Source organism: Pezoporus flaviventris, unplaced genomic scaffold (genome assembly GCF_033815535.1).
Source record: "Pezoporus flaviventris isolate CSIRO_AGI_PZ_B2104156 unplaced genomic scaffold, CSIRO_AGI_Pfla_v1 ptg000007l, whole genome shotgun sequence".
In the NCBI taxonomy this organism is placed as follows: Eukaryota; Metazoa; Chordata; class Aves; order Psittaciformes; family Psittacidae; genus Pezoporus; species Pezoporus flaviventris.
The window spans coordinates 71,105,264-71,249,442 of NW_026892555.1; the positions used below are offsets into that span (position 1 = coordinate 71,105,264).

At 40.1% G+C, this 144,179-nt stretch overlaps 2 protein-coding genes and 2 long non-coding RNA genes across 7 annotated transcripts in view; 3 read left to right on the forward strand and 1 right to left on the reverse strand.

Annotated features, from left to right (window-relative positions):
- The window catches only part of ZPBP (zona pellucida binding protein), a 27,078-nt gene extending 26,856 nt beyond the window's left edge, over positions 1–222 (forward strand). For all 4 annotated transcript variants that reach the window (XM_061449166.1, XM_061449165.1, XM_061449163.1 and 1 more), the window contains one exon: positions 62–222. In XM_061449166.1, coding sequence (XP_061305150.1) covers positions 62–153 — 92 coding nt within the window. In that variant the 3' untranslated portion in view covers positions 154–222. The remainder of the gene's footprint in view (positions 1–61) is intronic.
- Positions 223–7,551: 7,329 nt separating this feature from the next.
- VWC2 (von Willebrand factor C domain containing 2) lies at positions 7,552–61,146 on the reverse strand. Its single transcript, XM_061449167.1, has 3 exons — positions 60,313–61,146; positions 53,574–53,703; positions 7,552–8,034 (listed from the first exon to the last, which is right to left on the reverse strand). Exons 1-3 carry the CDS (start codon positions 61,024–61,026, stop codon positions 7,883–7,885), a joined length of 996 nt encoding a protein of 331 aa, XP_061305151.1. The 5' UTR covers positions 61,027–61,146; the 3' UTR covers positions 7,552–7,882.
- Positions 61,147–61,254: 108 nt separating this feature from the next.
- Positions 61,255–96,050, forward strand: LOC133267128 (uncharacterized). Its single transcript, XR_009742645.1, has 3 exons — positions 61,255–61,921; positions 95,229–95,348; positions 95,928–96,050. It is a non-coding gene; the product is annotated as an uncharacterized LOC133267128 (long non-coding RNA).
- LOC133266401 (uncharacterized) lies at positions 62,891–65,058 on the forward strand. The gene is made up of 2 exons (XR_009742374.1): positions 62,891–63,508; positions 64,807–65,058. It is a non-coding gene; the product is annotated as an uncharacterized LOC133266401 (long non-coding RNA).
- Positions 96,051–144,179: the final 48,129 nt, after the last annotated feature.

The window sequence follows — 144,179 nt, forward strand, 5'->3', positions numbered from 1 at the left end:
TGTAAATATTTTGTAGTTATCATTTAAATTCCACATTTTTCTTTGTTTTTCTTGTCCATAGTTGTATGCAGCCCAGGATCATACAGTCCTAGTAATGGAAATCACTGTCTTCAGTGCGACAGAAGTTTGATATATGGAGCAACAAAGTGCTAATGGCTGAGGAATTTACACTCTTGCAATACCTCTTATGTATTTTAACATGGTAGTATTAATAAATATTTTAAAAGTATGTACAGTTTGTTTGGCTTACATCAATAAAATACACTTTTTTTTTAAAGAAATAATCCATCAGCATATTGGTGAAATGTTTTAGGTCATATCACTTAGGGATACTTCATTTGTAAGGTCTTTAGCACATCTGCTAGGTTAATACCAATAGAAAAGTAAATCACAAGAAGATATTTTGTATACTTAGTCCTTTGCTTATAGACCTCAGCTCCTCTTGACAGGGAGTGGAGTAAGGCATCTATATTTTAGTTTTATCTACCTGTCCATTTATTTGTCGCTTAGGAGGGTTATAGTAAATAGCCCATGGTGTACCTCCAGCACTGAAAGGTCATGAATGTTGCAATGCAGCCTCAAATGCAAAAACATCCTAAAAACTTACTTTCAAGATGAATTATAATATCACTACTGACCAGTTAGTAACTGAAGCTCCAAATATATTATGTTTTGATGTAAAGGACACAAAAAATGAAAACAGGACATTTGAAAGTAACTAGTGAGACTGTATGATTTCCCTTTCCAGTTTGAATGAACTTTGATACAAAAAATACACAAGGCATTTGAAAAAACTAGAAAATAAGCAGTTAGCATTCTGCAGAGTGACACTGTTAATTGCTCAGACTCTAGTATAAACACCGTAACTAGCAGAATATATAAAATAGGTCTTTTTATCAAATGCCATTTGAAAATAAATATTTGGGAAACAGCTTGTTAAATGTTTAGCAGTTAAGAAATTAAACTCTATTTAACTGTAATCAATTGAATGACTAAAGGCTACCTAGTCCTTATTTTTGTGTGGTAAATAGAAATGAATAGACCCCTCAGTTGCCACATTAGGCTGAAGCACTGCACATCCATATGCTGTGTTTCCATAATTTCCTACTCATAATAGTATTAAGGTAGTTAGCATTACTTTGAATTATTAATGGCTAAAGAGAGAGCATAGGATGCAGTATTGTCTTTGTAAAAATACAGACTTTGTTTCTGCTAAAAAAATCACCAAGTAATACCAGCACATGGAACTCCCTACAGTATGGATAACAAATCAATTTGAGAATTGCCTTCTGAAATGAATGCAGCTTTTAAGGCAATAGCAATATAGATTAAGGAGCAATTTGACATTTTTATATATTCACCTTCCCATTGCACATCAGAAACAGAAGGCTCTGGTTGGCAGACCATTTCATCTATTACAGGCATTTATAGAATTGTCTCTATACTTTGAGGGAGAATAGTAAAGCTGATGTGGTTTTCTCAGGAATACTATACACACTAGAATATTGACTCTCTTCTCCATGAATACGTTTTTGTATTATATCAGAATACAGAAATGATGTTTTTGAGTCCTCCTGACAGGTGAAATTAATATTTAATTCACAAAGTTTGCACACTGTTTAAGGCTGACTGGAAAAAGGAAATCAAGCGGTCATCAAGGTTTGTCTTTAATTCTGCTTACTATGAAAAAAAGCACTTTATATGAGTATTCGTTAGTGTTCTCCCTCATTCACTCTTTGCAGTCAAGTATAAATGCTCTACTACAAGAGCAATCTGTGGAAGAAATCTTGATCTCAGTTAACAGTGTCAGTGTGGGCTTCTAAATTACTCTTCATTTATGCTGGCTTCACCAAGAAAAGAATTCTCATTTGCATCATGCTGTACATATATACATCTCTCATTACTAAAATATCATAGGTTTACTCTCTTGTGTGGTTAAGAGAGACAGAAGAAAGTAATTTCTTTATGTATAGAACCATGGAAGTAAGTTTTCCTTTTTTATCTGTTCCCCAAAATAATCACATGTTGAACTTGCTCTCATTTCCTCATGCTACATCTGGTATGTGCTTGTTATTTTTCCACATTGTGTGTAAACTGATATTTGCATTCCCATTTTCACCATTTTTCATAAATTCACCTCTGCCACAAGGTAAAATCTGTGCACAGAAACACTTGGCACATACATACCCATATTCAGCAAGTAACTTGCTATTCTGTTACTATAGTCTGCCTCTTCAATAATAGCTTTAGTTACGCTGTCTGGTTCTTAAAAGCAATTATCATCTTTTTAAAAGCAGGAAACAGTGAAGTGTTACAGAAATAGCATTACTATTCACTAACAGGCCCAAATGAACCTAACACGAACAATGTTAACAAATATTTCCGGCAAGTTGAGAGTTGATTGTTTTTAAACATCAGCTTTGAGCTGCTGATTATATCAGTGTTTTCCTATTACTACTTAATTAATATTACATACCAGTATTTCCACATAGCCTCAACAGGTAAACAATAAAATTTCTGAGTGCTCTGATGCCTGGTAACATACAGATTTGGAGTTTTCCTGTGTTTGTTTTAAAAGCGTATAAAATGCATGAGGCACGTATTATATATGAGCAACTGGAAAAACATACTAGGTTGTGTTTATTTTTTCTTTGCTATGGGAGTTGTTTAATGTGACATTTCAAAAGGCTGAAAACTTACGTTGTCGGTGTGGTTGAGCAGAAGTATTTTTTTTTAGAGGAAAAAGGATTCTGGGAAGGAGTGTCTGTCTCTCACAACTGAACAAGTTATAAACTTGCTGATAGTACTTAACTTTTATTCCAAAATTTGACTTTTTGGATAGCCAGAAAAATAGTCTGTGGTATTAAGTTTAATGCTGTCTCCTCAGTTTTTAATGCAGCAGGAATATAGGGCAGAAGGTGTATTTTTGCAGCAGAAAACCCATGGAACCCAGGCTGTGAAGAAAATTCATTGCCTGATAAAGGGAATAAATGGAGCATTTAGCTGAACTGTGTTAGAGTCTTAAATATGTGCCTTTCAAAGCCTCCTACGTATTATAGAGCTATCATAGTTTAGATGTGTCGTGGTTTAAACCCAGTCAGGTAATTCATTCACTCACTTCCCCCCCTTTCTTGCCCTCCCCCTGCTCCTGGAGGGACGGAGAGGAGAATCGAAAAGAATGCAACTCCCACGGGTTGAGATAAGAACAGTTTAGTAACTAAGGTATAACACAAATCACTACTGCTACCACCAATGATAATAATGATAAAGGAAATAACAAGGGAAGAGAATACAACACCTCAGCACCAGCTGACCGATAACTCGGCCCCCAAGCCCGACCAAGCTCCGACCGATACCTCCTCCAACCCTGCAGTCTCCCAGCCCTTCCGGCTAACTCCCAGTTACATCCTGGGCATGACGTGCTGTGGTATGGAATACCTCTTTGGTCAGTTTGGGTCAGGTGTCCTGTCTCTGCTTCCTCCCAGCTTCCCCTCCTCCCTGGCAGAGCATGAGGCTCACAAAGTCCTTGGCCAAACCAAAACATCTCTATCAGCTCTGTTCCCGAGCCGAAAGTCAAAACACTGCACTGCACCAGCTACCAAGGAGGAGAAAAATGACTGCTACTGCTGAACCCAGGACAAGATGATATTAAAATTACCATAAAAAGTAACATTGAATACTTTACAATCATGACAATATCATTTATATTACACCATATGAGACAAAAGAGATTGTTTTCCAAAGTGAGGGAACCTTTCATCGTATCTTTTTCTTTCTTATTTTTACTATAGACTTTAATTCAATGTCACTTAAATTGGGATTTCAATTTTACACTTCTGGAGATCATCTAGTCCAGTACCTCACTGAATGCAGATTGAGTTCCAGCAGGCTGCTCAGGACCATATCCAGTCAGGTTTTGACCATGCTCAAGGATGGAGACTCCATGACATGTCTGGGCAACATCCTCTAGTATTCAGTCACTTCTACTGTGTGGTTTTTGTTGTTTTGTTTTCCCATCTCCAACTAGAATTTCTGTATTTCAGTTTGTGCACAAATATATTTCTCATTTACTTACGATTTTCTTTGAAAACCTCCTATGAAATAACTGTATGACATTGTAACCAGTTTTCTTTTATTGAATATTCCTACTTTAAATTTCAACTCCTCTCTCTCGTATCTTGTATCTTTCCTGTTTTCCATTTTCCCTTTCAAATCTCACATTAAGTATTTAAGTGAATATCAGCACTTCCATTTTTGTGGTTTAAATGAGTAGTATAGAGAATTCTACTGCACACTAACTGTGATTTTCTGATTACCTGAAACCACCTAGAATACAATCTCTTCAGGCAACTACTTGCACAGGTTCGAAGCCAAATCCATGTATATTTCAATCCTACAAAAATGGATGAGGCCAAACCAAAAGTTAATTGTCTTGATTTCAACTAGGAAGTAAGCAGAAGCAAGTGAAGTAGAAACAAAAAAATCTCATATCCATGCCAATGCAGCTACATAAGAACCTGGCAGAATAACATTCATTATCCAAGGAACAGACCTTCAAATACAAAATCGTTCATGAGCTATCAGTGTGTCTGGATATACAGCTTTTATAGACACAACCCACCTGCAAAGCTGAAGAGCTCCTCATATGCAGGATGCATAATGCTGTTTGCACTGAAGGAAGAACCAGCTGGGTGCCTAGGCTTCAGTGGGGAAGTCGGTATTATCTCAAATTTGGTTCATTGGAAATGATGCAGATGGCTCTTTTATTTTTTTAAGGTAAACTATGAACAGGTATATTACATGCCCAAATCATAATATTTAGGTCAGTACATGTGGCCACCATGGCGGTTCTCTTTTTTTGCTTAGAGATTAAATTAAAGGCAAATAGTTTCCAACTGCATTCCACAATGGCTGTTTTTAGAACTTTTAATCTTTTATTTTCCACATTTTCATTTTCCACTCTTAGAAAGGAAGTTTTTTGTTTTAAGCCTTTGTCTCTGTGAAGTGACATGACACAGCAGGCTGCAAATCTCAGCTCCCCAACTCCATTGCCAAAGACGTATGCACTGCTTGGTTCCATCATCTCTTGGAAATTGGCTTTCAGGGTCTTTCTATGTGTTCCCTTCTGTGCTGGGGTAGCTGATGGTATCACCTTGTAGTGTGTCTGTCTAGGATTCTTCACTATTGGTGGTATGGTGCTCTGTTTTAGACTTTTGACCAAAACAAGGCTGGTGACACACCACCAGTATTTTGGCTACTGCTGAACAATGTGTGTGCACAGCGCCAAGGTCTTCTTTGTTCCTTATCCAACCCCAACAAGTAGAGTGGGGCTGCAGCAGAGCCTGGGAGGGTCACAACCAGGCAGGTGACCTGAACTAACCAAAGAGGTATTCCATGCCATATAATGTCTTGCCCAGCGATAAAATGAAGAGGAGCCAGGTTTAGATAAGGTTAGCTTTCTTTTGCTTGGGAGCTGGCTGTCAACTGGTCTGCACATGGGAGGTGGTTAGTGATTACTATTGCATTTTTTTTTTTCCTTTCTTTTTCCACTTCTTTGCTTATTAGATCATTTTCATCTTAACCTCTGAGTTTTCTTACCCTTCCTTTCTTTTCCCCTGTCCCACTGGGGTGGTGAAGAACTGAGCAGCTGTGTGGTGTTTAGCTACCTACAAGGGTTAACCCATAACACACTGCATGCCAGCTGTGGTTCCACAACTGGGCAAGGCTGTTGAGAGCTGCCCAAGAAGAGTCACTCAACTCATTTCCCCATCTCCGGGCCAACCAAAGAGAGCTCATATGGTAATACCTGCCCAGAGAAGCTATGGCTGCCACATCCCTGGCAGTGTTCAAGGCCAGGCTGGGTGGGGCTTTGATCAACTTGGTCTAGTGGAAGGTGTCCCTGCCCATGGCAGGGGGTTAGAACTAGATGATCTGTAAGGTTCTTCCAACCCAAACCAGTCTGTGATTCTGCGATTTTACTACTGGCCAAAACCGCATGTGGCCAGTGATCTTAGAATAAAGGAGTTCCAAAGCCCAGTACAACTTCTACCTTACTACATAAAAAAAAAAGAAAAAGGATCTCAAAAGATGTCTGCTAGGAATTCCAGCTACTGGAGAACAGCATTTCCAGTGCAATGTTCACATATGTGCACATCCATTTCAGGGTTACTTGGTTTTTGTGTGATTAGAAACTATTTAAATCAAATAATGCCTTTCCCTCTCCTGTCCTTGTAACTGGACAAATACCATGCATGTCTTTGCCACAGGACAGACTGTGCAAGAGACAGCTCCCTGATTTTAGATTCTGTCACTCCTCATCCTCTCCTGTACCATCACTGGGGAGAATAACACCAAGTAACAGACAGACACGTGCTCAAAACACAGACATATGGTAATAACTGGGATCCAGTGAAGTCACTGGCAAAAGTCCCATGGTCTTTAGAAGTATGAAAAAATCATACTTCATATGGCTGCAGACTGGCTAACCAGGTTACACCATAGAAGTAACTAGCAAAGAGTAGGTGGGAATTTAAGCAATAGTTTCCTGTTTTCAGCTAATGATTCATTAAGTCCTCTCTCGAGCAAAAGATTAAAGGTAAGTACATGTTTAAGTGTCTTCTTCAGCCTTAAGAGGTATTCAAAGCAGATGCAATGCAGGAGTTGGTGACAAGCTAAACTAAACCCAAAATGCATCCAAGCAAAGGCTGTTGGTGGCTGAAGCAGAGAAACGCGATTCACCTCACAAATAGTCAGGGTCAGCTTCTGTGCTAGAAATCCTTTTATGGATTCAAAGACTTGGTTCTAAACCTGTGTCCTCAACACAGTGTTACACACTTCGTACAGACTGCCAGACAGAACCCAAAAGTTGAAGCAGCATGAGCAAGGCGGCAAGAGCAAGGCCTAGGGAACAGTGCAGCTACTAACCAGCTCTCCTACCTGTGGATTAACAACATGGAGCCACATCACTGGAGGCTTGTTTGGCTGCTCTAGCCCTTCCACACTGCACTGCTCCACATTCATTATGCATTACATTAATAATGCTACGTGATTACTTACCATAATTTCCACCAGCTATATTGTTTATGCCATAGAGAAATTTGTCCTGCTGAAATACATTATGTTTGAACTGAATATTAGGTAATGGTATTGTCGGATTAAATTTTTATAACAGCAGCTATGAGAGACCAGTTTCCTATTACCCACTGCTCCAAGTTATTTTGGTGATGGACCAGTAGGTATGCAACAGTGGAACAGAAAGAAGGAGCTGACCCAGCTCTACAGTACAGCAATATTCTCGGAAAGTATATTCTACTCCATTCTCTTCAAAAGCAAGAATGTCATTCTTGCTTTTGAAGCACATTTTTGTCATATGCTGCTTCTTTCCTGGCCCACTATACTGAAAATAAGCAAAAAAAAAACCAAAACAACAACAAAAAACCCAAAACAAAACAAAAAGCCTCCGAGAAAACCCATATATGATGAAACTAGAATAGAAATGCAATGTTTTAGCCATGGCGCATGTACACAACAGGACAGGCAATGATACAGTACTTTAATCTGTATTGTCTATATAAAACATTTATTTTTAAGCTCTATAATGATATTATAGAAATACATAGAATATTTTATAGAGTGTATTTTAGTGTACTCACTGTGAAAATAACACATTTATTAAGACAGGTATTCTTATGTCCAAACATTTTAAATATATGCACTTCTCTGCCTTGCAGTATTATGTTACTTTGAAAAAGAAAATACCAGTATTTTATTCTTTGCTCCTCACCAGAATCTTCTCATTCAGATTTCCCTGGGTCATCTAGGGTGCTCACTGCTGTGAGATATTTTATAAAAACCACGAAAAGTACGTAGATTTGTAGATTCCCTATATTTGCTTGCATTCATGTCTAGTGCACATAGCTTGCCGTTCAATTCTCCAAGTGCCTTCTTCGTAAGTACAGTGACATATAGTGCATTCATCAGTTTTCACCTCTCGGCCTGCTGGAATGACAATGGTTTCTGCAAAGCAGTTCGGGCCTAAAAAAAAAAGGAAAGACTTTATTGTGTGACACCAATAGCACACTGTAATCCAGCATAGTTCACTTTTAGTCTGAAGCATGGAAAACCTAACACAAGGTGAGTAATGCCGGGCACATTAAACAAGAATGAGCATCATGCCTGAGGCTGTCCTGCCCTGCACAGGGGAAGGCACACTAAAGGCTTTCTGTGAAACATGGAACTGGGACGGTGACCTCGGCACAAACTGACAGTGCAGATGAATACAGATTTACGCTAGTGAAAATGCCAGCTATTGGTAATGCAACAGTGTGACTGTAGGTTACTGGAGAGCTGATTCTAAGTGTTATTACTTTTTTCCCATTGGAAACAAGCATTGTATTTCATGTAGTAATCAAAATATCAGATCAGTTTATTTTCCATTTAATGAGAAAACAGTCATTTTCCAGTTGAATGGAATAGTTCTAGCCTCTTCTGAATGGAGATGCTTTTTGTGCATAAAATGCAATACTCCATTTTATGTTAAGTCAGCAAGTCTACAAACTCCCCTTTTCAAAGTACACCGAAATAGCTTCATTTCCAAGGACATGACAGGAGAACAACTCACAAGCACAATGTTCGCAAGACAAATCTAGTTCTTTCGGAAAGTGACATCTTCCCTCTGCTGCAGGAGGCTGTGAGTACTGTATTATCTACAGTCCTGTTAAAAAGAAGTCTGATTCTGCACTGAAAATCCACATATACTTTGCAAAGCAGCACTAAATCCTACCGATCATCTATCTGTACACTGTCACATCCTCAGGGGAATTCATCCCTTCCATTCACTAAGAACACACACAAGAGCTGCTCGGGCAGAATCTGGCCACTCAACAGCACTTTGGTGGCACTATCCATCACGGTAGGATGGGCCATAATGGCCAACATATATTGACATGATACTGCTGAAACTCTTGAATGAATATGGGTGTGCAAAACATTCATCAACTGCCAGCCTGTTTGCCATACAAGTAAATGAATTACAGATGAGGCTCTGTCTTCCATTGCTGGGTCTACTCTGAGACCTAAGCCAAACAGTATGACTGCTTCTATTTTTTAAAGTGCTTCCTCTGAAAACCAAAGATAGGGGCATGCTGCACATTCTAAGCCACAAACCAAACAGCTACAAATCAACTTTAGTAGTTATGTCTTCAGATCATGTTATGTATTTGGGTACTGACACAGCAGCCTGAGAATTAGATGCCGAACTGGCAGTAATGAAGGCCTTTCCTCTGTAAAGAGCTACCCTCTAAGAGAGACCTGCAAGACCTGCAGAAATTTGCTTCACCAAGTTGTACCATTAATCCGCTGAATATTTAAGCTGGTATTTATTCTATCTCTAACATGTGGCTTCTTTGATAGTTTTGAGTGGCTTCTTGTCCAGTCAAGGCTTTGGATGCAGAACAGATAGCAAAATACAGCGTATCTCATGTAAAATTACCTGCTTTACTAACCTAATGTTACTGTGATACTCCTGTGTTTGCAGCCCCCTCAGTTTGTCCATACAAGGTATCACTGATCTGGACAACCCAAGAAGGAGGACTCTGGCGTGGCAGACACACTCCTGGGTCCCACCACATGCTGGGAGGTGCCCCAGCTTTCACCTGAGATGAAGCAGTGCTGTTAACAACGCTCTCCTCAGTGGAACCTTACAAGATTTCAACTCTAATCTATGCAATTCTGTTTCACTTAAATACAGAATCCTTCTTGCGCCTGATGAACTTTCATCCCAAGATGGGTTTGTCTGCACATTAGGTAAAGAAACCTGAGTGTTTTGCATGCTGGCCTGTAATGGCCCCGTGTTTTACAACGTTGTATGATATAAAGAGTTAAAATATTAAAAGCAGAATCTACTTTCCACGGTGAATTCGTATGAAACCTACAACACCACTTGAAATTTAAACACTGTGTAAAAGGCACAAGAGGAATACCAGTGATGTCAATCCCCTGTGCAGGATTTATTTCATTCTGGGAAAGTAAATGTTACAGGCTGTGCTTAGTTACAAAAAACAACTAGGGAATGAAGTAAAAACAGTGCAACACGCACAATATCATTCACTAGGATTCCAAATGTAAATGCCTCCATTCACAATTAGCAGCACCTCAATGCAATGCGTACGAGTCCTTCTTACATCAGAAAGTTATTACGTGTAAAGATACAAGTTAGCCCTCAATAGTTAAACTATTTTAGATGGGGAAAGTCACTACTTGGGTAAAGCTAAATAAAGAAAGGCAATAACCATCTACTTGAGAAAGGGACCCACAAAAGTAAATGAAAGCAAAAAAAATATTTTTTTTAGTATCATGCAACTTTTCTACAGAAAATTGCCTATTTTCTGGTTCTGCATTTGCACCCATCATCACTGTAACTGCAAATCCAATATAGAACTTAGACTGGCAATAACCAACTGGTATCCTTACCTCATCTTTTTCTTTGCAATACTGTGTGCACACAATATTGTGGTTAATGTTACAGAAAAGGTCATCAATGAAAAGGCTGAACTGACTATATTACTGCAACACCCTGCACATAAATGTCAGTATAATACAGTGTCCAAACAAGGGAAAACAATTCCATCGCTCTCCTTTTATCATTTCTCCAAACCCTCAGACCTCTTCTAGGGAAAAAAAACAACAAACCAACCAACTGAGCTTCACCCCAAACCTCATTCAGTTTTGAACCTGTATGAGCTAGCCCTGGCTCTCGGGTGTCTTGCAGCCCCCTTCCACCAAACAGGCAATGCTCATCCCTTTCCTTTCCCTCTGAGGAGCAGTCACAGAAACCAGACTGGCTAGAGGCAACTGGTCTGCAGTGATGAAGAATGCATGGGGTGGCAGTGGCAGAACCTGGCTACACCTGCACCTCCAGCAGTCCTTCCTGGGCCCTGCCAGTCAGATGGATCATGCTAATGAAGCAGCTAATGATCCAATTCTGTCTGCCTAAAAGCACAGTGGGGAAACTGAGGAACCAACAATTTTAAGCAGAGTAGGCAGAGCAGGTACACAAAGGCTGGTGTTAGGGTCGAGTGTTATTTCCTCACTGTTTCTTAGCAGAGGGAGGCAGAAGCATGTGCTCCTCCACATTCAAACTGGATAAGCTGCCTTGAAGGCATAGCATTTGTCAAAACTACTGCTTTACTTAAAACTGGGCAGTTTATATTGAATTAGCAAGAACTTCAGATTCCCATCATAAGTGGCACACCACTTTTTAGTGTTTTTTAAATGTTTGCAGAATTACCTGACTTAGCACATGAAAAGCATTTCAAAGTGAACTGGGGCTGTTCCAGCTCCAAAGCCACGGTGTGGTCTTTCTGACTATAAGTTGCTGTTGCAGGAATAGTGGATCTCTTCTCCTTGGTCTACAAAGCAAGCGGCCTGCTTTCTGAGCTCCTCCTTGGTGACACTATCCTGCCCAGCCTCATCACTTGGTGCTCATGCAGTGCAGCAGTGTCTTGTTTGAGCTTGTTTATCTATAGTATAAACCTCCTGGGCCCCATCCCCAACTGCATACACATAGCTCTAAGGAAGCCAGCAGTGCTGCATGTCTTCACAGTACATGAAGATCTTGCCGTATCACTCTTAAATCTGGCAGAAAATTCAATATGACATATTGTATCAATTCCAAGTGCAGCTTGAAATCTAACACGACATCATTTGTTTTCCTAAAGTATGTACTGGCACCGTCAGACTCCACTTCAGCCATACCATGCTGGTATCAGCAGAGGTTTCTTTCCTAGGGCTAAGGCACAGTTGCTGCTGTCTCAGTGAAGCCTTGAAGCAGCTAGGGCAGTGCAAATCCTCAGTTCTCACACTGAGCACTAGACTGGCATGCAGCTCTCAGCTTCCCTGTGTCTGAAATAGCGAGTCCTAACTTCCAAAAGCAACGTTTATATTGGGATCTGAGGAACTAGGAAGACATATTGGTGGTTAATTCACTGGGAGTTTATAATGGGATTTATTGATTTGAGTTCAAACTTAAACAGGGAGATTTAGGTTGGATAGAAGGAAGAAATTCTTTACTCTGAGAGTGGTGAGGCGCTGGCACAGGTTGCCCAAGGAAGCTGTGGCTGCCCCATCCCTGGCAGTGTTCAAGGCCAGGTTGGACAGGTCTTTGAGCAACCTGGTCTAGTGGAAGGTGTCCCAGCTTTTGGCAGTGGGGTTGGAAATGGATGATCTTAATGTGTCTTCCAATCCAAACCACTCTATGACTATATGACTCTATGAATGGGATCCTCACCTTTTAAATGCTTAAAAAGTATAAAAATACAATTGGGGAGACTGCTGCTATTGTGATATTTTTCAAAGGCTTTACGCGGGTCCTGTGAAAAGCTTCCAATGACTTCTATGTTATGCTTCAGATTTGACAAATGCAACAACCTAATTAAAATGCAAATTTTGTTATCTCGGAAGAAAACAGCCGATACCAATTGTCGGCAGAGAATGCCCAAGCCACTCACCTAAAGAAGCAACAGCGCCTGTAACCTTGACAACCTCACAAGAGGCTCTCAGAAGCTTCTCCTTCTCCTCCTCCTCCTCCTCCTCTCCTTCCACAAAACCACAGCTGTACACTACAGAGCTGCGCCTATTTCCTCTGCAGCCTGCCCTTGCTTTTTGCATGGGCACATGTTCCCATCAGTTCCAAAATGTAAGATACAGCAATTTGGTAAATTGTGTTTTAATCAACTGTTTTCATCATGTGTTAAACCAAATTATGGACAAAGAAATCTGTTTGACTGCAAGCTAATGTGTTTGCCTGGAGAATAAGTCATGGCAAATTTCCGCCTATTAGAACTACAGTGACAAACTTTGTAATATAACACTTTGATGTAGGACTGCTTTGGGCTCTGCACTGTACTTACTCCCTAATAGCTTTTCTTTGAACAGCTCCTTGCAGCAGTCAAACAGGTCACTTCCAAGGTACCTGACAGCAGTCCCATGTACCCTGAGAGTTTTAATGGTATTCATCACTGCAGTATTAGCACGCTTTGTAAATGACATAACGTCAACATGTAGCTTAGCCCTGATTTGTTTCTAATTTACTTTACTTCCAAACTTCAGGGAGAGATTTCCAACTGTTACATGAAAAGACAGATCCTACACTTTGCCCTGGAAGTCATGAGAACCATGACAGAAACGCCTGTGCTGGCTGAGATTGGAGGTCCACCTCCAGCAGTCAAAAGGAGATGCCTGGGGAGGTATATGGGGACACAGCAAGCAAACATGCCCAGCTTCCAGCACTTTCTGAATCAGAGATTTTGTAAATGGCTCCAGTGGTTAATGAAGTTAATGGATGGATTTAAATACATTTCTTTATGATGAACCTCTCCAATGTCCTGCTGAACCCATATAAACAGCACTTGGTGGCAAAGAGGTCCAAAGCTCTGGTGCACAGGGTAGAAGAGTTTCCTGTTGTTGCCCAATGCTTTCCATCCACCACCTAAACTTGGTATTCCCAAATCCTCATAGTGGAAGAGGCAGCAACAACCAGGCAATAACAACCACCCCCTTTGCCTATAGATCTCCATGACGCTTCCCTTTCCTCCCATCACCTTACCTGCAGCCTGAGAAGGCTGGTTCTGAGCTCTCACCATGCTTGCTGACTTCCCCACACCTCTCCCAGTTCTGTTACCTCTGTTTTGGGCTGAAGACCAGACCTGTGCACCACAAGCAAGTTGCAGAAACAGCACAGACTTACACAGTAGAACAGTGGTATTGCATTCCCTGTTTTGTTTTCCATTTCCCTCCTACTCCCTGACATTTGACTTTCTGTTGTGACCACTGATTGAAAACTTGAGCTAGCATTTTCATGACACTGAATTTTATACCAGAGAGAAATCATATAGAAACAAACATTCCGCTACATCAAGTCAAATCTGCTGCTGCCTTTCTGCATTACAGAAAAACTTTGTTTTCCAAGCAATGCTACTTGACAATCTTCCATGTTCAATAAGAGTGTTCCTGTTGTTCAGGAATTTCAGTAACAAGAAAGTGAGACCTCCCCCTCACCTTTCAGACACTTCTTTCTGATGTTAAAGACTTCCTCCAGGAAGTTTATTGCAGATGCCAGTAAAACTGATGAAACACCAAGCTGGAAGAAGAGATGTAAACAAATTCCTCACCTGCATTTCAAGCTGTCTGCTGCAGATGACCTGGAATGCCACAGCACAAACCCAAGGACTATTCCACGCTCCAGATGGAAGTTACATGGGGGAGGTGGGACAGCCAAGGATCAAGCCAAGGATAAAGGGTAGCTATACCTGTCTCCCTTATGTACCTGCTGAGATGTTTGAGGTGGATTTCAAAATGTGCTAATACAGCATGGTGAGACAAAATAAAGCTGCTCTGCCATGCCGCACTGAAGCAGCAAGATTTCTGAGATGCAGGCATTACCTCCCTCATCCCTCTCAAATCTAATCACTTCCTCAAGAGATGGTATTGGTACCTACTTTGTGCCCTTCTAATCCCTCATCTCTTCTTAAGGGTCTGTATTTCCCTGACCTGATTTTGTTTCCCTCTCATGCGGATATACACAAATACATCTATCTCCTGCAAAACGTCAGCTCGGAAGATAAAGCACAAAAAGCATCTGGCATAAGTCGCCTGTGACTAGGATTACAGCAGACTCTCATTCTCTCACAAAAATAAGTTCATCACCCCTGCTGCTGTCACGATTCTGACTGCTCCCAATCTAGCGCAACCTTTTACTTGCCTCAGTACCTTGCGATGCTACTGAACCGAGTCCAGAAGAGAGTTTTCAATTACAGAAGAAGGATTCATGGAGACCCAATTTTAAGAACAATTTGGGACCCTCAAGAACCATGTATTATTTCTGTAGTTTATCAATGTCTTAAGACAATGGCTGCCAGAGAACCATGGCAATAGTTCTGAATAGTACTGAAAGTCTATGAGACTTTCAGGAAATGTGTATATAAATGACAGGGAGAAATAAAGGTATTCATGCATTTGGTGATTTTAGCTAGCTGCTATGGGAAGTAACAAAAAGGCAGTGTGCAATGTGCTATCTTTCATGAAAGTGGTGTTTTGCTTATGCTAGAGGCTTGGTGCTTTTAAGAATAATAAAACTCCTCCTTCTGTTAGGGTGTCCTGGGTTCAGCAGTAGCAGTCATTTTTCTCCTTCTTAGTAGCTGGTGCAGTGCTGTGGTTTTGACTTTCAGCCTGGGAACAACACTGATAACACTGATGTTTTTAGTTGTTGCTGAGTAATGTTTACTCTGACCAAGGACTTTGTCTGCTCTGCCAGGGAGGAGGCGAAGCCGGGAAGAAGCAGAGACAGGACACCTGACCCAAACTAGCAAAAGCGGTATTCCATACCACAGCACGTCATGCCCGGTATATAAACTACGGGCAGTTACCCAGAAGGGCTAGATCACTGCTCAGTTGGGCTGGGTATCGGTTGGTGGGTGGTGAGCGGTTGTATTCTCTTCCCTTGTTATTTCCCTTATCATTATTATTATTGGTGGTAGCAGCAGTGGTTTTGTGTTATACTTTAGTTACTGGACTGCTCTTATCTCAACCCATGGGACTTATATTCTTTTAATTCTCCTCCCCATCCCTCCAGGAGCAAGGGGGGAGGAGGGTGGAAGGAGGGGGAGTGAGTGATTGGCTATGTGGTTCTGGGTTGCTGGCTGGGCTTAAACCATGACATAGGGTCATGCTTTGTTAGAAGCACAGGGGACTGACAGATTGAAAGAAAGTCTGTCAAGGGCAAAACAATTAAGATTTTGCCACCTGATTTAGAAGGATGGGTACAGCAGCATCTGCTGTGAGTGGACAGACAGAAGAGAGCTCAGTGAAGTACTCCAGTAACTAAATGGGGCGGTTGCATCCTTAATGGCACTGCTTTGGCAAAGTGGATAGCAAAGCTCCAGATGTTCCTTTAGTCTAACTGTACCTGTGTGTGTGTGTGTGTGTGTGTGTGTGCATTTTCTTTAATGCATAAGATAGAACAAGCTATAATCCTAATCAGAGCTGGGCTTTAATATTCTGCTCATAAGACTCACAAGACCTATTTATGATTAAGTTCTATTGCTTTACTTTTTTATTTATCATGCTTGGCAGCACTACTGATCAACATTTAGTTCCATCCCTAGTCCTAGAAACCGAAGAAGTGTCCCGCCACTATGGCCACTGGACAGATCCTTTCCACCAGTGATTCTTCCCAGCTCTGATTCTCCATCCCCTTGCACTTTGTGGTGATGTTAGTATCCCTGGAATGACAATGCAAAATGCTACCAAAACCAGGGCTGCAGTTACCTCTGCACAGACAGAAATTGCTTGCAGAAAGGGAATGGTCCATAACCCTGCCACTGCCGCTGGCCCCTTGGATTTTCACATGTATTCAGGGAGCAGAATTTGAGATGTCTGCTTTTTGTGTATTGAACAAAAAGAAGCAAAGGAACATCGACCACTACACAGTCCAATTCTACATGAGCCAAACAGAAAGCCTCAGAGCATAAAAGGTACCAATTAAATAGGAGGCTTGAGTGCCATAAAAATAAAATCCATCAAACAACTTCCTTTATCAGAGAAAATATAGAAAGACTTGAATGCTCTGCTTAAAATGATTTTCAGAAGTCCTGTAACTTGTAAAGAGATACTGTGTTCCACCCAGAAACGGCACCAATTAGACACAAGCTGAACACAGTGTGTATCTTTCAGAAAATAAACACACAGAAGCCAGCAAGCTGTGCATCAATTCTGTGCTCAGCTTTCTTGCAGCTCAGGCACCACCCAGACGATTAGGAAACTAGAGACTCAGGGCTTGAATGCAGCAGGAAAACTCATGTCAGATGCCTCCTTAAATAACAGAAACGCTCAGGAGCTGACACTGCTCACCTGCAGCTCACTGCGGAAACTTCCTGCTGGGAACAGGTTTTCACCGATGTTATGCTTGCAGGGACTACCTGCCCGTGCTCCCCAAAGTTCTCTGCTCCCTGCTTCACTGGCCAGGCTAGACTGTGAACTAGCCTGGATTAAAGCTGTCCTGGAAGACAGGAGGGCTGGTTTTGGTCCAGGATATGATCTGCAGCACAGCATCCTGCAGGGATGCCTGCAGTGAAGTGGGGGTACACAGCAAAAACATGAGCTGCTTGCTTAGAAAACTATTTCTGAAGCCCAGAGAGGGCGGTCACATCTAAGAAACCAAACTGATAAATTGCTAAGTTTTCCCTTAGTTACAGAAGCTGCTGCAGCATTGCCAGGCACTGTGGGGACAGACTGCCAGTGGTGGTGGTATGTTGTGTGGGTTGCACTGGGTGAGCTGCTGCCTGCCCCAGCACTCATAGCATGGGGGCTTAAAAGCTCTGCTGCTGAGGTTAATCCATGGGGACCAATCCTTCCCTTTCTTAAGCTGTTTATTCATCCCAGTGACCCTGCCTGGAGGCCTGCTCGAAGCCCTACTCTGCACTAAGACATCTTCACACTGGAAAACATCAGTTGACTCTTCAAACTAAGCAAGCCATGTGAAATGCCTTTGTTGAAAGATCCTCAACAAGTTACCCTAAAAACTATTATGCAAATTTAAATAGACTCAGCACTTCTAAAAGCACACACTGCAGTCCAGTAATTTAATGCATCAGAGATCTGCTGCAAACCCTAAAAGTACATTTTAATTAGCCAAAACACAGTAGCACTGGTGGGCTGCAGCATCTATCAAGCAGGTTAGTTAGGTCGCTGAGAAGTGTACAGCAGCTTAGGCGGTGATACACAAGATTGTATGTGTCAGGAAACACACACTAAATGCAGGATGCTAATGAAGGAAGACATTTTGAGAACTGTTATGGAAAAATCCCTAAAGACTTCAACTAAATTGAAAGTTAAAGTGGTACCAAAGCATAGTATAATTCTGCTTTGGCAATGAAGTGGAATCTAAATCAGAATAATTTCCAGTCACTATAAAGCACTGGGTAGTGCAAATATAAGGATGGCCAGTGGCTACCTACTGCTACAAGGAGTTATTTGATTAAATTAACAAAACATTATCAGCCAAGCATCACCCGTTTTCTCACCACATTTTAGAATAAATAGATTACTGTTAAATCAGGGGTTAACTTTCTTACTCAGATGATTTATTTATGTACTTATGATCTTCAGTATTACTCTTACTGAGGATGATTTATATCAAAATACTGAATGTAGTGTCATTCAATTCCAGAAAGACTGTCACAGCAGACAGTAACAACTCTCCCAATTAAATAGTTCTCTTGCAAAATTAAGTATTTTATAAGGCACTGGTTTGGCTTTTTTGTTGTTATTTTAGGTTCTGTCATCATAACCAAAGCTTTGGGGTTTTTGTGTTAATTATGACTTTAGCGGCTTTCCTACACAGACAGATTTCTAGCCCCTCATCCAAATTCACTAGAGGTGGTTTGCTGTGATTGTAGTTGTACAGATGTACTTAACATGTCTTTCTCTAGATAATCCGCTGCTGAAATGATACACACTAATCTAGAAACAGGCATCATCACTGAAGGAGCAGTGGTTTGGGGTTTCAGACACCTGTGTGACCCTCTCATACAGGCAAGTTGTGAGCAATGTTGTCAGCTGCTCGAAAAGGTAACAGAAGTTGAGAATGAAAGGGAATAACATTAATGCTATAACAGAAATAAGTGGTCCATCACATCTGAACTGCTCAGCTTCATACCCGGAGACTGTTCTTGTGGCAGTTTCTGGACTATATCTGAGATGTTTGGCTCGTTTTATCCATTTTCTTTGAGCTACGTGACAAAAGGTAAGAACCCAGCAGAGATCGATCCCAGTGCAACTGTTGTTTAAAATATTTGAAAACACAGTTCCCCAAAGGTCTTTCTTTACTATATATATTGAAGTCTGATCGCCTTCTCTTCCCCTTCCACCTTTCCTACTTAGAATGTTTCAGAAAATCTGCCTCCTAAAACCAGATAAATGGTGCCCTTTATGACAGGGATAGAAGTGACTGCGATCTATGCTGAAAAATGAATTATAATTGTCAGCGTGTCATACATCACTTTAAAATACAATGATTTCCAACAACATCCTTTGTTAGCTTCACGCATTGTTAGCTTCACTGACTGAAATAAAAAGCTGTACTCATGAAAAAACAGGTGCAGTGCACTGAAATCAGAATGGAAACCAAAGAAGCTGTTTCCTCACCAATCCTAATGAATTACTACTATCTTTGGGTGTGAAAATTTGTAAAATATACAGTTATAACGCTAGTAGTTTTAACATGTTATTATTGTGTGAAAATACCTGTAAAGGACTGGTATTTCTGCCTAAGAAAAAAATATCAACTCTAAGATGCACCCAAGTTACTCCGCAACTGAGAAAAATCACAGTACTTTTATGAGCAAAAGACAGGCTATGCTTTGCCCTCCATGCTGCTGAATCAATAATTCTACCTTTTCTTGCCCTTTAATGATTTTCCTCTGGTGGTTATGAAGCACAGCACAGAGACAGCTTGCTTTTGAAAGACTGTATTTTGCGCCTCTTCAGGAAGCCAAAGAGAAAGTATCTGGAAAACATTGCTGTGAGAGCATGCCCTTCCTGCCCCTTGTACCCTGAGCTGCTCTGTTCCCATGCTCCACCAGGATGTGACCCAGAGAAAGCCCGGCTTTGGTACCTACACCAGCACACTCCTGGACAGCTCTGAGAACAAGTCACTCAGCACCCAACTCTGCACCTAAACCCAAGGGATCTGGTCCTAGCCAGCCATCTGTCTATGGAGGGGAAGGAAGAGTCACCTCCAGGGGCAAGTCACTGCACCCCCTTCAGCCACGTGCTGCAACAATGGTTCACAAGCCTGGTCTGCAGATTGTTCCCCTCCCCAGCATGCAGATGTCCTCCTCATGGTTCAGCCCAAGTTCTGACACAGGCTTGTACTGCTTGCTTATCTCATAGAGCTCTTGCCCTGCATGCCAGGTGCCCAACAAAGCTGCTCTACCACTGCCCTGCTCAACTGGACAGAGGAGACAAAACATAATGAAAGCCTTGGGGGTTGGGATAAAGACAGGGAGAGATCATTCAATTACTGCCGTGGGCAAAACAGACTCGACTTGGGAAATCAGTTTAATTTATTACCAATCAAATCAGAGTAGGATAACGAGAAACAAAACTAAATTGTAACTTCACTCCCAAATTCTCTGCCTCCTCCTCCTCAGTGGCACACGGGGATGGGGAATGGGGCCTGTGGTCAATTCATCTTATACTGTCTCTGCTGCTGCTTCCTCCTCAGGGAAGGACTCCTCACACTCTTTCACAGTGTGGGATTCCTCCCATGGGAGACAGTCCTCCACCAACTTCTCCAACGTGAGCCTTCCCCATGGGATGCAGCTCTTCATGAACTGCTCCAACAGTTGCAACACAAAAATTCATCACTATCAGAAGTCAACTCCCTCTCATTTGTGTCTGCTTCACCATTACACAACTCATGAATCAACAACTGGCTGACAGAGATCCTTTGGGGTAGGAAGAGTGGAAACCAGAAGATAGAAGGGTGATTCACTGCAAAGGCAAAAGAGTAGGAAGACACTAGTGCTGGAAGAAACCAAATTAGTGGGATTGCAAGCAGGAAAGAAAAAGGCAGGAAACAGGCCAGGTGACTGGCAAAATTATTTTAAGGGCTCATGTCTTTGTGGAGATGGAAAGAAAGGTGATTCAAAGTGTGAGACATGAATTATGAAAGATAAGGGAAGTGGTTTTGTTAAATGCAAAAGACTGCCTCTGTGAGTTACGCAAATACTTTCATCTTGAGAGAAGAGCAGCAGCACAGAAATTGCATGTCACTCACAGGGGCAGACATAGAAGGATATCACTACCCAAATGAAATCTTCCATAGGGTAGCGCTCGATTTCGTATCTGGTGTCTGAATCCAATATTTATTTTCCCATGCAGTTATTAGCACATATTTTCTTTCCATTACACAGGTGTGTGAAATTTGGGAAGGGCACAACATGGAGTCGATCACCTCAGAGGTGACAGATTTGTACGTACATGGATGCATGTCAGCTGGGTCAGAAACATAAAGTCATGACGGTAAACTGCGTGTTTCCTTTCACGTTCCCACTGCAACACTGCTCACTTAGAGACCTCAGTTTTTAGGCAATACAATCTCATAATCTAAGCAGCCAAAATTCGTATAATGAAGGTTGCAAAGATGTCTGCTCCTCTGAGAAGGAAGAGACAAGATATTCCCAGACAGCAGCTGAACTATTTAAATGTCCTACCACTTAGCCAAAAGCTCTGGAGGATGCAAGCACTACCAACATTACTGAAGCTCCTGTTCACAGGAGTAGCCAGCAAAGATGCTCTGGGGAAAGTAAGAAATCAGAACAGGCCTTTTGTTAAATTAACAGTCCAGAAAATTCTGTCTTCACAAAAAACAAACCGGCTTCCAGGCAATGGCCCCCAGGATGGCCAAACTGGCACTGGGAGCCTGGGCTGCATCTTAGATCTCTCTTTTTCTTTCCCAACACGTTAGACCTCTGGAGCAGTTATTGAGGCATGAAAGCTAGTCTTTGTATTTACAGTAATAGAATCACTGTAAACCTACTCTTAAATATTTCCACATATTATGTATTTCTTCTTGTAAAATTATCCCCAAAGGAAAGAATTATGGAAATAAAAATTCTAGGGGAAAAACAGCTGGTGCTTTAATGTTTATCTGAAAGCTATGTTTGTTTTCTCCTAGGCAAAACCAGAGCCATATGAAATTGTAAATGATTCCCGAGACACCCTGAACTTGTTTTTTGTAAAACTTACATTAGTGCAGTAAAAAAAGAGTAGCAAATAAAACGAAAGCAGCAAAACTAAAAATTACATTTTACTTTTCTAATGAAGTTATTAATCCAAATGTCCTACAACAAACAATTAAGCACTCAATTTACAATGTTAGCTACTCCATTTGTCTTTGGGGTATTCTTCTACTCTACAGTGATACAAATGATCACTGCACACCTGCCGCATACAAGGCATAAGGTTAAGGGAGACCTGGGAAGCTGGTGTGGAATATAAGTCATTAGTTTACAGAAACCCTCTAGAAGGCAAAACTAAATTAAAAGGAGGAGCTCTTAATTACAGAGTGGACCAAAGTGTTGCAAAATATGTGGGATTCAGAGATGTGGAAAGGGGATGTTTCCTGGAGAAAGCCAATGTCACAGCAAAGGGGGAATATCAGCCCAAGAGGAAAAAAACCACCAACTTGTTTTGATTCATTCCCTTTCACAAAGTGTGGTTTATTTCTGGCTTGCCCAGGGGCTTAACTTGCAAACATTCCTTTTGAACTGATACCAGAAGCTTTAGTAGCACAATACGTACTTGTAAAGTCTACAACCACTAATGGATTAGTAATTTCTTTTCTCATTCTTTATTACAAGTATGTGTGTAATTTATGCGTGTCATTGAAATCTGTGTATTAATGTGCATAAAAAATGAGTTCTGTAAGGAATCTCTGCGGAACGAAGCTTTGGACAGGTTTTCAAGAGTGGCTGGAGAAGAGAAAAGGGAAGAATGAGTTTTAAGCAGTCCCATTTCTACTAGAGAATGCATGAAGACTGGAGGAGCGAAGATCCAGGTCACAAACAGCCAAAGAGTCTTATGATATCTACACTGATTTCCTTCCCTTTGTATTTGTACCTTTTCTTGCTTATTGCATTGTAAACTCTTCAGCACTGAGGCTCGCTCTTGCAAGTTTGGTTTTTTTTTTTGCATAGGACCTTGCAAGTTAGATCATCGATCCTAGTTCGGAAAATAATTACAGTAATTATGATAAACATTTTTCTTTCTATAGGACCTTTCAGGGCTTTTCCTGATAGTCCAAATGCTAAACATTAGTTATTTGCCACAGCTACTAAATTATGAAGTAACAAATCTCATTGAACAGTAAGGAAAAGTTCAACCTTAAAGGAATTCTCTCACAGGTGTGTTAGAGATGAAGGAAACAAACACTGGCCACAGTCAGAAAAGCTTTCAGGGCTCTAAGATTAGTAAAACAAATGTACACACACATGGAAACACCCCAAAATTAACAAGGTGGTTCTGCAGTGATTGAGTTGCATTTGTATCTCTATTCACCAAACGCTAAAATGCCACTCATAGTGCTGTGGGAGCTGGCAAATACTATGCCTCTACAGACTCCATGACTCTATAAACCTTGTCCACATGTCCCCTCCTCCATCTTCTTTCCAAAAGGAAGAGTGGCATCCTTTTCAGTCTCTTCCTGTTGGCCAGCCCCATGCCTTCTAGCACGCTAGCTGCTAATCTTTGCACCTTCTTTTCGTCTGCTCCAGCCTTTTTCAGGTGCAGAGACCAGGACAACACACAGTGCTCACACATGGGTGTGATGGTGGGGAAAAAAACTGGACCATCTATCTTATTCTCATTATCCTTCCTGATTATGGACAGTATTTCACTGGCTTTGTTACCTGCCACCACATACCAAGCTGCTGATTTCAGAAACCTCTCAGTAACCACTCCTGAGCTGCTACAGCCACTTCCCAGCCTAGCTAGGAGGCACCGTCTAGATTATTTACCCTGTGGGCACCACTGTACACTGAACCTTGCCTGTCATCTTTTTACACACTCATTTTGTGAGCTGCTTTTGGAGATGTTTGCCACTGGCATAGCATCCGACTATCCAAAAGATTTTTGTACCATCCAAACCGCAGAAATCAACTGCATGCTCCCTGTTGAAGCTGTTGACTCCCTCAGGAATTAAGGCAGGAATGCCTTGATCCTCATGCCCCTAGCATTTTGCTCTATTGAACTCCCTTTCTGTGAATGTATCTGACCATTTTTCAAATCCATGCAACTCCTGACAGCCAATGACTTCCAGTCTCACTCTAATGTGTAAAAAAATCACTTACATCCCTTTGCTTAGTTTGAGCGTTCACATAATAATTTCACTGAGCTAGACTAGTTCTTTTAATGTGAGAGACAGCAGAGGTGTTATTCTGAGGATGAACAGCTGAAGTTCTTGATAATAAGGATTTTCTCCTTTATGATGCCTTCCAGCCAAGGATTGCAAACCCTATCTTGAGACTTACATGCTGTAAGATTAGCCAGATGTCTATGAATTTATAGTTTGAGGATCTGTTCACTTTCTTAAGCAAGAGAATAGCAATGATTTTTAATACAGTTTTCTCATTATATTTTGAAAAAGAGAAAATCACCTATATCCTTTAGATGAAAGTGACCATTTTTCTTAAAACTGCAGTACAGAGACACCAACCAATTTCTAACAACCATTAAATATACTCTTGCTATCTAATGTGCATATGGAAATAAGGTTTGCAGTATTACTATTTTACAGGCCAACAAAGGATCAATTAATTTCTAAATTGCAGCACAAAAAAACCACCACCACCACCAAAAAAAACAACAACACCCCCCCCCCCCAAAAAAAAAAACAACAAACCAAGACCCACCCTAACCTGAGAATAATTTTTACAGGAAGTCTTTACCATAATGCTGTGAATAAGACCACTTTAATGCTTTCAAATAGACTAAAGCACTTTGGAATGTAAACTTTTAGACAGAATTTTGCATAATTGTAGGCAAATTACATCAAGGAATAAAATACATCAGGGAGTCAATTCCCTGAGGCATAAGTGTCAGTTGATTTCTACTTTATTAGGAACATCACTCCAGGTAAAAATATCCCAGCAGCAGGGCAAAATAATCCAGTTGCAAAGATAAGATTCCCTGAGGGAATCATATGCAAACAGAAGCAATGGCTCTTCAAAATGCCAGCAATAGAAAATGCAGTAAAACTCACCTTCATCTTTGGCTAGTGCTGCAAACACCAGAACTGTGAAAGGATACTGGACTAAATCAAAATACCCCAATCACGGTTAAATAATCAGACTGATAAATTCAGATTTCTGATTTTAACCCTCTTTGTGCACGTTGTGTCATTTTTCCTGGGCGTAAGGACTTAGCAAATAAAACACCTGTACAAATGTAATTATGAGACTTGTGCTTTAGCTAATTATGGCATATTTACAGATATTAAATAAGACTGTGGTGACAAATAATGACTGAATACAGATCCGAAAGGGGCAAATTTTTAAAATAGGATAAAATGTGAGTTATAATGGAAGACAGAAAGAAAAACTGCTTTTTATCTCTGGCACTTTCTCTTCTTAGTCTTCATTTCTTTTCAAAGGGGAGCTTTTAAAAGTCATACTCAGTCACTTGTTCTTCCCAGTAACTAATCTATCACATGTTCTTTCTGCACACAACATTGCTTTTAAAAAGACCATTTCAAACACTGGTTTCTGGTTAAAAGCCAGATTTCATTTCCAGGCTGTTAAAAAGTGAGAAAAAAAATCTAAAGGAGAGGGCTAGCCTGCCAAGCCATATTTGACCACATTTGACTCCCATTACAGACAGACTTCCTATGGCTTGTATTCTTATTTGTTTGCTTTCTATTAAAAGCAAGATTTAAAGAAAAGCTTCCACTCCAGACACGTTTATTTTTTTTCCCCTTAAGATGCTCCTCTGCCCTGTTTTCAGTTTTCAAATGTGAGCTCTGTGAGAAGACTGCAGGAAGACTGTGGAGGACATTCAGCCATATACACTTAGGAGAACAGAGCACCTTGGCCACATGGCAATAGAGGACGAACGGGGATGGTAAAAGAACTTGCGGAAAAATGAGAGTGAGGAAATTACATAAACAAGGTTCTCACACTGAAATGTGCCTGTCTGCATGTTCAGACAACCAGGCCCAAGGCATTAGAAAGATTTCAAAAGACTATAAATCAAACTTAAGAGTAGCCTTTCTTCCTCCAGCTATCAAAGCATGAGCACCTCGCATCTAAATGAGCTTTTCTGAATCTACCCCACTGCCAAGTCTGTGTGCATTGCACTAGTTACCTGTATGTTTCAAAACAGACAAACCTCTGAGGCCCTGGATTTATTATTACAATGATTTCCTCCAAAAACGTGTTTGCTGTTTTTTTTCTAAAGAACCTCCCTCCAAAATCACTCCCCTCTCCCCATCAGAGCTTTACACTGCCTGCAGAAATTACACTAATTAGCACTAGCTTCTACAAAGACAGACAGGAGTTTAGGGGAAAAGCAGTAATCACCCAGTACCTCATCTCTGGACGTGCTGGATTACAAATACATTTGTTTCTCAGCTCCTGTGGTGATGCGAATAGGCACAGGTGCCAGATCATTGAAGCAGTGGACTATAAACAAGAAATGTCTTTTGAAAGTATGTTTGTTTGAAGGACAGAAGACAAAGATTCTTTGAAGGATTACAAGACAAAACAGTGGCAAGTCTGAAACAGTGTCACATCCCTTCAGCTGCATGAGTCCAGGGACTTTTAAAACTTGAGGGAAGATTTACCCAGGCAGAGGTGTAATTAAACATGCCTGGAGAGCACACTTAAAAAGCGCCTCAAGGATTGCTTTGGCTGTATGAGTTTTGTCCGTCTTGCTCAAAACATGGAACTTGTCCAAGCACTGTCAGGAAAACACAACCAGCGAACAGCCTGCTCCTCACTCCCAGCTGGCACTCTCGGGTCTCCTCCTCAATGTGCCAGCTTGGAACTTCCCGAATCGCTGCTCTGTGCTGGATCACACTTTCACAACAGAAATACACACACTGAAGTTCCTTGCGATGGAAAACAGCTTGTTCTAAAAGCCAACAGCCTTTGGCCTCATGCTCTTCCACAGGTACCTAGGTACTTGGTCCTGCTACCATTGCACAGGCTAATAAAAAACCAGAGAAGGGAAGAATATGCCTGTGTCTGGTGCAAAAGACTTTTTATTGAAGAGATTTACAGAAAGCAACAGATTGTTGTAACAAAAGCATATAAAAGATAACTGATGTGAGAACAGAGTCCGTCAGTTAAGATACCTCATTCTCATTTACTGGAGATTAGATGACTCTGCATGGGTATCTTACCTTTGCAAAACCAGGTATTACTGGTCCATTCATTATGAGGCAATTCTAGGAGATTATTATAGGAGAAATTCCAAAACAAACATTAGAAGACAAGTTTTGGTTCCACCAAAATCACTGGAAGCTCTGACCAGCCGACAGTCACAGTGGCAACAGTATTTAAAATGTAGTAACAAGAGTATAGAAATCAACCACAATCAGTATCGTCAGCAGTATGGTAACAACCCTACTTTTTCTCCCACTGAGTAGCACTAGCTCCATGTGATAGCCACACACTCACTCCATGTCTCCACCTGTCAGTCATGAAGGAGAGAGAAACTGTTACAATCTGAGCTGGAAAAATCTAAAGCAGGCAAGTTGAAGTTGTACAGTAGAATTTTTCTTTCTATACAGGATTGTTTTGCCACAAGGGCACCTTTTCAAGATGGTTACCATGATGAAATTTGAATGCTGTGGTGTTAATTTTGTTTGTACTTCAGTTACTACCAGTCCACAGGGTGCTGAAAAGTTTTTGTGCTATTAAAAAAAAACCCACCTGCTTGAAAGCGCATCATATAGTTGTTCTGCAGCTACATTCTCAACAAATTTTCCCAGCAGAGCAGTACAAAGCACACTACAGAAGATGCAAGTTTCAGCTGGCTGTCACCACAGGACATACCTTGATGGACTATTCTTCTGTAAGTTGCCCAGATCTGCATGCAAAGTGCAATTGACAAAATCTTGAATTAAGGCAAAATACTAGTGAATAAGGATGCCGGTATTCCCTTGGGAATTCACATAGCTATATCAGAGGTTTTCGGCTGTCAAAGCACTCATCAAAGTCTGATGAGGGAAACATTGTAGATGAACAATACTAAAGGACAGATGCAACTTGTGCAGATGTTTAGCATCTGGAAAGATCACTCCGCCATTGAAGCCTTTTTTGTGTAGTTCTTATGCACTCTGGCAAAAAAAAACCAAACCAACAAATGCTGCTGGAGCAGGCCCTGTTTGCCTGTTGACGCATCAGCAAGCTCCGCCAGATGTTGCTGGTGATACACTGGCTACACAAAGTGGAAAGGCAAACACTCAGTAACTCCACAAAGAATCACTTTGGAAGCCACTTTCCTTCACTTCAATGTCCTGGATCAGGTGTCCTAGTGAAAAATACATTTTCAGAGCTAAGCAGAATTAGGTCTGCAAAGATCTCAAGAAATTAATTCAGACCTGTTTTTGGCACTCAAACCAGAAAGAACTGGACTCAAGAAGGTCCCCGACACACTTGCCTTGGCCCCTTTCCTACTGTGCTGCTAACAGTAGCTAGGACTACAGAAAAAAAAAACAACATACAAAACAGGCAATTTTATTTAGAAGAACAGTGTAGCACAAGCCCTACTGAAAACCTTCCAAGGCCATCTATCTGAATTATTGATAAACGGAACACCATCCAAAGAATTGATGGTGTAAACAAAACATCTATAAAGTTTCTGGAATGTGCTCAACAGTAATAAAGGACAAAAAATCCTCTGAACTTGCATCATGCTTTTATTAAAAGGATATTTCCAAAAATGCCCTAACATAAAATATGGGATACAGCAAAAACATTCCTTTGGAGCAAACAGCTGCAGGTTAAAAAAACAGAGGAAAAAACCCTATCATCTCATCAACATTTACTGAAGGCTCATGAACCTGTGGGTCAATGAAAGCTAGCCTAACCTACCTAGTAACAGAGAGGAGCTACAGAACAAGTTTCTTTATGTCTTCTTTATGGACTTCTTCCAGCTAACCAAAGACCCCTGCAAGAAAATCCCTCTTCTCAAATCACCTCTACACCACAAACAGCTTTGCTTGTGCTTCAGCCCACACACAACAGACCCAAGTCAGTCCTAATACAGGCGCTACATGCATACACATGTGGCATTCTGATCAGGCTCTGCAATGATGTAGCATGTCCATTATAAAAGAAATTTAAAACGTGCAACACAAATTAACTAAAGATTAATCACGTTGTTAATATGGGCTCAAAATCTGCAAGCACTGACAGATCAAAATGCCTTTTCAGAGTGGTAATTGATGAGTGAACTTGCAGGCATGGAAAACTGGGAAATCTACATAATTGGACAAGTATTTGCTGGAAAATGCACTCCTTTTTGCGTGTGCAAATGTACACCATGCTTCCTTTTGCAGAAACTGCAGCAATTCATATGCCACCTCCACATCCCCAAAGGCACAATGACAGTCATCAATAAACACTACCATAAACTTTCCTTTGCCAAAACAAAACCTTATTCACTCTCTCCTCATCTAGCATTTAAGAGAAGGAAAGGAGACAGCTCCTGCAATGCAAATGTCTCCTGCCAGGACCAACAAGTAATGGATGGACAGCCAATACTAAAAGGAAGACTGGAGATTCAGTAGATCCCAGAGTAGCCTGGAGCTTTTGAAATGAGTTTGCATGAGTTTTCAAGAAAGGCTTGCCAAATCAGGCATAGAATTATTTATTTCCCCTCTAGTATTTCAAAGTTGTCATCCATAGATAGTTATATATATTTAATTGAAATATAAATGTCTATAATGCATATATATATACACACACGCACACACACATATATACACATATATATGTCTGTGTGGGTGCCATCATTAAGAATGCATTCATCCTTCCTAGGCTGCCACTGAGAGGTGGTCATCAAGGCCAAAACAGAACCTAGAAACAGGCAAAAACCAACCCAAAACTTGTCACCTCAGGCTGTAACAAGTTGAAATTTCTGATTACAGCTCAATGACTAAAACATATTGGTGGAGGACACCTACCCTTCTAGAAGCACGGGCCAAAATATATTTGCCATGCCTTTCAGTAGCATTTTCTGCTCAGGAAAGCTTGAAGATAGATTAAAGCAATTACAGAATACATACCAGGGGACATTACTAATGGGACTGAGTTGTGATCCTGCCATTAGCTTGTTATATATAGATGATTTTATATACAGTGTATACACTGCCCTTGCCAATGAGGTATGGAAATTACACCAAAAATCAGTGTAGGAGCAGGGTTTTCAAAATTATGTATATGCACACATATATGTATATATATATATATATACATAGATACACACAACTATGCTGTATTATATAGTACATTTTTATATAATGTGCATATAATTATATAATGTACTGTATGTCCACAATGCAGAAAGTATAAAGAGAATGATAATATTATATGCATATGGTTAAAATATTAGAAATATATTAGCAATATTGTCATTGTCAGAAGACTGCCAATGGCAGTAATTTCTTCTTTTACATTCTTGGCGAGATCTGGGTTTGCTGTACGAGGCTTTCTTAGTTACAACTCAAATATTTTCTAGCACTAAAGCAGTGTAGAAGTTGCAGGCATGCACATGTGCTCTCGCTGTCTGATGATGAGTCTGAAAAGAGCAACACCAAAGCCTGTGGGAAGGGCATTCAGGGCACTGGCTCTCCATGGTTCACTTTAAAGCTGTCACTGCAAAAGAACTCAGCTCTACCAGTGTTCACCAGTCAATGGTGGAAGCTGAATACTTGATCCTGGGAATAAACAGCATTGGTCCATTCGGCATGAAAACTCAGAGTAAAGGAAATCAGAAAAAGACTGGAAAAGTCTTTATTCTGCAAGCTGAAATTGAGAGTTACAGGCTTAATCATGACTTACAGGGTTTGTCTGTTTTGTTATTTAGAAAACACCATATTATCCAGAAAACACCAAACAAGAGCTCAGCCTCCCTTAGAAAACAAAATAAATGAGCATACAAGCCCGGCTTTCTTTTTCCACAGAGCTAGCACAGACCTCTCTCACTCACACAACGTCTGGTATCTCTGTTTTGACAGTGGTGTACTGGAGCAAAACAAACTGCACACAAGAGAACGGGAGGACAACCTAGAAGAACTCATTCTTAGTTCTTTAGCCACTTCTCTTGAACCTTTGCCTAGAAGAGAAACTGCGGCTGTTTTAAGGAGCAGCAAGTCCACCTGCTTCAAGAGATAGGTCTGACTGAGGATCAGGACTTTCTTGGATTGTCGTGCCAGGCAGCCAGGAGCAGCAATGGAGTCTGATCCCTACAATCAATACAGCTGCTTGCTACTCAAAACTCAAATAAGGCATCATAGAATCACAGAATGGTTTGGGTTGGAAGGGAACTTAAAGCTCATCCAGTTCCAGCCCCTTGCCACAGGCAGGGACACCTTCCACTAGACCAGGTTGCTCCAAACCCCATCCTGGCCTTTAACACTGCCAGGGATGGGGCAGCCACAACTTCTCTGGGCACCCTGTGCCAGTGCCTCACCACATTCACAGTGAAGAATTTTTTTCCTACTATCTAAACTAAACCTCCCCTCTGTCAGTTGAAAACCATTCCCCCCTGTCCTATCATTAAATGCCCTCATAGAAAAGTCCATCTCCAGATTCTTGAGGGGCCCCTTCAGACACTGGAAGGCTGCTATGAGGTCTCCATGCAGTCTTCTCCAGGCTGAACAAGCCCAACTTTCTCAGCCTGTCTTCATAGGAGAGGTGCTCCAGGCCCTGATCATCCTCGTGGTCCTCCTCGGGACTTGCTCAAGCAGGTCCATGTCCCTGTTGTGTTGGGTTTACCAGTTGGGTTTATACAGTACTCCAGGTGGGGTCTCACAGGAGCAGAGTACAGGGGGAGAATCACCTCCTTGCAAGCCACCTTCTTTTGATGCATAGAGTTGGCTTTCTCGGCTACAATCATTACCCCAAGTTCTTCTCTGCAGGGCTGCTCTCAATCCATTCTCTGCCCAGCCTGTATCTGTGCCTGGGATTGCTCTGACCCAGGTGTAGACCTTGCACTTGGCATGGTTAAACTTCATAGGGTTGGCACTGTCTCACCTCTCAAGTGTGTCAAGGTCCCTCTGGATGGCATCCTTTCCCTACAGTGTGTTGATTGCACCACACATCTTCCTGTCATCAGGAAACTTGCTGAGGGTGCACCCAATCTCACTGTCCATGTCACCAACAAAGATGTTGAACACTGCTGGTTGCAAATCCGATCCCTGAGGAACACAACTTGTCACTGGTCTCCACTTAGACATTGAGTGCGACCATACAGCCAATTCCTTATCCACCGAGTGGCCCACTCAGCAAATCCATACCTCTCCAGTTTAGAGACAACTACTTCAGATAAACTATTTCAGAGTATTATTACTACTATTGGGCATGTGCTTGTGGGCAATAATTTCAGTGGAAATGATATCTCCAAGAGAAGAGTTTGTGGTCATCTTACACTGATTATAAAATACCCTTTTTAAGGATGTAATCAGAACCTCTAATAATAAAATTAAAGAAAATAAAGAATAGTGCAACTGGGCTTGCATTCCTGTACAGAAACACCAGTTTGCAGTTTCTCGCCTTTGAAAGACTGAAAACTGTTCACTGATTTTTAAACCACCTTAGCCACAGCCTTCACACAGGATTTGAACATAATAATGCCATTCAAAGAAACCGCAAGGAAAGAAGTAATTACTCACAGGCTTCAAATTTTAATTAATGCTTCCTGTTGTAACAAGAATAGGGTATGTTAAAGGGTACCTGGCCAATCGAGTTTCAGACTGCTTGCTTATTTCTTACAGTAGCTTTTACCACGTTGTAAAACTGAAATCATTAATTTAAAACCTTAAAATATCGACATGATATGTTTACTACCAAGTCTTAAAAATAATTGGGTCATTATCATTAAAAGCTCCTTAACTGACTGCAACTTGAAAGTGCTTGCAGTGGTGGAGATGTGATGTATAAAATGAAGATGTTTTTAATCCCATTTTTAATGCTATGTGATCTAAACAACCAAGACATCAAAGTCTGCACACTTTCTAACACACGGCTTTTCAGTTTAATGACATCCAGCTTTCCATTGCACTCTCCTCTTTGTCCCACACCCTTCAACCTTCCCGTTTATTTTAAATTACATTAAACCTGTATCAAAGATGTACAATCCTAAACCTACAGCAGAGCGAACGATACCTGCAGTGGCGGCCCCCTGTTCGGGGCAGTCAGCATCAACTTGCTCAGAGGTCACTATTTCCCTTTCAAATGATCATTAGCTTCAAACCACAGGAAAATGAGCCAACATATCCTCTAAATATTAGCAACCCAAAGATGACTTCCAGAGAAAACGAATGACAACCCAGGTGCGCCAACTCCCCACTGCTGGTTTTGTTCTGATTCCCACTGGAGCTTAACAAAGTTTTCACCAACCAGTTTGACAGCACACCTGACTACCACACTGCTGCATGCTAACATCTATCCTTTAAATCACAAGATGGTTTAAAGACAATTTGCTTCTACTCTGCACCACTGGTGGCAGCCTCCTGGTGCCACAGCTGTTCCTTGGTGAGCTCCTGCCTTCAGCTTCAGCCATATGTGCAAACAGCCCCTGCAGTCCTAGCAGATTTATCTAGGGCACTGCCTTCTCCATTTTCAGTTGTCCCAGCAGCTTGTGTAGCATGAAGCTAAGGTTTATCCCATTTTGCTAGCTGGGACACCTGGAAGTCAGAAGAGGAGGTAGCAGCATCCACATGTGAAGGAGCTGAAGGGAAAGGGGGCTCCTGCCCCCAAACCCACTACTTCTTTGTGGGTAGCAGGAGGGTGGGAAGTGCAGAAAACTGCAGGCCAAAACCAGGAAACAGGCCTGAATGTCTTGGAGAAGACCTGCCAGCATCATAGGGAACCTGAATCCTTGCTTGAAGGAATGGTGGAAGAACCTCTCTACAGTTAAACCCTTCCAAGCCATCCACATCTCAGCTTGGGAAACACTGCTGTATAGATGCAGCTATCTCCTCTTGTCAGTCAGACATAGTGTACCAGCTTGGTAGAGTTGAACTCACAGGTCGCAGTGGTAAACAACAGATCTTTCCAATAGTTCAATACCTTGATTACCTTCAGCAAGAACTACTGAGTTTCAGAGCACCTTCACACGCCAAGACTGTGTGCAAACTCAGTGTCACTCCCTTCTCCCATTCTCCTTGTGCTTGCACAACTACTTACTTAAGATGCAAGCTGTTCAGAGCAGGGCCTGTCTGCTTCCTCACCTCACAGCTGCCTTTCTGTTAACAACAAACACAAAATAACACAACCCTGATGCTTTGCTCCTGGGGTGTTTCATTGCTTTTTTCCTTTTTCTCCAGAGATAAGTTTAGGAAACAGTCTATCCTAATTTCAGTCTATTAGGACTGCATGACCACAAGTCGTGCAACACAGTCAAATCAGACCTGATAACTCAAAGCTCTATCACTGAATCTACATGTCTATATACAGGACAAGGAAGTCCTTCCTTGTAGTTGTATTAAATAAAATCTTTAAAATCATTACAATGGCAATCTGAAGTCTCGTGTTCTGCACAACATAGCAGAAGCCCACAAGAAACATTTGTAAGTGTACACACAACTCAACACCTGTACTGTCGATTTTGAAAACACTGTAAGTAGGCAATGACCCAAATCTAACCCGGCTACATTCCAAGCCAGCGAGTCAGAAGGCTGGCAATTAAAATTATACTAACCAAGAAAACAACCCCAAGAGACACTTCACCTTTGTTTGAATGTAAACCCCTATCTAAGAATACCTGTTATACTTTTTTCTTTTCCCCAGATAAACCAGGCAGTATTGATGGCACTAATAAATACCTGAGTACACACAGTCTTAATGAACAGACTGGACAAAGAAGTGGAAAGTTCCTCATCTGCTTAAAGATTTACACTTTCTTTGTAGCTTAATGAAAGCAATTAAAGAAACAGAAGTCAGGGTCAAATAAGCAAGCTGATTAAACTGGAATAAGCATGTTAATGAATAATAATGAAGTTTAAAGGTGTCCTGAAGGTTCTTTACTTTGTTCACTGGCCAAGTACCCAGACTAATGATTGAAGCTATTCTCTATTTTTTCTGTACTTTCAAACTTCATGTTGGCACAGGGTTTTCAGTATACTTTACTGAATTGTCTCATTCATGAACAATAATGATCAGATTTTTTTTACTCCTTACTTAATACACACCCTTCAGTGCTAGCCAAATGCTAGCCTATGTTTTGTGGCTGTAAAAGGCTATGTGTCATGGTAAGAATACCACTGTCTGTACAGAATAGACAGTTGATAGTTTAGGAATTGACAGTTTGGAGACTGTGGCATTAATAATTGCATTTGCAACATATTCCTTACAACAAATATGCATTTAGACTGGAAGCTTGCTAAAGCAGGGATTTACTTTTTATTCTTCACTCACATAATACTTACTAATTGATCTAGTTCTGGTTCACAGATTCAGAACCTTTAGTACTATTGCAACACAAACAAGACAATCACAAATGTAATGAAAGCTGCCTCAAGACTGGAAGTCTCTCTAGGCAAAAGACTCTTTTGACCATGTGGTCTGAGGAAGGAGGCACTGAGATGCCATGATACATTGCTTGATCTGGTCAAGAAATCTATGCTACAAATCCTTTTTAAGCTACTTCTGCTGGCAAACATAAACCCAAGTAAAGGCAGCTGTGAGGGAGTCATTTTATACAAGCAATTATCTATTATCACTGCCAAAAACTTCACGAGATACAAGTGTCACCAGACAGATCAGAAATGCTCATTTCAGCACTTCCCATTTGAAACGGACGTTATCTCCTTAAAATGAAAGGGTAAGAAAAAGAAATTCATATTCCAAACATCCAATATTTTATTCCAGATGGTGACATCTGTGACATTTACAAACAGAACTGAACATCATGGTCTTCCCTCAAACAAGAGAGTGTTGGGATGTCATGGACTCATACTGGATGAGACACTCTTAGGTCCCCATTCCCTGAGCTTCTCATGCTCAGGGCGCTTACCCTAGACAGTGAAAGTCTGGGAGTTCATGAAGTACATCACACAGAATTTGCGCGATGTTGAACTTAAAGAGGACACTTGGCAAGCAGCACTGCATCTTACAGCTTCTCCTCTTTCCTCCGCTCTCCTAAAAAACCAAACCAATTTCCCTGACATTTTTTGTGCTTGCAAGAGACCAAATGGTATCTTTACAACCTACAGCACTGAAACCTTTTGCCAACAATGAAAAACATCACCTCTGTTTACCCGGGAAAAATAACTCAGAAGTGAAATCACTGAACCTACCTTTCCTTAAGTTCCTCTGCTGCCCACTGCTAGTTCCAAGGTCATGAAAAATCTATTATGACTAAAGGCAATAACTAATTAAAAAACCAAACAAAAAACCCTGTGAATTTTCGGCTAATAGTTCTAGTTCTTGAAAACCTCAGTGCCTCGACTGACTACAGATCTCTACCACTAACTTCCCTTTTTAATAAACATTTAGCTGTGCCAAGCCCCCCTTTGTTTTATACATTTTAGATAAAACTCTCCTGCCAAAGCAGCAGAACCGTGCTGTGATGAAAGCCACAGTCAGACACATACAAAATCTCAATAAGCTCATCAATAAAATGGCTGCTTAGCTCCTATCCTAGGAGGAAAGTTTTAAGATGCTGATGGATGACTTTGCTGAGGATGATTAAAACAATGAAATAAATCTCGTGCTCGCAGCAGTACAGGACAGATTCAGGGAAGAGAGAAACAAGCAGTTTGCTCCTGTCTACCTTGCAGGGTTAAAGCCAGCCAGGCAGATGCAGGGTCTGTGCAGAATATACAACCACCACAGCTCTGCTTTCCATGCCTCATGCTCCCTAATTCTTCACGTGCAAACATTTGGACTTGACCCTCCGGCAGAGTATATTCTTCTCCCCCAGACATAGATAACAAGAACATACATCAAACTGCAAGTAAGGGTGCCTCTTGCCTACCTCAGTATGGGTACCCAACCTTTTCTTCTAGATTGCCATAGTCTAAATCTACCTCTTCCATCTTCCTTGACTCCTTTTCTATCCTTTCTTCTTCTTCATTTTTTCCTCTCATTTTTTCCTCATTCCCATACTTTCCATCTCCTTTCCTAACGCCACTTAAACACTCTTTGAGCTATGATGCTGGCAGAATTAAGTATCAGCTTAGATGACCAAGAAATACCTCTAATTATAATTTCTTCAAGCAATTGTAATTGCTTACTGTGCCAGTGTACCAAATCAAATTTAACAGGAAAGGAAACAATGTTACTTTGTTGCATACAGCCAAGGTATCCCAGACTTTTTCCAAGTTATCTTCCAAAGGGATGATGAGCTTTTTGACAAAACTTTTTGCATTTCAATAATTATACTAGAAAAGGCACCCACACTTCCATCGCAGCACCAGAAGAGCTGGGTTTATGCTCTCTGTAAGTCTCCATGTTTATGAACACAGACGTAACAAGACCTAGCAAATTCTGGTTTACTCAGTTACAAAATGATTCTAGACAGGGGTGGGGAAAAGAAAAGAAAAAAAGCAACCTTTTCCTGCAACTTTTCTCTCCCTTATAGGCTTTTTTCCAAAACCTCTATGTATCAGCATGTTGCTGGGATACAATAATATTTTGTTTTCTTTTATCATTCTGGTGCATATAATCTTTATCACAGTTCCGCATGGCTTTGCTCTGTGCCTCCGCTAATAGTCCAAATTCATACTAGTGGGAAAATGGCTAGTGACAGAATTCAAGCTGCAAACCTGATAGCTACAGACCTATCTCAATCCCGTCAGCAGTCTCAAAGCTCAGGGAGAAAACACAGACTGCACACCTGTTCCTGGTTAAACAAAGAAAATTGGATTTTTATCAGTCTGCCTGTCACCTTTTACACAGCCCTGTTTTGTCAAGAGCTACTAATGAAAGAGCTTAGCAGCAGATAAAGGACATACAGCTTTGACTGAATTCATAGATTTATCTAAAACATTTTCCAGCAAGATTTATATTATATTCTTTTCAGTGCTGAAATAGGGTTACAAAGCATGGAAATGGATGTCTTAAAATATGTGTCTGCATTACTGCATATGACTGAGAGGCTTCATTAATAATGATGTCTCTGAAGATTTTGGTTTTGCACATAGTATTGGAGAAAGTTCAAATATACGGTCTATAACCTATATTAATTTTGGCTGGCATTTTGAATGGCAGCCCTAGGTAAAAACAGAGGGATTTTAGCAGTTTGTATGCTAAGATGTAACCCAAGAGTTAACACGTTCATTTCCTTCTCTTGCCCACGTCTCAAGGACACAGTACCTGCTTCACCAGTGTTCTTCTCCAACATTACTTCTATGGTTACAGAGGCACCATGTGGCTGAATTGTGTTGGAGATGGCTGGGCTGACTAGGTACTCTGCTCATAGAGGTCTATACTATATAAAGACTTAAAATAGACAACGTTGGCTGTATGACGCTGCAGCTTGAAGACCTGGAGGTCTTTCTGAAAAGCCAACCTAACATTTCAGTGGTACCAGAAGAATGAAAGACACTTCTGAAAAATTTTAAAAAAAAAAAAAAAAAGGCTATGAAGAAACACACAGCTTTTAACTGTCCTCTAAAACCCCTAAAAGAGTAAGTTAAAAACCAACAGAATGAAAACAAGAGTTCCAGTAGCAAACTAGTAGAAAAAGTTCTCCCCATAAAGCTGGAGATGCAAACTCGAGTCCTTTCCCAGCTCCATATCTCAGGCTACCCTGGACAATGTAGTTCCTAGCAAATACCCTTCCATTCAGCTGAGGAGTCAAAGCTGAATAAATAACATGCTAACCACATCATTTCTTTGTGCACATGAACTGCAGGAAACTTATGAGCCTCAAGCACACTTGCCAGATGGGATAATTAGGCTCAGACAGATCACTGACCTTCCCAATAAAATACCCCAGGAATGGAGGTTGACAGGAATGGAGCTGAATAAATCTGTGTCATGTTACCACACTCTCAAACAGTCCACGGAAACCCATCTATACTGATTCATCCAGCAGCTACATATTCCTGTGGATGCATCTTGTGAGGGTTGAAATCACTGGATTTTGAGTATTCTTAAGTATTCTTTGAATTTTCTTTATGGAAAATAGGGATCAAGAGTTCACTGCTGGGAACTACTCAGCTGTCTTTCCATGAAAATGATCAAAGTGCTTATATATGCATTTATGCTAAGCTATTCTTCCTTTAATTGTCACTGAGGCTGGTTTGTCACACTAGAACAATTTGGAGGAAGTCAAGGCTTTGAGACAGCACAAAATGCAAATGCTATTTCACCTTCCACAAATGGAAGGCATGATACCCATTTAAATAACACTATTTTATCTGGAATTACATAAGTAAATATAATCAAATAATCTTATGCTTGTAAATAAGTTCATTATTTCAGAGCTACAAAGCCCACATGAGAACTGCGCTCTCCCTGAAATCACAGAGGTTTCCATCCTTTCCCCATATAGTCTATTTTTCCTTCCTCGATGTGCACCATGATGTTCAAACACACACTTATGAATAATCACATTCACACAAGGCTACTCTGCTATTTTCCAGGCACTGTCACGTCATGTAATTCTTTCACATGCCAGTATGCCCTAAACCAGAAAGGATTAGACACAGTGCCAATTATTGCTCAGCGCAATCTGCTATGAACAAAGCACACACTGCAACCCCAAAAGGCAAGCAACTGCAGAAGTTCACGGGCAAAGACAACAGCAACTCTTCAAGAGTCCCTTCACTCCCATGGATATTAGGGCTGGCTCAGTGAGCCGCAGCAACTGGCAACATCTTTTCCTGTACCTGTGTGGCCTCGCATTCTCAGGAAGCCATAGATTTAGTTTATCCAAAAGCCTTCTATGAGCACAGCCTACAAATACGTTATATACCCCAACACAGACATGCAGCTCCACTTGGCCATACACTATATGCTCTTGCATGAATGGATCCATGGCAGGGGGGCTGGAACTAGGTGATCTTAAGGTTCTTTCCAACACAAACTATCCTACAACTCTGTAATATGAGACTTGCATCTATATACATTACTTGCACAAGGAAATATGGGGCAGCAAAAGCTAGTCATTATTTTAACAAAACACACATATTTCAAAAATCAAACTAACTAAATATTCAAATTCAACTTGCAGCCAGATCTGCCTTCTATGTACAAGTTCTTTGGCTGGGATATTCAAAGGTGATTGAAATGCCCTATGCCGGCATCAGAAACAGGGCTTTGGTGGGGAAGTTGTATGCCTCTGACTCCACATGATGCACTCCTACACACTGCCTATATATCCAGCTGTCCATGCGCAAAAAACAGTTAATCACAACAGAACTGTAACAGTATTTGTGTATCTAACTTCTCCTCCCAACCCCCAGCTCAAAATCATTTTAACAGCTATTCAGATGGAACTCTACTAATGAACTAACCCATAAATTTTAAAAGAAATGCATGTTTTTAATTATAAAGCAGGCAAGTAAGCAGAGAGGGAAATCAAAAGATAATGGATCAAATCATCATGTCATTTATCTGCAAGTAAATTAGCAGTCAGTCCAGCAAAACAAGAGGGGTTAGAAGAATATATGAAATGAATCAACCCAACTATTCAAGCTCAGTATTTTACCTATTTCATGCAAGTGCCACCTGTGCCACAACTACCCACAGCCTGAATTTACAAGGCACTACATGGTAAGAGATTTGACCCTCAAATTACTTTAACACTGACCTCTAGTGACAACAGGTGGGACTGTACCTTTTTATGGGGCTGCCAGTTGGGAACACATCTTCAGGCTGTACTCACTATGGAGGCTGCTCTTGAATCTCCAATCCACAGCTAATCCCACCGCAAGGGTCATGCAGCCAGGGTGGGACCTCCAATTTGAGCGCATTAGCTACAGTCATGTGTGAATTATGGGTCTGTAGAAATTTTATTATTAAATCCAAACCTGGTTTCGCTTCTTAAAAAAGAGGAAAAGGCAACAATCCTGAAATACAAACACTAGATTTTGAGTCTTGTAACGGTAACAAACGTACTGCAGCACAAGCTAGGCACAGCTACTGACATGAGAACTGCTCACATCTTAGGCAGTCAATCAAAACATCGTCTTTCATCTCAGGGGTTGTAATACCAAGACAACCTTTCCTCCTGTAATGCGCTGTAGAAAAAGTAGCCATGCAGCTCTTGGTACAGTACTCTAGCAACTTTCTCTTCAGAAGGAGGGTGCACTCATGGGAGCAGGTATTTTGCCCATGGATCCACCACAACACAGTCCAGATGGAAGGATGAGCATGCTACACCAAGTTGCCAACCACCCTGTCTCACGAAAGTGAGAAAGCTACAGCTGCCACTCCAGTACACAGCCCACCTGTCTTTGCATGCAGAACCACAGAATCATAGAATAGCTCAGACTGCAAGGGACCTCTAAAGGTCATCTAGTCCAACCCCCTCTGCAATGAGCATGAACATCTTCAACTCGACCAGGTTGCTCAGAGCCCTGTCCAACCTAACCTTGAACACTTCCAATGATGAGGCATCAACAGCATCTCTGGGCAGCCTGTTTGAGTGCCTCACCACTCTCATTGCAAAACATGTCTTCCTTCTATCTAGTCTAAATCTACCCTCTTTCAGTTTAAAAACATTACCCCTTGTACTATTGCAACAGGCCCTACTAAAATGTTTGTCCCCAGTGTCCATGAAGTGAAACAAGAAGGTAATGGCCACAGCCCACTGCATGAAACTGCTTCAAGAGGGAGTTTCCAAAGTGGGAAGTGCTTTCACTAAGCATGGTGTCTGATGACACCTGTAGCATATGCATATATACATATGTATGTGTATACACATACAAATAACATGGTTACTCAGGAGGCTCTAAATCTGCCAGATGGATCTCAAAGAGCAAGGATAATCTTTCGAGCTGATCCCACCCTGGGGTAGATATGAGTGGGTTCTATATAATCTGAATTGAAAAAGTTCCCTTTGCATTGTCCAGGGGTTGTAATCTGTGTATTTCATTTAGACTAACATGTCAGGGGAGATTTCCATTTTCTGCCAACTATCCACCCCGAACATTTGTCTCTAGTAGCAGACGTCAAAACCAGAGCCCGGAAAACTTCTCCTGCCCTCCCCAAAACTTGCTTCAGGGGCTGAAAGGTTTCCAGACTGCTCCTCCAATTAGCCAGTACCACAGGGGTTTTCACGGAAACATCTTCCCATGCACAGCCCTAGCCAGGCGACTGCACAGCCAGCAGCACAGTCAGGGGTGAACACCAGGGCCCTGAGGGACTCCATGCACCCCCACAGACCTCAGAGCTAGAGCCTAACCAGTCATACCTAGGCACGCACACAAACACACACACACAAACCCATGTATTTCAAGATAATTGACTTGACTCTCCAGTCATTTTGACTGGAGAGAATTGGCTGTCAGAACAAACTTAACTAAGAAGACGGAAGATTAAACACTCAACTGATGTGAAATTAAGAAGTCCTCTCATACTGACAAATGCATTACCTGCTTGTAATGAAAACTGCAACGGAGAAAACTTCTCTGCTGAATGAGCTGCCAGCACGAAAAATCAAAGAAGTGATTATTTTTCAGCACCACAGGCATATAAATGGTAAAATTGATGACTGCCTGCTTACTAGCAAGCCAGACAGCTTTTAGCAATGCACCTGGACCTCGCTTCCCTCAATGCTTGGACCTGACAATACTTCGACGTTTTAGCAGCTTACCCAATGACAGCAAAACATGTCAGCCACAGGAGAAGGAAAACACCTTATATAAATACACTGAAATCAAGACCAGTCTGAGGGTTTAATATTTAGGCTACAAACCAGGTAATGAGACTTCCTCATGTATTCCAGGTGTATGTATGAGCGCTGAGGGATGTACACGGTTAACTAGAATTAAATATCTGTGGAAAAAGACAGAGAGAGATATACACTAAATAATGGATGCAAAATTGCCTCTAAGTTGTCATAATCATTATCTGGCTTGGACCTCAGCATCAACATGAACTGGTCTTAAAAACAATCATTTGTTCATGTTAGTGGCTGCCAAACCTCCATCTACTCCTTTCATTAACAATATATCAGGTTAGCAAGCTGCCATGGCAGGAAAATAATTAGCTTTCCATCGTGGGGTGGCACATTCTCTATTGCACTGACATAACAAATAACTCCATAAATTGCTATAATTTATTTGTGTCTGAGACTTTTTTTTCCTCAATTAGCCCTTCAGAACATTGTATTAAATACACATGAACTGTAACTACAGAAAGTCTTTTGGCCCATCTCAGAAGACAGTATGGGTAGTTATTACACAAGCAATTTATGGGTGACCTACCTTTAGGTCATTTAAATAAAGCTTGACAGAATAGCTGAAAGCAGACCATAACAAAAGGCATCCTCACTCGGTGTCCTTTCCGTCATCCGCACGTACTGAGTAACACGCTCTTGTGTCCCAGCACACACACAGTGATTGTACAATGGTTATGTGGGGAAAAAAAACCTGCTGCTGTTTTAAAGATCTCTTAATCAGGTCTGTCTTCTTGCCTTACCAAGAAGGTACATGTACTTCTAGGATGGGTTTGGCTGGGCCAAAGTCAAGACAGCCTAACCTTTTTTTCGGCAGAGTGCTTTAAAAGAGGCAGTTCAAAAAAGAAATTCTAAGACGTGGACAGCAGGAAACAATGTCACGTTTCTGCTCGTGTGAAAATTAACTCCTATAAGCAGGTTTAAAGCATGTCACCCCAAGCAGTTTTATTGCAGCTAGCTTAAGGTGTTTTATTTCTTCTATTAAAGATATAATCTTTATTTTAATCCTAGGAAACTGCATGTCAGAACTATCTTCTGCAGTGTGCTCATGGGTTAAATACACAATGCATTAAGGACTGTATTATGTACAATGCCTTTTGATTTTCTTGCTTCTCTCTTGACTTTGTATTGTGAGCACAGAGAAGATTTTCACTGACAGTATCCCTCTCCCCCAGCAGCACACTTTATCACGTGATTTTTAATTCATGTACTATTAGTACTAAAGACCTCATCTGCTCTCACAGGGGAATATTCAGCTTTCCTGCTGCTCTTCTCTGTACTTCTGTAACCTCTTCCTGCTAAGTGCTCAGCAAACACAGAAGATTACACAAATCAGGTGGGAGGAACCAGTCTTTATATAATAGCATACTTCTAATAAATGCAAGCCTTTCTTAATGAATCCTGACAGATGTTTACATACAGCATTTCACATTGATATTTATCTAAAACCACTTGGCAAAAAATCTTAACAAATGGTCATCAAGATATCCAAGCAATTTATTTCACTACCTGACACAATGGTTTTGCTGAATTTCATTTACTATTATGCTGTCTTGTTACTTGGCTTCATAAGATATCATTAACAGCCACTACTCCCTCTTTCTCTTCTGTCTTTAATAGGACTCACTAACTGTCTATCTCCCTCAAAACTGCCCAGCTTACCCAGTGATTTCCCTCTTAATCTCAAAATGTTCAAGGGAGTTTGAGATCATACTACCAGAAAGGAATAGGAACTATTTTGGCATAAGAAGTAATATCTTTACTTTTTCTGGGAAAAGCAATTAACACCACACTCCTGTGAAACTACGTTTCTGAAAGGAGAGAACATTGCAAGCATTTCAAACACAAGAGGCTAAAACGCAATTGCCTGGATATGGACCTTCTTTATTCAGTGCTGTTCACCAAATAGTATTTTGAGCCCTGATACAATGCATTATTTGTTCTTTTCTTCTTGAGGCTGTTCCATCTGATCAATTCCATTGGAAAAGAAAAAAAATTTTAAATCACTCACTAGGTAAGCACGCAGTGAAGTTACAGCTGTCTTTTCCATGGGTGATAAACAGCATGTATCCTGCTGCTTGCAAAGAAAAGTTGTCAGCAACCAGGGTGCAACAGCAAACGGTTGCCACAAGACAAGAAATGATGCAGGAGAAAAACACTCGTCATCTCTAAGACTGCAAGGTCAGTTGCATTTACCTGTGCAACTTTTTAATAGGCTCCCCCACCCAAGGGCTACTGGCACAGAAACAACCAAACACAGCTGAAGACTCAGCAAAAAAACAGGGCATTTAGAAGAAAGTGATGTTTTCCAGCCGGAAGTCATTCCTCTAATGGAAATTTAACTAGCACCAGTGTAGGCAGCAAAAAAACACCCCCCAACAAAAAAAAAAAAACACAAACAAAAAAACCCAACCTACCAAAAAAAAGCCAAACAAAAACCAACCAAAATTATAGAGTTTTCCTAAATGAAGATAGAGAAGGTTTCCGTTGCCTATCAGCTTTGTCATGTTAATCATTTCGGTAACTGTGAAGGTAAGGAATTACTTAAAAACTGCTGGGGATTGGTTGGTTGGTTTGGTTTTTTTTTTTTTCTTTTTTTTTAATCACTGCTGTACAGCTGAACATGCTCAATGAAGCAAAACTGCATGGATAATTACCCCCATGGAAGCAATCCAAAGGTTCACGAAATAAAAGCTGCTTCCAATTTAAACATCAAGGTTTTAAATTAGGAAAGTACTTGAATCTCCAGCTGATAAAGATGTTTTACCTGCTGGGCAAAGGTAATGGTCAGGGACTTAATTCAGAACTCCCACAGCACACAGGGTAGGGGAGTTCCCCCGTGCAGCAGTTTGAAACAGTAAGATACCACTTAAAGAGACAAGAAAAACAAGCACTGCTATTTTATAAACATTAATAAAAAATACCAGAGGCTTTTAGGCTCTCCCCTAAGAACCTGTCACTCCCCTTCCTCCAGAACTGCCAGAGGAGTACAAGTCAGCCCCTAGTCAAGCTGATGTCAGGAAAGGAAATAGGTTTTCCTCTTCATCAGATCTGTACTTCATTTACAGTACAGTTCAAACAGGACTGAAAGAAAACTTCTGCAATTGCCATCATGCTAATGCGAGACCTAAGACATAACCCAGAGAATGAAGCGTAATGAGTTAAAGCAGACCTTGCATTAGCAATGCTGCACTGCATGGAAAGGCCATTGTGGTTGCAAAGCACAAACCATAGAGGAGCATAGTGTTAAGAAATGAAGTGTAATGGAATCAGCCAATTCCCTGCTCCCATCAATCAGTAAGTCACATGGGTCAATTCACATCTTCCTTAATGCCTAAAACTGAACTTCCTGTGAAAAATAAGCAGAGAAAAATTACACTGCACTTAGAAGTTAAAGGAGATTTTTGAATACATCATTTATCATCAGAGGGATACTATTAGTATTATCAGAGGGATATACTAACATACCATGACACTTTAGTGTAAACCTCCACCTCCCCTTTAAGCCAAGCAAACTCTTGGATGCCTCATTTAACACAATGGAATAGCAATGAAAAAAAAAAAACAGAAGAATGTACAGCAAAACACACAAGTATATATCTTCATTACTCCTTTTGATCACACTACAAAATACTAATTATCCACATAGTCCTATTACTGTACTACTGTAGCACCTAGCTAGTAAATAGTTTCTATTTGCAAACACGATTATCTGCAGAGAATACAACTGAGAACTTACGTGGACCGTTACAGTGGCTCAGCTAGCACTGGGTAATGCATTAACCTATGGTAACTCAGTTAGGAGCAACACAGGGCTTCAGAGCTCATAATTTAACCAAATAGCTAGTGTTCTACTGATAGGGAATATTATTCCAAGGATACAGTATACAGTGAGATGCACTTGACAAGTATTTCAGACCTTGGAATCTTAAATGCCCCCAAATCTTTGCCGTAATTTCAATCAGTGACAATACAAAATTGAAATAAACATCAAATAGAAGAATGGGGGGAACAAAATCAACACTGGGGATACTTTCTCTCATTAACACAGCATAAAGAAAAAGACTCAACAAAGGAAAAACTTAACTGCATCAATGTCGTTTTTCTGAACTTTGAACCGCAAAGAATGAACACTAGGGGCAGTGTCTGAAGGAGGATGGGGGTCAATATGAGCTCCACAATTATTTTCACTTCTTTAACATGTCACCTATCTCCATATACATGTGTAACTAAAACTGCAAATCAAACTCAGAAAGTTACTGTATTAAGAACCTAAAAACCAAAACAAACAGCCAAAGCAACTGATTACTTCATTTTGACGAGCACTGGTTAGCTGTTTCACTAGAAAACAACTTGTGCTTCAACTCACAGTAAAGTGATACCCCCCGCAAGCAGCTGCCATGAAAGTGACTGATACAGCAGAATTCAGCTGTGATATAAGAGTTAAGCCTGCAGTATCAGGTAAGAGGAGAAAAACTGCCTGCCAAAGAAATGCTTCTCAGGCTCACTGCAGCAGCCTGTAATGAAAAAAAGAACTGCAGAGTGAGTTCTAGAAAGCTTGTAGGATACACTCTTTTTATATTTTTAATAGACTCTTCTACACTCTCCTATTTAAATATAAATACTACTTTAAATACTGAATACTAGTATAACTTCTGATTACCCTCATAAGTTTGAGCAAAATGAGAGGATGCTATACACTCAGGGAGGACATTTACTGCTGCCTTTTGCCTGCAGAACTCCCACGTGAAGCATTTTGGCTTCTTGGTGAAAAAAAAAAATAATAGAAAAAAGGTGTATATGGAATAAATAAATACCTATACATTACATACAAAATACATATACACTATATAAATAGATTTGTCCTGGTAACTGATTTAGGCTCAGTATAACTGGATACTTCTGCATGTCTTCAGACAGATCCTTCTCATCCTCTGACAGCTTAATATCATTAGAAAAGAAAAAGCCATATACCCTGGAACTCACTTGTAAACTAAATACCCTCAGAGGCAGTAACACCACCAACCGCCACGTAGCCAGCTCAACATGAAAATACCAAGTCAACATTGGATCCCACAACTGTGTACATGTATGCACACGTGAGCTGGAAATGACAAGGCCTGGGTGGTTTTGGCACAAGGTTTTGCTCAGCCCAATCTGCAGCTGCAATCCATGCACATTTAAACAGGTTCTGATCTAAGTGGAAAAAAATCCTAAGATGAAAAAATCCTAAGATGAAAATTCAGTGATTTCTGCATAGGAAGCACACACAGCTTGTGTAGCCACCAGCTTTCCCAGAGTGGAGTGAGGAAGTAAGAGTGGTGAGCAGAGAGATGAAATGGGGTTAAAGAAAATCCTTGTGTTAAGGTGACGCAGACTGAACTTCCTCACAATTTCATCAACAGCAGAAACTAACAACAGAAACTACTGAAAGTTGTTTACCGATTTCATCTACCAGATATCGAAGCCACTTTAAATGCCCAATGCGGCCAAAAAGAAGCAAGTCTGATATTTCTTCCTTTCAATAAAGAGCTGCCAAAATACCTGCTCCAGTTTTTCAACCTACCTGCATATTCAGTAGGCAATTTTAATCATGCACAACTTTTCATGCAACTTTAATGGTGCTTTTCCCTCTGAAACATTCAGTCCCCCAGAAACATTAATATTTCCTGGTTAACAGTCCAATATTATAAATCATGTTGTGAAATAAAGCCTATTAAGTGGAAGTTTTATGCAGATTTTTTTCTAAATGACTCATGCACACAGAAACAAATACTACACTGCAAACACAGGCATTTAAATGCCAGAGCTAAACACATCAGAAGGGAACAAATCACATTGACACACAGAGTATGGGTGGAACTGGGATTAGTTTGAAAGGATTTCTTGTTCATTAGGTTATTATTTTTTTAATGTAAATTCATTTCCGTCTTATAAATTCTGTTTCAATCTTATAAACTAGATTTTACAATATTTTATGATTCCTGTATTTTACATCTAGAAGAGACCACCATAACCACCTGATTTGATCCCTTCCTTAATGAAGGCTGAAGAACCACTCTCAGGCTTTAAAACTTCTGGGTCTTCTTTGCTATATATTAACTGCCAAAGCATGACTGAAAAAGGTATTTAAAAGGAAAGTAAAAGGAGGGAGAGAGGACAATCAAAGTCACTGTTTATCTACGTTTCACAACAACTAAATTCCTGATGTTTGCAATAGCCCTGCCTTGACCTCTACCTGGACAGCATTATGGTACTTTTGTCATTACTGAGATTGAGGCATATACAGTCGAGGGCATATCGTATTTTATTTAAACACACCACAGAAGGACATTAAATTTTACAGGTCAGATTCTCCAAGGTACTTGAGCAAAGCTGGGGCTGCAGGGAAGAGCACACAGCCAGCTCATGTGAGAGCTGCCAAGGTACAGCTTCCCTTTCTCTGCCCATAATAAACATCCTTCAGCCTTTTTTCTGTCAAACGAGTCCCTTGGCCCAACACAATCCCTTCCCCACCTGGATTTTAGAGGGACAACAGCTCACAGGTGGTATGATACTGCCTCAACCAACACCATTTTTTTTTTAACAGACTGGAGACCCTCAATGAAGCAAAGTCCCATTGTACAGTTAGGTGCAAAAGGGGCTGGAAGTCTGCAGCATTTGACCCCTTTGAAAAATCCTTCATACAGATGTAGGTCCCCACTTGCCAGTTCAGAGGCACTCTCAAGTCACCTCATGCCTAAACACTGTAATTCTACGTAAAGGTATTAATGCAAGTTTCAATGAATCAACCCCACAGTATGGGTATACAAAACCATGACTTTTACCCAATCAGGCCATATCATGTTAGACCTGCACTTTACTAGCAGCAACCATTTCAACCACAACACATATATTTCAACTGTAACTATGAATCTAAATCTGAAATGATGGCCTGATTCATGCCACCTAAGGCACTTGAGATGACTGCATCCAGAGTAAAGTCTCCCTAGTGCATGCCCAGTGAGAATAGACAAGGCATCTGTGAACATTCCAGCCCTGAGAAAACACATGATTCCCTGGGCATCAGCACTTCTGTACACAGCCATGAGCCTTCGTTGACAGGAGAAGCTCAGCTCTACCTGCTGCAGACATAGCAACCCCAATGCACAGACAGATAAATGCTAAGAAGGCACCAGCATCAGCTTCGTCTTATCCAAGGCAATCTTTCAGCCATATAATGAAATTAAAATCTCTCAGGGACCTTAGAACAAAAAGTTTTTCGGTCTAGCAACCACGCCTCCCCCTCCAGGCTCCATGTGGATTGCAGGTTTAATCTCATCCTCCTGAAAGAACACCGTCACGAGCAGGGCCTCCCCTGACTCCATCGACTGCTCTATCACTTCATGCTTCAGACAAAGCAGCATTTAGCTGTGTATGCATGTTAGGGCCCTAACACTGGAAATAGAAGTGGAACAGGCAACCAAAGTAATTTAACTGACCAAGGTAATTCACTTCCACTATGACCCCCACCCGCTTCCAACAGCCCCAAATGAATCAGTGTCAAGTGACTAGCCTTAGTTCCCCCTAATGGAAAGGGAATTGTATGCCTGTTATCTTAACCCTTCACTCTGTACAAACTGTAGAAAGGTCTGTACCCCATACTAGGCTTACTGATACTGCTTTTAACAGGGACAGAAGTACTTCACTGCTAATACTATGAAGTAGGATGGAGATCTGAATTGGGCACCTGCTACTTAATGCAACTCTCTGAAGTCACATTTAACTTTCTGGATGTTTTTTCTTGTTCCTGCTGCTGTTGGTTACCAAAAGCATGAAGCTCAACCTGTCAACCCACACAAGAGGAAAACCCTCCATCTCCACCCTGCTTCCCTGCAGGGCACGTACATAAGAGAAACACAAACCAGCTCCCTTAGCTGTAGTGACTTAAGACGCAAAAAGCAGAAAAATTCACCTCACCCCAAGATTTTCTCCGTGATGTATCACCTTTTATCCCTTCTATACACTACTTTTCAGAGAGATACTTCCTCAACGTACTCCCTTGTGCCCACCCACAAAGAAGAAAATACTATCTTCAACTACAGAAGTATCTAGGCTCCTCCTAAAAATTTGTGATGTGATAGAAAACACTATTAGATCTTACACATAAGGCTGTTCTTCACTCTGCAAGTTTTCCATTCATTACTTCTTACATTCAGAGTAAGTCTGAACCTACACTAGCGCACAGTTGCATAAGCCCAACGTGCAGTTACCTATTCCTCATCTGAAAGATTGCCAGCACATTTGTGGAATCAATCTGGGGGAGTCAACTAACCCCCCTCATTCCCACAAGGGATAACGCACAGTGTCTCACACCTGCCAGGAGGCTGAATTCCTTAATTTTTAATAATGGCAGGCTTTCACTAGATTTCCATAATTCTTAATCAGGCATTTGTATGTGGTATTATCAGTGACAGATGCAGTTGCTTAGCTCTCATTCTGTTGGTTCACTGCCAGCAATCCACAGCCCAGGCAAGTTGGGAAACTGTTACGTATTATGATGCACCAGGACAGGGAGGGAAAACAGTTGGGTTTGTTTGCATTTTTAACACATAAAAGTTAGTAAATATAGAGAACCTAAACTTCACCTCCCACCCCTTCCTGCTCTACCAAAGGCAGGATACAAATCATGACAGCAGCTACCTCCTCACTTGTACACTCTCCACGGCTCCACCTTTCCCACTGTGCAGGTTATGCAGCAAAGATCCCTATACATCACCCAAGCTCTTCTGGGTCACTAATACAATGTTGTTGACATCATCGCTGTGACAATCAACCCTGAAGCACAATGTGATGATTGCTTCCCCAACTCACATTCACAGCGTATTTGTTCCAGCAGGCTTGAAAATGAGGGGATGAGGCTGGCTAGGTTTTCCTGCTCAGTAGGTTTTTGCACCAATCTAATTAAAAACATTCAGCAATTCACTGAAGTTCCCTGCAAAATGCATGTGTCCCATACTTAAAAATACGCTCTGAAAGCAAACAGCCTGGTTTGGGTTTTTTCTTTCTGCACTTCCCAGATGGAGAGGATTCCTCAGAAATTTCTTTGTGATACCATACTGAAGCTGCTGAACCAGAAAAGTTGAGCTGCTTCTAAGCTATATTGGTTTTGTTATTGTTAATGGCTTTTTTCCTCTTCTAAAAGCTAGCAAGGAAAGCCACTCTTGGTTCTCTGACATGCAGAGAAGTGACAGTACAGCTCACTGGAAACAGACAGCTCTGGTCACCTTGGTCTGAAACTGGGTCAGGGATGCCAGCTTGTGGTTATAGCCAAGGAATATGCAAGTAATGCTTGAAACTCAGACACCGAGGACAAGATCAGCCTTTTGCTGCAGGCAGAACTAGGGTAATTCAGCATTAGCCCTCAGAGGAGGCAGCCTCCTCACAATTAAGGCATGTTTTATGTACAGTTTTTAAACAAAGGCTCCATTTCTGGGAAGCATGTCAGGGTATCCATGCAAGCAGCCAAGCAAAGCCCTGCACTGCCATACCAGCTTAATCCAAAGGCAAGCCACTGCTGGGAGATGGCCACTGCAGTGCATTATGTTGATGCTTGTGGGAGAACATGTACTCACGAAGTCAATCCAGCTCCAGTGTTAACACTGATGGAGAAATTCAGCAGGAAAGACTACACAGACTTAATGTGTTATGTCTGTGACTCCATCCCCAATACTGAAAACAGACCTTTTGCCTGACAAGAGCCACTCTGACCTGGGGAACTACAGCAGAGCATGCACACACAAAAAGCCTGTGAGCACATCAGGAAAGCTCTTGCCATCAAACAAGTGCTAAAGGATGCTCTGCACTGGCTAGCTATCACATCACCAGCTCCTAAATTCAGCCTGCCTCAGAAACTGTCCCTGAATGCATCAAAAAATGCCTGTCCTCAACTCCAAAAGCAGAGTGCCCTTAAGCTGTACATCCAAGAACAAATTCCTTCAGGGCTGTAACAACCAATTAAGGGATGTGAAGCAATTACTTTTATACCCATACAAATGAAACTCCTCCAATGCAATTAACTATCCCTTATCATCTACTGTTGAATTTGTGGAAAGCACACGCTGTACACTCTCTCCTCCCCTAGCTTTTCCACAATTTTAATCAGTTTGGTTTAGCTAATGCAATAGAACCTACCTATACTAGAGAAATAATAGGTCTGCAAATTATCTGAATATTTTTAATGTCTTTTTTTTCATTTTAAATATAATTTCATTTGAGATTTTGCAGCTTTCATTTCTATTAATAAATTATCATCTCTTCTTTATAAGCGATGAGCTAGTGTGTCATGTAATTTCTTCCTCTAAATAGACCAAGACTTTGATCTAATGCAAGCCCTTGCTGGGAGTAGAGAGACTTTCTGTCTAATTTAGTTACGAAAAATATTCAATTAAACTTGGGAGTTTAATTCATTTAGTTATGAAAATTAAATGAGCCCAGTAAGGTACATTTTATTTGCCTCAGGAAAAAAAAAAAAAAAAAAAAGAAAAGAACCTCTGAAAGGGGAATAAATAAGAAGGGAGAACAAAAGTAACTTTTCCTGCTCACATTGAAAAGTGGGTAACACAAAGAGTCCCGAATTCTGCTTTGTGTGCCTATTTCAAACATGTTCACACAATGAGTTCATGCAAAATTATACCCAGAAGCCACATGAATGACTGCTATTAATACCCTAACTGTCTCCTGGGTAACAAAAATCCCTATAGGTCATAATCAGGTCCATCCCAACCAAGGGAGGATCTGACTCCTCACACCAGAAAACACGATCCATGCACAACTCTTCTCCATCTCCATTTGGGGGGAAAAAGAAAAATACTGGAATTATTTTCAAACCCAGAACAGCAAAGCATGGACACGTCCGACGGAAGCCCTCTTCTCATTGTACAGACATCACTTACCATTTTTACAGATAGGACAGCACTGATCGGGCTCATACACAGGATCCACGCACTCAGTCTGGGGGCAAGCAGAGACAGTGCACAGCACTTCACCATTGGCTTCACAGCGACACTTCTCGCATGGAGAAACCTGAAACACAAATCCAGACACCTTTTATCTCTTTCACTTAATGCCCTCCTGAAGTCTGCAATGCCTACCTTCCCAGCTGCGAAATTAAGGAACCACAGCAGAAGAAAACACAGGTTCTGCTCTGAACCTGTACACAAAATGGGAAAGTCAAAGGGATCTTGCAAACAAGAACTCTAGACTTTTAACACAAATAAAGCAAGAATTTTCCTACCACATTTCTAATCCAGAAAAATTAATTAAAAAGTTATCTAATTCCAGCAAATTACATTCATAACTTAGATGAATTCTGGTTTAATTCCACTACAAGTTCAAAAAGTAATTTAGCAAAAAAATATTGTATTTAAAGAGAAATTTTGCTAAATTAAATATGAGCCTTCTTTTGATGGAAATCCTTATTGCAATTTTTCCAGGTTTTAAAGTTTTTTGGTAGCAGGAAGTTGCGTTTTATTGAAAATTACCAAAGTGAAGTCAGGAAATAAACACCCTCTGAATTCAGGCATTTCCCTTAGATTAGTTGTATTTGGACCATTCCTGTAATACTTGCAACTTTCTGAAGAGAAACTGCAATTCAGAGAAATGGGTAAAGCAAAATACAGGTCATCCTTTTTATCTACTGAAATGTTACTGGGTTTGAATAACCCTACAGAATAGGAGTACCATGAGATAATTACTTGAGTGACCTACTTCAATGAAATTAATTCCAAACAAAACAGCATCAAGGCCCCATTTAGTGAAAAACAGACTTTCAAATGTCTGCATTTGCCACATGTACAATTCTAGCTGCCCTCTTCAGTGTTCCTGACCAGGTGCTGTACACTGTATACAATGAGGTCTTCATATCACACAAGGAGCTGGTGGTAGAGGGAAGCAAGGGTGCTGAAGAGCAATAAATGGAATAGTTTAAATCTTATTGCTGAACTCCAAAAAAAAACCACATTATCATCCATGCTCAGAGAACAGGATGAAAATGCAGCTGAATGTTATTATTAGTGATCCTCTAAATCTATGATCTGGGCAAATTCTTGGTTTACTTAAGGATGAGGCTGTTTTTTACGGACCCTTTTCAATCCAGATTCCAGATGATGCAAGCCACCACCTGTCACATTTTTCCAACAAAAGCAGGACAACCTCAAATCTAAAATCCCATTTCTCCCTGTGAAGAATCATCTGGACGTCCACTTGAGATCATTTGTTTATTTTCCCTATTTCTCTGGCAGCCCACCACTTTCTTTTTGGTCAAATCCACTCGCTTGCTTGTTTGCCTCTTTCACATCCTTCTCACTTCCAGAGTTAAAACATGCTGATGCTCATCCATGCTTTGCCACTTCTCTTCCCACCTGCCACAGCTGCTTATGCACTTGCATAGCTTTCATGCTGTCCCTTCCGCTTAGAAAGCCTAAATAATGTTTCTTGCAGTGTTGTGTTTTTATTACTACTTACTTCAGGCTTCCTTTGCTAGCTACTCACTTCCAGTTTCTTCTCTATCTAGGGTAACACCACATCATACAAAACATATACATACACACCATACACCATATATAATGCTACAAGGAGACTGACAGCGTAGTACTGCCCATTTTTACTGCAGGCTTTGGGACAAGAATTTTGTCCTGTAATTGTTTATAAACTGTCACGTTCCCTTGCACAGCTGGAGTGTCACCAGATGAGGAGGTTCCGGATCCAGTGTTCAGAGTCGAGAGGCTCAGGTATCTCAGGTAGTCACCTAAACCGCACATGACATTTTGAGTGTTTGGCAAACCTGAGCTCCCAACTATCAGCAAGTCAATAGTAAGACTACGTCCCCTCTGGAGTTACATGCAGAAACGATACTTACTAAATTATGAACACATGCCTTTTAAGAGGACTGATTTTTTAATTGTTATTATTTTTAAGACATCCTACTTGATTGAAGCTAGCAGAACTCAATTCCAAAGATCAGGCTCAACAAGGCAAACCCATAGCTTTCAATCAGTTTTAACATTTTTTTTTTGCCATGACTTGAAAAAGATGCAAATTTGTCAGAGTTCAACGAGACAAGTAACTACTACAACAGATATTCCCTCTCCCAGGACACCGCTTAGTAGCTGTGCCATTCAATATTAGAAGTGATGTGAAAACAAGAGTATCTGGTGATAAGCAAGAAACAAGACAGCACACAGATGTTATTCCTAAAATCTCTCATCTGTAAAATCTAAACATATTCTAATTAAGTAGGTTGTTTACTAGATTTCCAAATTTGACAGAAGCCTAAAATTCTTAGAATAAGAAGCCATTTCATGAAGCACTGAAAATACTACTGAACAAGAAACAAAACTGATCTAATCTTTAATAACAATGATTCAGAATAACTCACTTCCATCCTATACAGCACATACACTTGAGGACTACATCTTTCATGAATGCAGTACACTGTTAATGTGATACCACAGTCATGAATAACTGTCCGGTGTAATAGATCATGGGATTTCAGGGCAATACACACCTTTAGTAAGTACTGTCATCCATACAACCCACCAATATGAGTAATGGTACCAAAGTTAAGGAAGCTCTTTTCAGGCATGTAAGTGAACCACAGTGGTTGCTAAAATGATGCTGGTGTCAACCTTTATCTGTTCATCTTTGGACTAAATGGCAATGCATTGCTTTTTGTGTATCATCAGAATGTAGCAGGAACTGTAGAAAAACCCCACTACTTTCTGCATCTTAATGGCAGATTGATACTTGGAGACATAATCATCACTAGAGAGAGAAAGAGACAATAAGACTGTGTGTATATGTAACAACAACTGAATAAATCAGAATCAAAAGACACATTTGGTCCTTCATTTCCTCTCTTCTACTCTTTATAACATTAGCTCATTCCCTGCAGCACAGTTTCTAGTGGCAGCCAATGCAACGAGCATCCCACTTGTTCATCTGGTAAACAACCAGCCCAGCAGCATTCATGCTTAACACATCTGACATAACCAGGCTGGACTGGAAATAACACCACCTATCAACTTCTCTCTGAGGACTAATGATACCACAACTCCATGGTCTACAGATGAAGCTATTAACTCTATAGCACCAATAGTTCTGCCTATGCAAAACGTATGGGAAGACAATAAGAGGCACAGAAGTTTTACGTATTCACTAGGCAGCCATAAACCCTGTAGAAAATAGAGTACAGATGGCAAAAAAAAAAAAACAAAACACCACCACTTCTTTAGAACTGTTTAGAGGGAAGTTTATGAGCAGATGTATAAATGGGGTTGCAGATGTTGTAAAAAAGCAAACACACCATTGTGTAAACAGGTAAATTTCCCACTAGTGGGGCATGAAGAAAACTAGATCTTAGTAAGGGTAGTAAGTTTATCCAGTAACTTAGTGTAAATTGTGGTAATTAAGAAATGACAAATCATTTGCACTCATTGAAGTTCTGTTCTAAAGCGATCTGAGCCTTCTCCTCTCCCTCTCCACATGCCAAATTTTAATTAAAAGAATACAAAACCAAGACAACAAAACATATGAATTAGATATATATAATCTACATTTGGTTCCTTGAGCTTTGAAAGCATCTAAGTTAAAAAAAATAACATCACTCATAATCCCCAAATTATTTGCTATTGGGCTGGAATTCTTACTAATATTTCCTTGTTACACAACTTACGAGAACATCAATGGGGTTAGGCTGACAAAAATAAACATACCAGCCTTGTCTTTACTTCTCTGTGCCTTCAAAATACCACAGATGTTTCAAAAGCCATTTGGGTTTGTCGACTTCCAGATTTATTCACCAAGAAATACAATTTGGGGTGGCAGAGAAATTCTAAAAAAGACACACAAAGCAACAACTTTCAGCAACGCCAGTCTTTCCCAAATGTTACACTTCTGAAGATAATTTATGGTCCTTGAAGGCCATGACTTTGAAAGTCAGCCTACATTTTCTAATCTCACTTTGAGATTGAAAAGTGTCTAGTGGAACACATACTCAGCTCTCTCCAACTCCAGTGAAGAATTTTATCCTCATTGCATTTCATCAGCTAAATCTTTTGCTCCCAGTTCCACTCATATGGATGCTGTGGTCTCTATGCCATCCTGCCTTATGATATCCACAGGGGAGTAGAGTGGTGCTGATGGAAACAGCTTTATGAGACCTTATCCTTCCCCCACACCCGTGTTGTCTTTTGTGTCGACATCCATGTCTTTTTTGGAAAGAGAAAAATGCGTTTGTACATACACACACACAGACACACACACAAAAGCAAAGCGTGCACGAAGGACTATGAACCAAAGAAACGCATGAAACCCCCCATTTCCTGGCACACTCGGCTTCTGAGTTAGCACTGGCTCTGGTCAGATTTTTGTCATGCCAAGCCATACAGGAATTTTATATAAGCAAACTCCCAAACCTGCGTGCACGTTTACATACCTATACATAAACGCTTGTGCAAGTAGCGTTACTTAAAAGTTAGGAAACCAACTTTTTCTTTGATGTCTGGTACTCTTTGCCACAAACAGTAGGTGCAGACACAGAAAAAAAATCAGATCACTGTCCATTTATAACTCCTTCCTTTGACCTTAATGAAGAGACAGCATATTAGTAGCCACTCCAAGCCCATCAACTTTAAACTTGTAAAATGACCTTTGAAACCATCTGCAATTACTTGCATTTACAATGGCTTCCACTTAGCAGCACCAATGTGACTACATCGTACCTTACCGCACCAGACATCTCCACTGCTTGCAGTGGCACAGGCAAACATTTGCATTTACAGTTCTGTGCTCACAATACTGGGATCAGTGTTGAAACTCAAGTAAAACCTAAGGTCCTCACATACCAAAATAAACAGACTGCAGTTCCACTGCCTAACTGTGTCAGTAACTTGCCTTGTGCATTGCAAGCAGGCATCCGTTCTCACTTATGTTTTCAAAGCTGCCTAACACAAAGTGGTAAGGGAATTGATGCTTCATTACAGGAAGGTATCAACACAAGGGCTGAAGGAGGTTAAAAAGAAAGCTGAAAGCCGAAGTCTTTTTAGAACATCTCTGTAAATGTCAGTGCTCAGCACTCCCTTCCTACCAAGGCTGCCAGCCATGCTCAAATGTGAGAGGGAGCTCTACGGTTTTATTCTCTCACTAGAAACTTAACAGAATATACTATTTTAAGCTTGCTTTACAGCCATTAATATGTCACAACTGTAGAAAAAGACAAAGAAATGCAACTTGTTAGAAGAGTGTGAATGAAGTCTGGGGAGAAGCCTTTAAAACTGACCTAAGAGAGAACGTGTGCAGCAGCATCACTGTTTTGGCCACCCCTCAGAATTAACTTTGCTGGCAAAGGAAGGACCTCACAATCCATCTCTGAAAAGGTCACACCAACTAGCCACTGCTAAAAGTGGCTACCTTCTCCCTCCTAAAGCAGAAAACTGCCATCCTGAAGCTGATCGCGATCCTTGAGGGTTACATGGGAAAAGAGAGGATGGTATGATGCCTTCTGCCATGCTTTGAAATCTACCAGTGCTCTTCACATTACTGCAGACAGCAAGGGAAACACCTTGGTTTACTCCGGAGAGGGTAATTCTGCTCCTTCAATTATTTATTTTTCAGTAAGTCAAAGAACATGAAAAGACATTATGAATCAAAGTTATGTTTCCAAAAACAGGCAAACACCACAGGGAGCAGAGGTGGCAACTTATTTACAGCCTTCATAAACACATTTTCTCTATCCCAAGAGGGGCTCAAGCTTCCAAAGCCCTGAACTAGATTTTGTACTCCCCTCAACATACTGAGCTCAAAAACCTCTGGCGTGATCAGAAATGGGTTTTGGACCAGCGCTGTGTCTAACAGTCATTTACAGCAAATTCTACCTTTTTTGCCTACTCACAGATCTCAGCCACAATAAAATACTAAAGGGAAAAGGGCAAAGTAAGCAACCTGTAAAACTTTCCAGCACACTTTAATAAATTGCATTTTCAATGATAACGACCTCGCACAACGATGCTAAAAAGGCCCTAGTCTAGAAGGATTTCCCTAACCATGAAGCTTTTCAAGTCCTTTGCTTAGGTATCTTCTGTAATCCAGATTGGGAACCATTGTTCCTATCAGAAAGATAGCCCACAGTCATTCTGAGAAAGCGACCATTATGCAACCTTGGCAGAGCAGTTTAAGTGGTTAAGAAGAGAAAGAGAAATGTCTATTTCAAAAAAGGCACCATCACAGCCTGACTTCTAGGCACAGAAGCCAGATCACAAAACCCTGTTCTCCCCCATGCAAGGCAGAAGTTTCACAATTAACAGTTAAATAAGGAAACGAATGTCTTGCTGAAAATTTTCATGAAATCCATATCACCATCGAGTAGCATCCTTTCAAATAGCACTTTTTACTGTAAATACCAAAGGAATTAACGAAGATCAACCCCTTCATTTAAAAATGTTACAGTACCACAGAGCAAGAAAGGTCATGTTTAAAGGGAATATTCTGCAGCACTGCAGAAGCAGTATTAACACAGAAATGAAAAGGGGAGGGATACAGAGTGTCAGAACAGCCGCGGAGAAAGCACCTGAGGAACATAACACCACTTTAAACGACAGAAGGACCCACGAAACGACTTCCGGCTTCAGCCCTTACCATGAACTCCTCCAGGGTCTGGTAGGTTTTCCCTCGAAACTCGCAGTAGTTCTTCTTCTCTTTGCACTGCGGGCAGCACTGCGTGGTGTCCACCTGGATGCACCGCGGATGCAGCCGGGGGCACTCGGGCTGTATGCACAGCGGGCCCTCTTCAGTGCACAGGCAGGGGCAGGCAGAGGGGCCAGGCGCAAATTTCTCCCCGATGGCATAGACGAATCCGCTCTCGTCCACGCAGCCTTTCCCTCGGTAGTCCGGGTAGGCGTACTCCTCCGGGGGTTCAGGAGTTACACTCGCAACAGCTTCTGGGAGAGAAGAATCTTCAGCCACCTGAGCTTCCTCGGGAGCAGCGTCCCTCTGCTCTTGCACTGCAACGCTCCCGGATTTACTGCCTGTTCCCTGGCTGTTCCAAGCCTGCTTTTGCTTAGTCCAAGACTCCTTGTTCGAGTAGTTCCTGTTCCCTTTGCTCTTCCAGTCCCTGCTCCCCTCCTCCCTTCCGCTCCTGCTGATCTCATTCATTTTCCCCGGGCCTGTCTGGCTGTCCCTTGTAGATGTGTGATCCCTCTTTTCCTGGCTCGCCTTTATCTCCTGCTTGTCTTGAGCCTTGGCCAATTTTTGTACAGGTATGGTGGAGCTACAGAGGGCAACCATGAGGCAGCAGGTTACAAGAAGAGAACTAGAGAGAGCGCCAATTGCCATTGCAGTAGAGCTGGGCATCACCTACTGCATCCCACAGGGGACACTGCATTCACATCGGAGGGAAGCGCTTCACAGATGCGCTTCACAGTCCCTAGGAAGAAAAGGATTAGGAACACTTCAGCTTCTGCATTTCTTTCCCCCCCCGCCCCCCCCCACTGCCTCCACTGATTCAACATCTCAAACAATATGCAACCTGTCTCGGTAGTTTATGCAAAAGGCAAACAACAGCCTGGTGCTGCATCCCTCCTCCGCCTCCACTCTGCCAAGTACTTATAAATAGCAGACCTCTGGACACGGACAGGGTGCCTTCGGCTCCGTGAGAGCACAACGCATAAGTCTGGGGAGTTCGGATTCGCAAAGCCAGATGCATGCAAAACCCAGAACATTTGAGGGTTATTTTTCCTTCTAAATGACAACACGTGAAGAGAACGCACGCTGAATTAAACAGCTCCCCAAAACACAGGAGTGTCCGGAACAGAAATCACCCGAGTGAATCCTATTTGCTGACTGCAAGCACGCTGGTTGTCATTAACCTCTTATTCAGTCTCAAGTATGCTGTCGGTTTGGGGTTGTTTATTTCTTTACTTACCAGTGAGCACATTTCAGTTAAAGACAACCGAAACGAAGCACGTTAAAGCGCGTACAGCCAGACTATCTCTCCTCCGAACTACCTAAACAAGCACACACCACCACTTTCTCCCTATGTCTTAAAGGCAAAGCGGAGCCGTTGAGAGTTTCCGCAGCAGAGGCTCGTTTAACCCACAACCTCCAGTAGCCCTGCGCCGCTCCCGGCTCCCGTCCTGAAACCGCGGCACACAAAACTGGGAGAAAACCAACCCAGAATGGGTACACTGCTCCTCCGCCCGCGATGAGCGACGGCACTTCAGGCTCCCGACACGGCCCCACCTCCGAGGTACGGCTCCCTAAACCCACGTAGAGCCTGCCGCTCTGCCCGCCCGCCTCCCCCGACCCTCACCGCGGGGCAGCGCGCTCCGCCTGCTGCCCAAACTTTCCGTCGGGACGGCCAGCACCGCCCGACCGCCTCCCGGCAGGGTGGTGAGGAGCGGGGTTCAACCCCTTCACCAGCCCGGCAGCCTCCCCCAGGCGCCCGGCCCTACACCTTCCTACCTGCGCTGGAGCCGGGCTCAGCCCCGCCGGCGGCTCGGAGCTGCAAGCCTCACCCCGCGCCTGCCTCCCATGGCGGGGCCGCGGGCGGGCGGCCGGCGTCGGCTTGTTGCAGCCCGCCCGTCGCCGCGGTCCTGCAACGCCTGCAGCGCAGCGCGGCACAGCGGCCAGCCGATCCAGCCCCGCCGCCCCAGGGGCGGGCTCCGCCGCGGTACCCGCTTCTCTCACATCGCGGCCATGCGCCCCCGTCCCCGGGGGCAATGGGGCAGAACAAGGCGCTCCGCACTGCCCACCCGTCCGTCCTCCCTCCACCGCCGAGCCGGGCGCAGGGCGGGGACTCGCCGCTCGGCGGGGGGGCGGTGGCGCCCGGTGCGGCCGCACGGCGCCCCTGCCCGCCCCGCCCCGCCGGTGGTGGGGGGGGGACGGTATGGAGTTGTTGACCTGGTTGTACAGCTGAGTCCCGCTGAGGCGATGACGGCCTCGGGCGCGGGGGGGGGGGTCCCACAGCGGGAGGTCGAGCGGGTGCCGGGGGTGGGGGGAAGCGGGGCAGCGCGGGCTCATCCGGGGTCGGTCCCGCACACCGGGATGAAACTTTTGCCGGTGTAAAGGTGCCAGCTCGGGATGGAGCCTGCGGCGCGGCGGGAATGGGGGCACTTTCCGCGGTGTGAGACGCGTACCGGCTGCCGAGGTGGTGGCCGATGCGGAGGCAAACTTGCGGTATAGCCGGGCCCGGGGCGCTGATAGCCGGAGCAGCGCCGGCGGTGTCTGCCTCCGGTGCCCGTGCTGAAGCATCAGATCCCCCTGCTTTAGCTGTCTCCTCCTAGCCTTAGCTAGCGATGGAGCTGTACACGATTTGCTAGCTGAAATATTCACCCATGCTCGTGGATGGTCGATGAACACTTAAATGTAATTGCGTTTTTCTCCTTTATGCTTCTTGATAGAGAGAAAGGGGCAGAGCTGTCTACTACAAACGTGATGGCTGAAACAAGAGTGGTGGGACCGAAATGCAGAAGAAATGCTAGAGGTGCTTTTGTTCTGGAGCTGAGCAAGGGCTTGGAACCCAAAAGGTTATTTATTTACGTATTTGTTTATTTTTAAGCCGCATTAGATGACATACCAGTGTAATCTAATGAGCTTTACTTTACAGATGTTCCAGAGCAGTCCCTGCTGCACTAACCCTCTTCTCCCTGTAGTTCTTTAGCAGCTTTCTGTGCCCTACTCGTGGCCGGGGGTGGATTTCCCAAAGTGCTTGGCACTGTAACTGAAATTTTTAGGCTGTGTAAAATTTTCAGATTATTTTTCATTAAGATGGGAGCGCTGCGGTATCAGTACTCAGGAGAGCAGTGAAAATCTGCTGGATACTAATGTTTCACTGGTAAGTACCTTCATGAGTGCCGGTTATTTGTGAAAATCCAAACACTTAAACTCCTCCACAGGAGGATGCAGGTGCTAAACTCTTTTAGCTGTTAGGTTCTTGTTGTAAACATCTATGAGACCTGCCTAGTTTACAAAATTAGTTCTATTGACACCATCTCATGTCTCCCAGTCAGATATTCACCAGCTAAATAGTGGTTTAATCTTCTGAAACTTTAAAAAACAAGACTAAAGTTTTGAAGGATACAAGAAGTCAAATGTTTCTGTAGGCTGCAGGAATTCTAGATTGCTATGGAGGCTTCCTAGACGAAGTCTTACAGGGTTAAGCTACACTTTTCTCATTACCTGACTGATAGTCATTAAGAAGTATTTGCCTTCAAATTATTGTCTTGTTACCTCTGAATAAAGAATTAAATCTTTGCCTTTTCTACAAACAGTAGTTTTATGCCTTATATAGCTTAAACCCTGACATGGGGTGATCAACCAGTATGCAACACTGCTAATTCTAGGAGAACTTGAATGACCACCCTTACCTTGTGTTCACAAGCTTATAAGCTTTGCTGTCAAGCAGCAGCTAGTTGTGGCTAAAGCAGGACAGAAAGAAATGGGGGACTTGGGAAGGCAATGCTACACGTGTGATAAAGAGGAGAGAGAAGCCAATTTATGGTTCTGACATTTTCACATGTTCCCAGGTGAATCTTTGGTACAAAATCTGCGATCAGCATACAGCCCTCTCTCTGTAAGAGCTCTGCCTCTCTCAGACGGATCAGCCAGGGCTGGAGGTTCAAGATGCTGCTGTGTAATAAGAAGGGCAAAACTTTAGAGAATTCTCATGGTGACAACTGCAGCTCATCTTAGCCTTCTTGGCAAAGAAAGAGGATAAATACCCTCATTTCTTTTCCTGAAAGATTTCTCATTGGATTTAAGCCTCTGTTTATTCAGATTCATAGATATATTAAGTGATGGATTGTACCTGACACTAGGACCCTTGCAGAACTGCTTTGTTATAGCATCAAATTGCAATATGTTATAGCAATATGCAATGTTGTAGTCCAAGTGGTCAAACAGCAGATATGTTAGAAGTATTTGGTGTTTTCTTGAGTGTGAATTTTGAACTAGAAGAAAAGAGAAACATGAAAATCTCTTATTTGAAAACCACTTTTAACAATGTCTTTAATATGAGTTTTATATTTCTTGTATAACATATAAGGTTGTGGAGACAAGTCCTTCTGTCTTTGTGCAGGATAGACATGGCATAAAAACACAGATCCAAGTTCCCCCACTCTGCTCTCCCCCTAGGCAACAGTAACAAGGACAACTGTGTCTCTGGATAAGAATCAAATTCTGCATCCCGTTCAAGACGCTTTCCCTTCTGCTGGATCTTGCCTGCATGATGAAAACTTTGCATTAGCCACATCAGAGCTGTCATGAACACAAAATTATCTATGCTGATTTTAGCTTAATTTTACTAGGAATTAGCTTATTTTTACTTGGAAGCAGTTGAATGGAAAGAAACTTGGTAGCTGAAATAAAAATGGTGCTGGAGAGGAATGACTGGAGTTAAACTGGTGTGGTGACATTCTCCATTAGACTAGGCTCAAGACAGTGAGTGTGGACATTCAGGCTGAACACAGGGTAGCTATTTGAAAAGCTTAATGAAACATCTATTTCATGAGATTAGGGGGATTGAAATTTTGAACAATATATATTTTATTTTTTTTTTTAAGAATGGCCTTAGTGTGAATGACAGGAGCCCAAATGTAGGATGTATCTTATGCCAAATTAAAAATGGTTGTCTGCCTTGTTAATAACAATATAAGACTAAACCCTCATAGCTATGCATACGTTTCACCTAGACATCTAAGAACAGCGAGACAAGCACTTTTATCCTAATACATGGATAAAGAAAGGCCCAGGATACGGGCATATGTGCGCAGCCCCCCCACACCAGGTGATCACTCAACACATCTATCCCTTCACAGGGTCTCATGCAGGGAGCATGCTCCTTTTTTCCTATGTAGTAAGTGTCCCCTGGTGGCCCCTGTCTTCAGCCAAGACGACAGAGAGAGAAAAGAGGAGAGAGTTCAATGAAGGCCTGTGGAGCTGGGCAGGGCACGTCAGCAGAAGAGGAGCCTCAGTACAATTGAGGGGGGGAGAATGAGGAAGGTGTGTTTAGAAAACCCCACCCAACAGTGAGATTGGGTTTGGTGACAAGATTGCTGTCTGAGCCCTTGGAGGCGACAGTGCGGGCTCGGGGGAAGAGTATAGCAGAAGGTGTACTCTGTGTGTGCCTGTCTCAGCTCAGAGGCTCTGAAACAAACTCCAGAAGCTGAGAGGGGAAAAGGTGTTCCCAAGGAAGGACTCCTCTGGGAAAATGGATAGTCATGCCTTTTTATTTTGTTTCATTTCATTATTTCTCCTGAAAGGAAGAGAGTTGTTACAGGAAAGGTATTTTTTATTGTGGTGCTAAAGTGGCAGTTGTTCAGGCAGGCTCACATCGCAGCCTTCGAAAGGTAGCAATTTGTGCAACAATATTAGTCCAGCCATATAAAATAGGGCCTTCAAATAGCAGTCAGTCTGAAGGCAGAAAGAGAGAAACAAAGCCAGGGTACATATTACTCTAACAAATGATGTGTATTTGAAAAATTCGATTATAAATAAGCAGTTTAAACAACTCTTAAAAAAAACCCAAGCAAACAAACAAGCTTCCATAACTATTTTTAAACTAGGTTAGCTTTCATCTTTTTATTTCTTCTATTTTCTTTATGCCACTTGGCAAAGGATACTGAACACATACTGCTCCAGTTCTTTCTTTTTTTATGAGTCTGATAAGTAGTTATTGAAGAAGTATTACACAAGCTGTAGTTACAGTTGTGTCTTCATTAATTGTTTTTAAATTATTTTTTTTTCACAGATAATGATGTTACAACATTTTTCTTCTGTTTTGCATGCATGAAACCAAAACTTAAATGGCAGGGGGAGTTCCTCTGTCATTTAGAGCTTAGGATCTTCAGTAAAAGGACTCTCTTTACACTTCTGTAAATCACAGTTTGCCCGGTGGGAAGCAAACAATGATTTTTATTTTAAATTTTGCTTTTTACTTTACCCCGACTGACCCAAGGGATATTCCACACCTCATGACATCAGGCTCAGCACCAATGGGTATCTCAGAATCATAGAATGGTTTGGTTTGGAAGGGACCTTAAAGTTCATCCAGTTCCAACCCACTGATGTGGGTAGGGACACCTTCCACTAGATAAGTGGAACATGATCTTGAACACTTCCTTGAACATAGAATCATAAAATCATTTAGGTTGGAAAAGACCTTTTAAGATCGTTGAGTCTAGCCATTAACCAGTTTTCATTCCAGTTTCTGATTCCAGATTCATTCCAAATGCCAATTTTAATCCAGTTGGTGGCAGCAACAGAAAATGGCAACACAGCTTAGCATGATATGGGAGGTAGGATCAGGCTCCGCATAAGACTAGTTTTGTATGTTCCTAATGTGAAACCTAAGGAATATTTGTGATATGGAAGGTGCATCTTACCAGACTGTCCAAACAGGTTAAAATGAAAACCAAACAGCTGCTCCAAGTGACTGTCACATTCTGGTTGTCAATTCTCAACCAAAACCAGGAAATCTTAAATTTCTTCTGTGAAGTCAGCTATACTGAGCATTTGTAATAATTTCTTCTTATTTCAGATCCCAAATTAAATAAAACCTGTATTATTTGCTATGACTAAACATGAATAACTGCCAAATATTTAGAAAAAAAGCATATCCCGTTCCGTCTCTGTTATGCTTGGCATACAAAGCTGGGGGAAGAAGAAGGAAAGGGGGGACATTCAGAGTGATGGTATTTATCTTCCGAAGTAACCATTACATATGATGGAGCTCTGCTTTCCTGGGTATGGCTGAACACCTGTGTGTCTGGGGAAGCAGTGAATGAATTCCTTGTTTTGCTTTGCTTTTGTGTGTGTCTCCTGCTTTACCTATTAAACTGCCTTTACATGAACCTATGAGTTTTCTCACTTCTCTGATTTTCTTCCCCACCCCACCAGGAGGGGTGAGTGAGCAGCTGCACGGTGTTCATTTGCTAGCTGGGGTTAAACGATGACAGTCCTTTTTGGCTCCCAGTGTGGGGCCTGAAGGGTTTGAGAGAACAACAGGTTTGATTGGAATGTGCTAGATTGAATTTATAGCTGTTATTGCTGTTTAGTGAGTAATTGACAGATTCCTGTGATTGCCGTGGGGCTTGCTTGCCTTACTGTACATAGAGTCTAGTGCTCATTACTGGCTGCGTTTTGCTTTTGCTGCTCACTGTACTGCTGTAGTGCTGTATTGCTGATCATCTTACTGTGCCGTGCCTGGGAACATTTTGATAACGGCAATGGTGATGCGCCTGGGCTGGCAGATGGCCATGGTATCACTGCTGTTTCTGTGCTGCTGTACTAGGCAGGCTGGAACTCCAATGTGAACTCGAATCAAAGGGACTGTGACCTGTGGATGGGTCCATGCACGAGGAGGACACCCTGCAGTGTCTGCGGGTGTGGATAAGCCCATGCTAGAGCAGATAAATCTCAAAGTATCTTTTCTGATTCTGTTTCCCACCCCATCAGGAGTGGTGAGCAAGTGGCTGTGTGGTGCTTAGCTGCTGACAGGGGTTAAACCACAACAAATAGGAATAAAATAAATATTTTTTTAATTTAAGATATCCTAACTTAAAGTATTCATAACAAGGTTTGTTCCAAAATGTGAGAAAGAAGACTGGCGTTGTTTAAAAGAAATCAGAAAAGCTCTCTTTCTGTGACTTGATCAATTTATCTCCTTGTAAGCTCTGAGGAGATTCTAATGCAAGTATTCAAACTCAGTCCATGATTCTGTTCTAGGTCCATGAAAGAGAGAGGGAAATACATGCTGCCTTTGTGTGTACAAGATGTCCACAAGTTCTGCTGCTTTCAGTCACTTTTCTATTCTTAACATGCCTGTTGCATCTCTAATGGACTTTCTGCCATTATAAACTTCAGAAAAGTGTTATTATGATCTTAACCACAATAATTGACTAATATTAAATATTGCATAGTGAAACCTTTGGAGAGAGGGGAGGATTCAATTTAGGACCTGTGTGTGTGGCCTCATTCTGAGGAAAAAAATAATTATCTATTCAAAGCACAGTATTTTGTGCTTGTAATTACAAGACACAAGAGTGATTATAAATGGATTTTGATGCACCTATTTTCACCACATTTCAGTAGCCTGGGCAAATTGCATGTTAATCATAGCTCACAATGTTATTTGATATTTGTGCCTTTTTGCTTGAAAACAGGGAACAAAACATTTTTTGCTTGTACATACACATGGACATGCGGAGAATAACATAAAACATTTAATACACCATCTTTCATATAAACAAGTCCTAATACTATACCTTGGTTTTCCCTTTTGCAAAGCTAAAGGATGCACTATGAACATTTTCAGTCTTTACATTGTCACTGTGTTGGAAAACTGAACAAGGTATTTCTTAAACTTGTGCTTAGCTCTCTTCACATAGAATCTGAAATTTGGTTGAAAGTACAAATCAGCATTACTTCTCCCTTTATTATTTGTAATTTCATTCTTGCTCTACTTACAATATTTAAATTTCTTTAGATACATTTGTGTTTACAGTAAATTTCTTCAATAAAGGCAACATCAACTATCACAAGGTTTAGAGGGAAAGAAAGTCTATTCCTGTACTGTTCCACATTTTAAGTTAATATATCTCATCCTTTCACTGCTTTTTAATATTACTGGAAGAAAACGCACCCCCCAAAAAACAAAACCTCAGCTTTGCTCTCTCTTTAGTTTTTACTTTTGTCATATTAAACACTGAACTAAAAGACTAAATGGAATTGAAGAAAAATACATCTTATATACCTTACAGCAAGATAGCGAAAAATAAACACTATTAATGTCAAAACCGATTTAGCACTGTAACTCATGCCAATATTTACTTCCATTCTCTAACTTGCTTTAAAACTTCCATAACAAGAATTGTACTGTTAAGAATTTGGTTTTTATTTAAATGATTTGAAAAACAGCATAGGTTGTTTTCTAGGTGATCTATGTATATAAAATATAACTGGTTTAAAATACATTGTTCTCATTCAAATACTCTGCTAATATTGGTATAGGGTCAAACATTCACTGTATGGTTGGTAGTTACAAACTTGTTTTCCACAAAGACAAGCCATTAAAAATATTTTTTTAAATGCCTTCTAAAGTTTCTGCATTATCAGATGTGTAAAATGCTTTCTATTACAACTGAACCATTTTAAATTATTTTTTCATTTTGTTGGAGAAGCTGATGAAACATATGTTGAAATTAAGTTTTCCAAGTCAAGAATTCGAAAATTAAGGAACTCACAGGATGTGTACAAAAGCCTGTGTTCTTCCCATGGTTTACAGAATTAACCACCTGTAATATAACTGTTTGCAGACTCCGAGAGCCATCATGCCTCTTAGGAGTTATTCTCCAAAACTTGCAGAGATACAAGGTCTTCAGTGATACACTTTCCAGATCACATCTTTGAACTTTTCATGTTGTCTGCCCTGCTTTTCTCTCATTGTTACTATCCAGTTAGTAAAAATTGAAGCTTTTGCAATAACACTCGGTGCATAATGCATGCACATCTTACCCTGCTGTTTTCCTTATGTTTTAAACCTGCTGGCTAAGTTCAAACAAACTTGATGAAGTGATTGAATTCTTAAAACTTCACAAAAAAGAGGAGGATTGGTAGAGAGGAGCAGCCTTAAACCGGTTGTCCCTGAAGGTGTGCTGTGACCTCATGCCTTGTTACAAACCAGCAACGCCATATGTGACCGTACCCCTATAAATGCCCAGACTACATAGGCACGTAGAGGTTGCAACTTGGATGCTGGAGATAACTTATTTAAATACTCCAATCACTAAGAAAATTCTGCTAATTCTGGTGTTGAAATCTTATTGCTTTCCTGTCTGCAGGAAGCCTTACCCTTTTACATTACTGTAGAAGTCCCTGTGTCCCTTAGCAAGTGCCTCTGATACAGTACCAGGTAAGCAATGGATTATTTTGTTGCTCTTTTTAAATTAAAAGCCCAGTGAGGCTTTTAAATGGATTCATATACATTTGATAATGTCATCATTTTTAAAACTGGACAGATTATGATTTATAACATATTGAAAGTTTCATGAATTGAGATTCCCAAGTGTTCTGTCTTTAGATCTAATTACTGGAGATTATTATGTTTAGGACCTTCTGCAATCACAGTGACTGGTGATGCAGTTTTCTTTCTAATGACAGTTTCATGGCTCAGAAATCATGATTTAGGCTATGAGCTGTCAGAGCAGAGAAAAAAAAAACAAACCAAAAACCCCAAAAGTCAAAGTAAACAATCTTTGGGCAAGAATTTGAGTTGGGAAAGAAACAATTATTTTTCTGTGTTTGCACATAGGACCTAAGATGTACCCCAGATGTAACAGGGTCCCCCTTACTTAAGCAGTGCAGAAATGCTTAATGAATTGGCTGGTATGCCTAGAATTGTACATTCTCCAGTGACCAGAAAAGAAGGAAAAGGAGAGCAGAAATGAGTGGCTTGAAGTCGTACAGCAGGTCAGTAGCTGAGCTGAGAGGTTAATGAAAAGTTCCTGTTTCATCTTCCCTTTTCAATGCACCATTTACTAGTCCATGTTGACTTTACTCCCTAGTAAGATACTGAGTGCATCATTGAATAGCTGGTGTCCTATGTCCCTTATATATGTATAAAAATTTAGGTGCTCATTCATGCAAAAAACTTGGTGCCTTGCTCAGTTGTTGCCACCAGGCTTTGATATACTGATTTCCTAGTACTGATGTACTAGGACCACTGAAGCAAGCAGGGTGCTCAAGCACCATGGTACAATGGTACAAGGTCTAACATAAAAGAAATAGAATTGTTCTGTAATTGTGATAATGAATGCAAGTTGGTCATGCTGGTTGAGTTTACTATTTGTTGGAAGAAGGTAACAGGAAACAATGCAATGCCCATGGCTACCCACAGTATAGCCTGAGAATTATTACAGGCAGTGTCTGGTAGAGAATTAACTTTTCAGATTAGGTGCTTGCAAGATCACTGCGAATGGGGTCCTATGCTCTAAGGTGTCAGTCCTTACATCTGAAAACCTGTTGAACTTGTTTCTAGAACAGAAGTCATAGACCAAGAGCTGCCAAAAACTCTGGCTAACAAGAAATAAAAGTTGCATCCTGTTCTAGGGGTAAAATAGTTGTTGAAAACATACAAGGATATTAAACCAAATCAGCCATAAATTGGCTTCCCTGAACCAACCATCCCTAACTGCGTAATCATCACAGTTAAACTCTTGCCTTTGAAGGTTTTCAAAATGCATCCCTCCTTCCTCCATAATTAAAATTTATGTGCTTTAACATGATTACTGACTCTGGAAGCAGATTCAGGCTGCTGAACCAGTGTGGCAATTTCAGAGGGCTATACCTCAGCTTCTGTCTAAGAACAGCAGCTGCAGTACAGAAGAAGAAAAGGAAGATCAATGCACATGGTACCTTCCAGACTCAGAAAGCATTTCCACAGTCATAGCTAGCCAAGCAAGTAACTGCAATAACAAAGAACTGGTTTGTCAAATGACCTCAGCCTACCAGGCACTGAACTGCTCTGAAAAATGTGGCTATTAGTATCATAGTGGAAACGGATGAATGTCCAGGACTTCTGAAAATTTAGCCCTTATCATGCCCTATAACAATTGCCCAGTTCTTTTACTTAGTTCCCAACCACAGTTCAGTGCCCATCACTATTTTCTACAAAATAGGTAACACCTGAGAAAGCAATCTATGTGTTGACATTGAAATGAGCTTTGTTTCACTAGCTGTTTGATTTCTGAAACTTAGGAAATTACAATTTTTTTTCTTCATGTCATCTTTTGCCTTCCCTTTGTTACAAGGCTCCACTTAAATTTCTTTTTTCTGACAAATTCAAGAACAGGTTTGTATTTGCACATTTGCAGTTTTCATAGACTATTGAAATGAATTCTAAAACTCTTATTCAAGAAATTAGTTCTTGTTTTACACCAGTAACTTCTTCAGAAGGATCATTCAAAGAACCGGAAACCTGAGTTATTCCCTAGCACTAAAGCTATCATACCATTCACTCTTTTATGCCTGATATTCTGTTGGAATTTCATTTTCCTCCTGTATTTGCTGGAAATCAATCACTTCCAGTTGTAGGTTTGTTTTTGTATTTAATTAAGGAGACTAACAATTGATATGAGTTGTAGCCACAACAGCAGATGCCCTTGCCAGTACTCCATCAAAAGCTGGCTGGGGCCTTTGGGGAGATCCTTACATAGCAGCTTGCAGCCACCCTAACGAGACACATTTCTCTCTGTAAATTAAATTTCTTTTAAAAGTCTCCTTTTATCCCGAGGCTGAATTTCTGTTCCAGTAAATTCTGATCTACAGAGACATCTACTTCCCATTGAAGTTGATCAGAGCTGCAGGTGACCAGTGCCTCTATAGCTCAGCCCCCCAGGCTGGATTTCTCCCAGAGTACGAATATGTTATTAATATGAGCTAGCTCACTATTGTGCTCACAAAAGTGAGATGGTTGATTATGGCACAAACTCCCAACTCTCCTTGTCAAAAGTTTTTGCCTGGAGTTTATTTTAAAACAATTTTTCTTTCTTCTTTTTCTTTTTTTCTATTGTGAAGCCTTAAGTAAGGCGTAAACACATAAAAACAGGTTCCCCAAACTTTTCCACTTTTTCAATTAAACAGAATTGAATGAGATAAAAGGAAAAAAAAAACAACCACCAAACGACCCTACTTTCTCCAATGCTTTTTTCTTAGTTGGGATTAATTTTTCTTTAAAAAAAATAGAGGTTATAACTGTTTTTGGGAAAAGAAAATATCAGGCACACCTGAGGTTTTAAGCAGTTTGTGCTGTTAAACAAATCCATGGTGAATGGTAGATGGAAGAAGAATCCCTGAAGCAGATGCAGAAATCCAGTAGTAGTTCAGCAGGTCTGTACCTAGGCTCTTGCTTTGGTACTAGTGGGATTTCTTTGATAGGTTGACTCAGGCTTTTGATAGAAGCAAGATTTAATAAGAATATGTTCACAACTTCCTTTGCTGCCTTAGTTCATGTGCTTGGTTTCCAGGTTTGGTGTTATACATTGCTGTTTAGAGTCTGCATTGCACAGATCACAGCTGTAATTGAATTTTACTGCTCTTTTGTGCTGCAGTGCTCAGATTACCCAAGAAAAGGCTGCTCTGTTTTGATGTGTACCTGACAGAGATTAATTTGCCAGGAAGTTGCGTTCAAATTAAAGAGTAACATTTTGCCCTTATTCTTGGCAACCCAAGACTGCCAGACATACCACAGGATAAAAGAAGCGGCGTAGATAGATATGTTACTCTTTTTGCCAGTTGGCAGCTGGACAATCAAGGGCTCTTCAGTTATTAAACATGTTTTATTATTTTGTTGTTGAGTTATAGCAAATGGGTCCCACAATTCTTCTTCATCTTAAACAGAGGTTTCAGTAGGTGATTCAGGAAGAAAACTGCATTAGATGATCCATTAAGTTCTTGTCTACAAGAGAGAAATTTAGTGTTGTGCTGGTGTGAGAAGACCTCAGTCCCCAGGGTTAATTGATACAATTGCTGAAAAGGGCTGTCAAAGCCAAACCGTCAATTATATCAAGGCTGTAGAAGCTTGACGACAAGCCTCAGGTCAAATCTCTCGGCACAGATGCATGCAATATTTTGTCAGCTGTATTGATGCTACATCAAGGAGAGAAAGAAGTAGTAATACAGGCAAAACTAGAGTGATTTGTCCAACTTGCTGGGGCCTCCTAGCTTGGATTTTTCATACTCAGAATAGAACTAGCATAAAGAAATAATGAATTATTTTAGTTCTAGCCATCTAAGAAGAATTTGGAAAAGAGACTTGAAAATGTCGTCTCAGAATTGCACACTTTAAACATTATAACAAACAAAAAACTCACAAAACTCACAATCCCTCCCCCTGCAAAAAAATCCTTTTCCTTCCTCCAGTTTTTTCCCTCCTCCCCAGTAAAACCTCACTGGAACTAAAATTAAAGATATTTCAGGGCCAGTAATCAGGTTTCACAGGGAGGGTTGGACTGGAATTCAGCATCATCACAGTCTGTTTGCAAAAGCCTTTGATTTTTTCACAGGTATGTAAATTCATAGCAAAGTATGGTTAGAAAGTTTACTGAACTAGCCCAATCTTCTGGTTTACTATCTCTATTTCCAGTTTTGTCTGAGGGCATCACACCATGAAAGGTAGAATATGAAAGGATGTGTTCAGGAAGGAGAATACATCTGAGAGAGACTTCTGCAGTGTTTCCAGATCACTGACATGTATTAAGTGATTTCCCATTTTTTTTTAAGAAGTAGAAAGTTTGATTTTGATCAAATGAAATAATTCATATTAAATTGTATTTGGTGATGAGGGCTGAATGTCACTGCAGAATATCTAATTTTCATTCTCAAAAGGCAGTTACTAACACTCTCAGTGCTGCACCTTCAGATTATCCATCTATGATTTATAGATCTCAGCATCTCTCTCCAAATCAAGGATTATTTACATAACCGTGGAGAAAGGTACATATGCAACGAAGATCACCCACTGGGATCGACTGACTAGCAATTTGGAGGGGCCTTTTAAAGCATAAACATGAGGATTTCCTGCATCTGATGCAATTGCCCCAACCTCTGAGTAGCAGTTATTCTACTGCCACCCAAATACCTCCTGATGAAAATCCCAGTGAAGCAGCTACACTTCCATGGCTGCGTTCAGTCTGACAATCAATGAGGACTGTTTTACAGAAACTCCATTGAAAGGTCTCCTTCCAGCAGAGTGCAAAACTCTGTTGCCCTCTCTCCCACTGTTATTTGCAGGAGAAAAGAATCATTTCTGTTTCTTGCTTTCACTTGTAGCTCAAGATAGACCTACTAGACTTCTTCTCCTCCCCTGTCAGGGCTTAGTTACAATATTGGTTTTATTTAGCTGCTTCGACAGATTTACTCCTGTTTGCATGTAAAGTAAGAAGAGAATGAATCTTCCCACCTTTCCCCTTTATACCATGCACCTTTCTCCGCAGTATCTGAAACGTAAGTATAACCCAAGAGTGCATGTGTATATCAGTGCATGTATGTTTTTGGTACTGATCATAACAGGATGAGCCAACATATTCTATTCCTTGATGCCTCTGGAGAATAAAATATTTTAGTTTTGCAAACCTAGACATCTTTTATGAACGAGCTATGTTAGGAGCTCTTAGAGGAAATAATGCTATAACAGAGAAGCTAAGTTAATTTTTCTTGTCTGCTCACTGTGTGAGATTCTTTCTTTACAGTGGTGCATCAAAGGGTATATCTCAAAGTGAAGGTATCAGGACAAAGTTGATATGAAGTATATCAACCATTTCTCAGGATTCAGCCACGAATTCTGGCCTAATACTGAACTGTAACAGCAGTGTGCAATTTCTCACATCACTCTGTATCAGAAGAAAATAATGTGAACTTCTGTAAGGGTTTTGTGGGGTTCCAGACATAGTACTTGCCAGAAAAGCCTGGCATAATATGAAAGCCTTTAGAAGAAAATCTAACTTATATACTGGCTAAAACAATACTGAAGAATAAAAATAGTAGGCATATAAGCAAAGTAATATAGGAGAGTCAAGCAGGATATTTGTCTCATGTATTTGTTGGCATTCTTTGAGGAAACTAAGAAGGGTGTAGATGAATGTGATCCAGCTGATAACATTAATCTGTAGGGGAGAAAGATTTTAAAAGTCTTTCCCAAAAGACTGTTAACTAAGATCTGTAGAAGGGAAGGCATTTTCATGGAATAATGACAGACAAAAGCATAGGAAAAAAGGGCAGGAATAGTGCATTCACAATGGAAGGAAATATGCATCTGTACTGGGGCCTATTCAATCTACTGTATTCATAAATGATCTAGAAAAGTGATTGGATAGGAAGAAAGTAAGTAGTCTGAGGGGTAAGAAGGTGACAGAAGCCATTGCAGAGAATGTCTTATACTGAAAAAAATCAGCAATAAAATGATGATGAAATTCTGCATCAGTAAAGCAAAGTATGAGGGGAAAAAAAAATAAAGAAAAAATAATTCCAGATAGTCCATAACGAACCATTAAGTAGCTACTTCCACTAAGGAAAAAGATTTTGCAGTTATAACAGATAGCTCTAAGAAGATATTAGCTTGATGCTAATCAAAAAGGGATTAGGATATTAGCCATTATTTTGAAAAGTATGGAGAACTGCCATACATGCAGTTTTTGATTCCCAGCATCTCCTAATGAATACAGTTGGCTGAGGAACAGAAAAATGTGACAAGCATGAACAAAGAACTCAGTCAGCAAGGAAAGACTGCATATACCAAGACTCCTCAACCTATAAAGGAAATAACTTTATGAAAAATGATAGGACTGACATGAAAAAGCTGAATAGAGAATGATGATGCACCCTTTTTCACAATATCAGAATTAGAAGAAAGCAAATGAAGATATATTTTGACCACACTTATCATACTGAACAGTAAAATTGATTGCCAAAAGATCTTGTGGATTGAAATGGGTTCAGGAAACAAACTCACTTAGATACAGATAAAGAATCATAGAATCATTGAATAGTTAGGGTTGGAAAGGACCTTAAGATCATCAAGTTCCAACCCCCTGCCATGGGCAGGGACACCTCACACTAAACCATATCACCCAAGGCCTCATCCAACCTGGTCTTGAACACTGCCAGGGATGGAACATTCACAACCTCCCTGGGCAACCCATTCCAGTGCCTCACCACCCTCACAGTAAAAAACTTCTTCCTTATATCCAGTCTAAACTTCCCCTGTTCAAGATTGAGCCCATTACCCCTTGTCCTGTCACTACAGTCCCTGATGAAGAGCCCCTACCCAGCATCCCTATAGGCCCCCTTCAGATACTGGAAGGCTGCTATGAGGTCTCCACGCAGCCTTCTCTTCTCCAGGCTGAACAGCCCCAACTTTCTCAGCCTGTCTTCATACGGGAGGTGCTTCAGTCCCCTGATCATCCTCGTGGCCCTCCTCTGGACTTGTTCCGACAGTTCCATGTCCTTTTTATGTTGAGGACATCAGAACTGTACAAAATACTCGAAGTGAGGTCTGATGAGAACAGTTCTCATATAGAACAGTACAGTGTGCTAGCTCTACTGTCCTCTTGTCGTTTACTGCTGTCTACATTCTGAGTGAAGATACCCACGTTTGGAGATTCAGTCTAGCAGACAGCAGCTGATTTTTTGTCCTTTACCGCACTAGCTGGGAGTTCTGTATCTTCCACCTCCTCTAGGAGGCCAGTGAAATACTATTTCAGGAATTATTCTGCATTTTATGAACTTCTTTCCTAACAGCGGCTAGTTCCTTTGAAGTTAATCTTATGTTCAGAGTGATGGGAGACTTCCAGTTTCAATGCAACATCTGGCACAATGCAGTATTTCACCTCCATTTTTCTACAGGATACTGCCTTGTCCTATTTTGTGTGGTTTATGATTTTAGGATTGTGTCAGAAATGGTTACAGTGTTGGGCCACATAGGAATGTTTATTATTGCAATTTTTCTAACCATTTTTGAAAATTAATTTAGTGCTTATGAGTGAGCAACTTTAGACTATCTAAATTTGGAGACAGGTTATGATAGATTGCCGAGAAGAATGATGTACTTCTTAGGACTGTTTTTACTAAATATAGGAAAGAAAAAAAGAACAAGGTGGAGTGGAGGAAAAGGATTCTGATAAAACATGCGAGAGTTGCAAGACATTGGCTGTACAGAATCATTACGTATTAAAATTCCATACATATATGCAATAAGAGTTTGCAAAATGAGAATTTAATCCCAAACCGCACAGAACCTGGTAAATGTGTATCTGACAATGATCCGCTCTGTCACTAGTTAAAAAATACCCACTACATAACATTTAGGTTCAAAAAGAAATTACACAAAAAGCTATGAGAAAAGCACTGGAAAGCATAACATGCTTTCAGGTATCAGGAAGACTGTTTTGTTGGTGAAGTCACCTTGTTGGTGGCTCGGACTAAACCAAGGTTGCCTATCAAGAAGAAATTACTACAATAACAAGAAAAAGGTGGTATAGTTTCAATAGCAAAAAAGAGGAGGTTACCAGAATTAGTAGACTACTTAAAAGTTTGAAACTGTGTTCAAATGAAGGAAATATGGAACTGGTGGTATAAATGTAGAACTTCAATAAAATGTTAAACTACACTGTATACAATACTGAATGTATGATAGGGGTATATTAACACAATATGCTTATATTATACATATAAAAAGATGTTATAAAAATACAAAACATCAAGTTAAATATAAATCCAGAATATGATAGACCAAAAATGGGTTTTTGAGGAGCGCTTGGTAAAACAATTAAAATCTGTTAAGAACTTCTTCCAAAACATAAGAAATGAGAAAGCTAGTAAAATGCCAGATAGAAAATGAGATACAATAGGAGTAGTCAGGGGGCATAAGACTATGGGGAAAAAAATCAAAGTCATCTTATTTTATTGCCATGAAACAGACAACCTTAAGTAGATTTCTGTGCCAGAGTCCTCATTTACAGGATAATAGTTTATGAACCTATGGCCAAAACTGGAGTATCAGCAAATGACCCTTTACAACAAATGAATAAAATTCTAATAAACCATAAGAACAGAGTTCTAAGATTTCTAATGGAATTCCAGGAATTCCAGAGAAATTTAAATATGAAATTAGCAACAGTTAATTATATTGTGAATGTACCACTTATATTGGCCTTGCTGCCAGAGAAATAGAAGACATTTTTATGGTGCCAGTTCCATATTTTTTAAAAGGCATCCAAAACTATGTATCAACAATTCTGATTTGTCTGACATGCAAATTATGTGAGGCCATAATACATACATAAATATATAAACAGATGGCAAATGTGTTATAATGAAGAATAAGTCACACCTCAGAAATTTCTTAAAATTCTCTGAAATAAAGTCCATGGAAATATGGAAAATAATGATCCAACTGGTGGACTAAATTGCAATTTTCCGTAAAACTTTGCACAAAGTCCTTCACCAAAAGGTGCTAAAAAATTAAAGTAATGTGACACAAGAGAAAGATCTGCTTGTGTACCTAAATCTAGCTAAAAGGCAGGCAACACACAGACAGGAGTGGCAGTATTCCCCATGGCCAGCTATTTTTATTCTTTTTTCACTGTAATAAGAGAGATATGGAGAAGGGGTGAAAAAAGGACTGTCAAAGTTCCATATAATGTGACACTAAATATTAAAACAAAGCTGATGGACTCAATATCAGGTATATTATTGCTTAGGAAAGACTCCTGAGGCACTGTTGGTAGGTATATGAAACCTACTGCATGAAATTCACTAGCAGTTAAAAAGAAAAAAATGTATTAGCAACTTTAGAAAGAAAAGGAAAATAGGATACCACCATTATGATACTGCACAAATTCATAGCCTTCATAGCCAGACGTTATGTATGGTACCAAAGGTACCTAGGAAGATAAACAGAAGTGCAAAATTATATTAGAGGTACTGAATGATTTATATTTCAGAGAAAATAAATTTCAAAGACCAAAGCAGTGTAACAAATAAACGACATTTGGGCACAGGAAGCAAGTGGAAACAGAAATCTGTTGGATAACTATGACACTATATAAAGACAGAGTTTAGGGAATAATTTTTCAGCATTTTGTCATGCTATAGGAAGCAGGAGTACCCAAGGATAATAAACAAGTTTAAAGCAAACCCAAAACACTGATTTTTATATAATACATACTTAAAAGGTAGGATTTCTTTTGACATAACATAGTCTTTAAAGAGCATCTTAAAGAGCATAAAAAACATAGATTACTAAATAGAATGGTCCAGATGCAACGTGTTTCAGGATCTCTAAATTGCAGACTGCCAAGAGCAAGAGTCAACACCATGAAAACTTTATTCCAATTTTGGCCTGTCTTTACATATTTCCCCTAGCCATCTGCTATGGGCTACTGTAAAAGACAGAAAAAACGAGATCAGAAATGGACTTCTGGCAGCTTTCTTATGTAAACATGCCTTGTGTTTTTTGGGATTCCATGTAGTCTTTTATTTGCTGTACATGTTTATTTTTTAATTCTATTTGTTAACATCTTTTCTGCAATTTTCACAGATTCACTACAACTAGCTGCCAGTTTAATTTGAAATAAAACCCCACAACCAGGCTCTACTTGGTATTATTTTCTTTTCACAATTTTGTACTTTTGGCTTTTACTCAGGTTTTTATTACAGATGATAGCTCTAGACCATTGTTCTTTAAAAGGACACCAGCACCTTATATTAAATAGTTTTAATTCCCTCTAACTATTCCCCTTTGCCCAACATATATTCTGAGATCCTAGGAAATACCATTTCTTTCCTTATTGATTTTTTCTTTACTATAAAACAAAACATTGATTTTCTTCCTTCTGTCTTGTGTTTCTAATGGTAGTTAAATTAACATGGTTCATTTGTATGCCACCTTATGAGGACTAATGCATCCTCCTTGTCGGACCAGCATCACTGATAATAGAATGTAGGGCCCTGCACTTAATTGGCAACCTGATAAAAGGTGCGCCAGTTGTCAAGAACAATGGTTAGGTTCAGTCTTCCCCTATGCCCTTGGGCAAGTCTCTTAATCTAGCCTACCCTTCAATTCTACATACAGAATAGGGAAACTGTTTTTCTATCCCATACATGTTTGAGAATGATTAAGACCTATTAGTGAATGTCATATATGCTCTAATACCTCTAACAGAGGCACAACACACTATCCCAGTGTTTGGATTCAGAAGAATGAACGTATTACAGTTCCACTGGCACAATCTCTCTTATTGCTGCAGTAATCGGTACATACATTCTTGAAGCTGTAATATTTATCCTCTCTTGATGAAAAGTCTTCTACTTTACAGGTGCTATTTGACAATACTGAATAAAATTTGTTTGTACAGAAAAAACAGATTCTTAAATTCTCTTAAAAAGAATTTGCTACCACTTATTTTGCTTTCTATGAGTTTGTCATCTTCCTCGCTCTGTAATAGGTGTTAAATAGATCAATATTATCATCATGCCTTGCAGAATTATCAGATATACCCATGTTGTACCTGTTTGCCTATCATTTCTGTGACTCCCCAGTGCAAAATAATGCTAACTAGCATTTATTCATTTGCTCCATTTTCTTTGCCTCTTGGAACATACTGGGGTTTTTGAAGCTTTTTTGTTTGTTTTGTTGTTTCGTGTTTTTTTTGTTTGTTTGTTTAAGTTCAGTTTTAGCTTGTATTATTTTTCTTCCTTTATGTAACGTGATGCAGATGCATCCAGATGCAGAGCAGGCTAAAAGAATGAAATGTGAAGGGGTTTTGAAACAGTTATAAAGACTATCCATTGCTCAGGCATTTGGCAATAAGGTAAGGACCTTTTATATCTCAGGACAGGTTTTCACAAACTAACAACTCAGAACTGAGTGCTGGAAGAAGCATTCCCCATAATCAAAGTGCTGTTTCTTCCAATATGAGCCCTGCCAAAAGAAAACATCTGGATTTGCGTCCAGCCAGTGCTTAAGACTTGAAAGAAGACCTAGTGCTATAAGATTCTTTCTGTCATCACAACTCAAAATCACATGGCAAGTGGACAAAGAAATAGAATCCATTTACTATGGCATTAAAAATTGCTCCTTTAAAAAAGACTAGTTTCCTTGCTGGAGGAAGACAGGTGTAGAGTTACACGGTCTAGTAACAACAGCACTTGGAAATACATCAGCAAACAAGATCTATATCAAGCACCACTGGCCTGAAACGGTTCCTGAGCAAAATGCCAGACCAGATTTTACAATTGTTTGTTTGTTCTTAAATGTTTCTAGAGCTTCATTTTCCTTATGCTTATGTTGCAACATCCTATGGCTGATGATTATGAGCTTAGGTGTGAGAAAACAATGCCATGCCTATGGACGAGTTATGAAGACAAAATGCAGTAAGTGATAGAAGAAAGCATGTTAATGTTTTAAATTAACTTTCATCAAATTCTGTACCCATTCAGAAAGGAAAATATTTAAGTGAGATTTAATACAGTGAAGTAAACCAAATTTAAAAGAAATCAATGTTAGAAGTAGACTGACCCACTCATGCAAAGCTACAATACAAAGCATGTTGCACATCCAGGTGGTATCTCATTTGTACTCTTCAAAGACAATTTTGCCAGTAAAACTGAGCATCAGAAGAAATGAACACCACACAGTAGAAAAATACAGCGTAAGTGAATCAGTCGTACTTGTCAGAATTTGCTGATTATGTGGAATGTCTCCAGAGTCTGAAATTTTTTCTTAAAAAAAAATGAAAAGAAGCCTTCAATGCTGTACCCAGATTGACAGCACATGATCTTTTTGTTGGGCTTTTTTTAAGAGCAGCAAAAGAAAATTTAGAGCTCACTAGTTCCAAGTACTTATTAAATGGCTAATTAAAAAAGGCAGGCCTAAAAGAGAAAGAATCTCCAAATACACAGGCTACAGCTTCAAAGGAAAAGGAGTTACCTTTCTTTCTTGTGCGCAACAGCATTGACTATCTAACTCACATGAGACCCTTCAGCAGCTGTGGCAATTGCACACAAAGATAATTAACTTGCAGGCAAGTGTTCCAGAGAGATGTGTGATCTTCAGGGGTACCTGCCATGCACAAGGGGCTGGGAAGTATATAATGAAATTCTTCTCAGGATGAGAAACATTCAATTGGAAATCTATGTATTGAATTGTGTGAGGCTATTACTGAACTGGGAGGCTTTTACTCTTAATTTTTAAATAGTCAATTCAAACCCAGGAAAAAACTTACTGATAAACTGTTGTAAAACAGGTTGGTGATTCTTCTCATGGGAATTTAAATCCTATAGTGTATAAACCACCATTCACATAAGCTATTGCTGATATTAACTGGCATCCTTAATTATAGTGCTAGTAGAGACAGCAAGGACTCAACTGGCACCAAAAGCTAAACAACCTTCTCATTTTATGTGCCTGCCTCAGCTTCAGCCAGAAGTACAGGAGTGAGCACTGTAGTGGCATGTTGTTCTGTTATGCAGATTAAAAGGATTTCTCCTTATTAGTCTGAAATGTTGCACCAAGACTAAATCCCTATCAATATTTAATTAAAGGCAAGCCATATATGACAGTTCTGTTAATGGGCCATGAAGCACCTCTTGCAAGTGGCTCTGGCTGCTATGCATAAGCCTTAGGTTTTCAAATCTAGCTACACAGAAAACAGCTGTGTTGATGCAAATCTCTCAGCTAAACCCCCATGAAACTGAAAATATACCACCTTCTGCCTGCAATGAACGAAAAAAAAAAGCAGATTTTTAACTGTTTGCAGCAGCAAATTAACCACATTTCAGGATAGGGGTGTATAGTGTATAACCTTGATAGATAGTCTGGGGGGGGGGGGGTAGTATTAAAATGACAGAAGAAAAAATACAGATGAGTAAAGAAAGTGATGTTCCACATGTCAGCAAGCTTACCTAAGGAAGTTCTAGTCGTGGGAATGGAGGCAGTTCAGGCTAAATGATCTCCTCTGATCTCTCTCAAGCAAAAAAGAGTTCTCCCCGTTCGTACTATGAGTAAACAACACACAATCACAACTGCAGTCTGGTTGAAGTTGAAAGCAATCAATTAGTTGAAAATGAATGAAGTCCACTTGGAACAGATTTCACAAGCTAAAGTGAGAGAACATTGTAGCACAGAGAAGGTATCAGATTAAAGTGGTAGAGCTTTGTAATAAAAGTGAGGAAGCCAGCAGCTGGGAAACCAGCCTGTGAAAAAGGATAGGATCAACACTTTTTCATCTGAAGAAAGAGAATACGAAGTTGCATAACACACTCCAGCAGCTTTGATTTGCCAGAAAATTCCTATGAGGAAGAAAGAAAAAAAAAAAAAGAAAATTATAGTGAGGTTCATCTTGCTGATCTTGCTGTCCACAGGTAGGCAGAACAACAGGGCTCTGAAACTGAGATCAGATCATTAAAATAGGGTATAAATGTGTGTTTCAGTCTGCCCATAAGGCCATGTAATTTAGACAGCTCTAGGAATGTCAACTCAGTCATCTCCCTTGGGTTGTCCCATGTAATACAGACTCACCTTAAAACTCTCTATAATCTTTGATCCCCGTCTGTCAGTTGCTACACTTCTCATTTCCATTTTTAAATTTGCATGAAGTACTCAAAGGGCAATTTCATGGCTGCTTTCTGCTGTGCATGGTCAGAGGAGTTCCCCTGTTGCTATTACCAGGGACTTTTGAAAGTCTTCATACCTTTTCTTCACTTTGATTTTGCGTAAAGGGGCCAGAGCAAAGCTGCAGATTAGCATGGGAGCTGTAACAGAATGGCATCTCCTTGAATAAGGTAGAGTGCATGTATTTGCATTAATGTTCAGTATGAAAGACACACTTCTTGCTATGTGAATGTATTTGTGAAATCAAATGACTTCCATCTGACTGACGAACTGTATCCCAAAGAAAGTGCTCTGAATAATCCACTACATAAAAGGAAACAAAAATGCAACGTATAAACCCCAATGTATTTAAAGTTTGTTCATTTAAAAGACGTTGGAACGAGAGCAGACATCTAATACCCTAGTTTCACATCCAGTCAAAGGCGTTTCTGCCTTAATGGCAGTAAACAATTTCAGGGGACTTTGAAATGTCATTGATTTTCGTTTGTAGTCCTTGGAACTGCAGCTGTCTTTTATTGCCTACCTGGTGCTGAGAACTTGGCTTCATTCATTTACATTTTCATTTCAAGTGTCCACCTTTTATGTTCACTGAGTAGAAGTTGTAAAGATACCATGTGTGGAACAGAAGTTATAACCGTTCATTTAATCAGCACAGCTCAAAGCAGACTAGCAAAGTACTAACTATTTTCCTCTGATACTGGGGCCACAAATTTACATAATACTGGGATTTATCAGTTACTAAGCTTTAGTTTAATGACAGTGGATTTCACAATACAGTGCCTCCCATTTCTTAGAAATTCCTAGGGAAATGCTTCTTTTCTTGTTTGTGATATGAGTCCTCAGTCAGGGAGTACAGAAGTAAAGCAGAAATAGAATAATTACTGAAGTTAACCTAAGTATACAAGAATTTTATTCTCTCTTATTATTTGCAAACTTGCACTCTCTTAATACAACAGGCAAGAGTAGGGCTAGTGATACTTAGTGGATGGCCTGATCAGTACTTATTGCAGCAGACAGCAGAACTTCCCTTTACTCTTGCTGTGTACAGACACTAAATAATACTCTTTTCTTTACTTAACTTGCTCAAATTTCCAGCTATCAAGTTGAAAATCCCTGGAATTTCAATTGTTTATCTATACTTGTTGCATTCTCAAGTCTGAAATTACCACAATTTCCGCCACTGCTGGGGGAGAGGTAGAAAAAAAAGGTATTTCTTTATGTTAAAAAAAAAAAAGAAAATCGTGGCCTTTTTTGGAGCAGCATCAAAAATTGTGGCTTGAAGCCCAACCCTTATAAAGGTGAACATTGTTTTTTTGTGCCGAAGACCATTCTTTTGACTTGATTGTGAGAATGGCTCACTAATGATGCACAACAGATCAATACAGCCCCTTCTGCAGCACATTTTGGAAGCTGTGCCTTCCAAAAAGATGATGACAGTGTTTAGTACCCAAATCTGAGTGCTGTCTTCCTGAAGGAAATAGCCGACTTCTTCATCTTTCTTTGAAGGTGTTCTTCCTGCGCTTGACACATATATGTGAGTGACTTGCCTCTGTTTTGTGCTGCTCTTCCCCTCATTACAGCTGACACAGCCCAAGACAAAGAGCTGGATTTTCTAAAGCCATATGTTCTTTTCCTGAAAACTCAGTGGAATGGGAGGACTCAAGGATCGTGTGTGTGAACAAAACCAATATTGTTCTCCTCCCCATGCCCAAACAAACCCCCAAAAAGCCCAGCACTTCAGGCCATATGCAGCATATGTGTTGGCACCAGAGTCTTGTTTGGCAAAATTTCTATAGTTGCTGCTTGAAATAAGACTGAAAAAAAAGCACAGCCTCAGCCAGCAAAGTCTTACACACAGCCTGGCTGCACAATCTGCTGCAGAGGAATATATACACTGAAGAAATTCTTAAACATGTATTCACTTTCAGCATTTTTCAGTCCACCTTACTCTCTGAAATAGAAATTAACCCTATGTAATCTCATTCTCTACAGAAAAGTTCATTTAGATTTACTTTCCAAACCACTTCGCCCCCAAATTTGCCACAATAAGGCTGCAGAAAGAGTGCAAAGGAGACCTTGCTTTGTCAAAGCCATCATTCTTCTGATGTCTAGCCAAAGGTTTGTTAAATTGAAGTACTGACGACTTACTTTCCCTGTCAGAAGGGCTCTGAAGTCACTGAGGGAGAAGTTGGTTTTCCCTCTTTTTCCTCTCCTGGGCAGAGGGCAGAGAGGAAGCTGTACTTCCCTCATCGACTGCTCCATGGTGTAGTTCACACAGGTTTTGGTACAGAGCACATTTCCCTCTTCCTGACCTTGCAGGGCAGCCTGGCTGCCAAGTATGGCAGAGGCACGAATCTGTCCTCTGCTGCCATCATGGACAGGTTATGCAGTCTGCTCTTCCAAGAATCCCGGTTTGTCACTATAGGCTACAGAACCAAGCAGGCTGGCCAGTGCCTCTGCTGTGGCCCCCGGGGAGCTGAAGGGTGCCAAGAGTTTCCTTGTGTCTCTTGGGATCTGGGGATAGAGGAGCATTTCTACCAGAGGAGAAAACCACTGCTTAGGTCCTGACTCCCAGCACAGCAAGGAGCATGCATGATGCAATCAGAATACATCCTTTTCTACACATAGGAAAACCCTTGTATTCAGTAAATAAAGGGTGCCATGAGAAACATTTTTTTTTGCCCTTTTTATACAAGGAAAGGAAAAAAAAAAGCTTCTGTGAACAGATTTACCTTTTCCTTTTTGTAATTATAGATTTGATATTATCTGTGTGTTTTTTTAGTCTACAGAGAAGTTCTGCCCTCTAGGAAATATAGCTCATTTGCCCAGGGTAAATTAGCTATATGATAATTTGTATTCTCTAAATGCTGAAATGCTGTGGCCTGCATTTCACCTTAACAGGAATATTCTCTCAGTTTTGGAAGATGAAATGATATAATTGCTTGTTTGTGCTTTCAGATGTAATTTGCTCATGCTATTTGTACTGAAAACACTGTGTCATTCCTGAATTTCCATGTTAAAAATCTGCACATAATAGTGATATATCCATATATATATTATACATACATGCTTTAGATATGTATATATCCCAATTTTAAGATTAATTATTAAGATCCTTTTATTTCTTCAGCTATACAGAATGTTCTTTCTCTAATAAGTCCATTTGTGTAAAAGCCAACATTTTTAAATAATACAAATGCATAAATATGTTCTAATTCCAAACTGAGGCTATGAACATTATTGGTTTTTTGTTTATTTTGGTTGATTCTGAGTAGTAATCATGTGTCATAGCAAAAGACACTGGTATTAATTGAGGCCAGCGATCTGCTAGCTCACCTGGAGGAAACTAAGTGAAAGATCATCATATATGTCATTACCTATGGTAGTAGTCAGTAGTCATTAGATAGTTTCTAAGGACTAATGACAGAAGGAATACAAAGAGGAGACAAATATAGGATAATTCAAACACAATAAACTATTAATTTTCAAGGGCTGTGTATTATCAAGACTTTTAAGTGAAGGAGAAAAATTAGGCTTAATTGGTGACTTCAATATATCATACTTTATTTATATCAGTAATCAGTTTAGAGTCTGAGAAGCTTTATATATACACACCCAAAGAGAAACACAATGCTATGGACCAAAACAAAGAGATGATGAGTTGCTGCAGGATGCAAAGGCATAAGGCGAGCAGGGCTGAATAACTCTGATTGTTACGCACAAGCTTTGGGTCTTGGGATAGCCAGCTGTGATGCTCTAACTGCATCAGCTCTTGCTCCGTCATACCATGGCTGTATGTCCTTCTTCACAGACCTCCACTTTATCGCAGGCAATCTTCTGGGGGAGGACGTTAGTTTCACCAATTCCATAGCACAGAGCAGGCCCTTCACTTGGGCCTAGCTTGCAAGGAATGAGGGAAAGAAAGAGATTTATTCAACCCATCCTGTTGATGCTGTGGACCAGGGAAGCAAGCCAAGGTTTAAAGCAACAGCTGTCATGGATGACCTGCCAGCCGAGAGCATCCATCTGCGACTGACCAGCTGCCACTACACTGAGAACATGAACACAAAAACATGCTTCCCTACTTTTTGCTACACTGTCTCTTTCTCTTTTGTGTGTTTTGTTAAGTTCAAGAAAATTACCTTCACTTTCACAGCAATCAACTTGAAAAGTCAACAACACAACTTTCTCTCCAGCTTTATTTGATGGCCTAAGAGACTATCTGGCAACCTCTTTGAGCCAAAGGGTATTGCACAGGCTGTAGTAGTTTGTCTTGCATAACTACTAAGACCCAGTTTCAGAATTCACTGAAATTTGATTTTGACTTTGTCTTTCTTGTGTGTTATACTTTAAATATTTTCAAAATGGGATGTGTATTTTCTGATGGAAAAAGTAAATAGAAATATTTATACTCAAAAGCTAAGCCATGTTGATTAATATTGCTGAAAAGCAGGATTTCACAATGACAACAGACTTTAGCTTTCCACATCTTGTTATTTCCTTAAAATTAATTCTTGATTAGTTTCTAAATTATCCAGGAATAAAGTGTTCTTGAAGGTGCAGCCTCAACCTGCAGAAACACAATAACTAGTTACATTAAAAAACAAAGCACACAATGTTTGAGAAGCAACTTTAACAACAATTAACTTCTTCCCCCTTTGCAGTTTGGATTTTGGTAAGTAAATGTCTCCTTGCCATATAATTTCTTTCTTGCCTTGTCTTGACATGTCTGCTAACATGTCTGCATAAACAGGCAGCTGCTGCTCAGCTACTCAGATAAGGACACTTGTTCTACAAAGTTCACACTGCATTAGTATAAGGGAATTGCAAAACTGGGTAATATCGGCAGGTAGGAAAGGTATGAACTGAAGCACAGAAGGAGAGGTCTGTAGGGGGTTACTGATAAATGGCAGAGCAGAGAATTTTGGACTGATTTCTTACCTCTAAGCAACTAAGCAGTGCATCACACTGGCCACTCTCAGTTCTTCAAGATCACAGTAATCAGAACTGTCTCCATCCCCTTGGGAAAAGGCTACTCCAGCTCTCACAATTTTCTTAGCAGCTGAGTAGGGAAGTATCCCTGTATGCTGCGACAAAAAGACAGTGTTGTATGCTAATGCACAGAGGCACCAGCTTCATGTCATTACAACCTTAATGATAGAAGACCAAGGCTGGAGTGCAGACAGTGCTTTTGGCAGTACCTTTTCTGCCAAAAATAGGATCCCTCTTTTGTGTGTCTTGTATATTCACTTCCTCTATCCAGCTGTCATGGGAGGAATTCTGAGTAGAAACCTCAGGCAAATGAAGCTTTTTATTATTTATTTTTTTAAACTCAGCATTTCGCTTTCCAGTAACAGAAAAAAACAGGGATTTCTTTCTTTCTTTTTGGAGAGTCAGTTTATCTGTCATTTTAGGTGAATAGTTCAAGTAATTAAAACAGCTCTGTGGCTGTTCTTCCCTTGTTGACTAGCATTGCATAGCAAAAAGCCCTGCTTCAAGGGATTGGCTCAAGCTCAATAGCACATCACTTTATTTCATTTCAATACTTCAATACTTTTTTTATATATAAGAAAAGATAGTATATATTATCTAGGAAGGACTGATATCAACCTAAGCTACAGGGATTAATACATTGCTACATTACTACATTAATACTACTGAAAGAATTAATGAAAACCTGTCTGTTTGTTTTTTCTTTTTGCTAATAGGTGAATATTTGCTGCTTTTGTGCTCCTCTGAAGAATGCTTTCTTCTGGAAAACATGCTATGCCATTGAAAGAAAATGGGGTGGATTTGCCAGGTGCCCTGCTCCCTTCCAAACAATGCCAACACTTGTCCTGCTGTTTATCCTGTGCAGTCCATGCCCATGAGGCAGTGCCATGGCACTCAGGGAAGGTGGCAGCCAGACAAAGCCAGGTGCTGACAGACACAAGCATCATTCTGCACCTGCAAAGCTGCTGCCCTATGCAGTCTCATCCTCATTTGTCCTCCACTGAGCTCCTTCTCAATCACATGGCACTAGGTTTTTAAGAAGCTAAAGTCCTGCAGTATTATTAACATAGACAAAAACCATGGCACATTCGAAAGTATTCTTTTTGCCTGTTGAAATGTTATATGACTAGCAGGGGCCAGAGGCTGGGTTGCCTAGAAATGTAGCCTTCTTGTAGTACCACTGGTATAGCATTTATACTTTGCAATCATGGTTAGATGGAAATAGAAATTCAGACACTCAGGATTCATTTCTGAAACTTTTATTTGGCTCTAATATCATTGCAGACTTTGCTTTTTCCAGTATTTTCATGCTACCTGTAGCAAATTGATAAAATAGCCATAAAATGACAACGTTTAATTATATGCCTATACTACATTTGACAGATAGACCAAATCCACCCCAATCAGGCTTTAAGGTCAAGGGCTGTATTAGAGAAGAGGTTGGTTGGTGCACAAGTAGGGCATTTGCCATACTGACATCTACTATAGCTGTACTGATAGGACCCCACTTCGAGTTAGGCTGCCTAGATTTTGGCTAATCCTGCCTATTATTCGCTTATTAATCCTATTGGAAGGATTGATTAATTATTTGCTGGTCATTTTTACAAACAGGACAAAAGTTACAGTACATTAGTCATATTATTAATGAAGTTACTGACACAAGATTTAGGTGAATTTGGTATTAATTACTTATGTTATGTTGCTTTTTCCTGTTCATTGCTCCTCTAGAAGTGACATATTTCTGTAGAAGCATGGTGACTGAGAAAGACCCCACTTCTGGTATATCTTAATTTTTATTCTTTCATAAACCTGTGCTTTCTCCTCTGATAAGCTTTAGCCAAGACTGTTTGCATTTTACACTACAGATATATTTCCTTCTTAGTCAGGCTATTTTTCAAACTCTAATGTTTATGCATTTGGAGAGAGAGTGAATTATAAAAATAAATAAAAAAATAAAAGGAACAATTCTGATAAAGCCTTAATAGAAAGCTGAGAGAACGTGAAACAAATGCGAGCCGTTAGAAATGAGTCATTAGCACAGCAGCTGAAAAGCCAGTCAACTAGGCTGTGGGGGACATGATTTCAAATACCTTCTTATTTTATTTTCCCAGTGACTGTTCGTGTTAAAGTAGTAATAGAAACGGCACTAGGGCTTGAGTAATAAGGCATCTGAGAGGGTGAAAGCTCACATCCAATTCCCCATTTTTTAAGTAATAATTGCTCTTTTTTTGTTTGTTTACACCTTGAACTAAAGCAAATTCTATAACAGTAATATTTTCTGTAAATTGGGATTGCTATTCTTAATGCAATGGAAATATTGCAATAAGTAGTCACATCTCTGTCTTTTCTAAACTCTGGGTGTGAACATTTGCATATTTTATTGTGCATGTTTTTGACATTTATGACAATACTTTGTCCCAACATCAGTGCTAGTTCCACCTATGGAGAAGGGCCATAACCGGTTTGTTCCCTTTGGCAGTTTTGATAGAAACTTAATAATTTTAAAGATCCATGAAAACTGGGAATAAAAGACACTATATTATATCTAAAGTAATTGCAATGTAAGCATTTGTCAAAAATCTGAGAATTCAGCATATCAACAGGGAAGACTAGCTGAAGAAAAAATACAGCCATAATCATCTAAATAATAAAATAAATGTGCTCTGACAAGAGAAATTTCCCATGGTATTATATTTGTTAGAAATACCAGCTAAAATATGACCCAGCTAAAGCCATTTGCATACCTTCTGAATACAAGTGATCCAAATGTTGTAAATTGGTGATGGAAATATGCCTGGAAATACACTTAGCATTTTTTACAGGATTTAATCAAGGTATGAGCATTTAACAGAGGAGATTTTCCTTAAATATACTGCATAATACTCGCATACAAATATTATGATATTTACTCAGTTATTAAGTTTTACATACATTATCTTCAAGGCCTTCAGTAGCTACTGTTATTCCAAAATGTACTGTTTTTTTTCTGTGGGAATGTGCTGATAGGATTTTCTTCTTGTTGCTTGTCAGTCAAGATCATAGCATTGGTAATTTCAGGAAAATGTGAATACGCTTTATGCACTAAAATTAGATGTGTATTTATGTAAGTGGCATGTACATATAACCAAACCATACTATCTTATCACAGACTTCTTTGGAAAGTGCTATCAGAGTACACTGACAAACTGAATGTATATGCATTTTCTCTCAATGTTTTTGATAGAAATTCAGGGTCACAATCTAAAACCATGACTTGTAGAAGTAGTCCATAGCTGTAGAAGCACACATGAACTCTAACACATGGATGTGTACAAAATTGAGATTAGCATGTTCCAGCACTGGTAGCATTTATTAGGCACCTGTATGCCAAACACTTTATCTGATCTGTTCACAAAAATATTTATAGAGTTTATGACGGTGAGCTGGAGCACTCTGCTCTCTGGCTCAGGCACAAGGCTTCATTTAGATTTTATTTATTGCAGAGGTCTTCTTCTGTAGCTTCATGAGTAGCCTCCATTAAACATATTATTTCTCTCATTTGTTAATTTTTACATAGTTTTGAGGCTGTCTTCAGTGCCTAAATTTTTTGCTTTACACTTCATGGCTCACATATTCCTTTGTGCTAGGATTATGATGTTTCACTGTGCAACCATGATGAGCAGGATTATTAATAGCTTTCTCCCTTGTGCTGCACTTACTGGATAACTTGTGAGCAGCCAGAAGAGCTGCAGCAAAGTAGCACTACATATCCTTTTGTGATGGCCTTTAACCTTTCCTCTGCTATTCAACATACTTGATTACACAATGCAAAGCATATTTGTTATACTCTTCCACATACCTGTTGGGGCCTCACAAAAAGAGGTACACTACTCTAAAGAGCACGTGTGGGAATTCTAAGCTCTGGTTCTGTGTTTAGTCTCTGACCTAGCTGTATCAAACTGCTTCATTTACAAAAGACTGATTTACTTTTTCTTGCCTGCAACCAGGGCTGTTTCCAGCCATAATCAGAACTGACAGCAAGCTCTCAGGAGCAGCTAAATGTACAGGACCTTGTTCTCCTCATTGCTCATGCTCCCTATAAAGCCAGAGCCACTGCTGCTTTGCTCTGTTAAGGGGAAGGAGCAGAGCCAGGAAATAAGAGAGCATCCTCTCTCCAGTGCTACCCAGCAGCAATCAAAATCTGTCTCCTACCCTCATGTTGACCAGAGAGGCAGCAGACTCAGCTGCTCAGGAGTTGCCCCAAACTGGACTGTCCAGAGCAATTTCAGCCTGCTGCCACAGGACCCCCCAGCGTTGGTCATCTCACCCAGCCCACCCTCCTTCTCAGCAATGGCTGAATCTGCAACCAGAATCCTGTGTTGTCTACCTGTCTGTAAAAGTCTGCACCTGATCTGCAGCAGACTCAGGTCTCTGGATCTTCCCTTTCTCTTGCACCAGTGCTGGCTTTTCAGACCGATGTACATACACAGGGAAACTTGTTGAAATCTTTTTCACCTGGCTTATTCAAAGAATTAGAATGCAATTAACCTCTTGTTAACAATCTACAGGTAGTACCAGAGTCCAGTTAAATATCCCTAACAGGCATTCCTCTCAAGATAGTTTTGCTTCAAAGCTGAAATTCAACAGTACATCATTTGGTAGGAGAACAGATGATATTTGAAGACAGGTACTGAGGGATGCCCTTTTGCTCACTCTCGCAAGGAGAGATACCTTCCAGCTGCAATCTTCTGGCAGCACATGCAGCTAGATAATAGATAAATGAATTCATCAACCTGCTTCATAAAGTGGGGAAATGGTATGGGAAAAGACACTAAAAGATGTATAAACCTGAAGCTGGGAAAGCAGGATCAAAATATGCAGATTGCCCTCCCTTGATATGATATAACTGGCCTAAATTGGAGAGTGGGAAAAGCTCAGCTTTTCTCATTATTGTGAGCTTATGCAATCAAAAGATTACAAGGAATTTCTTTGTAAGACTATTTCCAAAAGCATCTGTGCAGCAAAGCCCCCTTTTAAAACGACAAAAAAATAAATCCGTGAGGGTTTAGAGGATGAAGAAGCAGGGATGTAGAGAGAACTTCCCTTCGGCTTTTTTAAGTCCTTCCCATGCTTATCTGTGCTTTCTGATTCCCTCCTTTGCAGACATTCTCACCATCCATTTAACGATTTATTTATTTATTTGCTGATCCATTAATTTATTTAATGTATTTGTTTGTTTGTGTGCAGAGAAGTAGGGATCTTTCTAAAACTTGGGAAACAGTTGAGAAATCCCAGGCAACAATGCAACAGAGCCTCCCTTTTCTAAGAAAGTCTGCTTTGCTTTGAAGAAGCCAAGGGTGCACAACAGCCTCATTGACTCTTTGCTTGTTTGTTTGTTTGTTTGTTTTTTCACAGACAGGTTCCACTCTGTGGTTCTTTTGTGCCTCCTCTGCTGAGGGATGCAGCAAAAGCACCTGAGTAGCAGCTTCTGATGAGACATGATGAAACATGAGCATCTGCAGTAGCCACCATGGTCAGGGTAAGAAGCTGGCAGATAAAGTCCTCCTTCTGGCTCAATCCAGAGCACCACCTTCCACACACGTCAGAAGCTGAAATACAGGGTTTTAGTCCGTCCTCAAGTGAATGACAGCATGTAGGCTGCCGGCTCTTTTGTAGGAATAATAGTGGCAGACACGAGAATTCACTATTCATACTTCAGTCCTACACCATCCACCATGACATGGGCAGAAATTGTTAATGCCAGGTCTCAGCACAAACAGTAAATGATTCCTTGCTTTTGACTCGCAAATGTGAGAAATGAGGCTCCAATGACTCTAAGCAAACCAGACACCTTATAAGTTACTTTTAATTAATATCTATCTCTCCTTCTCCTCTTCCTCATGTTAGGCTCTTAACGTCAGTTCATTTACAATGTTCAGCGTATAATAAGTGTGATTGCCTTCAGAAAAAGCTGAGTATGCTTGCTGAAAGAAGAATATTCTGCACTTTAGAAAGGAAAAGGAGCTTGTATGCAGGACTGGGGTATAAGATTCATGGGAGGTTTTGAAACGGTTAATAATTTTTTTCCTGTTCTTATTCAAAGCTTTTCTATTCACAGGGGAAATATTCAATTAGGAAACCCCTATGGAGCAGAGGGGGAACCCAGCAGGTGAGGAGTCAAAATCTCTGCAATCAGCACTGATAAAAAAGGCTGTTATTTTGACAAATGGGATAAAAATAAAAAGCATAAAAGGCTGCAGCAGGAGACCTGAAACGGACGCTGAGCACTCTCCTTACTCAGTGAGGATGTGTTTGCCATGGTAAGTCATGCATGATTGTTGGAAGCGATATTCTCTGATTTGTCACTGCTTTTTATCTTATTAGCAGTTACTGTAGTTTGAAATGTGTTAAGCAGAGCGATGCTCTGTGTGTGAAATACTTTCAAGAGTCTGAGTGCAGCATTTTGATTCATTGCACAGGCCTTCTGTGTTGAAAGAATGGTTTGGATTGTGGTGACAAATGGCTCTGTCATTTGGGATTTGATGCCTGCTCAACTCTAGAAGAACATCCAAACTAGATAGAGAAGTTAGCAGGCTCAATTCAGCACCAATATTCAGTTGACCAGTCACCATCTGCCACAGAAGAGAAAATGTATGTGCCCTAGGAGCTTTTATAAGCCAACCCAAACTAACACTGTATAAGCACAAAGAGCAATGGAGAAAATCCAGGAGGGTGGATGTAGTGAGTTACATATGAGACACTTGCACCTATTAACATGTTGAAATAAATTGCATGAATTGTTTAGCTAAAAGTTCTCAAAATCTGAGTCTGGATAACAAAGTACAGTGTAGATCTGTCTTTATCCAACTTTTCTAGGAAAGCCACATGCTTCTAATAGTTAGGACATCAGTGTATCCTACAACTACATTTCTTGCTTAGCTTGGCCTGTACTGTGAGGTCTAATAAACCTGTTCAGCTCTCACTGTTGAGTTTTTTAATCTGTAAAGCAGGATTAAAATAATTATACCATCCCCTGAAGCACACGATGGATGTATACACTTCAGGGTGGAGACAATGATAAATTGTATTTGTAAGCCAATTTAGAACTGAAACAGCATCATGTGGACTTAGTATACCTAGTAACATCAAAATCATATTGTGTACAACCAAAACCTGTACTAATCTGCAGAATCTAATTGTTTGGAAAACACTGGATTTTTCCAGTGGATGCAAATACTTTTTAAAACTACTCACATGCATTTTAATCCTAAAGAACTTAGTAACATGTTGATACTAGTCTACTTAGCGCACTATGATACAATATTCATTACAAAGTGATCAAAACCAGTCATAGAGTTATATATAATCTACTAAGGAGACAAAAGCCCTGAAAAATAGTAAGAGATTAGGAGCTCTGCTATATATGGAATATGGTGCTGACAAAAGCCAGCTAATTATTGCATTTATGCCTCAATAATTTATAAAGCCAGCCATTTCCCCAAAAGATCTATAGATCTCTTTTGTCTCCTCAAGGGGAAGAATAAATATATCAGAAATAAAGTGCCTAGATTCTCCAAAAGGGGTTCAAATGCATGGTTAATGCAGATCTCCAGTTCTTTGAGACAGATTAACAGCTGTTTAAATGAGCGTCCTGAATTCTGGGCTATGTCTCTGGGCTCTGAAAGGCTGACTGTGGAAAACGGAGTCTTATGTGTCCCAAAATAGTTTTTCCCAATGCACTTATAGGCCATAAACAAAAATAATAATAATACCATAATGTACAAATATGGTCTGCAATTTTCAGAATTATTTATGTTTAAATATCTAGAGATGAAATTTTAGCCTTTCAGAAGGTCCTACCCACTTGTCCTTGAAAACTTCTGTCTATATCTGGTATCTCCAGTTGTTCATGTAAAATTATTAGCTTTTTTTTTTTTTTTTTGGCCATAGTCTGATGGTTTGTCTAAAAACAAGTATCCATTTCTTATATACTTAAATGTATCTATAAAGTCTGGTTTTAATTTATCATTCCTTCCTGTTTTAAATTCTTACTGTTTTCTACTGCCTCCTTCCAAATTAACTCATTGGTTGCCTTTTTAATTAGTCTTGTAAATTATTGAATTTTATAATGTTTCTTTATACGTCATATTCTATTGGAGCAGGGGCAAGAACAGTTGAAAACAAAATAATCAGTAAAGGCAAACACGAATCCATTGATGGTGCAGGAAAGAACTAAAGGAAATGACAAGCTAATTAAATGGTAATATAAAGATGACTCACTCTACAAAATCTCTAGGTTTTAATATGGTTGCACAATTTCATTTCATACTAATCAGTCATCTTTGCTATCTTAGCAAGCAGGCAAGAGAGCTCACTGTGCAGTTACCAGTTCCTCTCTCTGCCTCAGATTTTAGAAGAATATTGAAAAAATTAAAAATCTTGCACCAGTGAAATGTGTGTACGGACTTTTAGGTGAATGCAGTTTGGGACACTAAAGTGTTATAAAACCCTAAGAGACAAAGGCGTTGCATTTCAACATTTTTTAACAGAGTTGGTTCCAGGCTCTACCTGGTGCCAGGTTAGGCTGTTTGTCTCTCATACTGCTTGGCCACAGTTGGCTGGTAACTGTGCATGTGTGCAATACTCCGAAGAGGCATCAGGGGAGCCAAGAACAAGCCTTTGCAGCATTTTCTCTGTGCGGTTAAAGGCCCCTTGAAGCTGTGTGGTTTGTCCTGGTGCTTCCCCCCTCCTTCGCATCACTGCACTCCAGTGCAATAAGAAAAGGCCTCTCTGGCCAATTTACACTTCTCTTCAGCCTAGAGGCATCGTTACAGACTGTTTGCCACTGGAAAGGGATTTATTAGCTTTGGGTAAAGAGACTTTCTTCAAAGCCAAGGGTGAAGTTTTCACTGATTTGATTGACAAAATTCCACCACCCTGTGCCCAAATAATTGTAGAGCATCATGTAAAGACCAGTTTCAAATCTCTGTTCACCAGCTAAAAGTTTCCTTAGGAGGTGGGCATCTTTTCTTCCTCTTCCTTTCCCACAGGTGTGAGTAAGAAACAAGTTTCCTCTTCCAGTTGTCACAGCTAAGGATTTACAAAAAAGAACACCTTTTTGTTTCTATTCTAAGAATACTATATTTACTTTGTAGAAAATAAGAATTTAATTGTCTTTTTTTTTTCATGCAAAATCTTAATGTATGTACATGTTTGGTTGCTCAAAGAATCCAAGTGACAAAATATTGTAGTGATCACTGAGGAAGAGTATAAACCAATAAAATATATGGATGGGTGCCAAAAGTGATGGTAGAAGACAAAATATAGACATGAAGCTAGACAGCCTGAAAATTCAAAATTTTTAGCAAACACAGTAATACATCATATCAGTAATGGAGCTTGCTAGGAGAAGGGCTTCAGGTTATGGAAAGCACCCTCAGGTGAAATGAACATTCACAGATCTCCCTTTATTCAGCTCTGCTACAGCTCTCCTTTGATAATTTATTCTCATCCAGTCTCCAGCACATTGCGCCCAGTCATCCATACAAACATAAAACAAACAAAAACCTATGATAAATTAATCAAGCCATTTCTCCTGTATCTAAGGAAGAAGAAAGGGGTGTAGTTGTTTTCTCTATTTCAGACACTTGGGTGACAGCCACATAAGTATTTTAAGGTAAATAAGTGAAGTGCAGCTTCATTAAAGGAATGAAAGCCTATTGAAATGCATGGGTAAAGTCCAGGACTTTGCACACTAAGCAGAGCTTTTTTCAAAGTTTGCTATAAGGAACTTTTGCAAGCAAAGGTGTGGTTATATATTGCTTCTTTTTTGTTCTGTCACGCTTAACTGTCTCCTTTCTACCAGGCAGTACTGATAGCACTGATGTTCCACCAGTGAAAGAGGGTGAGTTACTGGTCCCTAAGATGCCATACCATCCTGTACCCTGAAGCACAGCCTGGAAAAACAGAAAAAGCAATCATCACAAGCACAAAGCAAACTGCCTTGTGTTTTTGCCATTATCACACTGCAAAAAAACAGTGAGAAAAGCAGTTATAAAAGAGCCCAAATAATATTTGCTCCCTCTGAGCAATTTTTCAACACTGCACTAATGAGAGGACAATTATGGTCAGGCTTATGCCTTCACCTGGTTCTTAGGCATGCAAAAGCTGGCTGTTTTTTTGACTGCAGCCTGCTTAGCCCCTGCAGAGGGAGCAGGAACACCTCATTATCAGAGATGGGAGATTTGCAACAGGGAATCTCGGATGAGATGTACCTAATTAGACAAGTATTTTCTCTCCCTTCATCATCAGAAAGTGAGAACAAACCCAAGGATTTCTATCACAGGCAATATCTTCTGAATGAAAAGCACCTAAACGTACATCTTATTGTAATATTTTCTTTAAGAAATTCATGGGAAAGCTACTGCTGGCAGCCAGTCCTGCCTGTGCAGCAATTGCATAATCAAGGCCAGAAGCCCTAGGGGCCTGACAGTCAGTGGCTTTCACAAAATCCTGCTGTTTCAATGCAATTTAAGAGAGGATTTTTGTAACTTTTGCTTTGATTACTTTCCCAAGGAATATCCCCTATCGTTTTTCCATTGTTCCTGACCTTGCTGCTTATTTTTTTCCCACTGAACACGTTTAGAAAGTAGATATTCATTTTAAATAATTCAATTATTCCTACTGCTGTGCAGTTTGCCTTAAACTCCCTGTTTCTATGCCCAGAGCTATGCTCAGGGCAAGAGAAAACTTCTAATTAGTTGGACAGTTTTGCTCTTTAATTATAGAAGATCTTTGGCTAGAATGACATTTCCAAGCAATGAGGAGATGCTTATTAACGAAAGATAAGAAAAAAAAAAAAAGCCAAAAGACTGAAATCTTCATGTACTCCTTGTTCTGATATAATGCAACCCATTATAACAGTGCTGAAGCAGGTTTAAAGCCTGGGGGGTGGGAGGGAGAACAGATAACATGGCATCTTGGAGAGTGTGAGAAGCACAGCAACTGTCAAGACTGAGTTTTCTAATCTCTGAGCTCAGTGTTTACTCTAAGAACTGTTCTCAGTTTGCTTAGTGTCTTTGAGGTTTATCCAAATCCTTAAAAACTAAAATAATAGAGATCTGTGGAAGCAGGATGGTGACTAACATATTTTACATGTCAGCCCTGCTCTCTTGTTTCTCATGCAAGGGTAATTGTATTTCCCAGGAAGATTCCCTGGTGACTTACACTCTCCACCTGTCTAAGTAGCTTTTGGGCATCCTTTGCTTCTTCCTCCCTGCTCTCTTCAATTTAAGTCCCAGGGGCCTGCCATTGTCCATTCTGCTCCACCTGTTTTGCAGTGCCCTACCTACTATGACTTCCTTTGTATCAGGTCTGTTTCAGGTTCTTTGATTGTCTTCACAATTTGTTTCACAGGCCAACAATGCTGTGAAAAATGGTTAATTACTTTCTGAACACAGATGTAGGAAGTGCTCCCAACCACAGCTTGGCACTTATAGCATGGCAATCAACTTCCTACTTCTTAAACTGAAGATAGCACTGGAAAGGGAACCTCATCCTATGAAATGCTGAGTTATCGTCTTCAGGATGAGTCTGCTCTACTGGAAATGCTTGCTGTTGCAGCTGCCAACAGTAACTCCCCAGGGGTTAATTGTGTGCTGCTGCTGGGAAGCAGCATCTCCTGGCTCTTGGGCAGAAGCAGCATCACACAGGTGTGATGTGAAAGCTTCCAAGCTATAGCAGCTTTGGCACCAACCCTGACACCACTTTTTGTGCTATGGTAAGCACTGGTTATTAGAAAAGGAGCAAGGTTCATGGAGCACGTATGTCTGAAAAGGTGACACAAGCACAAAAATACCTGGCTTGAAAGAATCATCAAGCTCAGTCACCACAGAAATACGAGCCTATTCTGCCACCAAATGTGTTCACATAAAGAAAAAAACATGTTCACATAGAGAAACAAATATTCCACTCGCTGAATTAAATAGAATGCAATTGAATTTTGCTAGATTCCATTAGTTTTGGGGAACTATTAGCACTGAAGCTTCTAACAACCAAGAGGAAGAATTTAGTGATTTAGAATAAATATCACTTGAATTAAAAGAAATCAATAAACTAGAAAATGCTTCAGATTCACCCATTGCATGTTTTGTGCAATGAAGCAGGGTCTTAATTTTAACTCCATAAGTTATGTTTCAGAGTGGTATTAAAAAATCCTTTAGTGTTTAAATATACAGTAAGAAAAATAGTAGAAAACCGAATGCAGAATGGTAGGCAAGCAATAAGAGGGACAAATTCTGATAGATAGTAAGCTTTTTTTTTTTTTTTCCCTAGAGAATTAAATGAGGGCTTTAAGTGCCCACACCACACAGAACCTGACTTACAAGAGTAACTGAATTTCTGTTTAGTTTGTGAGGACAGACCAAGTCAGATTGCTCAATCACTACCATGCCATGACAACAAAACTGATGCAAAATAAAAAGTACAGCACAGGACAAATTCTCCTACAAATGCAAAGTGTTTAACATAATCCAAGTACATATGCACACAGAACTGAATCCTGCATTGCAACACGTAGTCACAACTCTGAAGACAGTGTTAGAGCAGCTGCACAGCCCTGAAGTTACTACCTCCAAGAATTCAGTAATTTCTTGCTATGTACCATTCTGTACAGGTGCATAAGAACCAGATTTATAAGTGGCTCCAGAAGTTCATTGCATTCTGTCCCACTACTGTGAGCATGGTGCTGCTGCACTCACTGCAGACAGGGCCCTGAGAGGTCTGTGTCTACCTGCAGGCTCTGGCCAGGATAATGCTAATTACATCTGCTGCCTAGCAGATGCACTCACTCCATGCTGTCTATTGAGGGTTTGCTCATTTTGAATTATATTCCTTAAATTACAATCTCTGTCTCTAAATCAAAGACTGTCATCAGTTCAGAGAATCTCTGCATCTTCCCATCCCCAACAGATGTATCCTCATCTAGAAACTATTCCTCCCAGACCTTTCACACTTATCCTCCTAATCACTTGTTGACTTCCTCATCTATACCCAGGGACTATGCTGATCCCTACATACATCACTTTGCTGACGTTAAGCATGGCTGGAATTTTGCCCAGCTGCATGTCATGAAATCTCTGCTGCTATTTTTGCCACAGTGTTGTCTTCTCACCCCAAACAATCTTAACAACTACTGTTCTCCTCTCCCTTATCATCAGATGAAAGAGTAAGATACATGTGCAAGAGAAGAAGAGACTCCTAGGGCCAAATCGGTACATGCTGGTAGAGATCCTTGGGATTACAAGATCAACTTCTTTGCTCTTTATTTTAGAGTCAGCTTTTGACAGACTGCCATACTGTTTTCTCATGTTGGTGTTCTCAATAAAACCTTCACATTTCCCTTCCTTGGAGAGCTGCTTTTGTAAAAGCATGGTTCAAACAAAATTCTTTAGAAAACTGAAAACGAAGGACCTTGGAGTGTTTTGACAAAGCAAAATGAGTTCCTATGGAGGACCTTTTAAATAAGAGTCCTGCCCGCAGCATTTCAGACCCTATCCTCCTCTTCCCCCTCCCTTCCATTTTTGTGTCTATTGCAGACTTGCAAAATTACACACATCATTAATAAAGACATTAAACATTGTTGGGGTGCTCCAGTCCCCTGATCATCCTTTTGGCCCTCCTCTGGATTTGTTCCAACAGTTCCATGTCCTTTTTATGTTGAGGACACCAGAACTGCACACAATACTCCAGGTGAGGTCTCACACGAGCAGAGTAGAGGGGCAGGATCACCTCCTTTGACCTGCTGGTCACGCTCCTTTTGATGCAGCCCAGGATACGGTTGGCTTTCTGGCCCATGAGCGCACACTGAAGCTGGCTCATGTTCATTTTGTCATTGACCAACACCCCCAAGTCCTTCTCTGCAGGGCTGCTTTGAATCTCTTCTGCTCTTATCATCTACTCATTCCAGAGTCATTCATCTCATTGTAGAAGTCAATAAGGTTAGTGAGGTATGATATGCCTTCACCGAATCCATGCTAGCCATTCAAAAAGATCTTATCCTTCATGTAGCTAAAAATGGCTTTAGGAAGGGTTTGTTCCATGTCCTTCCCAGGAACTGAATGGCTTTGGGAAGGGTTTGTTCCATATCCTTCTTAAGAACTGAGTTGAGGATAATCTGGTTTTTTGTTCTTCTTGGAAATAGTACACCAGCTATCCTTATTCAGTTGTTGGGAACCTCCTAGATTTCCATGACTTCTGAAAGGTGATAAACATCAACCTTGTGATGACATTGTTCACCTCACATAGGTGCATGCCACCTCTACTTCATGCTCAAGCAATATTCCCTTATTGCTCCTGGGCAGCCTGCCCCTGTTTCTACCTTCTGTATACTTCCATTTTGCATATAAGTTCAGCAAGGAGTTTCCTATTTCAAACACAATAGCTTCTTGTGGAGAAAGGATGAGTTAACCCCATACAAGAGAGACTAAATTAATCTCATAAAGTATGACAGAAGCACTCATAAATTTTGCATGGAGTTAAAGGTGCTACAGTTCCATTTATAAAACTGAAGATATGTCAGTGCTTCTTGAACTACTGGAATAGTAAGTAGTCTGTGAGACTTCAGTTTCGACTTTTGGCATGGATGTCTTGTTGCAGAAAGACTGTAGACTGATTTGGTGTATTGTATGAGTTTATGTATCATATCTGGGTTCACAGTGTTAAGCTACTTTTAGGGAGTGTGACTTCCTTTAAAATATTATTTCAGCTTTCTCTGCTTCAAGCTCCCTGAAGCAGCCTCACTTGGTTAGCGCATGACAGATCTGCTAATTACCTTCGTGTAATTTATGGAGACCAAGAGCAAGAAGGGGCAGAGACAGTGCACCAGAAGCCACACTGTCGGGGAGGATAAGGCAACAAATGAAAGAGTGAGTCTCCTGCTTAAAATTAGAGGCATAATGTACTGCACTCTGGACTACTTCTGTAGCACTGAACTTAGACTTCCAGCTCATAAATAGTCCTAGCAAAGAGAATGCTTAAGATCTGGATCCACTGCTATAGCAGTAGGTTGCAGATATTTGCAGAGGGTTGATACCCAAATGGAAGTGACAGTGAAAGGATTAAAAAAAAATCCTGAAAGCAGACTCTGAGAGATAGAGACCAAGATCTAAATATTTATTAAGAAAATTCATGTAAAATCCAGAATTATTCAGGTGGAAGGGTTGAGAAGACCACAGAATACCAAAGCAAGAGCACTTCATTGGCACCTTAAGATGTGCCCCAAATGTAAGTGGTTTGGCACCTATGTGACTGCATTGCAGTTTTGAAGGAATTTATAATAAACGAGTTTTCTATTAGAAGCTAATGAATTTGGACTGTGAAGCACACACAGGAAAGAAAGGCAAAATGAAAGGTGGTAAAGAATAATTCATATCACAGGGCTTTTACGTAGTATTGTTCCCTGTTGACATCCATGAAGAGTATGAGCCCGCAACGGCATTGCAAGGTGATTCACAAGAATGTCAGCTCAGTTTTGCTACTGCCTTTTGCAAATAGTGTACAGAGGTGTAGCTTCCTTACAGAAATGTCACTTATTTTTACAGAATAAGAAAAAATCTCACAAGCTCATGAAGGACCCATGAGCTTACAGAGGCTAATGAGATTAAATCAGTGTTCCCATTCAGATCTTCTTTTGATTTACTTTTGGCTGACTAGGACTGGTCTATTTATCGCTTTCCCAGTACTCTCCGGATCTGTAAAGGCCATGGAAGAGCAATTTCTCTTTCCAGCATACAAACCTGTAAACAAGGTCAAGTGCAGAGAAGTGCAATGTATTAATTTCATTATTCCCTAAAATACAGATGGGGTTGAATTTTGTTTCACCTCAAACATTTTAGCAGTGCTAATGTAAAACACAAAATCATTCAATCATATCCAGAGAGACTTAGGAAAGATCATGACTTGCAATAAGGAGTTAATCAACTGTAATAATAACTGTAGGGTGAGAATTACGTGCATCAATTTAAGACTTCACATTTACCATTAACAAGAAGTACAATTACATATCAAAACATTCATCTGCTCATTTAATTTGTTAAGGAGCCAGTGATCCTTACATATTCTCCTGGTTTACTGTTAATTTTCATCCATTAATATGATTACTTTCCATATATAACTGGGTAGCATTGTAATACAGTATTGCCAGTACTCTAAAGAATTTGCAAGGCCTCAAGACTGAAGCTTGTCAGGTCTGCCTTGTCAGAAGGTTTCTTGACATGCCTGCAGCAGTTTCACTTGTTTTAGCCCTGAAAACAATTTTTCTCATTGAGCAGGTGTCTATAGCTAATTTGGTTTACTTTTGTTTTTCTTTCTGTGTTACAGTCATAGTTTTATATAAATAGCAGTAACAGGCAGTTACTCTATGCAGAATGAGATATTTACGGCTCTGCAGTGAAATTCCTTTGCTCAGTTTACATCTTTTCCAGGTGATTTTTTACATAATGAATGTATCTGTGGGATACTTTGTTAACAGCAACATCTGCTATTGAGGCATTTAGAAAGACTTGTTTTTCTGCAAATGAAAACCCTATCGCTAGTATGTTGAGGGTGAAGGGATTTTTTAATTGTTGAAATAAACAGATTTTAATTATAATCATATATTTTGGCTATAATCCTAAAGCAAGGCACCCGGTTCAGAATCCTAGATGTTTGTATAGAGGCTTTATTAAATTCCTTAAGCCTGAGAACATTTAGATGAAAGCATGGTTTTCTATGAAATTAGTATAGATCATGTTCACAGGCTGGAATTCAATGGATAATTCTTTCCCATGCTTGTACCACTCCCATCTGTACAGAGCAATTTGGTAACTGCGTTAAAAAATAAAACCAAATGATAGTTGTAATCAATATGGGACCAAATGAATGTTTAGCTATAGATTCTTCAATCTGTTTCCCAATCAGTAGTGTTTCAAATTATATGTCTATGTATAAGTGCATTATCTTCTGAGCTCTTGTCTCAATAGCATCATCAATGAAATACCAATTACCATCTTGTAATTGTCACACTTCTAAAGGTTCAGTTCCTACAGTCAATACAACAACTCTCTATCTCTCCAGCTTCATTCATGCTCTAAGACATTTAGCAGATCACTTCTACTGGCTCAAGATGTCTACATGCATAGTTAGAAACAAAGTATGAGCACAGATTGCTTACACAGTGATAGGATAACAAAATTATCAGCATCAAAAATTACATCAAAAGTATAACATCTAAGATCATACCTGCTTTTGCATGGCACCTCCTATTTGAGAACTGAAAAGTGCTCACTGGTTTTAGCCTTGCAGCACCACAGAATATCTTACTTTGCTGTAGTCTAGGAGAACATGGTAATACCCACCATCTATGTGTCATCTGTTATTTTTTAAAATAGTGTATAAGTTTTTGTGTGAATAAACATCAATTAAGACTGATTGCCAAATTAAGATTTGCTTGTTCTGGCCCAGCCCTGCACCTTTAAAGCATCAATGATTCATCAATGTATGCGTTTACTGTGCTACCTGCCCTTCTTTCCAACTTGGCTGTGTTAAAAAGAAGAAAGAATGGGCAGTGCAATAGAGACAATGTGGCATACTTTCTTTTGACACTAAAACCATATAGCCTTAACCATCAGTTTTACATGCTATAATTTCATTGACTATGTCACAAGTAACTATGAGACATTATGTGCGTTCATATGTATGCAGAGACTCTCAGAAACAACCATTTCTGGTGCTGTAAGTAAAGAAGGAAAATAACAAAAAAATACACTTAAAATGTTACTGGTTTGTGCAGAAACAGTAGGGAAAGGCTGTCCCATGGCTAACAAGAGCAACACACAGCATGCTGGAGCAGAACTGGCAGTAAGACTAAGACTAAGCTGGGAGACAGTGGCACAGGTGAACACAAAGTACATTTTACCCTTCCTCACCATACAAAAAAATTTGATTAAACAAATCCATAATGTCATCACCTCCACTTTGAGGACAGCCAGAAGTATGTTCTTCCTGTAAGACTTAAAAGAAACCTCTGGCTGGAATACCAGCTACAGAACTGCACAAATTGACTTCTGTGAATCACAATATGTTGTGTTGACATCAATGACTGCCATAAAGGAATTGCTCTTATTACACATAAGACTGAACACTGACCACAACATGTAGCATGTGCAATCCATATTGAGACTCTTTAAGTTGCTTGGGTTTTGGAACAAAGCTATTAAATGTTTGTGTTTTTCCACCCATGCATCATAGACCACAAATCACTCAAACCCATCACTATAACTGGAAAAATTTAACTCACCAGGGATTTTCATGTGTAGCGATCAAACATTTTATTTTTTTTTTGTAAATCACCAAGGTAGAGGATAAAGGGAGTACTTTTTAGTGTATGGAACAATAAATTTTTATATTACTTCTGCATATTATATACTACTTCTTTGATATTATGTTTTTCTAAAGTCAGGAGACCAAAACAACCCAAAAATTGCAAAGAGGAGTGGGATTCTCATCTAGAAAATGAACATGCATGAGTGGTCAGACACAGTATTATCTCAAACTAGAGTTCCAAAGACATTAGGACACGCAATCTTCATGATTCCATGAAGATTCATGGTAATGTTAGCTGTCCTTCTGCAGACCCTCCCTTTATTGGGACTGTAAATTATATGTTTTGTGTACCATGAGAGAAAGTTGACATGGTCAGAAATCACTTAAATTAATGAAAATTACATAGAGCACTGTCTGCCAGGTCACAAACAACACCAGCCAACGGGTTTGGGGAATATAGGGTGCTACATTAAGATCTCCATTTAGTTTTTCTGCAAGAGAAATTGCTCTTGCCTAGGTGCTGTTTGTTTCCATGTTTAAGTGGGTCAGTACAAAGAAGCTTAGTCACATGTCTGAGGTAGAGGAATAGATGCATAACACAGCACAGGCTATGGCAACAGAGGGTTAAACGCTGTCTCTCAGTGGTTCAGGTTTAAATCTGGCAGAGGATAGTGCCCAAAGAAGCATCTCGTCATACATTTCCTCCATGTTCCACATGCCGTGGCTGGCATTCATGCAAACTTCTTCAGGAAACCACTGCTCATCTGAAACAAGCTTTCTCCACTCCTCCTTAGTTTTCATCTCACACCATTTTAGTCAGTTCATGCCCCCAGACACATGAACAGCATAAAGGCAGGAACAGAAATGACCTTTTCAGTTGCAGCTCAAACATATGCCAGATAAAACTGACTGCGGAATTTAAGTCAATTCTTCAGACACTTTCCAATTATTTGTAATGGCTTCATAAATATATACTCCTCAATGAAAAAACACTACAGCTGGGCCTGTCACAGGGTACTAAACGGAACTCTGCTAACTAAAATTCCTATATAGATATGTTTCAAAAATCAAGATTCCTATTAATTGCCAGAAGAAGAAAACTACATGGAATTTCAGAAAAAAAAAACCTAACCTGGTTATAGAGTCTGCTACCAGACAATTTATAAAGCAGCCTTATTTGGTGTATTTACCAGTGGAAAAAAGACAGGGCATATGCATATTCTATTATTATCAATTTTTCTGGCTTTCTTCTTCTATATCCTTCTGGCTGCTTATACTGCATGTATTACAGGGTATTTGTAAAGTAAAAGACCCCAAAGACTATCAATATTGTATTAGGATAATAAATAAGAACCTGCCAAATCAAGACAAAACTCAACAATTACATCCAAGCCAACCTGGCAAACCACACTAAACAGGAAGAGAAAATACAAAGAAGATGCAGTCAATAGAAGGAAATCATACCAAACACATCTCGTTTAATCCTACCCTTGTTTTGTACAGCCCCAACAGAGTTCAATCATAAATATTCAGCCATCAAACTATACACTATACACTTCTATGGGGTTTCTATGGGGTTTGCTAAGTAGTAACTTCTTTAGACCAGATACAGTTATGTCCTTATTTTGAATTTGCAGAAAGTCCCACAGAGGTCTGGTGGGCAGTGAAATACTTCTTCCTCCAAAGGCAGGATCATAAGCTAATCTGGAGTTTACTTTAACCCAGGGTAAATTATACACATAATAAAATGGAGACTAAATATCCCCCTAGGAAGAATACCCCTCTAGGAAGAGCATCTATACACACACATATCAGGAAGACATTCCCTGCTACCTCCAATACCAGTTTCAGGGTAGTAGAGGAAAAGTGTATACTTGCGGAAGAGCATCTTGTCCAGCTCCCCCTGGACACATCAGAGTACCAAAGCCTTCAAAGCACCCCCACAAAAAATTCTTAATTTTCCCAAACAACCAAGCAACTACATCAAGACATATAACTACCAGTAGCTGGTGACAAGAACCAAGGAAAAACTACCATCACCAAAAGTCCAAGCATTTAGTGGACAGAGAGAAAAGAAATAAGAGGCTTCGCCACTAAATTACACAAATGCCTAATGGCTCTCTGGGGGCTGCAGCTAGTAGGCTTTTCTAGGTTTAAAGACCTAGCAAATGTAACTAAAAGGAGAGGCAGAAAAGAAAGAGCAAGTGAAAATCTGTCAAATGAATGAGTCCTTTTTTTTTTGGAACTTGTAATACCTTGTGGAGAGATTTTCATGTACTCTAAAAGCAAAAATCTACCAAAACTGTTTAACTTGGGTTGTACTGACTCATAGCATAGTTTGAGTTGCATGAGATTCACCAGAGCAGATTCAGAAATCTATTTCAGATTTTCTTAAGGTAATTTAAAATAAGACTGCACACACACTTGCATATTTTGGTTCCAGATTTCCATGGTGTGCACCTGCAGCTCATGCAAATGTACCTAGACTGACTTTAAACTTTGTTAGCCTAACTTTAAACTTGGTTTTAAACTTGGTTAGTTCCATCTCTGCAGAAAACAGGGATGAATGTTGATTACTCACCTGAGAGTCTTCTCCACTTTTCCAAATGGATTTCATAATGGTTTGAAGCCCTACAATGCCACTGCTGACATAACATGCTATCCTGAGAAAAGGTGATCTATCACTGTCCACCTTAAAGAATCACCTATACTGGCCTGGCTTGCCGGAGTGCTCAAGGAAAACATGAGGCTAGGTCTTTTCTTTTCACTGCAGTTATGAAAAGACATATTTGTAACAAAGTAAATTAAGGAGATCTTTTCTTTTCCTACAGGCATTTATAGTTACTATTCTCAGCAATCTAAGGGAATTGAGTTCAATCAGTGCATCCACATTTTTAAAGGCTGTCTCTTTGTAGACGCCAGTCTTATATAATATAAAACCCCTTAAATTAGATTAACAAAATAATATAGGCAGACAGGTTTAGAATTTGGAATTGATATTCATGGAGTGTACTAAAAACATTAATGAAACTTTCAAAGAACTTTAGTCTTCTTTCCTGTATCATTTTTGCTTGCATGTAGAGATCATATGCAAAATGTGCTCATCATGTGCATGTCTTTTCCTCAAGTTTTATGCTCAAGAACTGCAGCCTTGCTGCTGTGTGAAATGATTCTACAGACACTGGAAATTACTTGCTTGCTGCAAACAATAGTTTGAGTCTGTTTAATGAATACCTATGATAGTATGTTGCTGCTTAACAAGTGGAAAGCAGTACTGGTTTCTATTCATGGAACATCTGTATATCTACACTATGAAGCCCAGACCCCAGACAGAAGGCAAAATTGTCTTCTGATTTACATGTGTACAGCCTCAGTGACACTGGGCCACTGGGTAACTCACTCCAGTAACTGTGGGGGGGCAAATCTGTCCATTATTTCAATTAGAAATGAGCAAACCTCAGTAGGTTGCTAGTGTGGAATTGTATTTCATATATTGTAAGCTAAAATTCTGGGTCATAATAATTAACCTTAAGTGTAGAAACTATTGGCTGTGAAAATACAGCTGTTTTTAAAAATGTTAGCCAGGTGGTTGTCTAGCAGTGAGAAGTTGCATGGGTGGCCTAATAGAATTCAAGGCATTATTTCACAAAATGGGCCTAAAAACCAATATAAAAGTTCCTCTTCAAGTCTGCTTGAATTTCTCAGTATTATATGAAAAGACAATGTAAACAGTTGAAGCAGGAATGTATATGAGCTATAATAGCATGAGTATCAGCATATACACAAGTCATCCATTTCTTTCCTTTTGAGCACTATCCATCACAATAACTTTCAGATAATGTGGATTTTTGTTATAATGTTCAAGGGGTTTGTTTTTCTAAACTGCTAACCTCAAAAGTGGCAGACCATTTACATTTTAAACAGACCTCCACTAGGTGAAGGTTTTGTTTGAATATTTGCATGCACTTTAATGAGTCCGTTCTAAGGTTTTTCACAGTTGTTAGAAGCCCCACCAGGTACTGCTATATTTTGAAGCTTTGGCAAACTACAAGGTCTATCAGTTTTTAAGAACCCTCTAGGGGGCTGAGGTGGTGCATCCTTTACGTTACACAATCAATGTAACAAAATCAATTCTTTTTCTTCCTATTCTTTTATGGTTAAAAACAGTGATGCTTTTTATTTAAAGGGGCTGATGCATATTATTAACTGTTTCTTAGCTTAGGAAAGCATTCTTTACTATTTGCATGTCACACTGTGTGTCTGTTTCATTTCAGTGGCACAGAAATGACCAGAGCACCAAACATCGTAAATGCTACACTCTGTAAAATAGCACGATGACTGCAACTGCATCAAAAATCCTTTCTGATCTGAAGAATGGCAGTGAGAATAATGCTGTTATGACAGTACAGGATGCATTTTGAAATCACTAGAGAGATACATATTTTTAAATGGACTATTAGAAAGCTTGTAAAAAAAGGAAAAGCAACTATGTAGAGAAGCAGATGAAAACAGTCCTATTGATTTAATTAAAACTGAAGTGGACCCTCTTTACTCATTATCATTTGGAAGCAGACACTCTAGTTTGCATTGAATACTACTGCAAACTACACGTACTTTCATTGGGATCTTTATAGGACAATTTATGTTGTGCAATAATCTACTCCACATAAGTAAAGACATCAGGACAATCTTGATCATTTGATCAAAGGCTGTGTATACTTGGGGACACTTACAGAAGTTCTGGAACAGAGATTTTTTTCATATTGTTTTGATCTCAGTGACTGAAATTTAGGAGTCTTACTTCTTAGAACTTTGCAAACACTAATTGCTAAAACACATTTTCATCCTCCTTCGGAGAAGCAGAAAATAACTTCTTGTTTCATAGGATGGAAGTGAAAACAGAGCAAAAGAGGGCCATAACTTTTCACTTATATAAGGTTATTGAAAATACTGTGTTGTCAACAATTTAGAGAAAAAGCAAACTGAGCTGTTGGGAATTTGGTATTTTCATTGTAATCTGTGTGAGTATATAGAAAATAAGTACCTACAGGCTAGGTGCCTTAACTCGAAATACACAGTCATGTTATTGCAGTAGAGCTGGCTTTGGTAAGCCACCACCCTTATGGGCATTCTCCTTCTGTCTCCTAGGTTTCATGAACTGCTTAATGAAGATCTTAAAACAATACTGTTAATCCAGCAATGCTGAAAGCAGCAGTTATGAAAGACTTGTAATTTTTCCTATAATGAAGGTTAACAGTTATTCTCAGTCTCGGAGAGAAGTACTGAACAATCATGAATGAAGCAGAAAATGCTTGAGATCTTCAGAAAGAGCCTACGGCATACTGTCAATAATCCTTTTGCACTGAACTCTATAGTTTCTGGGCAGGTCTATGTTTTTAGGTCTACCTTGACATGGCAAGATCATGCCATTTTCTTTTGCACAAGTCCATGCAGTAGTCAAGACAGAGCTTAAATGGGTCTGATAGCTTTATACTGGAAACCAAATTGTACAAATCATTTTACAAGCAGGAGGACCATTGTTTTAATAAAGAATGAGATCTCAAAGAAGTTGATATCTTAGTGGTTTTGGTAATCAGCAATGCTTTTAAGGGACAATAATTTCTAGTTAACCTGATGATTATTTTAGGGAAGAATAGTCATTTCAACATTTTACTAACAATTTCTGAGAGTGGTGGAACTAAATCTTTACCATGTCTAGCTGTGTTACATTATCCTTAACTCCCAGGTACCAAATGATAACTTGGTTTTTTTTTGCATGCTCTCCTTAAGTACTGTGATACAATGGGGCAAGAAGTTCTTCTCTTATCAGCTTGTGTCTGATGCCCAATAAATCTGACTTCCCATCTACCTGTACCGTTCTGCTGCTTTTGTTTTCTCCAGCTATGGTTAAGAATATTTAGGTTTTTCAAAAGCAGACTTAAACAGCACACTGAGACAGATGTAAAATTAGAGGCTGCTCTGGAAAAAAAAAAAGTAACTAAGCCACATGGCATAGTTGTGGACCAAAGGATAGGTTAGCACACAATATGTTGTACTATATTTGAAGATGATGTTTGACAAGATAATAAACAATATCCAGAGAATTAAAGAAGTGGAAGGATATGTGTTTGCGTTCATGCGTGTGTGTGTGTTTATGTATGCTTATGTATACAGCTCATACCTATATATTTCCTGCTGTGTCAATAAAAATTTCCCTAGTGCTTGACTTGCTTATTTCCTTCTTTCTTCATCACAACTGTTATGTCTAACTCCCTGTATCTGCTATTCTACTTTCTGTCTGAAAGTTGTCCATCTGATCTTTTTTTTCTAACAAGCAGTATTTTCAATACAAATTCTTTCATTAGTGTAACTTTCTGCAGGCAGGTTTCTAAAAGACTTGTTCCTGGAAACCAGCCAGAGCTATAAATACGAGAAATGCCCCAGGATACTTTCTTATTTTCTGCACTGCAAACAGGGCATTGGGGTTGGAACTAGGTGATCTTAAGGTTCTTTCCAAACTAACTATTCTATGATTCTATGCTATGACTTTATGAAATATTCATGTATCAGAATAGAATGTGGGAATAATAGGAGAGGCTGTAGAGATTAACTTGGGCAAGAAAGATTTAGATACATAAGAAACCTGAAACCAAAAGGGAAAATGATTTGTAAAACTTTTGAATATTGTAAATATTTGTAAAACTTTTTAAATATTCTGAAAAACAAAGTACACTTTCATTTTATTGTTTTGTAATCCATTCTATGTCATTCAGTGAGAAAACTGGTAGGTGGCTGTGGGATATTTTCTTACATTATTTAAAATTTACAATTGTATTTTTTAAATTACTATTTACAGACAGAACTCAAGAGACATGATGAGATAATGCAAAACATTTTTCTGGAAAAATACAGTTAAATTTGTTCTTGCCCAAGAAAGACTAAAACTGAATAGACACAGAGTTTTCACAATGCAGTGACAAATCTCTGGTACTAAAATGTAGCTGATATTTTAGAGGAAGATTCTGAAATCCTTCAGTAATTAGTTAAAAAGATATCTGCTTTAAGATTAAAATATTTCTGTCTTTGGAAGCATTTATCCAAAATATCTTCAAACTTGAAATAATCAAATTTTAAATCTGATTCTGAAAGCCATATTCTTTTAGCACTTTAAATGTCCCTTTAAAATGAGAATAACATCAGCAGTGAATTTGCTTGGTATTCTACTAAGGTTCTGACCTCAGTTATCCTTTGGGAATGAGTTAAACAAGCAACCATATTTTCATATAGTTAATACACACCTCAGACAATTCCTAGATCTTTATAGGTGCTGGAACTTGAAAATAAATTCTTAGCAAACCCACAGCTTCTAATAAACTCTTTGCCTGATATCACATACAAAATGTCAGGAAGAAACAAAGATTCAGTAAATAGGAATTCTTACATAAATTTCTTTTTATCTTACCTGCACACACATAATACTCTTACATAGGATTGACAGATGGATGTAAATATATGTGTATGTACACTGGAACAGGTTACCTGGAAAGGTTATGGGTTTTCCATTTGTGGAAATACTTAAAATGTGACTGGATATGGTCCTGGGAGACCTCGTCTAATTGACCCTGCTTAAGTAGGGGACTTGACTAATGATTTCCAGAGGTCCCTTCAACCTAAACTGTTCAATGATTCTCTGGGATATTTGTTTAAATGGGTAGCTTGTATGAATCAATTTCCCAAATTACTCAATCTTGAACTCCTTGTAAAAAAGTTTTCTATATGCCATACACCTAACAATTCTCATTGCTCATAACAATCGAATCTGAAAAGAGTGTTCCACTGGTTTCCAATGTGATACTTGTGTGCTTTATATCCTGTTCATTTTCCATCTTACCAAGTTTGCTTTCTTTAATTTCTGCTGTGTAGACTTCTCTTCATCTTGATCTCTCTGCCATGATAATTACTATTCTTTCAGCAAATCTTTACATGCAGCTACCTTAAAGCAAGGAAAGATGTCCTAAGCAGCAGTTTTGTCAATTTATGGCTTTCAAACTAGAAGGAAAAAGAAGTGAAATTATTTGCCATGGTGTAGGTAGCATATCTCTAGAGCATGTCAGGATCTTTTATTTTAAACTAAATGTTTGCTTTTGTTTGTTACTGCCTTCATCAAAAATCAGAGTATATCTTAGAAAGTTATGGTTAAAGTCTGACTTTTTTTATATCATAACTTATCCTGATGTTCTTGTCCTCAAACAGATAGAAATCTGTGGATTTCAGCTAGTTTCAGAAAGTCTAGTCTTCTCTGGTTTGCTTGTCAACTGACGAGGCAGAGAGAGGGGAGATTCTGGTTATCAAAACTTTGATGCCAAGCAAAGCTATCATTACATCACTGAAAAATGCTTCTTTATACCTCAAAGGTGACATTCTTGCCACCACTGAAAGTGCCAGCAAAAGTTGCACATACCAACTGAGGGCAACATGACCCTACAATTGAAAAATTTCTTTTCAGTGAGGTGAAACCTCAAAACCAGGAGATTATTATAGTATGACTTTTGGCTTTGAGCTCTTCCACTCTTTCTCCATTTGTACAAGGGCTGCTTTTTAAATGTGATAGAGGCCTCTTTCTTCTTTGCTGAAATTGCTGCACAGGGCCTGTAGTGAAGACTGATTACATCTGGATCTATACTAGGCAGGAGGAATATATGTAAATTGATGCTAAAAAAGAGTATAAGCACCTCTGTGTAAACATTTGCTCTAATGGTGAAATCAAGGAATCTTACAGTGTCATTTATTCTGTGGAAGCCTTGTTGCCTAGTGGATATTTTTTGCTCTGATGACAAGTGCAAAAGAGTCATTAAAGGCAGCAGAAGCAACCCCTCCTACAAGGCAGAATTCCACTGTAAATCCTGAGGTCTTTTCTATGCTGGGAAAAAAAATCTATACTTCTTTTATTAGACCATTTCTAACATCAGTAAAGTGGTCTGAACACCTTCAGCAGAACAATAAAACATAATTCACTTTTGTGGACATTCACTGAAGGGTTGAACAAAAAGAAAAAAAATGTACAGAGTTGTCCATCTTACTCAGCACCTAATCTTCACTTAGTAAGGATGATGTGGATACTGAAAATTTACAGTTTAGAGCGATGGAACAGTATAATAGAAAATTCCATCAAAGGTTATTAAACAGAGAATTGTGGTATCTGGCTGAAGAAATCCCTAAGTACAAATTTCTGAAGGTGGCAGATTATTTTCAAGAAATATCACTGATTACTCGTCCTTTTTTTTATCTTTCATCTTAGGTATCTTCCCTCCTAAGACCATGGTCTTAGTTGTTCAGCTCAACAGACCTTGGGTGTGACCAATTCTTATATTAGGAAAAAAGTATCCACAGTTTTCAAGATAATTATTTGCTTGTGCTTGTATTCTTCTCCAAACAAAAAGATAGGAACATTTTAAGTAGTGAAAATCTCAGGGTACCACTATTCCAAGCAATGCCAGACAGAATGAGACCTGAGTTAATGAATTTATTAGCACAGTCCCCTCTGTAGGCTAATTAGTCTTCTTCTATTATGAATTAAAGTCATTACATTAATACTTATCTTTAGAAATACTTAAATTTTGTTACACTGTTAGAGCTATTTTCAGCCACCTGATCCAGTTCATAGCAAGAATTTTACTCTTTAAAAAGCTTTTCAGTATATTTAGAGAGTTAAGGACTAAGTCTGTACCTAGCAGATTAGTTAATATGACACTTACCAGGGGAGAAAAATAAAGCATCTGGGATATTACGAAGTAGAATAAAGTCAGCTGGCTTCTACAAAGGAAAATATTGTTTAGTAATTTTTTTTTACGTTATTTGAATATATCTGTAAAAGGATAGATGGAGAAAAACTGATTCACATAATTTAATAAAACTGCTGAATAGCCTTTGACATGGTCCCTCCAACTTGAGATATTCTATGGTTCTGTGATTCTATAAAACAAATAATCTTGAGAGGAATGGCAACAGTCATGAAGAAAAAGCTAAAGAGCATAATTAAATGACCAGCTAAGACCCAAACCAAACCAACCACCTGAAAACAGCAAGTACTCTACTGCACTCAAACTTTAATTGTCTATCAGTAGTTCCAAAAGAATTGTAGGACAGTAGTGATTCTACTTACTAAAGTTTGCAGATACGACTAAGTCATTTAAGTCCAGAAAGGTCACAGAAGTTGAAAGAAATCTCAGACAGGCCTAATTTGAGTAGTTTACTCATCAACATAATAAATTTTTTATTTCACATTGAAAAGGAGCATTCACACTTCTCTGACATCTCAGAGGGCTGTAAATTTATGGAAGCAACTCCTACAGCAGACCTAGAAATTGCTATAGATGGCTTGATATGCAGCTGTAGCTGGGAGTCTTAACAATAAGTTAGGTTACATGAAGACTAATAGTGTAATTAACATTGGCATTTAATGACTTTTATGATTAATGATATGACCTCATTTGGAGTACACAGTGCTGTTTACTGTCCCAGAAGGGACATTGTACAGCTTAGGTTAGTGCTTAGGACGTTGAAAAGTATGACCAGTGGACTGGAAGTGTTTGTGTATGAAAAGAAACTGAGCAGTTAGGAATGATCAGTGAAGAAATATAAGAAAATGTATTATATAAGAAAAGCATTAGAAAATTCTGTTCCTTTGCCTCATAATGCAAATGCAAAGAATGATGATATTAAAAAGCCGTCAATTAAAAAGTGATTCAAGGAGATTTCCATTCATTAATAGTAAACTGTGGAACTTATTGCCACAGAAAATTACTAAACCCAAAAGTACAGCAGAAATTAAAAAAGATCAAGTCATTTAGTGGTTATCAACAACACATTAGGCAAATTATCACTACAGTTGCCAGAAATAGGAGGATGCTGAATTCATTGAACTTGGAAGTCTCTTTCATCTTATTTTCCTAACTCATTCTTATCCACAGGCTGGAGTACAAGCCTCTAATACTTACACAACAGATCACCTTCAGATACATAACAGATGTAATATTACCTTTAATCAGTTGTCCTGGGTTCAGCCAGTCATTTTTTTCTCCTTCTTGGTAGCTGGTGCAGCGTTGTGTTTTTGACTTTCAGCCTGGGAACAGTGCTGATAGGACCAATGTTTTTAATGGCTCAAATGTTTGGCCTGGCCAAGGACTTTCTGAGTCTCATGCTCTGTTAGGGAGGAGGGAGGAAGCCGGGAGGAAGCAGAGACAGGACACCTGACCCAAACTAACCAAAGAGGTATTCCATACCACAGCATGTCATGCCCAGGATGTAACGGAGGGTTAGCCGGAAGGGCTAGGGGACTGTGGGTTTGGACTAAGTATTGGTCGGTGCTTGATTGAGCTGTGGGGGGGGGCGTTATCGGTCGGCGGATAGTGAGGTGTTGTATTCTCTTCCCTTGTTATTTCCTTTATCATTGTTATTATTGGTGGTAGCAGTAGTGATTTGTGTTATACCTTAGTTACTGGACTGCTCTTATCTCAACCCGTGGGAGTTGCATTCTTTTGATTCTCCTTCCCACCCCTCCAGGAGCAGGGGGAGGGCAAAAAAGGGGGGGGCAGTGAGAGAGCGACTGCGTGATTTATGGCTGACTTTGTTTAAATGACGACACTAGTACTAACCAGCTGAGGGGGACATGCCCCACTTTCCTAATTGTGTACTATTAAAGAGCAGAGAAACTGGGAAGTGGGTATACTTCCTTTGCACAAGGAATGAACTAGGTTACTCCAAAGAACACTGTCACGTTCTAAACTGTCTCTCAGTCATCCCAAAAGCAACTGAGGCTAAAATTTCCAAATCCATTCTTTGTTCTTGAGGTTAATTGGCAGGGCACGGCCGATAACTCACATCTGGGCTGTTAAACTCATTACTACCTGGAGTAGCTGGCCTGTCATAACTTTTTAGTTGTCATTCACCTTGACATATACCATCCATACATCTTAGGGGTATGTACTCCTTTCTTCTTTGCCCCATTCATGACACATCAACTGCCTACAAGGTTAAGGAGGCTGCCCTTTGAGAACCCTGCTCGCTGTCCCCACTAACACACCTCAGGGCACCTCTGAATTGCTGCTATTCTCAGACATTCTCTGGGGCTGTTGAGAAGTATTCTATAGATAACCATGAACACTATGATTCTCTAGAAAGAGAGGGTAAAGAGGGCAGACCAAGTGGTGGTTAATGGAAGAGTTCGTACCCAGATTAATGTTTCCTGCTCTTCATTTCTGGACCCTGGAACTATCAGAAGTTCTGAGGATCTGGCAACTGCATGAGAGTTGAGGCACAGGCATGCTGGCTGATGTGCAAACAGAGACTCCTCAAAGCCCCGACAAAGAGTGGTAACTGGGGCAGGTGCAGAAAAAAAGGGAACTGGGGCTATGGGAAAACATACATAAAGTAAGCAAGCAGGCAAAGTTGTGTTTTTGTGGTAGACTCTGCAAGAAGTTTGAGCTTCAGACTATTGAAAATGTATGAATGAAAGGGGTGGGTAGGTTGCTATAGCAATTCTTTTTATAAATTATGTCCTGCAAATCAAGAAAAGCATAAATCCACCAACTGTACTTCTTGCTTCTGTGGATATGTGGAAAACTCAGGGTTTTTTTTGAGTAGCTTTGGAACTGTGCTGAGAGCAGCTGTATGTCCTTTTACTGGGGATGTATAGGTCAGTGGAGATTTAAAGGGATAGCCATTTATAAATGTCTGCAAGGATAATTCATTTTTGGTAAACTTGTGTATCTGACTGTGTTTACCTCAGCTGTGGCACAGATGCTCCTAGGTGGGTACCCTGAGATGCGACATAGCTGGTTGCTATGCAGAGGTATACCTCTGCATTGTCTGAAATATAGTTGATGGGACACTGCTCTTAAGATGAAGGCAGATTTATTCACTGTCCTCCCAAACCCAGTCCCACTGAATATGCTGCCCACTGTCACTCAATGCGGAAGCCTGAACATAACCTTCTGGTAAATGGACACTCACCAGAGTGTTGCCTTGCCCTCACTTTGGCCATGGGGATAGAGGATCAGGTGATGTTAATGAATATAGGTGGCCAAGAGTACAATCCTCCCAGGTATCCTCACTTCCTCCCATGGTCCTAGGCCAAATGAAGCCCAGTTCTGATGTGGGTCAGGGGACCCCAGAAATCGAAACTGCAGGACATGGATCACTAGATGATATCCCTTTGGCTAGACAGCCAGTAAAGTAGCTCAGAAGGGTGTATTAGTGGTGCCGTCATGGGACAACACTAGGATCAACACTTTGTAAATGTCATCACTAACAACTGTTAACAAGTAACTAAACTGGAAATAGGTGAATCTGGCTGAATAAAATTTAATAAAGGTAAGAGCAGCGTTCTGCACCTGGGATGGAGTAACCCTGTGTAGTACTCTGGGCTCAGGGCAGACAAGGTGTGGATCAGCCTTGCAGACCTTTGGAAGGACCTGGTGAAGAAGCAGCTGACCACAAGTTAACAGTACACTTTCTGCAGTGATGGAGGCTGGTCACAGAGCAGGTGCCTCTAGAGTGTAGCTAGCAGCTCAAGGGAGCTGATTCTGCCCCTTTGTTTGGCCCATGTAAGACCTTGCTGGGAGGACTGTGTCCAGTTTGGCCTCCCCAGCCAGTGCATGCCAGGCAGTGACTTCCTGGAGCAAGCCCAGTGGAAAGCCCCCAGGATGAGAAAGGCTCTCCTTTGGTCATACCTCTCTCTGTCTGCTTGGGTGTGGAAAATAATGAGGGCATCTCCACCACTCCTGCAGGTGAATTGGGACTGCACGTGTAAGTGAACAGGCAAGGCCTGCTAAGCAATGGTTGGGGAACAGGTCCAGAGACGCATCAACTTTCCCATATATTCGGAACTCATACCTGACCTGTGCTTAACTCTGAACAAATTCCTATAAATTGATTGGAAAAGTGTGAGTTATCAGAGGACAAAGCTGACTGTGTGTTGGTGATCAGATGTAGTGTGGTACTGTTTTAGTTTTTAGTAAAGGTGAGTGCATTCAGATTGGCTGATTTTGGGTAAACCTGAAGAAAACTTTAGCAAGGACATGCTGCCAAGTATTGAACTTATAGAAATGGATATTTTTCCTAAGAGTGTGGCCTGACCAAATCTTGTTTGATTCTTACCAATCTTTCTAGGATGAGGCTTCTAGCAGCTTCAAAAAAACATCTTCCAAAGATACCTCAATAAAATAATAAAGAACCCTTAAAACCAACTTAATGCAATCAGGACAAGTTTTCATTTCAAATAGTTACTATTAAGTAATAGTTACAACACTAGCAATTCAGAAAGAGGTTACATGATGAAATGTGTTTGACGTTAGTGAGGTTTTTTTTCAATGGTAAGACCAACTGCATAATTTACTCTGTGGACAGAATATTATTCCTAACAGTGGAAAAAATTCTGTGTAAAATTCATCAGCTATAACATGAATTTTGAAAGCTTAGCTTGAGCTGCATATAATCTACAGAATGGAATGCCTTTGGAAATTTTACATGCTAAATAAGCAGAATCTGAACGAATGATTTTTTTAATATTATAAGACAAAACACAAACAAACAAACAAACTGAAAAAGCATTTGTACTGCACATGGGGGATTTGACCAAAGAATGAGAAGGAATATCTGAAGCATTTGTACTAATTAGGGAGGAACTGAACTTAACTAACTCAGGGAACATTTGCAATTTTCAGTGATTTTCAAGTCTGTAATACACTTGACTGAATCTTACTAGATTTTGTGCTTGAAATGTTTTACTAACAGTCCACTGAGGTGTGAAAGTACAATAAGTTCTTACTGTGGGAGGAAAGGTGCAATTCTTAGGAGTACAGCTGAACTAAAAATAGATCATTATTTTTCCCACATGAAATATGCTACTCCATACAACAGAACTGAATTTATTTCTAGGTACTAAGGTTCTATCAGTGTTACTTCTCATCAGCTGTGGCAAGCCTTTATCACAAATATAGTTTATAAAAGAAACTACAAAAACTTTAATTTGCTACTGTTAGATATACTTGAAGGAACAATTTTATGTAAGACAATACACGATCTAAAATTAATAATCAACAAATATACCTTTTGTGTATTTCTTGTTTTCCGATTTGTACCTCACTTTAAGGACTGATCAACTTTTCACGCATGGCTTCATAGTTATGATTATAAAGTCTTTCCTTCTTTATGATTCTATGGAATTGCTTTTCAGAGTCTATGCAATTTTAGGCAAATATTACTTTGTCTCAAATAATCTCCCTTTGTTTATGTCAATGAAAGATTTCATGGCTTGTTGACAAATCCATGAAGCTGTAATGCACATCATTTCAGTATTTTCCATTTTTAGTAAGGAAAGCAATATAGGGTTTTTTGATTATAATTTACATCAAATTATGAAAATTAGCAAAAGCTGAAGCTTTATGTTTTCCACATTTCAAATGTTATTTTGAATGAAAAACACTTGGTTCTGTTTAAGCAATAGAAACGAGTGATCATATATGTATTTTTGAAGAACTAGATTCTGTGCACATCAAACATTTTCCATCCAGTCTAGACAGTAGCAGGTCATCTGGTTCAATGAAGTGATTTTCAAAAGCAAAGTACGTTTTGCTGAGTAAAGATAACGCTTCTGTGACTTCAGATAAGTGACACATTGGAAACTAACACAATTCTTTGTTGTCTCAATTACAGCTCAGAGAACTTGGAGGAAGCCCAGATAGAGACCAAAGCTGTCTGAGTAGCTTTATCTGTTTATCTGAGGGGTTTTTTTTAGAGTATGTCTAAAGCTGGTAGCAACAGATATGTTAAGAGGCCAACATTTTCCACTGCTACCCTTCTTTCAGTTGCTTGGAACTTTATCACAGTATACCTGTTTAATTTTAATTTTTCAAACTTGCTCTTTATCTGTTCTTTTCACTCCCAGAAAAATCTGATCATAAACTGTTCTGTTTTTCCTGGTTCTAAGTTACTTAGGAATAAGAAAATGTGTTTCTGGCAGTTTCAGGAATATTGGTCTTTTTTTCTGAATAAATCCTCCATTTTACAATAGTCTGTATGCTCCCTGACTTGCAGTCAGTGTGTGGCAACATCAATTAAATACTGGGGCTACGTTCATCTTAATTTTCCAGCAGCAATATATTGTGGAGCCATCAGATAGAAAGTCTGAAGTCTGAAACATAGGAAGCCCTGTGTTCAGTCGGGGTCTACAGACAACCCTAGAGAAGCTGTCCTAGTTTTGATGAAAACAGAAGCAAAAGAATAATCTTGTTTGTGAATACACAGGAAAATCTGAGCAGCACTATGGATATACTATGGATAAAATCATGCCAGGATGCACACACAAGCTCTAAAGGCTGCAACTCCCTTTGTTCCTTGACCATGTAATACCTAAATCATACGCAGCTTCAGGCAGCAGGATTCATGCTTTTTCTCTGAACTTTCTGCACCAATTCCATTGAAATTGGGTAACAAAAACTTCATGAGTGTGAGACTTCTGGTTGTTTCTTTTTTTTTTGAAGGCCCTCAAAAAGCCTTTTTAAAGCCTTTTATGACCCCTATTACTAAGCAAAGCCTTGGGGTCTTGCCATAGTACACAGATAAACACTGCATACTTACGTTTGTGAGTTCTGTGTAGATGCACAGTAAGACAAAAGCAACTGGCAGCTATACAGGGTCTGCTTGCTCCTACTACCTGCAGACAGAGCATCCTGTCTTCAATGCACTTTGAAATTTACAGATGCATCAACAGGAGGCAAATACAAAACATGAAAAATAAACAATTGGCTATCAGGAATCCACATTTACAGCTCAAATGTTACCACTGGTAGTGTTCTCTGTGAGCAAGAAATAAAATCCAAAAAATCCCTTTCAAAGTGTGCAGCATGTGTTTCCAGACAGTCTACCCTAAAAAACAATGTAATATTCCCAGAAAAAAATTCTAGAAGTTGCCAGTCCGAATACTATAGAGAAATGAGCAGAAACAGCATAGCAAATACAAGGACTAGATGAACAGAAAAGCCAAGTTTTTACTCTAGATATTCTTTGTTCTGTCAACATTCTCCTTCCAGTTCTCTCCTTCAAGGTCTCTTGTCTGCAGCTAAAACCACTTAACATTTATTGCCCTTTTTCCTCACCTCAGCTGAAAGTAAAAACCCCCAAACTATCAATTATAATGGCATCTGAGTTAGAACTGAAGAACACTATTTTCACCCTATTCATGTCTTAAATACCTTTCTCAAAACCCATGCAGTTCTTTTCTAATAAACTCTTATAAAGTAAAATAGTTCAGTTTTATGATCTTGAACTGCCTGAAGCCAATGATGCCCAAACCCAGCTATATCTTGCTGGTTCTACATAATAAAAATAATGACATAAATAAAAATAATAAAATAGTAGCATAAACATATTTTAAAATATTTATTTTGAACAATACAGAAGAATAGAAAATGATAAAGAAAATCCATAGAAGAATCATGCATAGAAAGAGCCTGTATAGTAAACCCCATATGTCATCATGTCATTACCAAATCAGAATCATAGGATCATAGAATAGTTAGGGTTGGAAAGGACTGTAAGATCATCAAGTTCCAATCCCCCTGACATGGGCATGGACACCTCACACTAAACCATGCCACCCAAGGCTCTGTCCAACCTGGCCTTGAACACTGCCAGGGATGGAGCATTCACAACCTCCCTGGGCAACCCATTCCAGTGCCTCACCATCCTAACAGGAAAGAATTTCCTTCTTATATCCAATCTAAACTTTCCCTGTTTAAGTTTTAACCCGTGACCCCTTGTCCTATCACTACAGTCTCTAATGAAGAGTCCCTCCTCAGCATCCCTATAGGCCCCCTTCAGACACTGGAAGGCTGCTAGGAGGTCTCCACGCAGCCTTCTCTTCTCCAGGCTGAACAGCCCCAACTTTCTCAGCCTGTCTTCATACGGGAGGTGCTCCAGCCCCCTGATCATCCTCGTGGCCCTTCTCTGGACTTGTTCCGACAGTTCCATGTCCTTTTTATGTTGAGGACACCAGAACTGCACACAATACTCCAGGTGAGGTCTCACAAGAGCAGAGTAGACGGGCAGGATCACCTCCTTCGACCTGCTGGTCATGCTCCTTTTGATGCAGCCCAGGATACGGTTGGCTTTCTGGGCTGCAAGTGCACACTAAAGCTGGCTCATGTTAAGTTTCTCATCAACCAGCACCCCCAAGTCCTTCTCCACAGGGCTGCTCTGAATCTCTTCTCTGCCCAACCTGTAGCTGTGCCTGGGATTGCCCTGACTCAGGTGTAGGACCTTGCACTTGGCATGGTTAAACTTCATAAGGCTGGCATCAGCCCTCCTCGCAAGCATGTCGAGGTCCCTCTGGATGGCATTCCTTCCCTCCAGCGTATCAACTGAACCACACAGCTTGGTGTCATTGGCAAACTTGCTGAGAGCGCACTCAATCCCACTGTCCATGCTAGCGACGAAGATTTTAAACAAGACCGGTCCCAACACCGATCCCTGAGGGACACCACTCGTTACTGGTCTCCAGCCGGACATTGAGCCATTGACCACAACTCTTTGTGTGCGGCCATCCAGCCAGTTCTTTATCCACTGAGTGGTCCATCCATCAAATTGATGTCTCTCCAATTTAGAGACACGGATGTTGAGTGGGACAGTGTTGAACGCTTTACGCAAGTCCAGGTAGATGACATCAGCTGCTCTACCCCTGTCCATCAGTTCTGTAGCCCCATCATAGAAGGCCACCAAATTGGTCAGGCAGGATTTCCCCTTAGTGAAGCCATGCTGGCTGTCACCAAGCACCTTGTTTTTCATGTGCCTTAGCATGCCTTCCAGGAGAATCTGCTCCAAGATTTTTCCAGGCACAGAGGTGAGACTGACTGGTCCGTAATTTCCCAGGTCATCCATTTTCCCCTTCTTGAAAATGGGGGTTATATTTCCCTTTTTCCAGTCATCAGGAACTTCACCTGACTGCCATGATTTCTCAAATATGATGGCCAGGGGCTTCGCAACTTCATTTGCCAGCTCCTTCAGGACCGGCGGATGGATCTCATCAGGACCCATGGATTTGTGCACGTTCAGATTTTTAAGATGGTCTCGAACTAGATCCTTTCCTACAGTGGGTGCAAGGTCTTCATTCTCACAGTCCCTGTATCTGCCTTCCAAGACTTGGGTGGTGCGGTCAGAGCCTTTGCCAGTGAAGACTGAGGCAAAGAAGTCATTCAGAACCTCAGCCTTCTCCAAATCCTGTGTATCTAGTTCTCCCAAGAGCTTCCTGAGGGGGCCTATATTCTCCCTAGTCTGTTTTTTATTTGCTATGTACCTGTAGAATCCCTTCCTGTTATCCTTAATACCTCTAGTCAAGTTTAATTCTATCTGGGCCTTAGCTTTCCTAACCTGGTCCCTAGCTTTCCAGACAACATCCCTGTACTCTTCCATGCCACCTGTCCTTGCTTCCACTTTTTATAAGCCTCTTTTTTCATTTGAATTTTCCTCAGGAGCTCCTTATCCATCCAAGGAGGTCTCCTGGCCCTCCTGCTGCTCTTCCTTCTGGTTGGGGTGCAACACTCCTGAGCTTGCAGCAGGTGATCCTTGAATATCAACCAAGAGTCTTGGGCCCCCCTGCCCTCTAGGGCTGTATCCCATGGAACCTTCCGAAGCAGGTTCCTGAAGAGGCCAAAGTCTGCTCTTTTGAAGTCCAGTGCAGTGAGCTTGCTGCACGCTCTTCTCACTGTCCTGAGGATCTCAAATTCGAGCATCTCGTGATCGCTGCATCCAAGGCTGCCCTGGAGCGTCACATTTCCAACGAGCCCTTCCCTGTTGGTGAGCACAAGGTCAAGCTTGGCACCTCTCCTTGTTGGCTCCTCTATTACTTGCAGAAGGAAGTTGTTTTCCACACAGTCGAATGACCTCCTGGATTGCTTGTGCCGGGCCGTACCGATCCTCAAACAGATATCAGGATGGTTGAAGTCACCCATGACGACAAAGGCCTGTGAGTGTGAGGCTTTTCCTATCTGTCTATACATTCCTCTTTGGTCTCCTTTGGTACAGGTCTTCTGCAAAGGAGCTTCATTAATTTACCCCCATCAAGAATCAGACCTGTGCCTCCCTTTGAATGCACTTAGTTTCATCTCAAAGCCACTAGTTTCAGATTACACATCTAATTCACTAAATTTAAAGGTCCTTTTTCATCTCTGTGAGTTACTTTCAGAAGATTCATTTCAGATATTATTTTAGTAGACATTAAAAGAAAATAGACATTGACTTTTCTTTGAGTGTTCACAGCATTTTTTCCCCTAGCTGACACTTTCTAAGCTTTGCATGAATATATGCCAGACCCAGTGAAAATGAAATAAGATTCACAAAGTTTTGGGGTTTTTTGTTTATTTTAATTGAAAAACCACTGACAAAGTGTGTGATTTCATTTTAGCAGAGGATGTGGCTGTCTCTTTTCTAGGTGGTGATCTGAGGCCAATGGAAATATACTGTTTTAGAACAAAAACTTCTACAGAACACAGACATAAAGAAAACCTAAATCTGTCTCAATATTGCAAGATGACAGCCAGCTAAGGGCAGGTAAATAAATAAATAATATGCAAATTTACAAGCTACCAACATGAACAAATACATTTGTGCAACATTTCTTCAACCAAGTCAGTCTGTAGATTTTCATAGAACAAGTGATTAAATGTATTCTACACAGTTTTGTGCGATGTGATTTAACTGAGTCACAGCCGTGTCATGTGATAGCCTTGTGGTCTACTTCAGACTAAATGGGAGTTACAATGACGTGTGTTTGTTTCTATTTATACAAGAGTGTTATAGGATATACATGCAGAAGATATGTTATACAAGCCATAAGCCATCACCTGTATTGGTATATTCACTACTGACTATTTTTCTACTACTTTTGGGCTTAGATAGATAATAAGAGCATATTTATGTCCTTATAACCAAAATTTCACTCATCAGCAGCACTGTCCTTGATTTAAAGTTATTTTTTGTAACTCAGTAACTACTGAAAGGAAGAAATTATTGTTGTTTTTAGTCATCATATAGTCTGACAGAGAGCAGCCTTTAAGGTGTTCAGATATGCTCCTGTTGCTGAGAGCAGAACCTGACCTTTTCAAACTGTATGTGCATGGTTTTCTTTGGTCTTAGTTTAAAACTGGAGAAGGAGCATACCGAGCACTTGCCAATACACTGATATAATTCTGGATATGCAGAGAAGGTATCCAGATTTGAGAGTAATAAATTTAGAATGATGTTTGGATTATCAATTATATTGACTAGATTGAATGCAGTAATTCTATACCAATGACTCAATGTGAAAGTATGCTAGCATTAGGATAGTTTCGAGCAAATGTTTCTATAAAGCATAGTCATGTAGCCATACGTGTAGCTAACACATGCATTAAGGGAAAAAAAGTCCAATCTTAAATTTACCACAAGATGAACCCAAGAGATCTACAGATCATAGCTGGATTAATGAGAAATGGAGATATATTGCACAGAACAAACACAACTGATTATCTACTGATTATCTATCTAACTTACTTATGTGTTAATGGCCTGTTAAATAATAAACTAATAAAACTTGGAACTTCCAAGCACTTCCTCAGAATAGGAGAGATTTCCTTAGGTTAATCAGTTTTTGTGAGGACTGGATGTAAAACAGAGGATAGTTTCCTTCTAACCTGGAGAAAATGCTATTCAGTGTCATGTTTCTAAATTGAGAAGAATCCAGATCAGTCCTTTAGTTTCTCAGTTTATTTTTCGCTTTTCTTATCTGTACTGTATTAATCAGTCCCCTGTTTAAAATGTGTGTTGTTGTCTTCTTCCTGGTTAGCACACATTATACTAAAACAACAGTACTTTAACATAAATCTCCTCTTCTCCCAGCCTGAGAGTGTAGTTCAAGGTTTTATGAATCAGTGTTGCAAACTGATCATCAGTAAATCATTTAACACTCTAAATCAAATTGATGACGGATCAGATAATATTTTAAGTAAAAAAGATGTCTACTTCTGCTACGACAGCAGCTCAGAGCATCTCTCTGTACACTTTTGGATCTATAGTTCTTTAAGCACTCTAACTTATAAGAAAGTATTTTAGAAATCAGGAGCAGAATTTTGATTTATTGAGGGATTGTGAGAACCTTAGAAGCATGTTTGTACTTTGGATATGTCTGAAAGGAAAAAATACAGTTTTCCAGTGAGCATCAGAAAGTGCTTTCCTGAAAGCCTTCATTGGTACCTAGACCACAAATATTCATATCTCTTCTGCCTCTTTCTCTCTCAGAAACCATTATTATTTCATATTGTCAGTTTACATCTAGACTAGATTTCATATATGCAGATCTTAATCCACTTAATGACTTTACCAAAATTGTTCTGGATTATTGATCATGTAAGTGACCACAGACTGTACCCTAGAGGCTTTGATACACCAAACACACTAGCTGACAAAGTACTTGTGGCTCTTAGGTATAAACTAGCTGCATTATACCTTATGTCTAAATAAGGCATCAATGAGGATGCAACATGTGTAATCATTGCACAATCTTTTACAGGCTTTCTTCGCTTGATAAGGAATTTTCTGGAATAACACACCTAACAACCAAACCTTACATGAAATTCTGAGCATGTAGATTGAAGTGTGATCAGCTCTAAATTCCCATTGCTTTCTTTTTCCACTGTTTTGAAGTTCCTACAAGCACACACCTCTGTGCTCTATTTTCTCTGCCGTGATGGGACAGGTGATGCAGTGGAACTATTTCCATGAGCTGACTTTAAAAATACATTAAAGAGGTATTGAATCCAGAATTTTCCAGTTAACCTGTTGGTTACACAAAAAAAAAACTAGTTTGGGTCCCCTACGAAATACATTTTTCAAGTCCCATATCCCTCTCAGAAATGCTGCAAAGTTTACTTATTTAGTGATTATAAACTGCTCAGGGTTTTGAGATGAAAAGTTCTGTATAATTGCTTGGATATACCATTGTGTTTATTGATGATAACTATGTTCTCCCTCTCTCTTATGGGAGAGGAAACATAAACCCATGATTTGAAATTCAAATTTCTGATTATGAAGATGGGGGATTTCTTTGCTCCTTTTTAATTTCCTCCTATTTAACTTTGAATTTAAAAATTTATTTTTTATTCACTAAGGGCACATGAACGATTTGATTATTGATAGCTCACATGCTGTAGCTTTTCTTCAGTCATCTGAGCTGTCTGCCTATAGTGGAAGTGAAAACGCCGAAGCTGGCTGTCAGGATTGCAATAGGTATCACACCTTACAACAGAGGTTGAAAATGCAGAGAGACATGTCTCCATCACAAGTCTGTAAATTATAACCACACTCCAGCATTTCAGCCAAACTAAGTTCAAGGGCGCATCCACATAAGAAGGAAATGAGTTGAATCTGGTTTTTATAACCTGAAGATCATAGTTCTCTTACATCTAAGGAAAGTTAAATTTTGTTCATCACTGTGGCAGGTTGACCCTGGCTGGACATCAAGTCACAGCCTCCTTTGGGCATCTCCCTGCTCCATCATAGACCTCCATGGCTGCAGGGGCACAGCCTGCCTCACCATGGGCTGCACCATGGGCTGCAGGGGAATCTCTGCTCTGGTGCCTGGAGCAGCTCCTCTCCTCCTGCTGCACTGACCAGGGTGTCTTCAGAGATGCTTCTCTCACACATTCTCACTCCTCTCTTCAGGTGAAGTTGCTCCTGTGCAGTAACTTATTCCCCTTCTTAAATACATTACCCCAGAGGCACTGCCACCATCACTGACAGGCTCTGCCTTGGCCAGCAGTGGGTCTGTCTTGTAGCTGGCTGACATTGGCTCCATTGGACATGGGGGAAGCTGATGGTAGCTTCTCACAGAAGCCACCCCTGTAGCCCCACCATAACCAGCAGCTTGCCATGTAAACCCAATATAATCACAAGAAAACCCAGAAGCCCCTGAATGTTTTTAGATCAAAAAATTATTTTGATCATATTTTGAAGTACCTTTTCTGCCTATGAGTGAACCTTAACCGTCTTTTTAAGATGGTTAATTTTATTGGCATGAAGTAAAAATTCACATTAAAAGTGCGTTCTTTTTCCAAAGTTTTAATGCAATGAACTAGTTACCTAATCTACTTATTGGCGGATATTGTGGATAATAATATTTATGTAGTTTTGAAATGACTAATCAAATTCATGAAAAAATCCACTGAGGACTATTAAACATAAAGACACTATCTTTGCTCCAGTATGAGCTGCAAATTGTTGGAAACTGGGAGAATATCTGCATGTAGCTTACATAATCTTATACTTTTTCCTAAGTAATTCATTTTAGGTGGTGTCAGAGACAGGCTGCTGGATGACAGGGATCTTCTACAGCCTGGATGTAGCTGTTCTTCTGGCCTTATGGTTATTCCAGGCAGGGTTGGTATAGACACTTTCCTTGCTACAGGGGAGAAAAGCTCAAGTCTAGTGCTCAGCATTATTTAAAACGTCTGTTCCACAAATTTTTCAGCACATTTAAGGTACCTGAACTACTTGTCCCTAGCTTAACCCAAACCCAAGTCCTAAAACAGCACCTCACTCTTCACTATTTGCTTAAGGGGAATATGAGGTCACCTTAATTTGCTGTGTTCCACCTTGCATAACGCTGTGCAAGCATGGTCTGTGAAGTACTGCGCCATAGCTAGAAGTGGATTTAAAATAACAATATTTCATTGTTAGTTCCCAGAGGAGATACACTTGAAGTGCGGAAGAAGGAAATTTAAAATCAATGTGCCATTTAATTGCTTTTATTTCCTCAAACGACTGACAATGAAAAAGCTATTTTATTTAAAATGTGGGTTTTGGTGAACCATATCTTCAGACAGAAAGAAAGAAAAATCATAGGCCTTTAATTTTCTCTCCCTCTGGCTTTGTATTGCTCTGGGACTACTAAGTCTTGTAGAATACAAATTGTCTAAGTGACTGTATGAGACGTAACATTTAAACCCCCTTAAGTAATTGTAAATCAAAGCTGTGCTATAATTTACAGTACATTTATTTTTAAAAATCATGTTCATATAGCATCTTTCAACCCAAATGATCTCATACTGTTTTCTAAACCGAATTCCCTTGCATCAGCATCAAGATGCAGCTACCTCTTAGAGGTTAAGAAGCTGGCAAAACAGCAACTATCACAGGTACAAACTAACATATTGGCAAAGACTGTTGAGACAAATTCCTGTATAAGAGAAGCTGTCACATAATTTTCACCCACTGAGAATGTTAGGTTTTCAATATCTTGGCTCTATGAGTCTCTTCTGGTCTAGTATGAGGCATCCCTGACATGGCAGTGGGGCTGGAACTTGAGGATCTCAGGGTCCTTTCCAACCCTAACTATTCTATGATTCCGTGATCATAACATATAATCTATCTTATTTCTCTACAGCAAATAAAGTGATGAACAGAATCTCCTTACAAGCAAGTGAATTTGCCAAACCATGTCATGACCTAGTGGCAAAAGAGAGTCTGGGAGAGATGTTGCTCTACGAAAACATGTTCCTTCCAGCATGAAGGAATTACTCTTTGGCACTTGTGATGTGCACAAAAGAAACTAAAGATGAGTTTCCTCATCTTTGATTCTCTGAATGTGAAAGAAAGTATTGTTCTAGGAGTGAGTACATGCCAGTAGTATACTCCAGTCATGTGTGTCTCCTACTGCTTCATCCCAGTGGATCTTTCTGAGCTTCCCTATTTGAGGATCTGCCCTGTGCACATGCAGAAACTGAAATCCATGTCTCATCCTTGTTGTTTCTCTCCTCTTTAGGCTAAACAGAGGTAAGTGGAACAACACACAGACCAAAACTGCCCCTTTTTATAACATCAATTAAATGACATAATTATATATAGAAACCAAGCAATTACAATGCTTATACTAAAGAAAAAGGGTAGACATGTCAAGCAGTTTATTCATCTTATCCTTTGAGGTGAAAAAAATGAATGGTTTTAAAGAATAAAATGTGATTGAAATGAAATCAAACTTGAGTTTATCAGACCTGAAGAGTCACGTGTTTCTACTTATTTAGATACTCTCATTGATTTACATAAGCTGTACCACAGAAGGCATATTTGAAATTAGAGCTTTCCAATATTTTTTAAAAAATTATTCCATAAGATGTTTGCCCTGCTAAATCCAGCAATTTTCAAGTATAATAGAACAAATAATTTTTCATCTATTGGTGTTGAAGAAGGGTAATTCATTGTCTGATATTTGTCATGCAATATTTGTTGTGCTCATGTTTAAAACATTTCAGTCTCCCTAATGGGAGCAGAAACAAACTATCAGATCTAGAGGAGCACATAATGCATAGTAATTAGTGGAAATACAATGTATAAATAACTCATAGACATAACTTGCATGAAATGTGTAGCAAATGCAGTAACAGAAATCAGTGCATTTTCTCATTTTAACAAGTCCTTAAAGATGCCCAAATAATGCATATACAATGGACTGCTGGAAAGGTGTTTCACCCAAAACCTATGTGGATATATAATTTCAAATGTTGTCTATACGATTGTAGGAAAGTTTCTGAGAAAGTGTAAGATAGTGCAACCCCATTCCTTGGATGGAAATACTTGTACGTTCTCTGGGTTTTGATCTAGCTTCCATGCATACACATCTGCACTCCAATCAAGTAAAATTAATTTCTGTGTCCTGAAACTGATAGGGGCTTGTGTCAATTTAAGAAAGGGTTTATAGCATGCAGAACTGTTGAAAAGTTGCTTTATGAAGAGGCCATTACCATATTAGGAGATATTCAACACTACAGCTGGGAGATGACTTTCAAAATTTTTCTTAGACTGGAACACCAGCTAATGGACACTTTCAAATTAAACCTTGGTTTGCTTGCTGTTGAGCCATATAAGCTTGCTCAGCATTTCTCAGATGAGATTGAAGGACTCTGGATGTGACTTTCCCTGGAGGTCTTTGGGTGACAGATGTTTGTACATCCTATTGAATCCTCAGGGTCTTCTCCAGGTTGGCTCTTGTGACTTCTGCATCTCCCATATCATCTTGACAGCTTCAGTAATTACCTTCCTGAATCCAGCCTTTTGGGACTGATGATGAGCACTGCCTGTAATGCCTGCAGAGGCTGTGGCAGCTTGCCTTCTCCAAAGTTATTTGTAAGTCTTCTGTCTCAGCACTACTGTTTCTCAGGCTGAAGTAAAATTTTAAAGAGAGGAACAAAAGTGCTGCTCCTCATCCTACACAGAGAATGGTACCTTGCTGACTCATAAACTTTCAGGTCACTGCCTGCAAACAACTAAGGCTGCTTACTATTGCAAACAATGTCCACTTACTATTTATTTTAAACAACCTACACACATATGTCTTACAACATCTCTCTTGCCTTGTACTGTGGGTTTATTCTTCCTTTCAGAATAACTGAAAATAAAATAACTAAGTTCAAATACTTCCACATTTCAACCCATCATGAATTTATACATATTTGTTTTTAGTTTAGCTTATATAAGAACTCACATTTCACTTTTCCTCAGCACTTACGTTCTCTTTCAGGCAATTTTCTTCTAATATTCTTAGCATGTAACTGTGCTTCCTCCTTGAGATGGTTCAATTTTCTAAGAACTCATACTTAAAAAAAAAGGATGTTATCCAGAGATTAACTCATTGTGGTTGAGATTTCTGTACTGTCTGTAGCTGTGCATTTGCTCAGATTACTTAAGGTTTATTTTTTATTTTATCTGAGTTCTCACCTGTATTTTCAATCTGTTGTTTATCACTTCTGTTGTTTATTCTGCGCGTCTTTTACCTGATCTTTTTCTATTGATTTTCTAAATCACAGCACTCTTGAGTTCTAGTCTTGCTTTCTGTCAGATATTTGTTTGAACAAACTCTACACTCTGTGAATAATACTTTTTTCAATCTAGCACCATTTTTCATACTCTTGAGAACCTTTTAAAATGTGAATCTTGTGATTAAATATATGAGCACAGAAAGCCAATTTTTTCCAAACTGAGCATATTGTGAATATTTTAGATGAAACATATGAAATGTTTTCCAGCAGTTACAATATTATAAATGAATGCATTTATAATTTAGAGAAAAAAAAAAACATGTACAGAAAATATTCACAAAAAGGATTAAATTCATGAAGGAATTTAAGTGCAAGTAACACTGAAAGATGTTACTCAGAGAAGCTGTGGCTGCCCCATCCCTGGCAGTGTTCAAGGCCAGGTTGGACAGGGCCTTGAGCAACCTGGTCTAGTGGAAGGTGTCCCTGTCCCTGGAAGAGGGGTTGGAACTGGATGACCTTTAAGGTACCTTTAAGGACCTTTCTAACCCAAACCATTCTATAATTCTATGATTCTACAGAATTTTCATTTGGCATAAGGGGGATTTTCAGATTCTTCTGTATACAGAAATGTAAATATCTTTTTTAAAAGCAATTTTCTTCATAAGATCTATCGTTTTTATATAAAAGAAGATCTGATATCTTGAAAGAGTGGTTCATGGTATTTTTGTTTTCCTTTCAGAGTGGCTTAACTTTTATAGCTAATTGTTATTCTTCTTGGTCTTTTGTTAGGGAGTGGTGCTGAGAATATTGACATTTCTCTTGTTCTACCTCTTCAAGTTTAGTTTCCCTGACTTCTTCCTTTATTTCTGATGTGTTCAATGAATCACTCTCAATGCTGGTGCTCAGCAAGAGAGAGGCTGACTTTGCAACATGGGGCAGCAGAGGGCTGATGCTATAACCACCAGGAAGCCTTGTGGGTTACTGCTGCCACAGGGCACTCTACTGCCCCGATCAATCCGCCCCATGATGGAAGGATTTGTGTGGAAAGACTTCTTCATTTTATTTTGATTTTTAAGTAGAACTTAGTGTTTGCAGAATATGTCTGATGGAAGACAAAGGGGCTGAAATTCATCCTCTGTGCTGCTGTTCTAGTCCTTTGTCTCTCTGTTAAAAATGCTGTCCAGTGTGTCAGTTATGACAAGGATGTCTGTATATAAGGAACTGCTTAGAGACCATCAAGAGCATCAAAAATGTGTCAGATGTTACCAAGCTAGGGAGATTTGAACCACAGACCTTTAAGAAAGCAGGTTCTCTACCAGAATGCCAACAGACCTCTGTGCATCCAGCTGTGTGTGGCTAATGTCACTAGTTAATATTACTGTGGCCAGATGTGGATAACAAAAAAGAAAAATTGATCATAATGATACTAAGGGGAAAAAAAGAAATAAAAATGGCTAAAATATAACAAAATTCCTATTCCACACAAGCTGGGAGAACGGGGCACTACTTGCGCTCTGCTGCAGGGTCCTTGTACCAGTGTTTAGCAAAATAGTGAAATCTGTCCTTTTGACAATTATTGCATGTGAAACAATATATTTGAGAAAAAAAAAAGCAAGGCATCAGCACTGCTTTTTTTACTATACCTGTACCTACATAAATAATAATATACTAATGGGTATCATGAAACATCTAGAAAGGCTGCTTTCCTTATTGCTTAATATCTTTATGTGTATTTCTTTCTGGCATATGGTGTTAATCTGAAGTTTTTAGAACAGAAAACCTTGCTCATGTTCACAGAATGCACCTGGTATCACCTCTGGTCTTGGAGAAAGCAGTCACCACATGTTCAATAATCCTCACCTTCTCAAAGACACAGATATTTCAGAGGCAAAGAGTGGAGAAAAGTGAGACGTAACAGAAAATAAGCAAAGTTTTTTCTTCTTCTCTCATATGTCTTATGCTTTTGCTTGTCCAGTGACTTATAAAGCACCAATTGTGTTCTATGCCAGTACAGTACAGAGAGGAATTAGCCCCTCACTCTCCAACCTCACTTTCAGACTTCAATCTCACTCCTGAACATAGCATGAACACACCAACCAAGGCAGTGAGTCTTGCTATGAGGAGACTGAACAAGCACTATGTGTGGTACCAGCCTTCAGTCCTGATAATCTGAGCAGCTCTGGGAACTCAGCACAGTTCTGTGTTTTCTAATTTCAGCACAACTTGACAGTCACTTTATCCCTGCAGTCCCCTGATCCTCTAGCATTTTGTGATAAGCCTTAAGTCCTGCATAGTACATGAGCTCACTGACAGGATGAGTGAAGAACGAGGAGGATTATTCATTGTTCTCATTAAATGTAAATCCTTTCAACAATAACTTAGCAGGAAAGCAGTGTTACTTCACAGGGAAATTTACTTTGGACAGATTTACTTTAAAAAGCTGCACTTTATTCTGGAACTATGCTAAACAATCACATTTCCTTCTTTTCTCCTCTCCTTCCCACTGTAAGGACTTTTTTTTATTATAAGGAAACCAGTGGTATTAGCTTGGTTTTGCCCAGATTTTCTGTCAGGAGAGGCAACTGACACACTTGGGAAAATATGTGGGTAGCGTGACACTGGCACAGGTCCCGGTAACTTGTAACCACAGTGTGATGAGATGCTGTCACATGCATAGCCCTCAGGAGGAACAAAACCACATGGCTCATCATGACAAGAACCTTGGTCGTTCAATTTAAATTCAGACTCAGTGGAAATACTTTAAAACCCATTTCCTATTGGTCTTCAAAGCCCCCCAGGTAGTCTGGTAGGAAAAGTATAGAGTATCTGAAGGAGATATGATTTCTATCAGAAGCTGGAAAATTGTGTACATATTAGCTAGAAAGTGAGAGCAGAGTTTTAAGACAGTGACCCTAAAAATCTCTGTAATTCCCTGTCATTACGTTAGGAAATAGTGGCTACATATGCTGCACATAGGCTTGTTTTGGTTACAATTTTCTGCATCACTCTTGCTGACCATTTACAAAGAAGTTGGCTTTTCCCTTTGATGGAAGATGACCGAGTGATCTGATAGGCTGTTTTCCATTATGACTTTTGATTCCATGAATAACATTTTTTTTTGGGCTAAAAGTAAGTAGGACATTAAAAGGTGCCTATACAGAAAATTAAAAAACCTTGTATATTGTAATAACTATATATAAAAGGTAACATTAGAATGTTTTCAGAAGAAATTTCTAATAGTGTGTTTCAGAAGGACAGCTGATCAGTTGGTTGGAATTTAAACTAGATCCAAATATTAACTGAGATGTAGTAGTCTGCTTTATTTCATCAGCAGGTGGGAGGGGAGGTAACAATAAAAGGTGCCCTGAATTTGGTTTCCTGACTAAGATAAAGATTTTTTCTATTGCTATCTCATATAACATCTCAGCCTTGTTTCCTACATCCTACATGGGCTAAAGGAATGCATAATAAAAACATCTATTTAATCTCTGTTCAAGGAGATTGATAACTTCTGTAAAACTCCCTAATTATCAATATTTTGCTGATACCAGAGTTGTTTGCTTTCTACCGGAGTTGTTATATTCTCCACCATCAGTATATATTTCCAACTCTGTTTCAAAACCTTGTATGCACCTATGCTTAAAGAAACGCATGGTGTATCTCTTGCCTAAAAAAAGCTTTGCAAGGTTTTTTCCCACAAGAAGTCACAAATAGACCCAAGCTTGAACAGTTTTCAAGGTTTGAAAACAGGGCTAAAATCAGCTGCAGCTCAGAAGGAGATGGCAGTGCCCAGTGCCTGAAATAAGTCAAAATGAAAACATAGAAGTATAGATAACACTTGAGTGGCCAAAGCCTTTTTTAGTTACACTTCTCTTTGTAAATGTGCCCCCTCTTTCTATCCCTGTGACCTACATCATCTTCTCTTGTTCTTCTTTTTTCTTGTTTGATGGGAAAAGTCGATTTGTAGTAGACTACTCCTTTGCTAGGATGAAGAATTTTTGGCAGGTTTACAAAGACCAGATTGATTAAAGATTCTTTTCAGACACTAGTTGCCATGTGTTCCAGGTGCTTCTCAATACCACATCTATATTCCCAAACCTCCCAAGATCTCTTCATCTCCTTCTGCCAAACAAAAGATTTGAAGAGTGGGACAGGAAGTACAACTGCCTTCTCCAGTTTGTGAGTTTCACAGTGTTCTCATGATCTGGGACTTATAAGGGTGATTACAACTCCAGATAACTTAGCTAGAAACAAGTTTAAAATACACACACACACAATAGCAATGAAATGTAAAGCTGTGCAAAATTCTTCAATCACAGATGCACTGAGGCTCATAATTATTTCATGAAAAGAATGGCTTTCCATGTTTCTTTGTGTGACCTTTTCCCTGAAGAATGATTTTCTAACATGCACCAAATATCAGTGTTTTGAAACACCAGAAAAGGTCTTTATTCACAAAGGTACTTAAGCACTGTAAGTACTTTAAGCACATCTTTAATGGGACTTCATATGTGCTTCAGGCTATACCCGCACCTAAAATCTAACCAGAATCAAGGTTTTCAGTATGAAGACAAACCTCAACTGCTCAGACCTTAATTTTCTTTTTCTATTTAGAAAGTTGAGCAACTGAGAATTGATAAAGTAGCATTTAAAGAGAAAAAAACCTTCATGTGATTTATAAGGTGTTCTAGAAGATACATTAGAAAGCATGATGAGATGCCATCAATCAGTGCCTAGGCTACTCAAGATGCTAAACGATTTTCTCTTTTCTACTTTCAGCAAGTAAGAGGACAAATCAGGTGTTAGTATGGCACATTTTTCTAACTGATGGCATCATTTTCTAGCACCTTTTCTTGATTTATGTTCTTGTGTTTATCCAGTTTTCTTTATAACAGCATCCAAAGCAGAAACATTAGGTATTTGTTATTTAACCTCTATGATACCTTCAGAAATTGGCAGAACAAACTGCACAGGACTCATATTCTTATTGTTGCTTTAGATGGCAATTTGGCAAAACTGAAGAACTGCAACACTGAATTTATTTATTGTTGCATCATAAAAATACGGAGATGTTAGCGCATTTTTGGCCTTGGAAGAGATTTGATTTTCCTTACTGGCAAGCAAGGTCGACTGAAGAAGACCTTCTCCTATTCCCAGTAAAATAAATAGGAATTTTGGCACCAACATACAATGAGAGGAACACTAGCTCCTAATTATTCATTAATTTCCTGGTATCAGACTGAGCTGCCCACGAATCTTGAAACTGTGGGCCAATGTAACTCATAATTTATTTAGCAAGGTATGGAAATTTATACTGAAGAAAGAGAATTCTATTCCCTGTCTGAGAAGTTTCTGGCTATTTCACAGCCAGCTCAGAGACAGTGATTTCACTGGAGTCTGTCCCTTGCCACTTCAGTTTACAATCAGAAAACTAACTGACTGACAAAAAGCCCCCTGTGGACACTAAAGAGCTGGGGTTTCCACAGAATCAGCCAAATGCTCACGCTTGTTTCCCAAACTAATTTCTTCCTTTCTTGTCAATGTAATATAGCTGATGGCAATATCACATAGCATATAGCACGCCAGAAATAACTAACTTGCAAACTTTAGGAGTCTAACAATATAAACAACTTGATCCATCCACCCAAACTGACCAGTTCCAAGTTTTGTCTTTGCTTTAAAGATGACTTGAGCTTGGGGATTGCTCTGAGATAAAAGTCCATGCACCCTTGAAAGGATGAGTATACTGTGGCTGTTTTACACTGTCTGCTGGCTTGTCTGGGAATACAAGCTGAATGTTAGTCTCAATGTAGTTTAAAAAGACCTCGGTGCTGTGTCAATGCAGATGAAAATTATTAAATTCTATTAGAAACCTAATGCCTTCTCATGACTCCCACATTGCTGAGGTGAGTAGCTCGAGAGAGGACGCCTTCAACACCGGAGCTGGGGGGAGATCAGCGTCCAGGAGCCTCAACTCAGAGCGCCAACAGCCACCGAGGGGGCCTCAAGTCCTCGACAGGACCTGCCCAGGAGCCGGCAGCTCAGCTGACGAGAGCGAGCAGCTGACTCACAGGGGGCGGAGCCTGAAGCTGCGGCACCAGCCCTGACTGGGTAAAAACCTGCCCCGGGGAGCGCGGCGAGGCAGTTTGTGTGGGCAGGCGGGCGGGATGGTGAGCACTCGTCGTATGACCAGGGCCCGGTCCGGCGGCTCTGTTCTGGCTGCCCCGGCGGTGGGCGGTGTAGGCACCCAGACGGAGCCGATGAGAGGGGAGGCTGCAGTGCAGAGCTCGGGGTGTAGAGAGTGCCTGCACTGGTCTGGTGAGGGGAGGGTGCACAATGGGCAGGGCTGCACTCGGTGCTCCCTGGTGGAGGTCCTCCTGCAGCAGGTGGCTGAGCTGCGGGATGCTGTTAATGGGCTGCGAGATGTCAGGGAAGCTGAGAGGAAGCAGGAATGCTTGCTCCTGGCCCAAACTGTGCAGGGGCCTCAAGCTTCCCCTCTAGCTCATGAAGGAAAGAAGGAGGCCGTTAACCTGGGAAGCTGGGAATTAGTGACAAAAAAAAAAAAAAAAAAAACAACAAACAAAATAAAAAGAAAAAGAGGAAAAAGACAACCAAAAGCAAGGGGCTTCCCCCTAAATCCCCTGTCCCCACGCAGAACCGCTTTGCTGTCCTGCAGGGGGCTAATGAGCAAGCGCGCTCGAGCCAGAAACAGCCGGCTGATGCACTGCTAAAGAAGATCTCTACTGGTGCTGCCAGGAAGAAACGGCAGGTCGTAGTAGTAGGGGACTGTACACTGAAAGGGACAGAAGCACTCGTCTGCCGTACAGACCCTGTCTCAAGGGAGGTGTGTTGCCTACCGGGGGCACGGATCAGGGATGTGGCAGAGAGGCTGCCTGCTCTAGTAAGTCCCACGGACTATTACCCACTCCTGGTGATACATGTGGGTGCTAGGGACATAGATAGCAGTAGCCTGGGGAACATAAAGAAGGAGTTTAAGTATTCCACTTAAACTTGAGAAGAAACTTCTTCTCGGTGAGGGTGACGGAACACTGGAACAGGCTGCCCAGGGAGGTTGTGGAGTCTCCTTCCCTGGAGACATTCAAAACCCGCCTGGACACATTCCTGTGTAACATTATCTAGGTGTTCCTGCTCCGGCAGGGGTATTGGACTAGATGATCTTTCGAGGTCCCTTCCAATCTCTAGTATACTGTGATACTGTGATACTGTGACTACAGAGCCCTGGGGGAGGTGGTTAGGGGCTCTGGAGCTCAGGTGGTCTTTTCGTCAATTCTCCAGGATACAGGGGAGGACTTACTTAAAAAAAGCTAGGAGGATCAGCCAGGTTAATAACTGGTTAAAAGGGTGGTGTCATAGTCAGGGGTTTGGGTGTCTTGAACATGGGACCCGAGCTTGTAGGCCAGGTCTAGTGGGGGCTGGTGGAGCTGGTCTGATAAAGAAGGGAAAGAACAGTTTTGGTAGGAGGCTTGTCAGACTGGTCAAGGAGGCTTTAAACTAGGTGTGTTGGGGGAGGGGGGCATCATTCCATTCCAACACACCCAGTCAGTTGCCAGCACCTATAATAAATGCTCGGAGCAATGTAGAGATATCCCAGCCGCTCCAGCCAATGAGCCGGCTTCATTTGGAGCTCGGCTCAGATGCCTCTATACAAATGCCTGTAGCATGGGGAACAAACAAGAGGAATTAGAGATGTGTGCACATCTATGGGGGTATGATATAACAGGCATCACAGAAACGTGGTGGGATGGCTGGAGTGTTGGAATGGAAGGTTACAAGCTTTTTAGAAAAGACAGGCCTGGCAGGCGGGGAAGGGGAGTTGCCCTGGGGACAGGTGAGCAGTCCACAGAGAGTTTGTGGGTCAGGATTAAAGGGAATATAGCTGTGGGAGACATTACTGTGGGGATCTGTTACAGACCGCCTGATCAAGGAGAACCTGCGGATGAAGCACTCCATAGACAGATAGGAAAAGCCTCACGCTCACAGGCCCTTGTTCTCATGGGTGACTTCAACCACCCTGACATCTGTTGGAAGGACTGTACGGCCCGGCACAAGCAATCCAGGAGGTTCCTCGATTGTGTGGAAAACAACTTCCTTTTGCAAGTGATAGAGAAGCCAACAAGGAGAGGGGCCATGCTTGCCCTCATGCTCACCAA

Coding starts and splice junctions, on each gene's coding strand:
- VWC2 (XM_061449167.1), bottom strand. CDS start 61,026: ATGCCCAGCTCTACTGCAATGGCAATTGGCGCTCTCTCTAGTTCTCTT. Junction 53,704..60,312: donor AGACCCTGGAGGAGTTCATG/GTAAGGGCTGAA, acceptor TTTGTGTTTCAG/GTTTCTCCATGCGAGAAGTG. Junction 8,035..53,573: donor CTGTCCTATCTGTAAAAATG/GTAAGTGATGTC, acceptor TTTTTTTTTTAG/GCCCGAACTGCTTTGCAGAA.